We start from the raw sequence: 119,065 nt of genomic DNA on the forward strand, positions 1-119,065 counted from the left end.
CAGCAGAGTATGTAATTGCTCGCATGATGTAGACCCTAAAGCAAAATGAAACTTCCAGAGACTGACTTTTGGCTGCTGAAAATGAACAATTTTCGAAGAAAAGTTCACACCAGGGAAACCACAAGAACATGCAAGTAGCAATGACTATAGATGCATGCCATATGGACAGATAAACAAACACTATTCTGGAAGATAAGAAGTTCTTAAGGAGCACTTTTGCCTCCTGCAAATAAATTTTCCGGAACCAATACTGGGAAATAATTGACACAATTTTAGTTTCAGACCTCTATGTATGCTACTATGCTACAACCGTGAAGAATAAGCTATCCACTAGATTACACAGATTAATTGAATTGATTATTCAGGCAAATCAAAATAAACTTTAATATATCAGGCAAATGGATTTGTTTAATTTCTTGCTGGCACTAACTATGCTAGTTGTTGGCCATTGAAAACGACACATATAATATACACAATCCAAAATTATTGAGGGGACGTCAACCACTTTGAAAATTAATAGGTAAAGGCAAAAAAGCAGAACAACTCAGATAAAGCACTTCTAAGTAAAGGAATAACAAAACAAAATGCCATACCGTTGCTCGCTTTTTCCTCGTGGCTACATGTAATGCTGTGTTGCCGAACTTGTCTGGAAGCATCACAATAGCAGCATCTGCCCCAAGAAGCAACTTCACGACCTCACAGCTTTGCCCTTTCACAGCCATGTGCAACACAGTCTGCCCTTTCTTGTCGGTCCTCCTTGCCAATTGTGAATCTTTGTCCAACAAAGCTTTGACAATGTCTACATGCCCCTGTCGGGCAGCTAAATGCAATGCATTCTTCCCATTGGATCTTGAAATCTCCAACAAGCTACCATCCTTTGACAGCAGTTCATTGACTACTGCTGTGTGCCCTCTAGTAGCTGCAGATATAAGAGGGGTTGCATTTGATGGGCCGAAGGTTTGACTTAGCCCTGGGTCATGATCCAGTAGCACTTGCACAATAGCTGCAAAAAAGTACCTTGAGTTCATCAATATGGACATAGAACACTCTTCATTTTTGCATTCAACAAATGGCTGTGTAATCTAAATGTGTCGCGTCATTCTGAACAAGAGTAAAAGAACCCTAAACTCCATTAGAATATTATGAAGGCAATATATGTAATCAAGAAGACCATTATTGTCACTCTCTCGTTCACTATTCTTGGCCTTTCAGCACTCACTATTCTATGCTTCTCAATAGCAAGCCCTCATTACCACTGGACTGCTTTCAGAGAAAGTTATGATAGGTGTTACTTGGGCATGTATATTACATTCTTATTTCCCAAAGTGATAACTTTATCTTACATGGTTAATGGTTTCTTGCTATATAAGAAAATGAAGACTAAAAGCTTGATGTTTTAGGATTTTGTGACGCCTTATAAACTGTTTTTTTAAGGAAATGAAGACTAGAAACCCAATCATATCAAACACAAAACCAAAACCTCAACACACTTACCATGGTGCCCTTGCACTGCCGCTATGTGCAAAGGATCAAAACCCGACCTATTTTTCTTCGAAACGCACTCCTTACTCGAATATTGCAACAACTCCTTAACCACATCAAGATGTCCTTTCTCTGCAGCAATAAACAAAGCAGTCTCCCCCAACTCGTTCACCTCATTCACCACGGATGCCCGAATCTCCGCAACTTCTGTATCCAATTCAGATCCACTCAAAGTCTCCTTCATCTGCAAGTCAATATTATCAAGAATCAGCCTCACAGCAGCCAGATCACCCTTCTGCGCGGCCAAGTGCATCTCCGTGTCATTGTGGCGCCCAGTGACCTGCTTCACGTACTTCTTCTTCCCGGCCTGATCTATTCGCTTGCCGGAATTTGACAGAACAAGAGCTGGAGCAGTTGGCGTTGAAGGCGACGGTGTTGGTGAGGGCTCCGCTAGAGGGTTTCGAATCCAGTTCGGAGTCATCACTCCGCTCTCTATGTCTCTCTCATCTAATCAAATCAATGAAGTTCATCAATCACAGGAATCATCAGTATATAACTTAGTTATGTTTGTTTCAGAAGAAAATCTTCTACAGATACAATTAAAATTTTCGAAAAAATAAATTAAAGCAAAAAATAGCTGAAAATTAATTTCTCCACCTCAGAAATTATAAAACTTACCTGGAAAACTTTGTGTCAGACAAGAAAAATTACAGTTCGCATATTGCGAGCTCCGATTTTAAGATAATCGAATTGCAGATTCGCTCTCAACACATGCATCCAGATTCCAGAGAGAAAATATGCACGTATACACAAATAAACATACAATACCTGCTTCGATGGAAGACGCCATCAATAGGAGTATGAAGGTGAGCGAAAATCCTAAAACTTCATTCAAGCTTCTGCAGATGAGAGGGTTGTAAAAGCAAAAAGAGGAATGGAGGTGCGTGAGTGAGAGTCTGCCGGGGTGTTTGTTTGTTTGTTTGTTTGTGATAATTGATCTACAAGAAGACGACAAAAGAAAGGGAGTGCGAGGAAGGGCTTAGCTAACTAGCTTGACTGGTCGAGACTCAGCGTGGGGTGTTCAAACTTGAAAGGACAAATTCTATTTGTGGATTATTTTATAAAAAAAAATGGTATAAAGCATTTACAAGCCTTTCTATTACACGTGGGTTCACTTTAATCCTAGCATTTTTTTTTAAGGTGAAAAGACCGGATATATATTCATATAGTCAACTCGTGAGTAATAGAAATGGAGGTCATTATGGGCACTCGGACCACCAGATAGATGGAATACAATCAACATCTTATTTTGGTGAACATTAAACCCTCCAATCATTTTTGATGAATTTAAAAAGTGATTTTTGTTAAAAGAATTAAAACTTCCGTTTTGTCTCTGTTAATTTTTTTTTACTTGCCACATCAGCTTCTTTTACTTTGCCACATCATTTTTGTTTTGTCACATGACAATAATTTTATAATTAATTTTTCAAAACCAAAAACCAATGAAGGATTGTTAGATTTGCTTATTTTTTAAGGCAATTAATAACATGTTTATGTCCAATAAACAAAAATAAATAACAAGCTCAACAGTGTAATTCAAACTAATTAAACATCCATCAATAGGTGATGTCCATTTCATATTTTCCAAACACAAATCCAAATACTGTATTAGAGTATGACCAAAATAACTTTACATCCTTATTTTTAATCTAAAATCAAAATACTATGTTGAATGATGTTAATCCAGACATTGACTTTATTGTGTGAGAAATTTAATAGTGTCTGATGTCTTCTTTGAACCATGTTGAATGACCCGAGCATTTGATATCCCAGGCTGCAACAAAAAATACTTCAAGGAAATGAGTTGTAGAATTGAATAATATAAATTGAGCAAAAGAATTAGTGGTGCTTACAGTTAAGGTTGTTCTTCTTGTAACGGCCCATCCCGTAGGATATAGCTGGGCCCATGGACCGCTACCCCCAACTCCTCACCACTCCCAGCCACGGCTGCGAAAGGTAGGTTGTTGATGGGAGTCGAACGCACGACCCTCCCACCCTTTAACATAGGTCCCTCAGGCACACTATGTCACCAGCTAAGCCATGCCTGGCTGTATCCTACGGGACGAGCCGTTATATAAAAACTGTCTTTTTATATTTTCCCCCCTCAGGAGGTACTCACAGGATCCATGGTCCAAACAGCCCAACCCCTCTCCAATCCCCTGCTCATAGGCGGAAGGCGGGTTGTTGGTGGGAATCGAACGCACGACCCTCGAATGCACGACCCTCCCACCCTTTAAAATAGGTCCCTCAGGCACGGCTTAGTTGGTAGCATAGTGTGCCTGAGGGACCTATGTTAAAGGGTGGGAGGGTCGTGCGTTCGACTCCCATCAACAACCTACCTTTCGCAGCCGTGGCTGGGAGTGGTGAGGGGTTGGAGGTAGCGGTCCATGAGCCCGACTGTATCCTGTGGGATGGGCCGTTACATAAAAACTGTCTTTTTATATTTTCCCCCCTCAGGAGGTACTCACAGGATCCATGGTCCAAATAGCCCAACCCCTCTCCAATCCCCTACTCACAGGCGGAAGGCGGGTTGTTGGTAAGAATCGAACGCACGACCCTCCCACCCTTTAACATAGGTCCCTCAGGCACACTATGCTACCAACTAAGCCGTGACATAGTGTGCTTGAGGGACCTATGTTAAAGGGTGGGGGGGTCGTACGTTCGACTCCCATCAACAACCTACCTTCCTCAGCCACTGGAAGTGGTGAGGGGTTGGGGGTAGCGGTCCATGGGCCCGGTTATATCCTACGGGATGGGCCGTTACACTTCCAGTGTCTGGATTAATGTAGACACCAATACCAGAGAAGTTGTTGCTCTTACTTGTTTTACGCTTGGTCTTCTTCAGGTGAGTATTGGATGCTCCACTTTGTTGAGTTGTGGGGCCATTAATCTCCGCTTCGGTTGGACTTATTTGACTACTATTTCTTGCCTCTCCACTATTAGATGGTTGTCTTCCTCAAGGGGAACTATGTCCCTCATTTCCTCCTCATCTATTTCATTGACATTTGATGTGTCATGGTTGGGATATTCGGCAATTGATTAGTGCAGTGCAAGAAATTCAATTATTTTGTCATAGTTTGGAGTCTCCACATCATGATCAAAATAGATGTCAATAAAGCCCCAACAATTGCATGTTCTATATAAATAATCTTTCACACTGTCATCATGTATTCTCACTAATCCACCATTCCCCACGGGTAAATTAGGATCATGAAAGAATATTTTAGTTATATTAGAGAAATTGAACTTTTTGGCTAAATCATCAAAATATTAATACGATAAGTTATCTTTACCAATAGAAAACATATCCATTTTGCCCTTCAATAATTTAAAACATCATTCATGATATTTGAAAGAAATGTCTCACCATGGTGTAGATATACTGTATACATTTCTTTGTCCATTTGTATTCAAGTTGGAGATAAAAAAAATCCAAGAACAAATTAGAAATTTTCACCTATAATTAGAAGAATCACAAGAAAAGATAAAATTCACAAAAAACATTGTTTGAATATTCCATGAAAAGATAAGCACACTTACCGGTTAGTACTCACAAATGAGAGAGACCGGAGTGAGGAACACAAACCACCAAGCTTGGATCTCAGCTTAAAGAGAATATAGCGTAGATGATGAAGTGCAAGAGGGAGGAGGGAGAGCTTAATATTTTATTAGGGTTAGTTTATTTAAAAGGATGGAGGTTTTATTGTCTTGGAAAAAAATTAATTATACATATATTGTCATGTGTGACAAAACAAAATTAATGTGACAAGTCAAAAGAAATTGACGTGGCGAGTCAAATTAAAAGTAATAGATACTTAATCGAAGGTTTTTAGAAATTGACGTGGCGAGTCAAATTAAAAGTAATAGATATTTAATCCAAGGTTTTTAGAAATGGCTTATTTAATTCACCAAAAATAGTAGAAAAGTTTAATGTTCATAAAAAATAATAGGAGGGCTTAAAGTGAATCCCATCTGTAATAGAAGGGCTTATAAATGCTTTATATCAAAAAATTCAAAAACTTTAATCAGTTCATTTATTAATTATTAAATAATCACTCTTGTGAGAAGAAAATTTCAAATCACTTCTTGTGAGAACATGGAAACCTTCTCTTAACTAAATTAATCTTTTCATCTTGTCACATAACTTCATATATTTTTTGCCTAAAATTCATATATTTGTGCATTGCTTAAACTCAAACAACCTCACTTTGATAATACAGTAAGACGACAAGCAATTTAGAAGGGAAGAAAAGGGCCTTTAGCTTAATTGGCATGGAGAATTCCATTTGATTTGTGCCTTTAATCAAAATAGAACATTCCATTTGATTTGAAACTTTAACCAAAATAGGGCATGTAATGCGGATCTTTTAACAAAGGATTTCATTTAAGGTTATACAACAACTCCCTCTTACTAACTGGAATAAGAGAATTAGTAAAACTATTCTACCCAAAAAGATGGAGCAGGTCCGCTCCACCAAACAATTGTCACCTGCCAGAGCATTTTTTATGAGCGATAAAGATAATACCGTTTTTATTTTGTTTTATACAGCTTTAAATTCACAGTTTTTTCATTTGCATTGAAAATCAATCAAACTGCTCTACCAAACACACCCTTAAATTCTACTTGGTTGGGGGAATTTCATCTGAAAATGCCGCTCTAAAAATTGGCGTATGTCGCTTGGAGCGGCACACAAACGGTTTTCTTTAGTAAAAGGCAAAATAATAGTTCGCTCTGTACACTGCACGGCTCCATGACTCATTCGATCCTTTGCATCTCTTTTTAAGTGGTGTTAGATTCTAGTGCAACATACTGTTCTCTTACGATGTTGGACTCAAGCTACTTTGATTATTTATTTAGCATTATTTGATGAATTTAACTTGGAATTTGATGAATTTAACTTGAACTCAAATGAAGATATATATTACATGCTGTTTGTGCAAGTGTAGAATCTCAGGTGAATGATCTTTGTTTTTCCACACATACGAATCAACATCAAATTTAATATTTTGAGCATATACGTGTTTTCTTTGATTTACAAAATCACATGAATTTTATTTTTCAACATATTTTCTTCCCTCAGATGTGCTCTCACTTCTCAGTAATATATATGAAGCTGGACAGAAAAAAATACTTTTGAATATTATGTGGAGAAGGTGAGATGATGTCTTTTTGTTATTCATGGTAAAAAAATTAATCAACTAGGCGTTACTTAAAGAATGAATGTCCTATTGATGTTACAAAGATGAAAGATGAATGTAAATCTAATGTCTGATAATCTGAAGGGTAAATTCCTTGGTCTAGATACTAGCTGGTCACTTGATAAGTAATTAGCATCAGCAAGACAAAGAATCCTTGAAAAGGTCAAAATGATAAAAAAAATGTCGAATCTGTTGTAAGCATATGCTCGATCAAAATATTAAATTTGATGTTGCTTCATATGGGTGGAAAAAATCACCTGACATTCTACACTTGCACAAACAGCATGTATTCCCAAATTTCTCGCATAACTGTTGGACAACTTTTCCACATCTAGCGTGCGGCAGTGTCTGTCGTGTACTCGTGTTCCATCAAAACAGATGAATGGTAGCCCGGCTGCATCCATTTCCATTAATATGTTTTATGAAAACTACATCGGCCAGCCAATCTGTTTCTGATTAATACAAGAATAAAAACTTGTTTTAATTGTATCAAGACCATTTCCATATGTTGTTAGGCGATACAGATTGAAAAAAAAAAAAAACGAAGGCAAGCAAAAACTGAATGAGAAAATGGTTCTACCAGCAGTCCAGGTTGATGGTATTTTCTATCTTGGTTTTTGGCTTTGGAAGCAATTGAAGATCTGACCACTTACCTGTTACTCAATTCAACTAGCCCATTTGTTTCAATTTTGTTTTTATTGTAACTTTGTTCATTGGTTTTCTCCATAACCTTCTTCCTTATGGGGAGTCCTACACTCCTACCAGTAATAATGTATAAAAGATAGAGGAGTTTATGAGTATCAAAGCATATATTTATTACGGGGAAATCATTTATTTATTACAATATATATGCACTGTCTGAACTGGTAATTTGATCCCAATATGCAGTGTGCTGTATTTATTCTCTTATTTTATCAGGGCATACATCCTCGTGAATTCCTTGATGAAGATGAGCTACCCGAACTAGAAGATGTACCATGAAACAAATCTGACAAGTGATTTCCTAGATCATCTGGCCCAAACCTCACTAGCAGCTCCAAGTTTTTTTCCCCACTCAACATGGGTAAATATGCATCATAGAATTCTCTATATACGGGTACTATTTTCTTTGCTATTGACACTTTCAGTTCATCCCTCAACTTCCTGTCTTCCACAATCCATGATGTCTGCTTCCTATATGCTTCTTCAAAAGCGGCACTAAATCTCCGAAAGCAGTCTATAGCTGCCTCTGGTGGTATTGCTGGGGAAACTGGGTCTGTTAAAGTTGAGAAGACCTTAGTCCAAGCCATGGATTCATAGCTCAGACCATATTGTCTAACCTTCTTAGCATGTTTGGACACCCAATCATCACCTAAGAGGTCCTTAAGGTGAGATGAACGAACTTGCTCGACGATAAAGTGAAGATTGTTGGTGAGGAAGAGATATGACAAAGACGCATCTTTGTATAATTCGGCTTTACTGTCAAGCTTGCAGAAAAGGACTAGTATGAGCCGAGCTAGGTGGAGTGACACTGTGGGTACTGAACCATTCTCTGATGCTGGGCTGTCAAAATAAGACTCAGGCAGTTGTGTAGTCTTTGGAGGATGAGCAGTGAAAATTTCAGAGAGAATCCCGCTGTAATCTGCAAGTGAAGATATATAAGTCATCGTTTCACGAGTCAGTGGGTGAATCCCCCCTCCAGCGATGGAAGTTTTTGAGGAGTCCTTTTGAATGGTTGATTCGAATTCTGATAAAATGCTGCGGACTGACTCGCCAAGCCTCTGAAGTGATGAAAGAGCTTGTATTTTGATCGCGGACATTGATTCAAAGCTGAAAATTGATTCTATTTCGGGGTAGAGATCAAAGAGCACTTGGTAGAGTTCCATTAGCAAGAAAATTCTCTCTGATGATTTCTTATGCTTTGCTACAAGCTCGGGAAATCTGAGTAGATTTCTTGCTCCTTCTTTCGTGATGTCCGAGAAGCATGATTCTCTGATTGGGTTAGATGCTGAAAACACATGATCGGAGAGAATTCTTTCTCCGGTAAACAGTGTTTTCATGGCTATCTTTACTGTACTCATCCAGTGCTGACAGACATGCTCGAGTGCTTCCCAATTCATTTTATGAATATGAGAAGATCTGTATCTTTCAACACCAAGTTGATACAGCCCTTCGTCCACTGTTGATTTTCGGAGGAGTTCGTATATTTTAACGCACTCTTTGCCATAACCAGAACTGATCATACAATCAGCTATGGACCTAAGGTCAGACATGGCGAGGGCCGAGACTCTTTCCACCTTAGTGATCGATTCACCTGCCAATTTCAACTCCTCTTCAGATCCAACATCGTCACCATCATCGATAGTGCTTGTGCCATCTGAGGATCGACTCGAAACAGAGTCTGGATCAAGTTGGTCGATGTTCGCAGACAGTATCTGATAGAACTCCTTTTCAAGTCTCTTCATAGCCATATGCATGAGCTTTTGAGCTAGTGCAAGCTTACTAGAGCTGGAGTTCTGAGCAACCAGAAAATGCATGGCTTGGCGCAAATCTTCAACCCTTGTAAGAAACTCTTTGGCTTCCTTTCTATCATGATTGAAAATAGATATAACTTTTGTGAAAGAGGAGTTCAGATTCCATTTGGTGATAATGGACTCTGCATTTTCAATGTTTTCTTCTATCATAGATTCAGAAAACGAATACTGGATCGGTGAGGAAGGTGTTCGAGGGCTTGCAAAAGAGTAAGAAGAGATAGAGGTCCTGGAGGACAGAAACTGAGGCATTTCTTTTCTTGGTGAGTGTGTGCTAACCTTTGGAGAGTCTGTGAGTAGCATTATGCCTTGAAAGTTAAGGGGTGTGGACTAAGAAAAAAGCTTAATAGATAGCACAAAGAAGCTCCCAATGACTCTATTAGTTATTGAGAGCAGTTGTATAGTTATTTGCACTAGCTTTGAGCCCTTGCTGATATATAGGCATACGTATAGTGGACACAGGCCGCAAGATACTGGATTAGAGAAATGGGTTTACTTGCTTTGTTAGACCAAGAAGCATTGACTTGACTGACTTTGTTGTGTATTACGTGAACAAAAAAATACTAGGGGTGTTTACACTTGCACTACACGGTTTTGAGGAAGTCTGGGATCACAGACTCAAGACCAACCAACCCATGCTGGGAGCCAACTTTTCTAGAGAATGACCAACCCACAAATTATGCCTAGACTGAATTCTCAGGTACCTGTTTCTTTTTTTCTAAGCAAATTCTCTGGTATAATTTCTTCATTGAATGAATTGAAAAGAATGAAGATCTGTAAGGCAGATCTTGGTGTGTAAACATTTATTTGTTCTGCTGTATTTGTTAAAAGGCTTTGTGTTTTGCTGTGTCCTCAAAGCTTATGGATATAAATCCTAAACTTTTTCCAGGAAACAACCTGGAAAGTCCTAAAAGAGAATACTAGGTACATGTCAATGTCTTCGTTAGAACTTGATTAGTATTTCATTAAACCGAGTCTTGTTGAGGTCATTTAATACCTTAATATTCAATGAATTTAGGTCCTGTTTTTGGCTTCTGTATTCATTGTTGTGTTCTGAAATGTGTTTTCTTTTTCTCACTTAGGTTTCTAGTTTTCTACCAAAGTGTACTATCCTTTTTGGCTTTTTGCAGGAAAAAGTGGGGAAATCCTATTGTAGTTGTAGGTAGAGGCCTCCTTTTGTTCCTATTAGAGACTTAAAATTCGACTCATTAACATGAAAGTAATCATAAAATAAGAGCCTTTTTGTGCTGTGTTTGAAACGGGAAGGGGGATTCGAGAAGCTAGACCACTAAAATAATACACATCATCTTTACTATTTCAATCAGTGGTTGGGTGTATTATGTGCTGTGTTTAACTTGACTTGATATACAGAATAAAGCACTAACCAAATATCATATATCTATTTCAGAATATATATATATATATATATATATATTTTATGTATATATTTTTTTTTATTTCAGAATATGTGTGTGTATATATATATATATTTATTTATTTACAATTGACAAGTCTTATCAGGGCAACTGACATGGATTCAACTTTTTTTTATTTAGATCTGACTTTGTCAATATTGGTTGATATGATAAAGGTTGCAAAATAATATATGCCCTTCGAATATGCAACAAACATGGATTCAATATTCTTATTTGACCCTAATTTTATGGGATTCGTTTAAATTTTTTTTTTTTTTTAAATCTCAGTGCCTTGGCAAGAAAAGGAAATGATAGTTGCACCTTAAAATATGCTTAATATTATTTTTTTGTATGAACTAGTGATAATAACTACCATTATTGTAATATTAGGACCTTCTAATTACTTAGTCTTCTTTAGCTAGATTAGACTAAGATACAAACCATAGGTGGTAGAATGTGCAAATTAATAAAGTATTATTATGGAAATCATGATATGGTGAAGGCTGGTACTGGCATCTTCTGATTATACTTATAATTAGACTAAATCAATCACCCATTTAATTATTCAGGATTGCTCCAAGGATTTTGTTTTTGGGTCTTCCAAACTATTTTGGCCATTTAATTTCTCATAAATCGGGTCCACGCCCACATACAATAATTTGTCCACTCTGAACTCATTGGAATTAGATTCTCACGCATTTATTTTAAACAACCACTTTAAGAATATAGTTGACCAAATATGTAATACTAAATAAAAATAATTCAAATTTTTATATACCCGTTGTTTCAAGGCCATGTATATTCTATATCAACAGAGCCGATGGTTGATTTTGACTAACAACATCATATTCAACGACTTCATATTCAATTGATAAGGATGTCAATTCATTTTTGCCTGATATAAAACTGATCATATCATATTTATATAAAAATAACTATTTTTTAAGAATTCTAAATTCAATTATTAATTCTCATCTTTATTCTAATTTAATTCTTTATGATTGAATATTTTAAGTAGTTAAAAATTTGACGTGCGTCATAATAATGTCCAAAACCAAATACATGACGCCAGCTGCATTGCTCAAGACCCTATTTTACATATACGAACTATGATATGTAACTGTAACATGTAAGTTCAAATGAAACCACTTGGGTGATACTCTAATGGTGAATCTTTTTGGAGTTAAACTATATAAACATGGAAGGTCATGTGTTCCATTCTTACTTTAAGCAATACTCTTGTGGCCACGCACTTAGTTTTGACTAACTGACCATGTTGTCAGGTGTGAAACTTCTATGCGTGCAAGTATAACAACCCGAGTTTAACCCTATATCATATGTTCAAAGAGCAAATTTATTTTGTGTCATTCTCGGTCATAGAAAAATTCCAAGTGAAACAACTTATTTACTTCATTGTAGTTATTACATGTAAATATTACAAAGATTTACATGTAATAAACCATAACAAAAGTGAGGGTCATATATTTGTTGTGAGACCCGCCGTATTAATGAATTAGAAATAAGTTCGTGTGGTTGGTTCACATGTAAGAATTGTTATATATGTGTGTAGTAATATGTACAACAAAAACTCCTAAAATCCGAGAACCACGAGTAACTCAAATGTCAACTCATGTGTATGATATCTCACAGAGATCTCGAGTTCGAACCTCTCCATCCTCTTCCCTTGTAATAAAAAAAAATAACTCCTAAAACACATAGATCAAACACATGCTTATACCAAGAAGAATTTAATTAGTCTTATCATAGAAGTTTGATGCTACAAAAGTTAAAGAGCCATATATAGGAATTGCTAATTCAGTGTTCTTTTCTTCTTCAAAAACATGACTTGCACTAAAAATTCTCATAATTTAGGGTTTAGGAATTGCTAATGTAGTGCTGTATTCTTCCTCAAAAACGTGGCATGTGCTTTTAAAGTCGTGAAACTAAAAATTCTGATAATTTTGTGACCGTTACTACCAAGTCTACGCAGCCCCTCAATTTCTTTGCTGCTTTTATATTTCTTGTCATAGACACTACCTTAGGGTCATTATCGGGGGCGAAGCTAGGCCCAAATGTGAGGGGGTCGTAGAGGCGTACAGAAGATTTTATGTCATTGTGGGCGAAGTTAAACGGAGGTTCGGGGACAACGTCTCCGGAGTTTTTTTGGGGTTATCCATTAATTATATCTTCGAAAGTATAAAAAATAACACTAAAAGTAAACTATTTCACTATTTATGAAATAGGATAAGTAATAATTGTCACATGTCTTATTATTTCAACCATGAGCATAAATTTTTTTTATAAAAAGGGGGGTCAAAATTAAAATTCAGGGGGACTATTTTGTTATTTAGTATATATATGTGCCTTTTTAAAAAAAAAAATTGAGGGGTGTCACTTGTACGTGACTTCGCCATTGATCATTATTAGTTATTAGATGAAGTATTTTTTTCTCTTCCGTTGTATTTTGTATATTGAGATCGATTTATAAAATTCTTGAACTCCCCAATTCTGAGTATCCCTTAGCACTCCTACAGTTTGAGAAGAATAATATGTATTTGTGGTAGATATGCATTTTTTTAAAAGAAAATATTGAATTTTGTCATTGACCCATTTTAGTGGTATACTTTGAATTTTGAAGTTTTTTATTTTTATTTTTTATATGTGTTTGAGCTTTGAAGTTAACCACCTTATGTGACCACGTATCTGTAGAATCTTCTGGTAGACCACAGGCACACAATTTTGGAATGGGAAAATCGGAGGAGGAGAATAAGAGCATTCACATTGGTATCTCTTAATAGATTTTCTATTTTATCTATAAAATGTCACTTTTTAATAGTTTACAGATTCTCTATACAACAACCACTGCATCGGTATCTCTATTCTAAAACTCTACAGCATTACAATATTAGTTTCTTCTTATTTTATTATTCCTTATGTATATTATATCATTTCAAGTAAGAATTAAAATGTTTACAAAATATATTATAGTTTATATATTAATTTTAGACAAAATAATTAATATTAATTATAAATAAAAATATATTAGTACAAATAATTAATGTATCTCTTAATGCTTGAATATTTTAATGAAGAATGAATATTTTAATGAGATGATATCCGAATAAAAAATTGTTATGTAGAAAACCATCTGGGCAATTTTTTACCAAAAGCGAGCCAATATAATAGTATTTTTTTAATTCTACCGACTCAATAAGAATGCGCCAGAGTTATTGACAAAAGTCGGATGTCTGAATTTTATGTATTTTGAACAGATACCAATACAAGTTGGATTGGATGAAAGTCTGTACCGATCTCTCGCTATTGTAGCAACAGACAATGTTTTAGAGTAACCAATGCAAGTGCTCTAAGCTTGCAAAAAAAGAGTGGAGCCTAGCTAGTAAGTATGCTGCACGCCCATGATTGAGACTTGAATTGAGTGGGGGTGGAGCCGGAATGTTTGAATAGGATTTACTTTGAAGAATCAATTGTGTTGTCTCAAATACTCTGTTTCCAGAAGCTGGGGGACATGTGGTTGGGCAAGGGGCATGGAGTGTTTATATTGTCCAATTTGTTGTGCATGGAGAGAAAAGAGTTTCCAATGGAGTCGATTTGTTGGCAAGACCCATGTCCCTATGTTTACTATCCATGTGGGTCCCATCACTAACATTCACATTTTTACATAAAAATCAATATCGGGTTGTACCTCTATTACACCAAAAATAAAGTCAGCAAATTTACGTCATTGTACCAATATATTTTGTTGACCCAACCACATCAAAAATACTCATCCATATCAGCAAAACACTTATCTCAATATATTTTGTTGTCCCAATAAAAAACACCATTGTGGTTTCTCTTAAAGGGGTCAGTTCAAATTCAACTTAAAAATCATACTCCCCACTAACCCTTTTAAGAACATAAAAGTCACACATTGATTAGACATCAATCTACCAATAGATTTATATGGACAAAACCCACTCTTAACAAACAACTAGGTCTTTTCCTAGGCTTAAGTGAGTTGGACTTGACCTTGGAGGAACAAAGTCGTGCTGACCCGATATATTAATTATAACAGGTAAACTCAAAGCGGACAATGTAGTTGGTTGTATGAGAGGTATGCATCTCTAACATGGTATCCAAACAATTCGACCCTATTGGACGTATCCTCTATTCCACTTCCGAACAATTCGACTCTATTGGGTGTGTCATCTATTCCACCTGTTGGGTATGGCATAACCCAGCCCATAAGTGGCGGGAGAGTGTTAAGAACATAAAAATTTCACATTAGTTAGACACAAGTCTACCAAAGGATTTATATAGACAAAGCCCACCCTTAACAGATAACTAGACATTTTTCTAAACTTAAGTGAGTTGGGCTTGGCCCATTGACTGTGCTTATAAGGAACAAAGTCATGCGAGTTTGATGTATCTACAGAAATCGATAAACCCAAAACAAACTATATAATTGGTTATATGAGAGGCTTGGATTTCTGACAAACTTTCAATAATCCGTTGACATTATTAAATTTGGTTTGTTATTTTCACAGCATGGTTTTGATTTTATTTTTCTTCAAAGAGATTCCATCCACATTTTTTTGCAAAGTTATTAGTTGCCCTTGCTGGCCATCATCCCCTTGCTTGTCCATGTTATCCACCAAACACTTGTGGGATTGCCAAGTCAAACTATTGCGATTAATTATGAGGAAATAATTGAAATCGAATCAATCATTGATATATTTTGGTTATTTTTACAATATTTTGAATTGAGTAAATTAATCAAAATTAAGGCATCAACATTCCTCTTATCTTGAATTTTGGTCTTATTATCAATCACTATTATTCACTTTTCATATCTACCTCTTGTGATTTTATCTCTTGAATAACGTCAGTGATTGTGATTTTAGACAACCTTTGAAATGGTCAGCTAAGAATGAAAACTTCAATAATTATTTTTTTTTAAATACTGTTGAGAAATATGTTTTTCATTGAAATCAAATTTTGAACACAGATATATCTAATCCAGCTGATTACCAATAATGTTGATAATCTCTCGAATACATTTTCTTATCTACCACACCACATCCGAAGATCAAAGAATCAAAATACAGAAACCAAGCTATTACATTCCTTCCAAGCGTTCATTTTTTGGCTGTTACAAAAGCTTGAATTCTAATACAACTTCAACTTGATGGACATATAAATCTGGGGGTCAAGATCTGAAATGAGTTCACAATTTAAAGCAATAAGTGTTGACCTCATTTAATACATCCATAAGAGTTCAATGGACACAATTTAAAAGTAAACTGCTGAAGAAGTCTAATAAAACCTAAAGGTGGTTATGCTTGAATGCATATAGCATGAAGGGTGCCCCTATTTGTACATGCAGTTGAACTCATTGCACACACATCTTTAACAAAAAAAAAAAAAATTAATTTACCAAATCATCTTAATACAAAATTACCATAAAACCCGTTTACTTTTTACAGTTAAATTAACTGTCTTAAAACTTGCACAACCCAACATGCAAAATCAAAAGCAAAAATATGGAGGCCCCTTGCTCTTAATTAGGAGAGATCTGTGCTTGGGACCCCTTATCTATCTCACCGTGAAGTAAAGGAAGATGGGCATTCGGATCTAGACTAACAAAGCCCAACCATGCCTTTGAGGACTGATGCAAGTTTCACATGGGAAGATGATGTGTTTGGAGTCTAGTTTATAAGAGAGCACAAACCTCATATTGTCAACCTGAATTTTCAATAGAGAATTAGACACAAACTTATGATGCTAGATTTGGACCCCTATCCCGTGTGGTTAGTATTCATCAAGGATCCCCGACTTTGCGCAAGAAAGAGCTTTGAGTTTTAGGGTTTAGGGAGAAATTCAACATTAAGAAAAGCAGCAACAAGGTTTTTTAATGTGTCCATTAAAAAAATTTTGGGGAATCTTGAGTATATGTGTGTAAATAGTTGAACTACGTATGCAATTAACAGCTCCCTAGCATGAATTTATACACAAGTTTATCTTACACTAATGGGCATTGAACACTTCAATTGACCTTTTGAGGTATCTGCAGGCCGCAGCGATTCCACGTAGACAGCAACAAATCACCCAGCCCAATTTGCATAGTCATCAATGGCACAACAGGGCCCATGGGCTTGCCAAAATCGATGCCTCAAATACCAATTATGCGTTGGCATCAGTATCGAAATCTATACACAAGGGAAAAACCCATCGAGGCTGAAGGGAATAAGACCCAACAACAGTTGCTAAATCTTAAAATCCGTTTACCCGGTCAGAAAATTACAGTTTAAAACAACTAATGCAATTGAGTAATCAGAGATGCAGAAAAAATCTTATTAAAGCAATTTCAAGCACCTAATAAAAACCTTAGCACAGATTTTCACAATATTGCTTTGCTACTTGTAAGTAAAGGGGCACAGACGCTTCATCCAATACCACGTACAAAAATATGGAAACAATTCATGAAAAAAAGGGAAAGAAACAACTAGTTTCCCGAAATAAGTAGAGAGAAAATGAAGGAGTCAAAAAGTTGTAAACAATCCCTCCCGGCCTCACCAATAAGAAAACCTAATGTGTTCCTCTTCTACTTTCTTTCCAACACATCAGGCCTAGGTATTCTTCCCAAACACAAACAAACTATGCGATATTCAGGAAATTCATCCAACAAAATCAGAAACTTAAAACGCACAAAATACTGAAACTTACAAACAACGCCCAATGGCACATTCGTTCATTGGTGTTAGTCATGAATAAAAAAGTAACATATGCCCGGATTTACTTCTAACTTCTGTCTTCAAAGTAGAGTAAAAAAATTGCAGTGCGGAAATGGAGTTAAAAGTGTGCATTGAAAGCGTTGGGAGGCGTCTCCCTAACAAATCACGATATGGAAAACATAGCTCGTATGGACAGAATAATAGCACCAGGCCAGGTCTACTCAAAGATGTGAAAATAAATAGCTGTCTGGTCCACAATTCTATCACAAACCTAGTCATCCAACTTTGCCAATATAAACCATCCAAATTTGGCATGAAAACAATGACAATATTGTTCACGAACAAGACCAGTAGGAGTAAATAACATCAAAATTTCATATCCAAACGTTTCATAACTGCAAGATACCAAAATATCCTAGGTAATAAAATTGCATTACACCTTAATAGCATACTTCCTCATGGGAAAATACATCTCCTTCTTCTTCTGCCTTTCTGTCTTCAAGGAAGCCTGTACCAAGAACCAGAGAATAAAATTGTTGCAAGCGATAAAAGCAATACAAACAGGCTAAAGACATCAAAGAATTGACACATCAAGAAGAAAACACGCTAAAACAAAGGGTTCCAGGTCTATCAAGTTGCAAAATTAGATCTGCACATACATCTAATCAAAAGAAACTACGTTACGCTTCTTCCTCAAAACAAGATTTAGATGACCGGTGGAGCCCATAGAAGGTGGTGCATAGCCAAACCCTTCAAATAAATTAACACAGATACGACCACAGACCATCAACATTGAGCAAGTAGCGCATAAGGAGTGTATTTATTTTACATCAAATCAATGACGACGACAGAGGCATTACATGCCAATGGAGTCCCAATTCATAAGAGCAGGGAAGAATGCAGCGATGTTCAACAAATTATTAAAAATCTTTCCATCTAATATCAACAAAATCAATGAAGTTGCAAGATTGACTAACAGACTAACAACTGGATGTGGATGTGGATGTGACAATTGAAATCAAGAATCAACAATAATAATAGGACTCGAGGAAGAAACGTAGACAGCAAAATAAACTAAAGTGCAAAAAATAACAGGCAAAAGTCACCTGATGCTTTGTTAGCCTTCTGCGAATGGCTCTGGTCTTCTTAGGACGCAAATCAAGGGGCATGAACCTCTTATTCTTGTAAACCTCTCTCAGTGCAGCCTTTTGGGTCTGGGAAATCACAGTCAACACCTGGGCAATCGACAATCTCACCACCTTGCTGCATTGAAAGCAATCCACGTCACATTTATCAGTGCCAGAAGATATCCATACAACCCATAATAGAGTACCATGGAAGGGTTTACGAGAACGTCGAGAACCACTTCATGTAGAAAACAAGTAATAGCAAGCCAACATTAATCAACCACAAGTAAAATTTACACGAATTTAGCTCCATTGTATCAGATAAAATCATATTCAGGCCCTGATAAAACTTGGCAGATCCATTGAATAACTGCAATTACACTACTGAACACTGAATGGCACAAATTCAATAGATGACTTCAATTCATAAAAGCAAGATTCATCTAAAACTAACATGTAAAAAAAATCCTATGGATTGCTAACTGACAGTATCGAACTACTCAATAGCTTTTGTGATAAAAATTTTAGGATTTCTTTCAATATAAGCACCTTAATAAATTTCCGTCAACCTGATTTATGGATAACTCACATAAAAATCGAGCTCACGAGCACAGCTTCAAACAATAACTAAATAATAAAAATTCAATAATAACTGAGTCGATGCATACATAAATTAATACTTGTCATATGGAGAAGATACTTAAAGAAAAAGAGAATGTTAACGTACATTTTAGAGAGCTTGTTAGGTGCGCCACCAGTGACTTTAGCGACACGGAGGAGAGCGAGCTCCGCCTTGAGATCCTTGAGCTGGTTCAAGAGCTCCGCCTTGGGCTTCTGTCTCAGCTCGTGGACCTTAATCCTCGCTGTTCATCATTTTCATTTCGCCGTAGAAAGAAAACACAAACACAAGCGAAAACATCAAAAACAGAATAAACATGAGAGAAAAACATTCAAAAAGTTGTTCAGTTCCATCATTTCTTGTTACCCATTGATGCTGCTTCGGAACGGCGGCTCTGCTCCTGCTGCTGCGAGAATGAAAACCCTAAAAATGAGAGAGGACGTCCTGTTCGTTGTGGGTTTAGGTTCTATATAATCGGGGCTCGCAAACAGGCTTCTGATAGTTGGGCCTACATAGTAACAAAGTTTTTCTCAATAGAGCCCAAATAAGATAGGGCCAACGCCCAAGTAAAATACCAACTGGACACGTCAAGACAATACAAACAAATAGAAAAATCAGCCCAAATAAAATTCATAACTAAGCCCACTTTAATCAAGGAAAGAAAAAAGGCCTAGGTATCACATGGCTCAAACCCGAAGGCGGAACCTGGAACCAAGGCCCATTGCCTATTTGCCTCCCAATACTCGAAAACCTTTTTTTTTTTTGAGAGAACTCGAAAACCATATTTAGATTGCCCTTTGTGTCACATTAACGATTCAATTTTTAACAATTGGTTACCTGAGTCTCGGGGGGAATCTGAACGAATTCAAAAAAAGTGGCCTTCCTTTTCTGTTCTTTTTTTTAATATTGATATTTACTTAAATGAGTGTAGAGCTACTATAACACTAATAGTTTTTCAAAAATATGGAAGGCCTTGGGGATTCAAGGGTTGAGCGGCCGCCCATGTCGTCCACCCCCAAGAATGCCCTGACAATTGGTATCGAAGTGAAACTAACCAAAACACCTAATTTCACATCAAGCTCTCCAACCCTATTGGCTTAGGCAAGTCGTGATCCAATTTGATTCAATTCGGGGCAAGGAAGAATGAGTCCTAATCACTTGTTGGGTATGTGTTTTAATCATTTGAATTTCACAACTGAAAATTAAGTATTTACTGGAAACAATCGCATTCAATTTGTAAATATTGATAGAGACAAATGTCCAGCAAAAACGCTAAATAGATACACCGCTGCAATTTCCCGGTTTTATCAAAAAAGTGGCATGTAGCACATATGGTAAACGAAACGGTAAAACTGCATATTGCACAATAACACTGCAAATGCACATGCTACTATAGCAAATTGAGGGAAAAAAAATTTTAAACGGGGCTTCAGGAAGGGGATATGATTCAAATCCACGACCTAATGGGTGGATGATCTCTTACATATAATGTGATTGTCATTCAACTAATGGCTCATTTGCAGCAAATTGGGAATCCTTGAAATTGTTTTTAATTGGTGTGGGTCCCATTTCTTTAAGTATTATATTAATTTTCTTCTGTTTTTTATACTTTCTAAATTCTTTATGCTTTTAAAATTTTGAGCTTTTGTAGCGTACACAATTAATTTTTTATTATATGTTTTCAACCAATTGCATATTAAATTCATTAATCATTAATAAATATCGATGAAGAGAAAAAAAGATGAAGTATTAATATCACAAATAAAAGAATTTGAGTAATAAAAATATAATATATAAATGTAAAAGAAATATCAATTGATTTATTATTATGTCAATTGATTTAAATGTAAAAGAAATTGAGTTTAAATAATAAAAATTTTAAGTATAAAACAATATTTAAATGATTTAGAGTATTTGTTGAGTGGTGGAACTATTAGAGTTTTTGTTTAGAGTATCTGCTGTGAATAATCTAATTATGTTTATTTATGATGCAAGTAGGGATCAGTTTGTTAGCAGTTAGTTATAATAGTCATTGATTTTTTCCGTAACTGTAATGTCAAAGTCTTTGTAACTTGTAAGTGCACGCATTACAATTAAAGAAATAAATATTTCAAGACTCTGAAATGCAAAAGAAAAGCATGCCATTCTATTATTGGAACATAATTTTCATGATCTCACGACTCATTCTATTGATGTGTGTGTGGACAAGTAGACGAGAAGAAGACCATACAAGCTTGTCTTTTGTACATTCATATAGGCCTAAACAGATATTTTCAACCTAATAATAGGGTAAGTTGGGTCAAAATTCAACGCATATACACAAGGGTATTACGTACGTCGAGTGGCAATTGAATTTAGGATTTTCCGAGTGTTCGCCAACTAGAGTGGTTAGTACAACTACGCCAAAATGAAGGGAAAGAAAAGTGAAAAAGGAAAGTTGAAGATACTCAATTTGCACTACTTCACACCGATCACATAATAATCTACATGTAGCTTTAACGTGTTCACACATTTGTATAATGTCTTGATTAAATAAACATGCATTATTGAATATATAAAACTTATATATGTATGTATACTTTGTATATCTAGATAGTCAACAATGACAATTGATGTATAAGTTAGTGCTTATCAACTAGGCTTGCAAGTGTTCTTTATGTGAGTATTTGACTAATTAATTTGAATCACTTGACCAGAATACATGACTTGACCTTTTCTCTTGTACTGTAACTATAATACAATAATGCATACATATCAATAAGTGTGGTCGATGTCTATATTAATTGATGAAATACATGCATGTCTCTAAATACTTAGCAATTTAAGATTCATAAATAATTTAAAGATTATCAAGATTCAAGTCTTTTGTTTTATTTGTTTTTATGGAAAATAGTTTCTTTTTTTTTATTGATCTATTACTGGTAAAAAAGAAGAGAAGTTAAGCCAAATATATAAATATTTTATTACCTTAGAAATAAGTAGGTTGTTATAAATAATTTCATGTTAGATATATTCAAATATATATCTAATTTATTCCAATGAGAAACATATTTCTCAGTGATATTTCAAAAAAAATATATATATATATATCTAATTTAAAGAGACTCAATATGTATCTTATATAAACAAACTCATTGAGTCATACATTTGTCAGCAATGATGTGCTGGTTAATTTGGGTTATTGAGATAGAGATGGGTGACAATTTCTATTCCTTTTTTTTTCCCCCTCTTATTTCATATGGCAATTGGCATCCCATCAAAGAAATCTGATCTTTGTGATTGAGTTTCCCGCTTCTTTACTCTAGCTTATTGAATCAAACGATAATTTAACATAATATATGAACATAATATGTAAAAGCGAATACAAGTAGTGGATTTCCATTGATATTCGTATAAACTCATGTAACAAACTCCAAACTTTCAGGATAAAGACTCTGATGATGATGATATAGAAAGGTGTGGTCACGTTGAGCGTTAGAAACTCCTCTAAACCACCCCTCCAATAACATATGATTCACGAATTTCACTGTAGTTTATGCAAATTCCACACCACATGAAATTCAAACTCGCGATGATTTTGAAATATCTACTTACATTAGTTAGGGAACCAAATTCAAAAATTTGCTCTAGTTAGGGAATTGATGATCACCATGTTAGTGTTCCAATAAGTGAATATAAATCAATCCAATCGGGCACACTTAGGGGGAGAGGTGAACTCAGGTAGATGGCAATCTGCAGCTGTTGTTCCGCCAACAATGAAAGTTGTATTGTCAACTCAAGAAGACTGTTAGGAACACAAATGTGAGCCATGTAGGACAAATATATATATATATTTCAATTGCAAATAAACAACAAGGGGCCAAGCCTACAAATTTTAAATTTATCTTTTATCTTCAAATTTTAATTTTATCTCAATAATTTTAATAAGTAAACTACTGACTGACCTTCCTCAGTTTTGTGACCCCTCTCACAAAATTTGATTTTATCTTTTACTTTTTCATGTCATGGGAATCCGTAACTATTAGGTAAACCCTTGGACTTGCACAATAACCGATAAATCACGGTCGAGTGTCAGGAAAACACATGATAATTTTATGTACAGGACCACTCAATAATTATCGAACTCACTACTTCCAAATAAGGAAAACTCACTTCTAACCAGGCAGGTTAGGAGTTAATACCTATTTTTATATTTTACTTAAATTAATAAAAACTTTTCAATTATTTTTAATTGTATTATTGTATTTATCTTCTCATAATATATTCCATGATAAAATATGGTCCATATATATATATATACACATAATAATTAAACGAATTGAATCAAATTTTCAATGTAGAATTTTTCGTCACCACAACATCTTAGAAGAGACATATAATAATGTTGTTTCCTTACCGAAAGATTTAAAAAAAAAAAAAAGAGAAAGAAGTAGGCCTTCTTGTTTACTTGCTAGTGTTAATCTTGAAACAACTCTTTTTTTTTCTGTTTTGAAAACTTGAAAAAAAAAAAATTTAAATGAGAAATTGGTAATGTTGATAGAGCTATATGCCTTAATTAGGCTGATAATTAATTTTAGTTTGGCATTAGTGATTATTTAATTATTAGTAGGTTGATTTTTCTTAGGGAAATGCTATGATTTTTGACACGATTGTTTTTTAGTTTGGAAATTGTTGGCGTATTTTTAAATAAAATGAGAAACAAAAATAGTAAATGAAATCGATTATATTATCATTACCATATTTAACTTGTCTATTATAACTTATGTAACCACTCTAATTGAATGGAAAACATAAAGTCTCACATTGGAAAATTAAGAGAGTTAACACCAATTAATAAGAGTGAATAGACTAATGGGTAAATGAGATGCGCTTAGATATGGATCCAACCCACGGGCGTAAGGAAGTGAGGAAAGAGTCTTGCCAAACCAACTAAGTGTAGTTCTGAGTTAGCTACACACGATCGAGTCGCACCAAAAGAAAACCTAACGAGTGTCTCTTAGAGCACATGGGGTAGAATCATATTGTTGCTTATCTACCTCTCTTTAGGGCATAGAAATTAAACAAAAATAAAATGCATATAATACAAGTTAGGATTGTGCCTTTGAAAGGAGAAAACCATTATATTATTTAATTAGGGTATCAATTAACTGGTCAAAGATGACAATGTTAGTAGTCAGCAAGTGATTATTTTACTAATTGATGCATAATTTGATCAACAAAAATAATGATGACAACTCACCATTTTTTTTATTTTATTTCATATTATTAACTTTTTATTTATTTATGTGCCATCACATCACATCACATATAATTAATAAAATATTATCTATTTAAAAAGAATTCTTTTGAGGGCATGCCCAAAGTAGCCTTCAACAAAAAATAAGTAATTTTTTTTATCAAGTTGTTGTCCTTTAATTTTAATTAATTTCAAGGTACATGATCCAAAGCAACCTCCAACGTAAATTAATTTGTTTTCATTAGGTCGAATACTTTGATGAATTGTATATTACAATATTTAAGAGATTTATTTATGCAATATACATGTACTTCTTAAAAGTGAAGTACTCGACATAGAAGCTCTATTTTTGTGACATGGACTACATAATTGGTTTATCATGTGTCTCTAATTTTTTTTTAATTTAACAAAAATAGTATATGTTCAATGTATAGGAAGAGTTCGAATATTAGTTTAATTAAAATACAATTTTTTTAATACTCAAGATTTGTTGAAGATTTCTTTCCTTAGATTCTTTTTCCTTTTATTTAGATACTTAGATTTTTTTAAAAATTTAAATTAATGTAAATAATTAGAATAACATAATTGAATATAAGTTTGAATAATATATGCATTATTATAAAGAATATAATAGAGAAATGCCACAATAATTATCCTAAATTATTATATTTATTAAAGGAATTCTATCTCCTATATAAGCACCTTTTTCATAAATTTTGATGAATATTGAAATTAATATTAATAATCTCGTTAAAATTAGAATTGTTTGAAACAAGTGAATTTAGAGACATTAAGGTATTTCAATTCTAATAGTAAATCTTCAGGAATTTTGTAAGTACTTGGTTAAGTTAAGAATCAGATCACAGTATTCTTCTGTTACGAGTGTATATATAGTTATATATGTGTATATATAACTATATATATATATATATATATTATATGAACTTGTTTGTTTGTTATGAAAAAATAGTGAAATGAAAATTATGTGAAGACAAAATGTGGGGGTAGATATTTTGTTGAAATTCACACGTGCCATCTGAATAATTGAATGAATAGTAACAAAAGAAGAAGAAGAATCTGCATAACCAAAAAATTTGGGAGTTACCAGTACGTCTGGTATATATCATATGGTATAAGTGGTGGTGGTGGAGTCCATCAATGTCTATGAAAGTGTCATCTTGTTAGTGGGCATTGTTGATGATTTTGATATCAGATGATACAACGTACAACTACTTATATACACTCCTATTATATATATATATATATATATGTTTGTTTGTTTGTCTGTCTGATATGCTTGTCTTGGATAAAATTTGTGTGGTTTTTTGATGCTTGAAATCTGTATTGTCCTTATTCTACATCACTATGAAACAAACTGATAATATATATATAATACTAGACAAGCAATGTGTGTGTGTGTATATATATATATATATATATATAAGACACACACACACACTTGAAAACAAAAACGAAAAAAAGACAGTTTTCTAAAAATAGAAAACAGAAACATTAAATAAACAACAAACCAAACGGATTTTATTGAAATATATAGTGTAATTTTCAAATCACTTTTTTTTTCTTCTAAAAATACCAGAGTGTCGATGCTAAATTTGCACCGAAGTATAGAATGTGTATTAAGTAAAAAGATTTAAGAGAATAACAACACAGAATTTACGTGGTTCGGCAACTTGCCTAGGTCCACGGAGTCTGATCTTTTATTAGAGTTGATTGTCGATGATTGCTTACAAATGTCGGATGAAATGTATTTATAGGCTTGGGATATGTCAGTTGGTGCGGTTAATCACCTCTGGTAACTTCTCTTGTAACTGCTACTGGAAACCGTCGGTAACTGACTATCGGATAAAACTGCTTCTGGAGACTGTCGGATGAAACTGCTTCTGGATAAGGTCCTTCCGTCTCTGGGAGAACCATACATACGGATGTACTTGTTTACTCCACAAATACCCCCAGCCTTTTAATTTACCTAAATAAATTTAGGATAAATTTAAAGGCTTTTTTCATGTTTAAAGGAAGTAGTTTCCTAACTGGATTAAAATGCTTTGAGTAAATAGTCTCCTTCTCCTTGTTGAATTAGGAGTCTCGACATCTTCTATAAATAGCTACATTATGTGAAGATTTTCCTTCGTTTTTAAACTTCATATGCTTCAAAGGTCATCTCTTTTCTGCTCTTCAAGAGGTAATTCTTTTTTCTTGACTTAAATCTTCTTGTTGAATTTACAATTTTTTTTTTTTTTTTTTTTACTTGGGATAAACCCTCTCGAAATAACGGATGAAAATTATTAGATTGAGATTGGGGGTCTGGCTCCCTTGCCAGACCCCCTTGCCGAACCCATGGGGGTTCGGCCCCAATCCCCTCATTGGGGGTTGGGTTCGGCCCTAACCCCCTAATGGGTGTTCGGCCGAACACCATGAGGGGGGTTTGGCCGAACCCCATAGGGGGGTTCGGTCCCAACCGGGGTCTGGCTCCCTTGCCAGATCCCCTTGCCGAACCCATGGGGGTTCGGCATTGAGATTGAGATTAGATTGAGATTGGGGGTCTGGCTAGGGAGCCAGACCCCCTTGCCGAACCCATGGGGGTTCGGCCCCAATCCCCTCATTGGGGGTTGGGTTTGGCCCTAACCCCCTAATGGGGGTTCGGCCGAACACCATGAGGGGGGTTTGGCCGAACCCCATTGGGGGCTGGGTTCGGCCCTAACCCCCTAATGGGGGTTCGGCCGAACACCATGAGGGGGGTTTGGCCGAACCCCATTGGGGGCTGGGTTCGGCCCTAACCCCCTAATGGGGGTTCGGCCCCAACCGGGGTCTGGCTCCCTTGCCAGATCCCCTTGCCGAACCCATGGGGGTTCGGCATTGAGATTGAGATTAGATTGAGATTGGGGGTTGGGGTTCCGCCCCAACCCCCTAATGGGGGTTTGGCCAAACCCCATAGTCTGGCTCCCTTGCCAGATCTCCTTGCCGAACCCATGGGGGTTTGGTATTGGGGGTCTAGCTCCCTTGCCAGATCTCCTTGCCGAATCCCATGGGGGTTTGGTATTGGGGGTCTGGCTCCCTTGCCAGATCCCCTTGCCGAACCCATTATATATATATATATATATATATATATATAATTTTTAATCGTCGATCTTACAGGTTTCGCCATGGGTAAGCTTAAGGATTTGATTTCTTCTCCAGAGAGCTTAGCAGCATTCAAAGCGAAACACCATATTACACACCCATTTGACATTCGGGTTCCTTTTAATGACAATAGGGATTCTGATCCCGAATTCATCAAGGTTCCCATTTTTCTATTATCGGAGTGCAGAATCCACATTCCATTCTCGCCACTCCTTCAGGAATTTTTCATGTATACTGATCTTCATCCCTCAGAATTAGCTCCGAATGCTTATCGGATCATCGGTGGCGTGATACAAATGAATTCTTTCTTGAAGAAAAAACTTGCTACTATCGATCTTTTCTGCTGCTACTCCATCCTCAAGAATAAGAGTTCAGATGGCAAGTATTACTTGTCTCCGAAGAAGTGTGATTCGGCATTAGTTCATTGTCTTCCAAACTCCAATAAAGACGTGGATTATATGCTCGTCTCCGGGCATTGGAGCGGCTTTACATCTCGTAAAGGGGAACCCTTAGGTATGCCTTTGTTCTGATCTTTGGTGATTTTCTTGTCATATGCATATATATATTGCTAATTTTTCTGTTTACTACAGGGCGTATGCCTCCACTCCCGGATGTGCTTAGTGAAGCTGTGCAAGAGGTTCTTGATGACTCTTATGCTAAGTCTAGATCTGGTGGTAAATTTTGGAGATCTGCTGATAGGTATGATAATACCTATTGTTTTTGGTAGAAATATCCCCTCTTAAGCTTTCTTTTGATAAATAATGAGTGTATTTATGTGTTGATTTGTATTTTGATAGGTTGATTGCGGTTTGGATGAAAAGCGACGGAAAAAGGGCTGAATTGAAGAAAATGTCCACCGACCTTCGTGTGTTCAAATAGTCATAAATTTCTGTCATGTTATTGGAATTGAGCGCAACAAAATGCATTGGAAAGTAGACATCTCAAGCTTTCCGTAGAATCTAAAATCATGCAAATCGGAGGTCATATGGAGAAGTTATGGTCATTTGAATAATGTGCCTAGGGGTAACGCGCCTAGGCGTGGCGCGCCTAGGCGCAAAAATTGTGCACGCCCAGGATCACTTCTGCACGCCCAGTCCAGAGAGTTGGACTTGAATTTTAAGTTGTGCACGCCTAGGATCACGCCTAGGCGTGCGCCTAGGCGTGTGCCTAGGCGTGGTGCGCCTAGGCGTGAAAACAACGCGCCTAGGCGTGAAAAACAATTTTCTGAGGTGTTTTAAGTCGCGATTTGTCCGAGCTACGGAGGTTTTTAGACCTAGAACTGATTTTTTGGGGAGCGAAAGCAGAGGGAGAGGCGACTCTTGGAGCTAGGAGGAGAGATTCTTCAGCTCAACTTGGATCTACTCAACTAATTGGGTTTATTCATGATTTTCTCATCTCTCCTTTTGTGTTTTTCTCTCATTATGTGTAACTAAATCACTTGTGCCAAGGCTAAGATGAAGCCTTGGGTTTGATGACTTTGTTTATGACTTGATTTACATATATATGAGTTGATTTGGGTATAAATCTTGTGTTTCTATGTTTGATTGCAATTTCTTCATGCTTGTGGTGTTTGGCCAACACCTAGGTTTTTTGTATGAAATTGTTTGGAGAATTTGCTTAGACAATAATATGTCAAGTAGATTATGCTTCTTGAAACACTTGATTATGAATGTGTCTCCCTTTAATTAGGTGACAATTTGTATGAATCCTAATCTCCATAGAACTTCATGAATTCCTATGCATGTTTAGACCAATAAGATGGCTAGAATGTATTTAGGAATATCCGACCTAGACCAATAAGATGGCTAGTAATCGATTTTAGGGAGATTTGGTTTAGGTGCGCTAAAACCGACTTAGGTACGGATGCGTTATGCCCGAATTAGCAAATGTGTGTGTGAATTTGTGTCATTGCAAGTTATTTCCCAAGGGGGATTCCAAAGCCTTGGTGTTCATCTCATTTGCATTAGTTGCATCCCTATTCTAAGAAAATACCAAAAATACTTTGCTCTTTACTTGTTTTAGTTTAATTACCAAACCAAACAATCTTGAGTTGAACTTTACTTTTGATTGCATTGTCCATATATACATACAAATATACATTTGGATTAAACATAACACCGTCCCTGTGGATTCGACCCTTGCTTATCATTGTGCTGTAGTCGCCGACTAGTACACTTGCTAGTAAGGTTAATTTAGACCCAACAAGTTTATGGCGCCGTTGCCGGGGATGGTAGCTTATGTTTGATCCATTTTTGTTATTTGTCCATAATTTTTTTCCCTTTGTTTGTACATAATACTTGTACATAATATTTGTTAACTAATTTTTCTTTTGTTGGCATATGCTTTGAGATGGGATATCCTCCACCATGTGATTATCAGGGAGCAGGTTTTTATGGTTCGAGCTTATATTTGCAAGGATGTAATGCAAGGACAACTCCTCCAAACCATGCCCCATATCCACCATGCAACTCCTTCTCCAACACTTATAACTCTGGAAGGTGTGAACGACCTCAATTCCTATGGAACAACTACCAGCATCAATTTGTTCCTACACAAGCAACACCACCACCATTGCTTGAGCAAGCACAAGACTCATCTCTACAAGACATACTAAATGCATTGGTTACGAGTACCCAAAAGTTGCAAGCAAATACTCAAGCTTGTAGAGAGGAGATGTGTCAATGGGCTTCACCACCACCGCTTGAGCAAAGACATGAGTCATCTTTGGATGACATAATTGATTCCTTAAATGCAAGTACCCAAACTTTAGCAGAGGCAACGCATAGGATGGTATCAAACAAAAATCAGCTTTGCCAACCTATGATGAAAACAAGTGAGGGGAAAGATATATGTGAGACAACTCAAGCAGTTACATTAAGCAATGACAAAGAGTTGGAGCTTAGAGAAAAAATTGAGTATCATTATGTGGATGAAGAGGAGTATGAGATAATGCTTCTCACTTCACTTTCGGAGATGGATCCACCAATGAAGGAGGGCATGGATTTAGAAGAATCAGAGAAGTCTCCATCAGCTGCAGAATGTGAGATAGTTTCAATCGAACAAGAAATTAGTGGACCTACATGGGTTGAGCAAGATATAGAAGAGAAAGCTCTTGTCGATTCTGAAAAAAATTTGAAAGCTGAAGATTTGGAGAACAAGTATGATGATAAGGTGGAGGAAGAATGTGATAACTTTGTAGAGAGGCATGAGGATAACACACTCCACAATCAGGTGCTATCACCATTTGAAGCACTATTCATTGACTTTATTGGAGTTGAGGAGCCTAATGTAAATCTCAGTGCTTCCATAATGCAAATCCTGGAGGAAATTTTGCCAACAAAGAAAAAATGGAAGCTTCAACAAAGCATGGAGAGCTACATTGCAAGATCATTGAAGAAGCTTCCCCTCTACTCAAAATATCTCTTCCATTGGCATGGAAAACTACAATTTCAACCAAGAGGGCCAAAGGAATTTAGAGATAGAATCTTTTTGATGGGCACATCAAAGAAGGATGTTTGTGCCCTATTTATTGAGCCACTGCAAAGTGGTGGATCTCGTCTAGCTGAAGACAAGAGGAGGGTGCATATAGACATTGAAGAATTGTGGCCAGGCCAGCACCCCAATCCACTCGATGCATGACTCCAACCCCAGGTTGTATTGTTTCAACTTGTCCTCTTTTTAGTGCATTATTACATTGTTATGTTTTGCATTGAGGACAATGCATTCTTTAAAGTGTGGGGTGGTGGACTGCATATGGATTATCTTGTGCAAAATCTCACATGATTTTTGTAGTAGCTGAATTTTAAAAAAAAAAAAAAAAAAAAAATTTCAGTGCTTGAATCTTGCATATTTATGGGAATTTTCTGTTGAATTGAGTGCGATATTGAAATGCGGCTGATCTTGGTTTGTGGAACCCATCTTATCCTTCTATATGCTTGACGTCTACTCTATTGGATAATCACTTGAATTCACTTGCACAAGAATGTATGCTTGTGGGGTATGACTTGGGTGAATAGATGTCGGATGTGGACTTTCTCTAAGATGATCTAGAACACCGTGTTAGTTATATTCTTGGCACTAGTTAATTACATGCATGTTAAAAAACAAAAAGAGAAAAAAAAATTGATGATGAATAAAAGCATGTTCCGCTCCTGTGATCTTGCTGAGTAACCGGGGCTCTTGTCTAACCAACTCGAGTTTCGCGTAAAAAGGTAAGATAATCTTGATGAACATACTAGGCTAGCTTAACTTCGAAGCCTTTTCAACTCGAGTGATTGATCCGAGGTGTGCTTTATCACATAATGCCCTAAACCAACTGGTTGGGAGTCATTGGTTGAGAACTCGTTACATGGGTTGACTAGAAAGCTTAAAGGAGTGAGCATTGCACGGGCCTAGTAAGATGAAAATAAAAAATAAAAAAAAAAAAGAAGAAGAAGAAGAAGAGAAGTATGTATATAAATAAAAGTGCCTTGGTATTACTACTTGACTGTTCTTGGAATTCTTGGAATGTGACTATGTTTGGCGCCTATGAACTCTTGGAAGCCAAATAATTATACATTTCTTCTTTGCACGCACTTAATGTAGACGAAGTGATTGAGTAGACGGATAATCTTCACTTAGTATATGTTTGGATGAAGTGTGGGGTCTCCACATCTTTTTGATCGCATGGCATTGATGTATATTGTTTCGATTCTAGCGATTTCCCTCACATATGTTTGATTTGAGTTATCTTGAAACGTTTGTGGGTGTCGTTCTTGTAAGCCCTCAGGAGACAAAACTCCTCCACTAGGGACACCTAGGGGTTTAACGGCTTGTTGCATATGCTAAATGCAATCGCGATTCCTGCGTTAGTGAGTTAGGATGTTAGTTGGTAGATGTACTTTGTTTAGTTTTACTTGAGGACAAGTAAGGTTTAAGTGTGGGGTGTTTGATAGGTATGATAATACCTATTGTTTTTGGTAGAAATATCCCCTCTTAAGCTTTCTTTTGATAAATAATGAGTGTATTTATGTGTTGATTTGTATTTTGATAGGTTGATTGCGGTTTGGATGAAAAGCGACGGAAAAAGGGCTGAATTGAAGAAAATGTCCACCGACCTTCGTGTGTTCAAATAGTCATAAATTTCTGTCATGTTATTGGAATTGAGCGCAACAAAAGGCATTGGAAAGTAGACATCTCAAGCTTTCCGTAGAATCATACGTTGCCGAGGGCTTAAATCAGCCATAATCGGCATTACACATAAAATCTCCTTAGGTTGGAGATATTCCAAGTTCCGTGGACACTTCTGCCATCTTGCCTAACTAGTTTGTAGGCTCCTTGGCCAACCCGTGCTGTAACTTGGAAAGGTCCTTCCCAATTTGGACCCAACTTTCCATCAGTTGGATCCTTAGTTTGAGATAAGACTTTTCGTAAAACGAAGTCCCCAATTTCAAAGCTTCTTGCCCTAACGTTTTTATTATAGGATCGGGACAACACTTGTTGGTAAGCAGCCAGCCGCACCATGGCCTGATCCCTTCTTTCCTGCAGCAAATCCAAATTTCTTTCCATTGCCAGATCATTGTTGCCTTCTTCAAATACTTGCGTTCGGAGAGTTGGAAGCCCTATTTCTAAGGGAATGACAGCCTCCGCTCCATAAGTAAGAACAAATGGGGATTCTCCCGTAGACCTGCGAGGGGTGGTTCGGTATGCCCATAATACTGACGGAAGTTCTTCTACCCACCTTCCTTTGGAAGACTCCAACCTTTTCTTAATTCCATCTAAGATGATCTTGTTGGATGCTTCTGCCTGACCATTGCATTGTGGGTAGGCCGGGGTGGAATAGAGATTCTTTATCCCATATCCGCTACAAAATTCTTTAAACTTGGCACTTGAAAATTGAGTTCCGTTATCACTAATCAGGGCATGAGGGATTCCAAACCTTGTTATGATATTTTCCCAAACGAATTTCCTTGTTTCTATATCTCGGATTGCTGCCAGAGGCTTTGCCTCGATCCATTTCGTAAAATAGTCAGTGGCGGTAATTAAGAATCTTCTATTGCCAGTAGCTCGCGGAAGTGGTCCAACAATATCCAACCCCCACTGGGCAAAAGGCCATGGACTTGTAAGAGGACAAAGATCCCCAGCCGGTTGGTGGGGGATTGGTGCGAATTTTTGACACTTTTCGCACTTTCTTACGTACTGCAAAGCATCCTTTTGCATGTACGGCCACCAAAAGCCTTGGGTAATTGCTCGAAATGCAAGTGTCCTTCCCGCAGCATGTGCCCCACAAGAACCTTCATGAATCTCAAACAACAAGTCCTCCACTCTTGTTGGGTGAACACATAATAAATATGGACCTGAGAAAGACTTTTTATAAAGCTTTTGATCAGGAGATAACCAAAAGCGTGATGCTTTGACTGTCAATTTTCTGGCTTCTTTCTTATCCTCGGGAAGAATGCCATCCTTTAAGTAAGCAACAATGGGATCCATCCAACTTGGCGCCTGCTCTTCTGCGCATCGTATCTCCTCTGGCATCTCATCTATGCTTGGTCGTTCAAGTACTTGCACTTGGATAACCCTCTTCACCCCTAGTTGGTCAGCCGATGCAAGGGTAGCTAAAGCATCTGCATGATCGTTCTGCTCCCTTGGAATTTGTATTACTTTATAGTCGTGAAGTTGGTCGAGTAACTGTTTAGTTTTTTCCACGTACGCTGCCATGGTTGCTGTCCTGGCATTGTAGAGTCCAGTGAGTTGATTGACTACTAACTGAGAGTCTGAATAAATCACCAACTCCTTGGCCCCAAGTCTCAGAGCATTCTGGACTCCTTGAAACAAAGCCTCATACTCTGCTTCATTATTTGTTGCTGGGAATCCTAGTCGTATAGCCATCTCTAATACTTCCCCTTCCGGTGCTACTAGCACAATTCCTGCTCCGGATCCTCGCCTTGTTGAAGAACCATCAACCTGCAATTCCCAAAGATGTGAAGGAGTTACCTGTACCTTCCATATCTGATTGGCTTCTTCTGGGCGTTGCTCCGTAGTGAACTCAGCAACAAAATCAGCTAAAACTTGAGCTTTAATGGCAGTCCTTGGGACGAACTTCAAATCATATTGAGCCAATTCGACTGACCATTTGGCAACCCTTCCGGACATGTCTGCTTTTCCTAGCATGGTCTTCAATGGATATTTTGTCACTACTTCTACGGGGTATGCCTGGAAATAATGGTTCAACTTCCTAGAAGCCATTACCAATGCCAAAAGAAGCTTTTCCAAGGGACAGTACCTTGTTTCAGCATCTAGCAATGTTTTGCTTACATAGTAGATTGGGTACTGGACCTTCTTTCCTTCTCTCAGGATTACGGCGCTAACGGCATGATCAGATACTGCCATGTAAAGTTGAAGCGTGTCTCCTTCCTTAGGAGTTGCTAACAATTGGGGCTTCTGCAAATAATTCTTTAACCCAAGAAAAGCCGCTTCACATTCATCATCCCATTGGAAAGCTCTTCCTGACTTAAGTAGTCGAAAGAAAGGCCTGAATTTGTCTGAGGATCTACTAATGAACCTGTTAAGTGCCGTCGCCATTCCAGTTAATTTCTGTATTTCCTTCACTTTAGTGGGTCGATCCAAGCATTGAATGGCCTTGATCTGTGTTGGGTCGGCCTCGATTCCTCTTTGTGTAACGAGATGGCCCAGGAATTTGCCCGTACTAACTCCAAAAGCGCATTTGCTAGCATTGAGCTTTAGGTTATTTGTCTTTAAGACATCAAACACTTCCTGAAGGTGCATCAAATGGTCTTCTTGAATTTTGCTTTTGACCACCATGTCATCTATGTAAACTTCCATAGTCTTGCCAATTAATGATCCGAAAAGTTTCGTCACCATTCTCTGAAATGTGGCACCTGCATTCTTTAAGCCGAAAGGCATTACTTGGTAACAGAATATTCCTTTTGGGGTAATGAACGAAGTCTTCTCCTGATCAGATGGATGCATTGGGATTTGATGGTACCCTCGGTATGCATCCAGGAAGCTCATCCTTGCCATTCCTGATGTCATATCCACCAATTGATCGATTTTAGGAAGCGGGAACAGATCCTTTGGACATGCTTTGTTCAAATCAGTGAAATCAACACAAACCCTCCATTTTCCATCTTTTTTTCGGACCACCACTGTGTTTGAGAGCCATTCGGGATATTGTACTTCCCTGATGGCCTTAGCTTCCAACAAGTTTTCTACTTCCTTAACCACGGCCTCCGTATGCTGTACGGCTGACCTTCTCCCCTTCTGAATCACAGGTTTAAAACCTGGTTTGACATTTAATTTATGGATTGCCAATTCCGGATCCACCCCTGGCATCTCATAGGGAGTCCATGCGAACACGCCCACGTTTCTCCGTAACATCCCAATTAAGGATTCCTTCTCTGTTACGGTCAAGCTAGTTCCAACTAGAAAGTATCTGTCAGGACTTTCTGGTGTAACTTGAATCTTCTCAAGCTCTTCCATTGACTTGGTTGCTGGCTCCTTTCCAACTTCCTCTAAGACTGGAGCCTCTTCTTCCATCATCATTATTTTTCCTGCTTGTTTTGTTTTTGCCATAAAACATTCTTTTGAGGCAGCTTGGTCTCCTCTTATTTCCACCACTTTGTCCCCGAAGGGGAATTTGAGCATCTGATGATAAGATGAGGGAACAGCTTCCATTAAGTGAAGCCAAGTCCTGCCCATGATTGCATTATACGTTGAGGGTAGATCTATAACAAGGAAATCCACCTCAACTGTTCTTGGACCTGCCGTGACTGGCATTCGTATCCTTCCGAGAGGCCAAACTGGGGTCGCATTAAGGCCCACTAGATGTGTTGGAACCGGAATCAAATCTGCATGAGTTTTCCCTAACTTTTGGAAGAGTGAATAATACATGATCTCTGCAGAACTTCCTTGGTCTACCATCATTCGCTTCACTGTTGCTGCTCCGATTTGCAGGGAAATCACGAAAGCATCATTATGCGGAAAGACGACTCCTGTTGCGTCTTCCTTGGTGAAAGTGATTGCAGTTGCCTCCCTTGGTCTCTTAGTTCCCAAATGGGGATTAAGATCCATCCGCATTACCTCTTGTTGGTGTCGGACCTTCCTATACTCCGTTCGTCTTATCGCATCGCCAAGTTGTGCATCCGGTACCATTGCATCAATAAAATTAACGACGTAGTGTGAAGGTTCTCCCCGTTCCTTTGACTGAGGTTCTGCCTTCTTTTCGGCTGCGGTTTTTTCTTTGTCAATAAATTCTTTAAGATGACCCTGCTGAACCAATTCTTCCAAATGTCGTTTGAACTCTCTACAATCTTCTGTCCTGTGACCTTTGTCTCTATGATAGGAACACCATTTGGACTGGTTTCGAGTGGACGGATCCCCTAACATTTTATTTGGCCGCCGAAAATACGGTTTATCTGCGATCTGAGGTAGAATTCGAAAAATTGGGTCCTTAAATATTGTTTTTACCGCCTCGTAAGAAGTAGGCTTTGGGTCCTTCTTCGAGTCTTTTTCTTTCCCATTCTTCCTTTCAAACTTCTTATTTTCCTTTTTTGTTCCTTCGTGAGAAGCAAACTGTCGATCCCCCTGTTTGTCTTCTTCCAATTTGACGTATTGCTTAATCCTGTCTTGAAGCGCGACCATACTCTTGGGTGGAGCCATTGTCAAACTTTCTCGTAATTTATAATCACGAGGGAGCCCGAGGCGAAAAGTAGCCACTGCGTTCTTTTCATCACAATCTTCTATATCTGCATAGGTATCTGAATACCTAGCGGCGTAAGCCCGGAGTGATTCTCCTCTCCTCAGATGTAAAGCAAATAGCGTATCTAATGTTGCTGGATCTCGACTATTTGCTATGAATCTTGCTACGAAGATCCGGGCCAACTCTCTCCAAGACGAAACTGAATTTTCTGGAAGTTGGTGGAACCATTTCATGGCTGTTGTCCCGAGACTTGACAGAAACATTTTGCACATGAGTCCGTCTCGACCTGCCCAAAGTGCCATTTTATGAGTGTAGGCTGAAATATGTGCCACAGGATCTGTTTTTCCATCATAGATTGCAAAAGTTGGGGGTGAAAATTTGTTTGGTGGATCTTCCAGTCACAGAGCCCGCACAAAGGGTGTGGAAGTCATCTTTCTGAGGCTTTGCTCGGCCTTCTTCTGAGCACTCCATAAGACTTCCCCAGTATTTTTCGTCAACCGAATCTTTGGGGAAAGGCTTCGACGTCTTATCCTCCTAGACGGTTGTGGGGACTTGTTCCTTGGACCCCTTGGAGAAGGAGTCTGCCTTCGCCTCTCCGTAACTGGTCCCCTCCTCCGATGAGACCTCCCAGTGCTCCCACTGTCATGCTCCCGAACACGCTTTGGATCTGTATCTCTATCACCTCGGACAACACTCTGGATTTCACTAGCCAAACGCTTCCCCTTTCTCCTCATAGTTTGGAGTCTTTCCCTTAGAGCTTGAGCATGCTCTTGTCTCTTTTGCAAATCTTCCTCTGCCCTAAGAAGGGCTTCTTCCAATTCCAATTGATTTGGAATTTGTTCTTCTATTTCATCATGATTATGTCGAGGCCTCTCCTCTTCTGGACGAGGCAGTTCCTCCTGTCGTAATACTTCCGCTTCTTCAGACATGGCTTATATTAATAACGTTTCCCACAGACGGCGCCAATTGTCGATGCTAAATTTGCACCGAAGTATAGAATGTGTATTAAGTAAAAAGATTTAAGAGAATAACAACACAGAATTTACGTGGTTCGGCAACTTGCCTAGGTCCACGGAGTCTGATCTTTTATTAGAGTTGATTGTCGATGATTGCTTACAAATGTCGGATGAAATGTATTTATAGGCTTGGGATATGTCAGTTGGTGCGGTTAATCACCTCTGGTAACTTCTCTTGTAACTGCTACTGGAAACCGTCGGTAACTGACTGTCGGATAAAACTGCTTCTGGAGACTGTCGGATAAAACTGCTTCTGGATAAGGTCCTTCCGTCTCTGGGAGAACCATACATACGGATGTACTTGTTTACTCCACACAGAGAGAATTACATTTGCAGTTAAAATCGGAGATTGGGTACACACATACCTAACACAGTCGATTGTCAACCAAGCCAACTTTTGTTGATAATTTTGTCTACTTATGGATTTATGTATATATACTTGAAAACAAAAACGAAACGAAAAAAGACAGTTTTCTAAAAATAGAAAACATAAACATTAAATAAATAACAAACCAAACGGATTTTATTGAAATATAAAGTGCAATTTTCAAATCACTTTTTTTTTTCTTTCTAAAAATACCATAGAGAATTACATTTACGGCTAGAATCGAACCTTGACACACATATATCTAACCCAATCGATTACTAACCAAGCCAACTCTTGTCGGTAATTTTCAAATCACTTGATAAAACAAGAAGTAGGACTCTTTTTGTGTTTTGACAAAAAAAAAAAATCCAAAATAGTGTTACCATGATATATCCAATTCCAAGTCAGTCAGAGCCTGTCCGATTACAACTTAAATAGGATTTCAACTCAAATGTAAAAATTAAAGATTCAAGAAACAAGATTCTTTGGCCCCGTTTGGCTAAGCATTTTTGGTAACATTTAGGCTTGTCTTTAGCCAAACGATAATTTCACGACACAAAATCCGAGTTAATTTTTGTAGCATATTATGCTACTTTTAAAATATTACCAATTTGAACAATTTTACTAACATTTTCATTTATATTTCTTTTATATCCTTAGTATTTCATTGTTATTCTCATTCTATCTCTCACCCTATTAATTAATAAATTATATTGGTATTTTTTAAATTAAATAATAAATTATTTTATAAATAAATAAATAAATAATATTTATTTTTTATAAATTAATTAATTATCTTTATTTATAAATTAATTAATTACTTATCTCTATTTTATAAATTAATTAATTATCTTTATCTATAAATTAATTGTCTTTATTTTATAAATTAATTAATTATCTTTATCTTATTTTAAATAATTATCATTATTTTATAAATTAATTTCTATTTATTTTTACATTTATATACATATATTGCAATTTAAATGCATAATACCCCTATACGTAATTTATCACAACATGCTACACAAGATAAATATTACCAACAAAAGTTGACCAAACACTACCAGTCATTCATGTAACATATCTACTACTAAAATTATCTAACATTTCTGTTATCATCATTTTCTGTTAGCATTTCTACTTTCGATATACTTAGCCTAAACCCTTTTGATATGCCTTAAATAAAGATTCACGCGCCTAAACCCTTTTGATATGCTTTAAATAAAGATCCACGCACTTTTGCACAGGTGCTTCGTCCCTACCCACCAAGTCAAAGCTGCCGTCTATTTTTACGCACGAATCTCACATTCTTCACACGTACTACTCAAAAAAAAAAAATCCATTAATCACATCATTTATTTCCTCAAATATATCCATTATTCACGTTTAAATATTTTTCTTCTTCTTATTTTCACTTTCTCTCCTGCTAGCAAAAAACATATATATTTTTGGGCAATTAACGATAAAGACACAATTAGAAAAACATGTTCCAATATGGATAACAAAAAAAAAAAAGAACACAATTCATTAAATAACATATATACCTTTTTTTCATTTAATAAAAAGTTAATTAGCAATAGGTCACTCAAATCAAAATTTTATCCTAATCAATTTACTTTAATTTTTCTCAATCCATAAGATTCATAAGTGGATAAAATTTATTCCATTAAGAATAAAATATTCAAAACTTCTTTTTTTATTGACCATATTACCATCACATCTTGTTTTATTTCACAATTTCGACGAATCATCATTATTTGGAGTGTGTAAAAGAGATTTAATTGATAGAAGAAAAGCGCAAAGAATGTAATTCCTACAAAAGAGAATATAACATTACAATGGTTTAAATCAATACTCTCGAAGAAGTTTGTACCATATTGAGTGTAATTGATCACAGGTATAAAGGATGACTAAATTAGTAGTTCATCTGTCAGCATAATTGCGTTACGCTCATTTAAACTCTCCAACACATGCGAGGATACCAAAAGTTAGTATAAATCATAAGAATTTCGTACAGAATCACCCACACCAAAGGAGACCAGAAGCTTACGACTTTGAGCCTAAATTTGAACATTAAAATGTTCGAATCTCTAAAAATTTATTAGACACAATTCTTTGGGTCTTCGATTCTTCTTTCTAACGCTGTAAATATCATATAAATTGGAACTCAACTAAGTGAGTTTTGATTGTTCAATCACATCAACGTTAGAAAAGATATTTTATTATTGAAATTTAAAAGTAAAAGTAGGGTTTAGGGTATTTTGGCTTATAAAAGAGATATTTTAGATAATTTATCTTTAATGAAATATATCTTATCTACTTATGGATTGGAAAAAATTAGAGTGGATTGTTAGAATATACATTTATTTTCAAGGACCTATTGCTAATTAACTCTACATTTTTTAATGAAAATGAAATATAATTCAAATTAACCCTAATATTTATTTATTATTGAGAATCTAATTAGTTCAAACATCACAGAAAAAAAAATCGTAGAAGGATCTCGGGAAGGACAGGTACACCAAAAATAATTTAAAATTTGATAAATATAAAATATAAGCGATTTCAACAGTTAGATTTTAAAGTCATCTTACAAATCGCAAACAATAAAAATTATTTCTTCAATTTCATCCAACAATTCATATTTGATACTTACTTTTTCAATGAATTTAATTTTTTTAAAAGAAAAAAAATGATTGTATTCACAATTTTAAAATACATCTATTTATAATTTTTCTAAAATTTTTAAAAAATATTTTGGTGCTCCAATTGAGGCATGGAACCTACCCTCAACTGGCTTGGCTTAAGCCTTTGGATACACACGACGGAATAATGAAAACGGCCGCGTTTTGTTCGCACCCCAATACGGACAATAATCAACAACAACGTAGAGTGACAGCTGATTTATTGCGGAACCCAGAAAAAGTCCAAGCAGGCAAGTTGCCAAATAGAATCGACATGAAGAAAGTAAAAGCCCAATTAAGTCAAATTAAATTAAATTAGGAAAACAACAATCAAATCGTAAATTATTTATTTAATATCCAAATACATACATCAACTGAAGCTAATTACAGTTCATCGGATTAGATTTACACCTCAGGTTTCTACAAGTCCTCCATTATTATCATTTCAAATCTCAATATCTCTATTTCTTAGTGTGTATATATACACATATATGTACGTGAAACTCGCAACGCTCCGTATCCTTCTCTCATTATATCAATCTCTTCCTTCCTTTCTCTCCTTGTGTTGTCTGGTAATCCAGTTAAGAAAATCTGTGCAAGTTTTCAAATACTGAGATTCTCTGAGAGGTTTTTTATTTTATTTTATTTTATATGATCACAATTTGAAGATCAGTTTACGCGTAAAGTCAAAGATTTCAGTTGTAAACTCCAGAGTTTCTGGGATCCTTTTTTCATGGTTTGTTTTCCTCCTCTGTTTCTCTCTCTGTTTTTCTTTTAATCTGTTCTCTGATCGGTTCTATCTTTATTTTTTTTTTCTGGCTTTTGCGTTTGCAGGCTCGAGAGATTGAAAATGTCAGATATGACGAGGTAATTCAGACGGGAAAATCTGCAAATACGCGTCAGAATTTTATATATATATATTTGTGTATTGATTTGTGTATGCATTGATTGAATTGGTAGGAGTACATATTGAATCGAAGAGGATTGAAGCTATTCACATGCAAATGGATTCCGATGAATCAACAACCAAAGGCCTTAATCTTCATCTGTCATGGTTATGCCATGGAGTGCAGCGTCACGATGCACAGTAATCACTCTCCCCCCACAAAAATTTATAATTTCAACTTAATTTTCCTTCCATTCACACTGATGATTTGGTTGATTCCAGGTACTGCAATGCGACTGGCCAAGGCTGGTTTTGCAATTCACGGAATGGACTACGAAGGACATGGAAAATCATCTGGGTTGCAGGGGTTTGTCAATAAAATGGAAGATGTAGTTAATGATTGTATTGATTATTTCTCAAGCGTTTGTGGTAAATTTAATTAACTTTTTTTACTGATTGTTGGAGTTAATTTGATAAATGATTCATGAATTGAATCGGTGTTTATGTATGCTTTGGTGGGTTTCAGAGATTAAAGAAAACAGAGGAAAGATGAGGTATTTGTTAGGAGAGTCAATGGGAGGAGCAGTTGCTCTAAACATGACCAGAATGAAGCCTGACTACTGGGATGGTGCAGTCTTGGTTGCTCCCATGTGTAAGGTAATATGTATGTATATTTTTACATCATGTGTGGCTCTTGAATCTTGACATATACATATACATATGCATATATATATAGAACCCTCCTCATTTCCACGCTTGTGTACACTTTTGTCAAGAAATCAAATCAATTTGGTCGCTGGGTTTGATTTTTTTTTATGCATACTCCAACCATATGCAAGTTCATGTCACATTACATAACATCATCACACAGTGTAATTACATTATAGTATAGTTATCTTGGACAGAGTCTAACTACTTTTGGCCGCTGGAATATACTAATACAAGCCGCTTTAATGTAATAACAGAGTAACATGGAGAAAAACTTGACACTAATATATGTTTTTAATCATTCAACTTGTCTTTAACAATCCAGTTTTGACTTTTAGTAATAGAAACTTAGTTTCATATCACTGTCATAGCACTGTACATACTGCAGTAGGTTGGATTATGGTTTTCCCTAATCAGAATCTACCTAAACCATGGGGTCTGCATATTGGAATTATGTGCATATGAATCAAACCCAGTTCACAGAGTCAAAATACCTCGTCAAAATCTACCCTCCAATTGACCAAAATTGGTAAAAAAAAAAAATTACTATTGCACAAATGTTATGTTTATCAGATGATCTAAATTATGTGTGTTTCTTGATGTTCAGATTGCAGAAGATGTGAAGCCAAGTCCAGTAATGCAGAATATTCTGACCAAGCTTTGTCAGATAATCCCTACATGGAGGATTATTCCGACTAAGGACATCATCGACGTCGCGTTTAAAGTACCTAGTGTCAGAGAAGAGGTACATATCAAATTGTTTTAGTGGTTGTAGTTAAGCAAAAATGAGGGAGTTAACATGTTTTGATTATATATATATATATATATGATGAGGATTTTAATTGCAGATTAGAGCTAATCCGTACTGCTATAAAGGGCGTCCGCGCTTGAAAACTGGTTATGAACTCCTAAAAAGCAGCATAGAACTTGAAAAAAATCTTCACGAGGTTAATTTTTCTTTCTTTGTGTGCTTTGCTTTGTTGTATATTCAATGCAAATTGCCTTGAAAATGAGCCAACAACTGATGAAGCATTGTTTGAATTGTGATTTTCAGATTTCAGTTCCATTCATTGTTCTACACGGTGAAGAGGATAGAGTGACTGAAAAAGCTGTGAGCAAACAACTCTTGGATGTGTCTGCGAGCACTGACAAAAGCTTCAAGCTTTATCCGGAAATGTGGCACGGTCTGCTCTATGGAGAACCATTGGAGAACATTGAGATTGTATTCCGAGACATTACCAATTGGCTAGATGAGAGAACTTCCATGGGGAATTCAAGGTTGGAGAGGGAGCAGAAGCTCAAAAATGAAGACTTGTCCAAGGCTAAACAAGTGACAGAGATTTCTTAAACTATTTTTTGCTTGGTTTCATGAGCACATCTACAAATAAAATGTTGATTTTCAAGAGTGAATGAATTTGGTTTTCAGTAGTAAATACTGAGTTTTTTTTTTTTTTTGTTTCTTATATTTGCAATAACATAGATTATTATCAAGTCTTCTGCATAACCATTCAAATTGATTTGTAATGACTACTAGCGAGTGAGTTTCAGACATTTGAAGCAACAAGTGCTCTCCTCCGGTCAATAACGGAAGGAAATGCCGTATCATGATTTTTTTTTTTTTTGAAAAAGGTGATAAATTTATTATATTAAGTTACCTAATAAATTGCTTGGTTGACAATCGACTAGATTAGGCATATGTTTGTCTAATGTTCGATTTCAATTACAAACATAATTCTTTGTGGTATTTTAGGAAAACAAAAGTCACCTAATAAATTAGGCAATTGAGACTCATACGTACTCGGACCACTATAAAGATGAATTACAACTAAGAAGACTAAAAAACAAACACAAAGACCGCCATTATAGTGACACACACTACAAGATGAAATAGATATCACAATGTCAATATTTATGCAATAGGTGAAGAGAAGGATAGATGATCTCAGTCCTGGGCCGGCTCAGCCCACGGGTTTAAGCAGTTTTGGGTTGGGCCTAGCAAAGAAATGGCTCGATCTGAATTTGGTGCCAGGCTTGAGTTTGTAACATTAAGTTTTGAGCCCAGCCTGAGGAACAATTTATTTGAGTTGGGCCTAGACAGGGAAACAAGCACAAAGTATTGATCTCAAAGTCTCAAACTACGTTAGGTTTCATTGCCATTTCTGCTTCTTCAAAGTGAAGAGGACAAAGTAACAACCAAATCATCGAGTAGCAAGCAACTCTACAATGCAGCTTCAAGGACGGACAAAACCTTTCATATTCAGGCCTGCGACATGCTCTATTTTTTGGAGACAACCCAAAACACTGACATTGCCGCATTATTGATTGGACAGACACAGAACTTAGCATAGGATATTCAACTCCAGAAGGGGAGAAAATGCATCAAAATGACGATACATCATCGAGGTGTAAACAAGTGTAAAGCTTTATCAGTAACCTAAATTATGGCGCAATAGAGTAGGAGGCTCAAATTAGAGTCAAGAGGGAAAGTGACATTCTGTACAAAGAAATATCCACTAGAATACCAAATGTTCCAAATCAAAGTATAGGAGATATAAAAGCTGTTTCTGTGTATCCAGATAAAATGGATTGCTAGAGCACCATAATGGACACAATTTCATACTTCAAATTTGCTGGAAACGGGACTCACTCATCAATACTTCAAGAATTGCGCATGAAGTGTTTTGGAGTGCTTGACCATGGCTTCCTAGGTGTAGAAAGCACAAAAGCACTTCATATTGTCACTTATACTTTGGTTTGTCTCGTCTCTTTAATTGGAGTTTTTAGAGAGGATAGTTTAACTCTTTCTTTCTATCTCAACAGTACTGTTAAAGTGGACGTGGGTTTTTATAGAGGATAGTTTAACTCTTTCTTTCTATCTCAAAAGTACTGTTAAGTGGATGCAATTTTTAAAGTACCAAGACTTGGGAGGGGAGCATACAACTAGAAAGAGGATTGAGACTATAAAAATTGCATCCACTATTGTGGAGATAAAAAGAAAGAGTTAAACTATCAATTCTAAAAATCTTTATTAGAGACAAGACAAACCAAAGTACAAAGTAATCTCAAAATTCAAAAAACCCAAATAAAGCAAAGGGAAACCCCCTAATTAGTCTCTCTCCCTTCTATGCACAAAAATTGTCAAATCCATAATGGGCTAATTCAACACACTCTATATACCAAAAAACCTATGCATAATATCAAGTGCTTGTGTTTTCTACACCGATAGTGAAAGCTAGGAGTCACCATTTGGCTTGCGAGCCTAGACCCGACTTAGGCCCATGGGCCAAAACCCGACCCGGGCCCAAAATTACATCGAGCCTGGATAGCCCGACCCTATGCCCCAAACCTAGGGCCAACTTTGGACTGGCCCGAGCCCAAAGCTCGTGTGTGTGTGTATATATATATATATATAATAATTCTCTTATGCGAACACCCATAAATTATATTAACTTACGCACTTAAATCTCATCATTGATTTGAAACATATGAGACCCAAAACAATGAGTCCCACTTATCATTTAACTTTTTTGAAAACACTTAAAAAATGGAGTGCGCAAGGTATTAAGTTGCAGACGTCCGTATAAGAGAATATATATATATATAATACATATATAAATATTAAATAGTCAAAATTGGGCCTGGCCCAAAGCCGGAGCCCTAGGGCCCGTGCTGGGCCTGAGCCTCATTTTGAGAGTCACCTTTGACCTGAAGCCCGATTCTCAAAATCACGCTTGGGCCCAGGCCGGGCCAAAAAAACCAGGCCCAGCCTGATGCCAACCCCTAGTGGAAGCCATAGTCAAGCACGCCAAAACCCCTAATCTGATATCTTGTTTGCCGCACCTCCACATTGTTGATTTTAATTTTTTATAAAGACATTCACATCGTTGACCTCAACCACAATAACCAATAACCCAAGCAAGCGGATGAACACCATAATCGCCACTCCTGCACACAGATTATTCTTAAGTATCAGTAATCTCAGCAATCATAGGCATTCATAATAATATTAACGACAATCCAAAGATGAAGAAAGAAAGATAATGGAAATGGAACACCTTGCAAAGAGAGCAAAACTTGGAAGGCAGTGAAGCAATAAACAAATCAGGAGCACATGTGATAAGTATAATTAGGATGGTCAACTTGTTCCCTTGTCAGACCAAAAATGGGTACGTTGTAGACAAGTGAAAGATTCTTAAAAGACATGCACATAGGGTGTTCAATTTCACATGCACCCCTCCCAAAATAATACTTCTCTAACATAGAATAATATTGTGCAATCACCCAAGCAAAAAAGTATATACTCAGATACTCTGTAATTGAAATTCACATAGGGTGTTCAAGTTCCACCCTAATTCAATGTCATCACCAGCTAATAACGAGCTTTAATAATATTCACCAATATCATACCAATTACCAGATTATAGGGCCAAATAAAGAGCAACCCCTTTTGCCCCAGCGAGGATTTTCGGTGTCTTCAATGACAAGCAGCAAACGCTTCTGCGCCAGAATTGAATTTTTCACTCAGCACAATGAATAAACAACTTTAATTAGTCTAAAACATAAACAAAGGAAAATCAAATACAGTGGTTCTGGGGCTCCAAATATTACCATAGCATACCATGACCATCCACGCAGTATGGTATATCAAGAAAAAGTGCAAAAGAAACAACAGGGGTACTTCATAGGTCCATAACTTAATTTGTCGCCATTGCTTGTGCTTATCAAAGCAGATTACGGACGATCTTAGATAAGTTTGGTCAAAAAATTTTAAAATAGCTAATTGACCGCCATAAGATGTTCAAGGAAACAATAAGTAAAGGCTAGATTTTGAAAGCAAACACCTTAAAAGCACCTAGCAATGAGAAGTACTTGTCATAAGCCCCTAAAAATTTCACCAAACAAGAACAATGAGAATCGCCTAATTATAATCTGCTTCTTGTTGAATAAGCTTCCATAAGCTACTTCTTCAAGTAGTTTCAATACGCACAAGCAACACCCACACTAAAAGTCTAAATCTAGGTCTACCTGAGGGCTAGGCTTCCGAACTATTCACCAAACATTCACTATCAGATAGTTAAATGAAGGTGCAGCTACATACAGGAAAATTGATAATCCAGCGTAGCACTACGAGCACAATTACTGCAAGTCACAGACAACTATACCAAATGAAATTGAAGAGCTTAACAAGTCAAGTCAAGAACCACCTTAAACGATCTTATTTCGGACTTCTTCAAGTTTCTTCAGTATCTCTCCAGGAGTTCTATCCAGTTCGTCTGCTATTTTTCTCTGCAAATCCATGGGCAGTGTTGGCAACTGCTCACACAAATCCCCATCAATCACATCCTGCAAAATTATTCCATGGTTCCAGAATTGTTAAACATTCTATACACTAGGATTACGTTGCCAAAGAACGATGATAAACAAAGTAACAAGAACACTCATGGTCTTTCCCGATAATTGGCACAGAGAGCTTAGAACATGATCCAGTTGCAGATACTGAGATACCAATAACAAGTAGAATGGCTCTCGAAGGAAGCAAAAAAGGAGAAAAACACATACACACATAAAATAAAAGACACTGATTAAAAAGGCAATCGAAAAGGCCAAAAAGAGTAATTTCCATTAAATCCAGAACAATGAAAAAAAATGATGACGACGAGAGCATATTGACTTGCCATATAAAATTGAAACAATCCACTAATTCACTGTATTCAAAGATAACACCAGGACTGTCAAGAGATTGAAGAAATAAAATAAAAAAATTGGCAAAGATGATGAGACAACGATGACAATATTTGACTATAAGAAGCATCACAATGACCCCAGCGATAAAAATGTCCACGATAAAGTTGATGACACTGATACAAGTACAACTGAAAATGAAGAAGGTAAAATTCCGTTAGGTCCACCCGCTTTTTCCAGCAAAAAGAAAGCAACAAAAATTGATTATTCGAAAAACATCATCAAAAACAAAAGCTTAGATTCTCCATTCCATCCTCCAAAGAAAAAGCACGAAAGGGAGGGAAAAAGGAAAAGTACACAATAAAACAAGCATACACATTACACAATAATTGCTTGCACAGGTGTAAACTCTCAAGTTTTAAGTCAAGTATGTTTCCAGACAAGTCTGTTATAAATGAGCTTGAAAATGATGAACTTTCAGCATGCACACAACACTTTTCAGTTTAATAAGGGTAATAATTACCTTCACCGGAAAATAAGCAGATCTAAAGGCTATGTGGTCTCTGCCACACAAAGGTGGGTGTTCCTGCCTCATGTACATCTCCAGGTGAGAGAAGAAATCAACGTCTTCTCGGGAGGTGAAGGGAAGCATTGCTCCCAAGCACCCCATTACTGTCCCATAAATGATGCTCTCCCCACCACCGGGAATTAGAGATGCCTTCTGCAAACTTGTGACCACATCACCAATATGGTATTGTACAATCTCCTCTACCTTATTGGGAGCTCCATTAAGCTTTCCCTGCTCCCACTTTATTTTTCCACCAGTTGGGTCTTCTTCTATCTCATCTGAAACATCCTGTGGCAACCGCACAAAATAGACATTCCCAAACTTATCGGCACCAGCTACAGTGTCAAAATCTATGTGGAGTGATGCAGTGACCCATCTAGGAACACAATCATCAGCAAAAATGTACAGTTGATTCTCATCACGCCTATACTTGCAGAAGTGGAATGACTGCATAGGAGACAAAGCACACATTAGCAGTGAAATAAACTAATAATATAAGAATAAGAGACCATGGCGCTGAATAGGAAGATTTTTATCAGCTTCAAGTCTCCACACAAGTGAGATGAGAAAGTAGAAGACTGGGACAGACAACAGATATTAGAAATTTAGTTACAGTTCGAGCAACTTAATTTGGTTTTGTCCATATTAACATTAGTTACTTTGCCATTTAACCCAATAAGTTAACTTGTTGGGTTGGGGCATTCCATATCATTATACATATATTCTAACACTCCCCTCATGTGTGGGTTGGGTAATCTGACAAGCCAACACGTGCACAACAAACAAGATCCAACAACAATTACACACAAAGACCCCACTTGGACAACAAGAAATGGGGGGCTAAATGGCATAAGCCAAGGTTTGAACCCAAAACTTCCTAATCCGATATTATGTTAAGATTAGTATTTTGCCATTCAGCCTAATAAGTTAACTTATTGGGTTGGGACATTTGACATCATTTATACATATTCTAGCAGTCCAATTCTCCGGCTAGCAGAGGATGGCTTTCCTTGCATGGATTAACTTGTGAGAAAGAAAGGGCCATCTCAAAAAAAAAAAAAAAGAAGAGCTCCAAGCCTACATCAAGCTTTACTGACACCAGAACACATGCCAACTCGTAACAATCTATGGGAAAAATAAGTCCATCCAATTGTTATGCATGCAAATGATCAAAGGCATGAAAACAATATACAGAAAGACTACCATAGAACTATTCAGCCACAAGTAACACATACCTCTTGCATATCGCCTACATATATCCGATCTCGGTATGTGTGAATATTAACAATAGTGTTGGGGAAAAGCTTACTCTCACATTTCCTGAGCAATCGTTTTTTCCCCAAGTCATACAATCTCAGGACAGGTCCTATTCCAGCAAGTAATCTACCTTGAAACTGGCATAAGGCAAGAGGAACGCCCTCCACTTGCGTCTTGTGTAAAAGTTCGAGGGTTTTCCCATCATCCTTGAACCTGTAAATATGAATAAATCCAGCAGCTAAACTTCTTTTAGGCCAAAATTGCAGTCCCTTAGCAGTACCAACAGCCAAGAGAGTTCCATATTCCTTATCATGAAAATTAACAGTGCATATGCTGAAAGCTGCTTCATTGTCCTGAAGCTCCAGCAGACAAGTAGTTGTTGATGTTCTTGGGTCCAGAACTCTAATAGAAGATACCCACTTGTCCGACTCTGCCTTTGGGTAACCATACTGCTCATCAGAGAGGGGGTCATCTTTATCCTCATCTTCTCCCCCATTCTCCATTTGCTCATTGTCTGCATTTCCATTTTCACCCATTCCAGCAGCCTCAAAATACTCCTTTTTTCGCAGCTTCACGTTCTTCGGCTGTGAATACTCCTTGATCACTTTCTATCATGACCAACAATTTCCTCTTAGGTTGAAGAACAAACTTCCTAGGAGTGTACCTTAAGGATACTACAGTTTCATTAAATGTCTCTCCCAATCTTTCAATAGTAAACACCCTTAGTGCATCCCCAGCTACCGCAACCACACCTTCTGCACACTGATCAGATGAAAACGAGGCGGCAAATTCAAGACTCTCATAAGATAGGGGAGTTAGCAGAAAATGTCCCTGGTGAATATAGCCAAGCCAAGGGCGACTCGACAAGCAAAGCATTGCCCGCTGACCTCTCACAGCAATAGAAAAGAGCTTTGGGGCTCTCAAACCTAGAAATCCGGAACGAGAATCAGAGAGCTGACCTGTCACCATATCCACCATTGTTCTAAACAGAACTCTATTCTGCAAACCAGCATTAAGGAAAAGACTAGCTGGGTGATCTGCACCATCTTCTCCGCCAACTGATGCCTGAACTTCCAGAAAGAGGAGGGATTCTGGAGCCGATGAGACACTTTGCACGCTGAGAATCTGCATACAGTCATCAATATCCAAAGACAAGATGCGAATTGTGTTGTCATATGAACCAACAGCAAGAAACCGAGATCTCTGTCTTCCTTCAGGAACTGGAGCAATGTCCAAACAAGCCACATCTCCAGACATCTCGTGTTTCTCTACCTCCATCAAATTTCCAGTCACATCCACTACAAAATATACAAGCTCCCCTCCACTCAAAGCAATAACCACTTGAAGCCTATTGGTACCAACCTTCACGATTGTCCTCTTTCCAGGAGTTCTCCACTCATTAATACGGCCATCTTCCCTTATATGCCTAATACCATTAGGGTGAACTTGCATCAAAGAATCATCACCAATCAAAGAAACTGCAAGGGATGGAGTAGTATCAAGAAATCCACTTTCACTAACTTCTTCAACTGTCTCACCAATCGAGAGCACAAGAGTGGCATTTGCAAAAGACACCACAATGTACGCATCAAACTCATCAGTGACATTCTTTTTCACAGTCCAAACAGCACTGGGGACACCCGGAAGCTGTGAGACAGCCATTTCACTGATAGCCAAACCAGTTCTCAATATCCTTAAGGAGGATCTAGGACCCCGTCCACATAATGTGAATATCTGAGGCGTTTCTTCCTCAAAAAGATTAGTAATTTTCATATCCATTATTGGCATCAAACTCTCCAATTGATCAATCCTCACAAGGTTCTTTAGCCCTCTTGGCTGGAAAAACACAGGCTGGAAACCCTCTTCAGTTTCCATCAACGTCCCAGATGAGGCCTCAACGGCCTCTTCCTCCCCAATTGCCTGAAACTGGTATAAAGCATGGTTTCCAAACTCTGACGCGGCAAACAAAAAACCGGACTTCAACACACACATTGCAGCTGCCACAGGAATGGTATCAAAATATTTAATCTTAAGTTCTGTAACCCTATCGTTATCATGCTCCAATGTAACTTTAAATATATCACCATACTCCGTCTGCAAAAGGAAGAAAAACCTTGATTTCTGCTTGTGAGTAGCTGCAGAAACTATTAGTACCCCACGTTCTGCCGGCAAATCTGCTCTCCTTGGAATCACAGCTCGTACGTCAGGATGCCCTTGATTCTTATAAATCACGAAATTCTCTGCACAGACTAACACTCCACTAGGCCCATCCCCGCCTCCAGGCACCGTGACAAGCATGTTGGCACCATTATCAACCTGCTCCGACCACTTCCTTGACACGTGATTAAGCCCCAAATCAAGCTCGTAATACGTCAAATTCTTTTGAGCCTCACTCGCGGCCTGCCCAGTGGAATCCTGGTCGGCCTCAGAGTAATCCAGCTCGATGGAAGCAAATATAGGATTATCAAAACCACAATCTACCCCACAAATGGAGTACGTTACAGTGTGCGACTTGTGAGCCTCCAGGGGCGATGATATAGTCAACCTAGCCGCTGTATCTCTATTAAGAACGTAGACAAGCTTCTGCTTTTCACAAGCTCCAATCATTACGGCTCTCCCTTTAGGATCAATGGCGAGGTACTGACCTGGGACGATGCGGCGGCAGCCAGACTTGCCGAAAGTCTCCTGATGAATCTTGTCAAACACGTTTTTCTCCTTATTGTAATCAAGGATGACGATGCGGCCAGAGTCAGAGCCAACTACGATATAGTCCTTCTGTGCGCCGGTGAGGCGGAACTGTGCCAGTGAACGGACGGCACCGAAGATCTCGACGGAGAGTATGGTCTGGAGTTTACCGTTCTCATCTGGACGGACCAGGTCGAGGACCTTCCCGCGAGCCACAACGATTTCCTGCACCTTGCCGCCGGAGAAATTGCCATAAATTGCGGCGACGATGCCGGTGGGCCGTTGGAGAGTGAGATTGTATAGATACATTGAAAAGAAAAAAAAGAAGTGAAGCCTCGAGCTTTGAGAGAGAAAATGTTATCGACAAGGATGAATTGAGGGGATTTTTCTGTTTTGGGGTTCTAAGAAACAGTCATGACTACTCATGACTGTGAATTTGAGTACGAAGAGAGGTTTCGGTATTTTAGGTGGTTCGCGACTTCGCGGCAGTTTTGGATGAAGTTTTGTGGAACTCTGTCTCGTATTTGGGCCTATTCAAAGGAAAAACATGGACCAGTTGGCCCATGGGCCTATTTCAAAACCCTGTTGACCCGTGGGCCTAATCCAAGCAAGAGCAATGCCTTTACTCTTTATTCTTTTAGATGTGACGTAAGTAACTACCAAATACCACCCTAACGAATCCAAATCTGAACCAGTTAGTGAGTCCATCATTGCCATTTTATAAGACCAAAATAGTAAGAAAGATGGGAGCTTTTCTTTCAATGAAAATGTCCAAGCACCAATACATGCCAACAATAGTGTACTTGCCCCTGTTCATCGCCTCATCAGCCACCCATCCTCAGCTAGCGTTCTTGACAATCCAAAACAACCCCACCTCCACAATTATCACAAGATCACATTCCTCATGCATGATGTGCTCAATGTGACACAACCTTCTTCAAAGCCTGCACCCACTAAGCTCACTAATCAGATTCCATTCTCAAAACCACTAGGCCTTTTCCCACCCAGTCGAGGTATCCCTCTGCCCCAATCCAATCCAACCGTTCCGGTGGCATCCACAACTGGATTATCAACTCAAACGTTTAGTATTCCCAACATAGGGCTTTCTTTTCCGGCCATAGCTACTCTTCAAGAATTGGAATTGGGGAAAGTGACAGATTAACCAGGAATTGTTTCAAAATGACAGTTATGGTTCACAACTGATGGGTACAGCACAAGGACTATACGTTGCGAGCTCGGAGGATGGTAGTAGTCATATGATGGCTTTGTCGACTAATTTTGGTAACCATGCTTCACAAGATGGGCTGAGGTTCTTTGGGGTGCACAGGTTGGATGCACCGGAATCTCACATTGCTGTTATTGGTGGCACTGGGAAGTACCATGGCGCGAATGGCTATGCAATAGTTAAGGTTTTAGATTTAGGCTCTCATGATGCTGCTGATGTTGCTAGAGAAGCCAACACGGTCCTTCCGTTAAATATTTATCTAAGTTAAGTTAATGTAACTTTCATAGCTAAACATATTATAATATTTCACCAAGTTGTGAAACTAACCGGACTGTTAAAGAGTTCAGTAGTAAGTAGATGCAACATTCCCCTTTTTATTTCGAGTTTATTTTGGCTCTTGGCATCTGTTTATTGACAAGATTCTTCAGTAAGCATTGCTTAAAAAAGACTAAAATTGCTTAAAAAATACAAATGGTGATAGAATCAAGTGAAAGAGAAAAATCTTATTAGACTAAATGCTTAAAAAAGACTGAAATTGCTTGGGACTTCAAATTCAACAGGTTTCCTCAACTAATAATCTGATACTGGTGATAAAGCAGAGCCTTGGAGACTTGCCTATCTATGCTCAACTTTTGTTTTCACTTAACATATAACTGAATACTGCATGATAGTCTGATACCGACGTCTTAAAACACTCCTGCAATATTCTGCAATCTGAAAAAACTATCCCTCACTATGGTTTTGCCACACCACCACAATGTGCACTTAATAACAAACTATTAGTGTGTTAAGAAATGAATCTCAAGTTCCATAAACATACAGGATATATCGAAAAGGTAATGTATTTGTATTATACGAACGGAATGCATCGACTTAAGCTTGTGAGTTCAAAGAAAGTCCAGTAACACCATAATGGTTTCCATGAACAAATACAGGCAATGTTGAAACTATAATGAACTAAAACCGACTTAAATTAGCAAAAAACTTCATTACATATCAATCTGCTATTAAACAACAATAATTTTCAGCAGAAGCCTTACCAGAACATGTACTTGCTCCTTGTTTGAACATGGTCCACTGTGATGAGGTGAGAGCCCACTCAAGTTTATACCAAATCCCACCCCTCTTAATGCTGAGAATTAGGTCCCTCCGATACATACAACCACTACATCTCATCAGCTCCACTACTTAATAGTGTTGAACCTCTCCTCAATGCCCTCCGACCTATATATACATAGCCACACCACACTCCTTTCTCCAACACAAAACACATTCATTCACTTGCAGAGTGTTCTTTCACAACCCAAAAATGGCCAAGCCTTCCGACCTCAACAAGGCCACAATTTGCCTCCTTTTGCTGCTATCAATCGCTGTTGGACTTACTAGCTCAGCCAGAATACTGGACGAAGTGGACCCACAACCCCAACCACTGCTCAATCCCACAGCGACAACTCTGCCTAGCGGGCAGACCCCTGCTGTGACCCCCACAGCCACGGATGATGAAGACACTGTAGACCCACCAATCCCCGAACCAGAGGCTTCAGCTACCGTGGCAGCACCAGTAGTCCCTCCTGCCACAACTGCAGGAACCACCACTAGTGCTACTGCAGCAAATCCTGGCCCAGATGAGGTGGCGGCACCGGCAGCTGATGAAGCACCTGAAGCCGCTCCCGTTGCAATAGCAGCTCCTGTCACAGGTGCAGGAACCACCGCAACTAGCGCCACCGCGGCGAACACTGGCCCACATGAACCTCACTTGAGCTTCTTCATGCATGACATCCTCGGAGGGAGCCACCCATCAGCCAGAGTAGTCACCGGGATCATCGCCAGTTCGGAAATCAACGGCATCCCTTTCTCCAAACCCAACAACAATCTCTTCCCACTCACAGGTGGGACGCCCCTACTTAACTCTGACAGCCTCGACAACCTCATCAACACCAACAACCTCCCACTCGTCGCCGGCCTAAACGGCGCGCAGCAGAGCAGCACAGTAATCCAAACCACAGGAAGCAGAGACAACACTGTCAACAGTAACAACCAACCCTTCGTCACCGCCGGGAACCTTCCTTCGGGTTCAACCCTCCAAACCCTAATGTTCGGTTCAATTACGGTGATCGACGATCAATTGACGGAAGGGCATGAATTGGGTTCTGCCGTGATTGGGAAGGCACAGGGGTTTTACATGGCTAGTTCATTGGATGGTACTAGCCAAACTATTGCTTTGACTACTCTGTTTCACGGCGACCATGAACATGAACATGACTTGGAGGATACAATTAGCTTTTTCGGGGTTCATAGGATGGCGTCGCTGGGATCGCAGATTGCCATTGTTGGTGGAACTGGGAAGTATGAGAATGCGAGAGGGTATGCGACTGTGGCGACTCTTCATCACGAGGATCAGCACACTACTGATGGTGTGGACACCATTTTGGAGTTCAGTGTTTATCTCACTGAGTAGGGGGTTCTTGTTGTGTTGATTGATTAAGACGAAAAACAAAGATGGGTTGTTTGTATGGGGAAGTTTCGATGTCCATTGACTGCATTTGGCTTTTAAGGATTTAAATTGAATGAAAACTCTGTTACCGTAATTTGCTAGTCAAAACGCTTTCATTGAATGCAAGGTGTGTGATCTCTGATGTTAAAACCAAGAAGAGAAATATGTCAATCCTTTGAAAAAATATAATCCAAAAATCCAATTCCAAGTTCCTAATTTTTTCTTCTCATATCCGTGCCTGGCTGCATGTGAGAGGAGATGGTGAAGAGCTTCTCCCAGATTGGATTCCACCTGCCTCCAATGTGGATATGATGAATGTCAATTTTGATACAAAAACTAGTTCTACCAACTCTTCAGCTGCTGCGGTTTCTAGGTCGTTTTCGGGAGCGAGCATCTTTGCCTCAGTCCAATCCTTCCCTATGGTGGATGCTCCATTGGAGACGCTAAAACTAGTCTTTTTGGGGAAGTGAACCCTTGAGCTAGTGGTAAGGTTGCTTGATTGCAACCAGAAAAGATTCTCTCTGCATTGCATGATAGGGATGAAGATCATATCCAGATGAGATTTTAGCTTAAATTATTGCTTCTTTCTCCTTTACTTAGGGCAAATGCAATGGTGAAGTGGTATTGGGCCAACAAAGATATTATCTTTTTACTGATGTGGCTGTATTGTAAAATGTGTTTTGCTTATGTGACTGTATTGGGATAAATGTTTTGCTGATGTGGATGTATTGATATTTGATGTTTTGATGTAGTTTTGTTGTGGATAATATGGAGGAATGGAATGTTGTTGGATTGGGTGGAAAGAGAAAGTGTGTGGGAAGAAAAAGTTTATAGAAATTTATGTTTTGCTGATGTGGCTGTATTAGAATTCGTGTTTGACTTTGACTTTTTGTGTAATAGAGGTGGGACCGAGCCAACAAAAATGTTGGCCTAGCAAATTAATTCCCATTGCATTTGCCCTAACTGTTGTTTCAGATTTGTATCAATTGATGCTTTGCAGGGTAGCTTTAGCATCTAAAAATTTTTGTGTTAGTTCATTAATCTCGAGCAAAATTCAACAACATTGCTATTGATTAAGGTAATTATTCTTACACTTCTTAAATGTTGTACCAAAATAGGGATGGTGCGAGGATATTACTCAGAATCCTCTATCTCATGTGGGTGTGTATTGCTTGTTTTATTCCTGTGTGGGTGAAGCTCTAAAGTAAACAACTTGCCATCATGTATCTCAAACTTTGATAATCATCCGGCTTAATCAAGTGTGAGATTCAAAATCACAAATCACGTGAATAGCTCAAACACGGCCGAAGGTGACAAGACTAATATCCTATATAGGATCAACATAACTCAACCGATCGAGTAGTATATAAATAAAATTCATGAACCTCTCATACAGCTGATGAGTTTTCTGGTCTCACATTAGAATGTACTTTACCAAATTCAAAGAAGACAAATTGGAAAGTGGTAAACTTTAGACCATACAGGATTCTTAGAAGAAACTCAGGTACTACTTCCATTCCATTCCCTTAAAGCAGCAATCATAACATACATAAATTGTCAATTGAACACAGAAATTCGCAAATACATTTAGTAACTAACATAAACAGCGAACTCCAACACAGTCTCCACACCGTCAGTGTCATTCTGAGTTGTTGCTGAAGCTGGAATAGTCTTAACTATGGCAAACCCTTTTGCATTCACATATTTCCCAGTCCCTCCCATGATAGCAAGCTGAGACTCAGACACACCAGTACGATGAACGCCGAAGAAGCTAAGGCTATCAACGTAGTGCCCTGATTGAAACATTGTTGTAAAAGCCATGGTTTGGCTAGTACCATCAACAGAACTAACCACATAAAACCCTTGTGCCTTGCCCAAAAAACCAGACCCTAACTCATGCGCTTCGGTTAATTCGTCATCAATCACAGTTATGGTGCCATACATGAGCTGTTGGAGGGTGGAACCAGACGGTAATTGGCCCCCGGTGGCAGCGGGAAAGTTGAATACATTGTTGAACATGTTGTTGCCACTGTTTTGTAACACAGCTTGTGTGGTGCCACCAAGGCCTGTAAGGAAAGGAATGTTGTTGTTGTTTATAAGGCCATTGTTATTGGCGTTTTGTTCTACCCCATTATTGATGGGAAGGTTTGCACCATTGGGTTTGACAAAAGGGAGTTGACCGTTAACTGCCGGGTTGTTGACGATGCCGGTGACGGCTCTAGCTGAGGGGTTTGATCCTCCAAGGATGTCATGCATGAAGAAGGTTAGGGTATGGTGAGGATCAGTGTTGGGTAATGTGGCACCACTAGTTCCAGCTGCCACACCTGAATTGGTTGCAGCCACCCCAGGACTGGTTGCTGGCGTAGTTACTGGATTTGATGCTTCAGGGGCAGCTGGAAGCTCTGAAGGTTCTTCGTCGAGGAATCTAGCTGATGTGGTAAAGGCAATGGTGAGGAATATGAAAACCCAGAAAAGGTTAGAAACTTTGGTTGTGAAAGAGATAATTCTGTGGTTTTCCATTTGATCAAGAGAAAAAGGTTGATAGAATAGGAAGGATCTTGCTTGACTTGATTGTATAGGATTGTGTGTATATATAGTTTGAGCCGGAATTACTTGAGAAATTTGTATGACATAAGTTGCAAGGGGAGTTGATGAGATGGAGTTGGTACATGGATTATTAATTTTCAGTGATTTAGTTGGGACTTAGGATCTGAAACATTAATTTTGGGGAGTTGGTCACACCAAGTGCCAATTAAAAATAAATCATAATCGAAAACCTGAAAACAATGGCTATGAATTATGAAAGTTTCGTCAATATATACTAGTCATCACACCATCAAAAACCGCACAAATATAGGAATAAGAACAACCACAATAGTAATTTTTTTTGTTGGGACAACAAAATGGGATGGGAGTGGTGTGTTGCTAATTTGGCTGGGTATTTTATTGATGTGGTCGGGTGAATAAAATATATTGGTATAATGATGTAGTGTAAATTTGTTAACTTTATTTTTGATATAATAGAGATGAGATCCAGTATTAATTTTTGTGTAAATATGAGTGTGTTAGAGAAGGAACCCATGTAGAGAGCAAACATGGGGCATGGACTTTGTCATTCTTGTGAAATTGTTGCTGGTGTAACTGTTGAACGATAGGTTATTGACAAAGATTAATAGAAAAACATTTTTTATACGGCGAGTGATCAATTACAAAAATAAATTTGTGCCGACATAATGCTTGCCATGATTTTTTTTTTGCAGCCACATTGTATTGCCACAAAAATAGACCTCATGTTACGAAGATAATATCGTTGTCAAAAATGATAACATGTTCTTACGAATCTTTTATAGTCACTATAAAAAGAAAATCTTTTTGTGGGGACACAGGACGTTAACATAATTTTTAGCGACAAACAACGGCGATGAATTTCTGTTGCCGTACAAATTAAATGCGACAACATATTATATTCTTAGCGCAATTCTTGTCGTCTTAAAAAATGATGAGTATGTGGTGAGAGAAATCACAAGTTTTTCAATGAATAATGCTTGAGACCCTCAAAAAAGTGACCTCTAAAATATCCTCATTTAATGTAGAGTGTTGGATGTGAAGTGGGCCCTACATGTGTGTTTTTAATCAATAACTATTTTAATGTCACATAGATTTAGGAGATTTTTGGAGGTGATATTTTGGAGGTATTTAGCATTGTCCTTTTTCAAATGACTATAACCTTTCCCTCAAGTTTTTCAAATGACTCCCTAACATTTTCCTCTGCCTACACTGAAGGCCTAACATGTGTACATATATGTTTATTGAATTACCCATTTGGTAGTTGTTGGAAAATAATGATATTAAATATCATTAAGTGTAGTTGAATGAAATATACTTCATTCCAAGACACATTTTCCACTCATGTGTAGTTCTCATATACATTGGTGTATAATATGATCAATTCAAAGTTAGTTAAGGTCCTCCCACAAATTTCTTGGTTTGTTTATGGTCAATGATTAGTGGAGATAATTTCACCATGAAAGTGGGTCAATAATGAGTCCTAAAAATCAGTCCATATTGCTGATTTTGTGGACCATTTTGTTGAAATGCTCTACTATAAATAGAGAGCTTAGTTGTAGAGTTGAGAGACTACAAAAAGCCATTATTCTCCTCTTATTCTTTTGTTCACAAATCTGAGAGTACATTCATTTTCTTGGTTAGAAAGTGTTGTGTGGCATTGAAGTGTCACTTACCTACACAAAAAGAGCGTTGTATCTTGGGAGGTGCTTGTCCGAAAGTGTTGACACCAAGTGGCTCGGGCAAATTCACCTTAAGGAAATTCGGTGCACACCGTACCTCGCTCTTCCTTGTTGTTCTCCTATCAATTGTCTTGACGTTTTGGTTTGGTATTCTTTAATATAAGCAATTGCATTTATGTTACTGTTTTATTAATGTATGTTACTGTTTGTGTAACTTGGTCATTGTTTATGCAATTATTACTATATTGACTTATGCATGCTATATATATCCAACAGTAGTAAAATAATATGGAACAAAAAAATTTACTAGGAAAATGATTAAAACGGTTTAAAAGATACATAAGAAAATGACAATAAATAAATTACTCTATTATTTAGTTCGTCGACACAAAACAAAAGTATTTTTATGTTTCTTTTTGTGACAATAAGAGGGTGTGGAGGGCAGAGTTTAGGGTGTGGTTTTTTTTGACTTGTCTAGTTGGTGGTTCAGGGGTTGGGGTCCAGGAAAAAAAAAATCTATACTATTTATATGTGTAACCTGCTTGTAATTGTGTCGATGGAGTCATTTGTAATTGTGTCCATTTTCCTGCATTAACAAATTTATTTGAGAAGATATGTATGATTTGCTTGTTTATGTGCATTTTGTTGTTATTCTGTATAGTGTTAGACTAACAAAAGTAAGAAATATGTAGAATTATAGGAGTGATTGTTATTATATGGGCATGTATATAGTTCTATGGGGTAATACAAATATAAACTTTTGCAATCCAACACTAAATGAATCCGTTGAATTGTTGCCAAGTGTCTCATGTTCTTTTAACTGCTCAGTAGTGCTGAATAACTGATTCGTCAATGGTTGAGATGTGTTCCCCACGTCTTAGTATTGTCGCGTCTCTTTTGGGCCATATAACTTCCACGTTGTCCACTTTTTCCACTCATTGAGATATTTAGGTAACTAACTTGTTTGATCGATTTACTTCGTTCAGACTCCCAGCTTGTCCAATTGTTGTCTCATCTTGGTCTCTAGCTCAGCCTTCACTCTGTCAACTAAACAACTTTATTACAACACGTAGCACATGAACATTTTTTTTAATATCTAACAATTATATCAAGCTATGAAGTATGTGTTAGTCTCTGCACTTCATATCGTTAGCTTGTGCTTTATTGTAAAGTATTTGTTTCTTATTTATTCTAGTAATTGAAAGACGATTCATATTTTTTTCTATTTATTATTAGTTTTTCCTTCATTATAATTTCAAAATGAATTTTGCTATTAATTATAGAGCGGATCTTGAGTGGGAGGTTTGTTGGGAAACAACAATGGACTCTGTAGCCCAAACTTGACTACCCTTGTAAGTTATGTTTCAATGGCTTCAACAAGATTTTTCACTCTGTTTCCCATAAAAATAATTTCTTATTTGATAAGTTTATGGTATGAGTTGTAAGAAATCCCTTCATCATATTAAAAACATGAGTAGGAGTTGTAAGAAATCCCTTTTACCATGTTTCTTTCTACCTTTTTTTCTAACTCTTTGATAACTTGCATAATAAATGGAATGAGCATCTTAATTCTTAAGTCTTGTTTCCTCCTGAACAAGCATATTGTGCAATTCATACACGCTTCATTTGTTCTTCATGGTGTTATAATTCATTTGAAAAGAATCATAGGTAATGAGTTGATGATAAATTGTACAAGTAAATTCTTATTCACATCCATTCCCTAGGACTTAAGTCGTGCTACAATGTTTGTCATTTAATGACATGTTCATGCACGGTATAAAAATCATCAAACTTCATGGTGATGGTGATTAAAGTACCCATTAATGTCTCAGCAAGTGACTTATCAACAGTTTGGGAGTACTCTTCCACAAACTTCATAAAATGTTTAGCGCTTTTTGTTAGGGAAGAGCAAAAATATTAAGCTCAGTCTATTTGATCTTTCACAATTCTCATAATAGAACTTCTCTTCAACATTGCTAGTGTCAATAATAGTACTGGGTTTCTTGACTTAAATGCTAAATCAAATTTCAAGACATCAAAATTAAACTTGTTCATACCAATCAGAGACATTAAATCCATTAAATATTAGAAAATATGTAGCTTACGAATGCAGAGAAACAAGAACAAAGACTGTATAAATAATAAAATGTTTATTCAATAACATTTTGAGTCATGAATTTAAACATTCGTAAAAATTCAAAATTATTCATATAAATAATATATGTATATTGATGTTCTCTTTTGGATAGGATGTTAATAACGATTTGATATATTTTTCAATAATATATGCAACAATTAGAAATATCTACTATCTTTGGACAGACAAAGAAAACTAACAACACATCTTAATCATCAACAATCATGTTCATTTATATAAGAACAACTAAACAACCTCTAGTGATCTAAAAGTGTCTTATAAAAATGAATTTCAATTTACACATAAATAAACCATAATAATATCATTTATAAGCATGAAAATTCTTGCCAACAATTCTATACCTCTTTTGAAAGAGAGAAATTGATTGATTTTACTCATAAGGATAATGCCTTATTTAAATAAAAAAGAAAGATACACGCAATATGATTCGTTGATTTATATCTATCTTTTGTAAATTCAAGCTTCTGGTGGAGTGTCAAGCCTAGGTTTTAATTTAAATAAATATTACTAAACAATTTGAGCTCAAACTTAAATTTCTAAATATTAAAACAAATAACATATTGCATGAGAATTACTGTACTAGTACCTATGCTAAAATATTAGAGTGGTTTTTCCTCGTCCTTTGTAAGTTGATTTGCAAGGGCGATAATAGTATCGGAGCAAACCCAAAATCTTGATAGGGAACACTGGCCTCTACATTGCCCACGTGTTGGCCCTGGCATAACCCAATCCACGTCTGTGAGAGAATGTTAAAACAAAATCCCACATCACTAAGTACTACACTTGTATTAGTATATTCGAGTAGGTTTCCCTCCTCTCTTGTAAGTTGGTTTACAAGGGAGATAATGGGACCCACATTTAATTACACTATATACCTAAATAAGTTGAGTATGATTTCGACAAAGTTAGGCTTAGCTTAACTCTACAAGTTAAAGGAGATTTTATCACAAAACCAAAACCCAGACCCAGAAACCCCTTTTTATCAAAAATAGTTTCAAGGATATGATGATTGCGGGAGGTGTTTCACACAATTGATTCAACTTTTCTAAATTTTTAAGAACTTATATGAACATCTTATTAAAAAAGAACTTATATAAACATATTACACTCATTAGGTTTCAATATCAATTGATGGAGGATCTTACAAGGTTCAACCGGTTAGAACAAAGGTTCAACGATACTTATATCATATATTGAGCCCATTCAACTTCAATAAGTAACTTAATCGTACCACTTAATTTGTTTGTGCTAATCCTATGTTTCATGGCTAGAGCCCATCATGGCACAATTCTTTGTTGGTGAATGTCGATAAATAACAATGAACCGACAAAGTCGATGGGTCAACACAAGCTCAACAACTATTCTTAGATTGTCATTTTGTTATTTTAGCTACCCTCCTATTAAAAAAATCTCATTATTAGGGTTTTGGTTTCGGAACATTAACGAATTTGTTTAGAAAATCCGATCTATAACCACATGAGGTATTGAAACAACAAGAAACACTGATTCGCTATTTAGGTTGTCGCACACTAAGAATCACCAAAACCAAACTTGCACACTAAGAAAAACTTATTCGTCATTTAGGTCGCCACACCTGTACTGAGTGCATATGGGGTGCGAGTGCAGTATGGGTGCGCCAGCAAACACATCGGGTGGGTGATTGCCGCACTCCATTTTTTTTAATAAAAAAAACTTGTTCTAATTCGTTTGGGTTTCAACTCCAATTCTATCAGATTTGGCTGGGCGATCTGGGATGAGGCAACGACGTATTGAAGGTTCTAGATTTCCATTACACTAAGTATGGGTCTGCATGCCAATCTGAAAGTGTTAGAATCCCACATCGATTGGGTGTGACTCAACCAAGTGGTTTATTCCAAGTTCACCCCTTGTTAAACAACAAGGCCTTTTTATGAGTCTAGTGAGTTAGGCTTTGACCCTAGTAATGGGGCTTGGCTAGTGAGTTGGGCTTAGGCCATTAGTAGTTGAGTTTATGAAGAATAAAGTCAATGCAGACTTGATGTATCCTCATGAACTGGATAATATTGTAGGTTTGAATTTATGACAGAAAGAGAAAACATCCGGATCTTGGGTCTCATCTAGAGAAGCCAAGTTCGCCGTAACCTTCACGGATTTGCATATTTCAAGGTATAGGTCATTTCCAAATGCATCACCCTGGGAGTCACTTCCGGGTCATCACGATTTGTTATTATGGGTTTAAAACAACACTCTTTGAGTAGCCCAACTATTGGCCATGCCCAATTCGGGACCATATTTTGGGCTTAAAACTTGTTAAAATTTATTTCGTCGTTGAAAGCCTAATGATCCATATAAAGGCAACAAGATATGAAAAATAAAATAAAATAGAACAAGCATATTTTTCTCTTGCTGGCTAAACAAACTAATATAATATATCTTGAATTGTGAATGAGAAAATATTTGATTTATATTTATAAATATATTTCTAAATTTTTATATGAATATATATAAAATAATATTTAATTACATAAGTCGTATCCAACCGCACCCTGTATCCTAATTTTTGATAGAGTTGACGAGTCCCAATATTCGTAATCCCACACCCATATCGATGCTTAGCTTGCACGTTTTTAGGCAAAAGAAAAGAAATGCAAATTCTTTCTTTGTTTTTTTATCAATAAATTCCTTCTTTGTTTCAATCAAATATAATATTTTTTCTTTTTTTCTTTTTCTTTGTTCTTAGAGCTAAGCATGAGAGAATATTTCCGATGGTTGGGGAGGGAAGGGGAGGGTGTGAGAGGGGTTCCAATAGAAAAATATGTATTGGAAATTTGGAACCCTCTTCAACCCAACTACCACGAACCCTCCTCTTTAATTTAGCCTAGATTTTTCTTCTCCGTCACTATTCGACGAGATGGGTGTTTTTTGAAAGAAATGTGTTTCGGTAAAATTTTGCATCTATTGCACTGCCTAGAACTAAAAGGCTCCTCACATAAGCCAATAAACAAATAAGACGAGCAAAGAACCTGTAAACACTAATAATGTCAAAAAAGATAAGTAGGCAAAATACCACCAATAAAATTGAAAACTTTAAACCATCTGAATGTCTAGCTTAGTCATGCAACATCTCTGTCTTGGACTTGTATATCAGAGCCAAAAGAATGAGAATAAGAATGAAAATGGCAAAGAAACATCGATACGATGTAAGCAAGTTTGGGACTCCAAAGTATTCATAACATCCAGATTACATATGTAGCAAAGATTACCCACATCTATTTGTGTCCCAACATTAATAGGAAATTGTTGTTTCTCCATGAATTGTGCAAATTCACACAAAAATTTCACCTCTTCTACCTCCTTATCTACCACCATGGATTGGGAACAAGATTCTCGACATAACTTACCACTTGTAGAGTATTACTACACCCACTGAGTTGCAGATTTTTCACCAGTTGAGTACTGGCATCATATAAGACGAGTTGCCCCTTTATGTCTTCCCAAAACAATTCACCATTCTTCGAAAACCCTAACGGCCTCTGAATGCCTGAAAATGGTCCAATACTTGGTAATTTGACCCAAGATTTTTTCGCTCCATGTTCAGACATCACCCATACATCAAGACATTTCTCTGACCGTTCCAGTTTGACAAAAATAACAGCAGGCAATCCATTAAGAATCGCATGTTGGGATTTATAATAGTCATAGCCATCCAAATCTGGCAGAGGCAATTTCTCAAGCACCTCATCTCCAACATCAAATGACATAATAAGTCTCTTACCGTCAGAATCTACTGCTTGCCAGTGACAAATTCCATTGTAAGAAACTCCATAGTTGTCATCTAAACACGGAATATGTCGGGTAAGTACATTGTCAACATGAGGGATTTCTCTCCAGGAATCATTCTTTAGAGAGTAAAGCTCAACTCGATCGATTAAATTGGTTTCCATCATGTTATTAACAAACCTCAACACCTGTAATCGTTGGTCTTTCGATCAAACCCAAACCCAAGATTATAATACCCTGTATAATACTCTGAACCGGGAGGCGGCTTAAAGTCTCTGGTGGCAGGGTTCCAGAGAGCAATCTTTTCTAAACCATCATAAATACAGAATAAGCCATTACAGGGACCCAATACTACTAAGTAGTACGTAAAACGTCTCGTTAATGGTATGTCCAAGGGTTCTATGTGGGTAAGCACTTGTTTTTTGACACTTGTAAAGAGTATGGAGAAGCAGTGCTCTCTCTTCTGCTGGGAGGTATACTTGACAAGGACACTACCTTTGTTGTGGTTGTTTTGAATAGTATGGTAGTGCTTGGAAACAAAATCTAGGTCGTTCCTAACAAGATTGGAATGTGGATTGCAAACATACCCGAATCGATGAAACAGGGAATTGCCAGGAAACCTTGTGAACATCATCGTCTTAGTAGAGAGTGTTTTTGATAATTTCTTGCACCTAAAGTTGTCGTTGTTGCTGTAGTTGTTGTCTCTGAGATTGGTTTGCTTGATATGGCTCTGCTTGGCAACAAAATATGGGTTTGTTGGTTTGTGTGAGAACCTGGATCGCTGAAGCCTCTTCAAAATCATCATCTTCCTCCGCCGTTGAGGGTGGTTGTGAAATTGGATTTTCTTGTATGATAAGTAATACGTCTACGTTCCTAACTAATACAAACTGTATTATATATTCTTTATAATTATTTATTTTAATTTTTTTTTTGTCTAGAGCCCTAGATATTCTTTTTTTGTTATTTGATTAAAAAAGATTTTAATGTTTTCAATTAATGTCATTCCTTGCCCGGGAGTTGAGTCACACAATTGATGGGATTGAGGGATTTTTGGGGAGATAAGAGGAGGGAAGGTAAAAATTTTTTTTTCCCTTTTATGTCTAACAGTGATGTTAGGTATCCCATATAGTGCTAGTCCACGTAAACCAATGTCATGTGGCACACTGACTTATCATGTGCCATGACAATATTGTAATATGATTTTTTTTTCTCTTTTTAAAACGAAATTTTAAAATATTTTAACTCTCAAAATACATATTAGATTTAGAAAAGAAATTATATATTCAGAATCAATGTATAAAACTCTTTCTAACAAAATTTATTATCGATGGATTTTATCGGACGGATCTTAATTCCATTGTTTTTGAAAACAATGGAATTTCAAGAAGTATATTCTGGACTAACAACAATTGATTCTAGTTTAAAAAATATTTGATTCTGGAATCAAAACAATGAATTCTAAATCGTGCTTTCAAAAAACAATTGATTCTAAACTGTGTTTTCAAAAAATAATGGATTTTGTACTATGCTTTTAAAAAACAATGAATTTTGACTAAGACATATATTTATTCCATGAATTAAAACAGTAACTTATTCCTTTCAATTTTGTCTCAGACCAATGGTTATTTCATTGCATTAAAGCATTTGAATAACTAATTCTCCTAAATTTCGCCAAGAATAATGCTTATTTCATTTATTTCATTGACTTAAAATAGTGGAATAAGCAACTCATTATTTTTTACTTGAAATCCGTTGAGATTTATTTGAATTACATTGTTTATTTGTTCAACCACTTTAGTGTTATTGTTATTCGACCTATCAACAACCTCATTCATCCACCAATATAATATCTTCATTATTAACCACCATATCGTAATTGAAATCCATTAAAAAAATCATTTATCAACACTCAAAAATCAATGAAATGAAATTAAAAAAATAACTAAATCATTGAAAAAATACTGGAATGAAATCAAATGAATGGAATAACTATCTGTCTAATATTAAAAATAATGGAATAACTATTTGTCTGAGATTAAAACCAGTGGAATAACAATAAAAAATAATGAAATAACCATCTGTCTCAGATTAAAATCAGTGGAACAACCATAAAAAACAATGAAATAACCATTTGTCTCAGATTAGAACCAGTAGAATGACACCAAATTTAATAGATTCTGATATAAAATCATCTATACATTCAGAACGTGAAGGCAAAATAAAAAATATACCTGATTAATGGTTCAAAACTAGATTACAACCAAGTTACAAATTAGTTTTCACTTTCTGGCAACTATTTCGATCATCCAAGGGCTGAAACATGTAGAGCTCGTCAAGGCAAGTTCAACGGTGGTGGTGGTTAACGGAGGGATGGCCTATGGTGGCCAGATCGGGCTCTAAAAGTTTCGTTTGCCACAACTTCAAGGTGAGATTCAGACAAAATAGGCGGTTGTTAGCAGCAAACAAAGGTTAGGGATGAGTCATGGTAATCCAACGCTTTAGATTTGTAGATTGGTGGCCTAGATCGGTGGCCGGATAATCACTGGAAACGGGAGAGAAGGAGGAGAGAGAGGATAGAACGAGAAAATGTGAGGATGAAGAAGATGAGAGAGAGAATATTTGTGTTTAATTTTTAAAATTTAAAATTTGCCTACATAAGATTGCTGACTGGACATGCCACCTAGACTTGGACTGCAATGAGCTACCAAAGCCATGGGCTACATGTCATTTTTGTATGTCGAAATAGATAGAAAAAGAAAGAAAAGAAAATTTATTTAATTTACTAGTTTATCATTATTTTTATGTTAAAATATTATGTATAAATGTCAAATATGTTTTTAATTTATAATAAATTAATTAGTAATCACTTCTCTTCAAGTGACCTCATTTTGGGAGGACATATTTTGAGAAAATTTAATGAAATATTTCCCCAATTCTTCTCATATCGCTCCCCTTAATTTTTTTATAAACTATCCAAATAAAATAATCGGATGGAAACTCCCTTTTTTCGTCTCTTCCTTTCCCCTAAATCTCTCGATCCAAACATAGTCTAATGTTTGACTTGCACATCTTACGTATCGAAAGGAACTTGAGAGGGAGTTCCAAAAGAAACAATTAGACAAATGTAGCACAAGCAGCACACAAAGAGGACACCATCGGCGTCGAGGACCGGTGGGGCTGTAATTGATCTATCTGGGCTCAACCTAATGGGCCAACTACCCAATGACTCCCGCCGTATGAAAGCAATACTCTAACCACTGAGTTAAGTAGGTTATTTATCATTACAAATTATCATTCCATAGAAAAAGAATGGACTCATAGATTTTAATTCTAAATTAGTCGTGTATTAGCAGACGATATCTATATGGGTTCCCGGTGCATTGCCGTTAGAAATCAAGATATTGGGGTTTGGCTTGTCAATCGATTCAAAGCCTTTCGAACGCAATTCATATCCCTTCGAACCCCCTTTACTTGTAGGAGTACCTCTTGGATCTGTCGCTTATGTTATGGCCGAAGTCCTACTCATGGCGACCTGGTTGAATTAGGAGAAGCTGTAGGTATTATTGCGGGTCAATCTATTGGAGAGCCGGGTACTCAACTAACATTACGAACTTTTCATACCGGCGGAGTATTCACAGGGGGTACTGCAGAACATGTACGAGCCACTTCTAATGGGAAAATCAAATTTAATGAGGATTTGGTTCATCCCACACGTACACGCCATGGGCATCCTGCTTTTCTATGTTATATGGACTTGTATGTAACTATTGAAAGTGAAGATATTCTATATAACGTGACTATTCCACAAAAAAGTTTTATTAGGCTCAACCTAATGGGCCGCTGGGTAGTTGATTCTTGATGGAAGGGGTAGTTTTGGGCATAACTTGGCTGGGGGTGTAGGATGGGTTGGGTTTGGGTCATGTGTTGGGTGTGGGCCGTGGATTTGGAGGAGGGAAATGGGAGAGTGGTTTTAGGATGCTAACACGATGGGATGGTGCGGCCTTTGGGCTGTGCGTCACTTCTTTTTTCACTTAGCCGCTATTCGCACACGGGTTTCCGTTCTTTACACACACATTTTTTTAAAATATTTAAATTTATCAAAATGTTCTTATATGAAATTAGGCTAAAATATTATATATGTCCTTATATTATCACAATTTTCTCTATTATGTTCTTAAACAAAAAATTTTCTTTATTATGTCCTTCAACTATTGTTTTGCACATCATTTATATCCCAAATCAACATTCTGATATTGACTCCAACAAAATTACTGATGTGTCATCTAAATTCCGACAAGATTGACACGTGGATTTATTTTTTAATTGATTTAACTCCACATGTGATCTTAAATTTTAAAAAAAAAATAAAATGAAAACGAACCAAAATGAAAATCAAAACTGAAATCAAAATAATCTAGGGTTTAGAAAGAAAATTGAAATCAAAGTTTTGTGCATGTCATTTTCCACTTTGTCGGCAAGCAGTGAAGTAGAAAGGTCTTCGTCTTTCTAAGATAAATCTTGTTTTAAATGTACACGTGTTAAATGAAAGTTAGTTTTTATTTTAATTTTACAATCACGTGGATGCCACATCAGCATTTTCGTCCGAGTCAATATCGGAAAGCTAACTCATGATAGAAACCGTGTGGAAAATAATAGTTTGAGGATAGAATAAAGAAAAAATAGTTTAAGGACATAATCGAGAAAAATGTGATAGTCTAAGGACATATATAATATTTTAGCCTATGAAATTACCTTAAAGTATGTTTACTGTTTGCATCCATAATTTATGCTCAATACAATTACATTAAATTAAAGTATTAAACTATCTAACCGTAATACAATCCTTAGACTAATTAATTTGGGCATGGTTCAAGGAGAATTTTCATCAGCTTGCGTGCTCTTTGAAAATTTTGTTCTCATCTTCACAATAGCAATTTTTGAGTTCTCTTTTTTTTCTTTTTTTTTTTGGGTTCTCATTCTCTGATGCTCTTCATTCAGAGAGGACTAAGATTGGTGGATTGGATTTTCTGCTAGTGTTCCTCTTTGGTTCATAGTGTTTGGTGCTGGGTCTTCCTCCCTTTGTATTTGGATTCTAGGTCTATCGGGCAATTGTTACTATCATTATATATCTTTTTTGCTTTAGTTTCTTTTTGGGTCCCCTTGGTTGTGGCGTTCAGGAAAAAAAAAAATTGGCATTGCCCTTAATTTATGTGAGAATAACACAGTCGAGATGATAAAATAAAAATGCGGAAGTCTTTCTCAATTCTAACGGAGAGTGAGGAATTTGTAATTAATGGATTAATTTTTAATGATATTAGAGATGTTTGTTTGGGGGTTGGAGTACGGGAGAGGGAAAGACAAATAAAAGGCAAGATAACTTTGATATACATGGGTGGGGGAAGGGTAGATTATGTTATTTAATGTTATACAGTTAATATATATGAAAGGGTTTTTTAGGAAATTCATTATGTGTATTAGAAAATAATTAGGGTGTATTAAATAGTTGTGTGCAGTGAATCGAAACTTTTGTGCGAATAGCAGCTCCCTTCTATTTTTCCTCCTGTTATAGTGTTTTGTAAGTAGGGAATTTTATTTACACACCATCAATATACTAAGTTTACCCAACTTTTTCAAAATTTGTAGTTTCTAAAAATATCCTAGTATGCAATGACATATAAACCCTAAACATCAATATTTAAAAGAAATGCAAATGAGCCATTGGTTGAGTGTCAATGACTTTGCATGTCCCTGACTGAGGTCATGGGTTATAGTCTCACCTCCTCCGAATATTTACAAAGAGGTGTGTGGGCTTCGTCTGCCCCTACGTGGGCTTGATAGTTGGCCCCTGCATGGGCTTGATTTGTGCCTCCTGCGTGGGGCCTGTTGACACCTGTACTTTCATAGGCTTAATCTGGTGGTGTATCATATATTGTGTTTGTACTTGTACTCAAAAAAAAATAATATTTTTTTATATATATTTTATTGTTGATTACTAAGTTTACTTCACTGCCAAAAAAAACCTAATTTTCACTCCAAGAAACGTTGTAGAGGATGATGACCTCATTGAGACATTCCCGTTCCTCATCTACTCCGATGTCAAAAACGTGAAAATTGGTGGCGAATCAATGGAATGCGCGATTTGCCTCAACGAGTTTGAAGACCATGATACGCTGCGTTTTATCCCAATCTGTCACCATGTCTTCCATCTGGACTGCATTTGTTCTTATGGCTACGAGTCTTACCTAGGGTCTAGAGAGAGAAAAAGGATAGAACACCATATATTTGGATATACTGCTGCAGTGATGATCCTATACTAGTTGGCCACCGCTATCCTGTTGTATGTGAAGTTGTTCAATACTAGTGCTTTGATAGCTGGAGATCGTCTTTGAAGAACTTTGAAGCTGCACTTTCAAATAATATGACGAGGGTTGAGGAACAATTTAATTTCTTTAAAATCTCTACAGCGTAGTGATATAAAACTTACTTTTGCCAAGCAAGACTTGATTTTTCTAATATTGAATGCGTGAAGGGAGTTCGAGGAAGGGTCGTAGATCGTATGCCGGAGATGAAGGTAGTGGAGAGGGTACAAGGTTGAAGAGTTTGCAAATGTGTGTAAACTTAACACACATATTGTGATATTGTGTATAAAAAGGGTAATTTGGTATTTTCACTACAAAATTAGGTCTAAACTTATAACTTTTTTATGTAACTTATGGTGTGTAGATAAAATTTTCCTTGCAAGTCCCTGTTGATTGGTCAAATGGGCTCTATTAATAATGGGCCGTTGATCAAATGGCACGAGGAGATGGGCTCAGTTCCTTGGGCTGGATTATGGAGGATTCATTGGATATCTCCTCTATTTAGTCATTTGTCAACTGAGCTTGTTTGGACTCATTATTTCATTATTGATCTGCAACAAATGGGCTCTAGTATTAGGGGGCGTCCACAACCGATCCGCAATCGAGAAACCGATCCAAAATCATGATTATTCGATTTTTGGATTTAGTTTTTCGATTATGGTTGCGGATTTCTGTTGACCTACAAAATAAGGAAGAGCTCGTTAAATCCTGGGGAATAGCCGGTTGTGTCGGAATTATTCTTGAAGACAGTGCTTGCATGCCTCGGGCTAATCTTCTAGTGTTCATTGTTTTTCCAAAGATTTTTAATTGAATTATGCAACTATGATAGAAAGCCGTTTGCTTGTTGCCAAACCCTTCGCCTTTCTTTTGAATCAAAGTAGGTCGCGACTGTTTTCTTTTAGTCGGTCGGGGGAAGCTACCGCTTATACGACAGCTCTGCTTCCTCGTTTTGCTTCTGGCAAAGCTTCTACTTTGCTTCCTTCTCTCGCGGGCTTGCTTGCGCGAAGGCTTCCATTTTTGCTAGGTCCAAAAGCTTCCGTCAAAGCGAAAGATCTGATCCAGCGGAAATACCGCATATTGAGCGCAGCCGATATGCGGCTACGGCTAGGCGATCATATCATGCCATAAAAAAAACTTTGATATGTAGAGAGAGATCCCCTAGATATACAGATAGAATAGATGTTCATAGATAGACAGACATTCCATTGATTCTGAGTTTTGGGGCTGAAAAGGCTCGTCGATCCAAATGAATTATTCTTATGGTCTCTCTTCACCCCCCGCCCCGAAACTGACCCACAGCGCAGCGCCCACTTGCTTCGCGCGCGGGAAGGCAACGAAGTTCAGTTCATGAGACCGCGGCGGAGTGGAGCAGCCGCGACACGAAGTTCCTTACCTTAGCTGGATCTCGCTGGTGCCACCTAAACGGTAGGTAGGCGGCGGATGTGTGACGTTTGGAGTTGTCGTTCGTGCACCTGTCCCCAATGGAAGAATGAGTGATTGCCTAAGGCAACAAGAAAATGGTTAAAAAATGTGAAAAACAACAAGAGGATCCCATAGCAAGAACTAATATGATCCAGCTGTGTTGGGTCGTTTTCAATGGAATTAACACAGGCTTAAAGTACTGCTTCAAGGCAATTTGGATTCAACCTCCTCAATCAATGACCTAATTGTATGCTTGATCAAGCAATTACTACTTCATTATATTTGTTATAAAGTTTTCCAATTCAAGTTCAAACAAATTATATGTCTTTATCCATGACTAATGTTCTAAATCCTAACTTAAACTGATAAAGTGATGAAAAGTCAGGGTAAATGTTATTTTTTACCATTGACAGATAACCCCAGTTACAACTTAGTATCTCACGTTCTAAATGTTTCACATTGGCCACTCATTTTACAACTTTATTCAACCGTCAGGTTTTTTCCTGGTTCGATGGGTTAAAGTGCTGGCATGTCAAGTTGACCAAAAGCTTCTTGTATGAATCAAACTGAGAGTCCCCAGTTCGTATACTTCAACTAATTAAAATAAAATGAAATCTCTAATCTTGACGACGTCATCCCTATGAATAAGTGATGAGCATATTATGTGATTTGTGCTTTTAGTGCCCCTGCTTCAATGGCAATGCTACAAAACATTTTCATCTTATAATAAACGAATAATTTTTTCTTTTAAAAATATATTTACAAACTATTAATTTTATATGTACTTTTTGTATACATTCTTATAAGATGATAAATATGTTAAATAAGATTTTATTTAAAAGTCACAAAATTTGGTTTTCTCCAGTAATAATGTTTAATTATCCGAAAGAGAAGATGACTAGGTAGGAGTATACAATTGGACAATGTTTAACCACTTTAGACTAAACAACATAGTATCATCACTGAAGAACAGAGGAATCTTATGGGCAAGAGGCTGTGTGTGGTTTCTTTTTTGGCTTGTCTAGTTGGAGGTTCAGGGGTTGGGGCCCGGGAAAAAAAATCCAAAAACTCTACACTATATATATATATATATATATATATATATATGAAACTTAGTCAATGGAGTCATTTGCAATTGTTTCAATGGAGTCATTTGCTATTGTAATTGTTGATGTTGGCATGCCAATTTTATTTTTGGTCAAGGCTAGTCTAAATCATGGAATGAGTGCCTATGTGCTTGTGGTGTACAGAATGGCTGTTGCTTCTGCTGTATTGGCTCCTTTTGCCTTGATTGTTGAGAGGTTTGTGTTCACTAAGTTCTCATTTTGACGTCTTTGAGTGTGTCTTTGGGTACTGTTTTAATTAATTTCTTCTAATGTGAATGATTAACAGGAAGTTAAGACCAAAGATGGCCTTCTCCATCTTTGCCAAGATAATGCTGCTCAGCTTGTTCGAGTAATGATCTCGAAACTTATCAATTACTAATCAAACTCGACTTTCAATTTCAATTTTGTAAATATTGATAGATGTGATTGTATATATGCAGGCCGGTTGCTGGTCACGGTTTATACTGCACAGGGATGAAGTACACAACAGCAGCTTTTGGTAGTGCAATGTGCAATCTTCTTCCAGCATTGACATTTGCAATGGCTTGGATTTTGAGGAAGTGAAATATTTAATCATGTCAATCATTGTTAAGGTAAGAAGAAGTTGGAATTAATCACTGACATTGTTGAGGGTTGGACTGTTGTTATAGGTATGAGAAGATGAACATAAGGAAACTACGTACACTGCCAAGCCAAAGTTTCTGGCACAATTGTGGCCATTGGTGGGGCAATGGTGCTGAGTCTTGTCCAGGGAACTCATAGGAATTTTCCATGGATTCATCGTAGTCATCATGTTGATTCTCAAAATTTAGCAAAACATGCTACTGATAATGGAGATTTGGTGACCTGTTCGATTATGATTGTAGTTGGTTGTGTCATTTGGGCTTCTTACTTTATTTTGCAGGTAATATGGGTCCGTTTGGTGCACCATGTCTTGCCTTTGAACAATAAATTGTAAATTACAAACAAACAACAATTTCCCCTCCCAAAAACCGAGACAATTTCTAGACAATATATTGGGCCGGTTTGGTACAGCTTTTTGTCAATTTTCAAATGGTCTTATATAAGATAATTTGCAACAATTTTCCTTTTTTAACCCTCACTTTATATTAGAGTGAATATAATACCCTCATTCTCTTTCCACCTTGTTTACCCGACATTTTTAGTTTGAATTAGTTAATAATTTAATTCTTTAAATAAAAATTATTAAAAATTATTTGAAAAGTAATTGCTAATAATATATTTATTTTATTTTATAATTAATTTTATAAATGATTTTTTTATTTATTTTACCATTTATTTTAATATGTTTCAACTTTAATGGATAATACCCTTACACATAATTTACACAACTATTTTAACACCATTTATGCTACCAGTAAAAGTATAACCAAACACCTACCAACATTTCAGGAACCATATCTACTATCATTTATTATTTACCATATATGCTACAATATATATTACTATCAAAATTGTGCGCTAAACGGACCCCATATATGTTGGAAAATACAAAATATAAGGGATGTTGGTTTTGCTGCTAATGGACTTGTTCTTCTTTTTTTGTAATGTGGTTTTTACAGGCATTTGTACTAAAATCTTACCCGGCTAAACTCTCTTTAGCGACTCTACAATGCACGACAGGGATGGTCCCAGGTATGATTGTTGCATTCATGGTGGAAAAAGGCAACACTTCCTTCTGGTATATACACAAGGATATCAAACTAGCTACTTATCTCCATGGGGTAAGATCTATTTTAGGCATTTTTGGTCCATTCACTGGTTCACTCATTTCTTCTCTTGCTAATTTTTATGAGTTTTTGGCAGGGAGTGTATATTGGACTATCTTATTATCTCACAGCAATAGCGACAAACAAAAAAGGCCCAGTTTTTTGTAGTATTTGTACTCCTCTAAGCATGGTTATTGTCACGCCTTTGTTGAAACAAACGATCATGGCCTGACAAAGTATTGCGATCGATATATGATCGCTTTTATCCAAAACCATTATTAGAGGACGATCATTCGAACTCCATAGCTAACCCAATAGCTAGTGTTTCCTATACATCGTCATTTGAAGGGGGTCTCCTATGATCTTTTTCTTTCTACGCTTTGAAAATAAATCCATTGATATTAGAGTATATTGGAGAAATGATGATTTGAGCATATGTAAAAAAATATCAAAAGTTCATTGCTTATATAGATAATTTCTACTACACTTACATCCATACAACTCAACAATCAATTCTTAGCCAAGTATTTCAACATCTACATTCGTAGCCACACAACTCAACAACCACAAAATAGCCATACATTTCAACAACCACAAAATAGCCATACATTTCAACAACCACAAAATAACCACACAATTCAACAACGATATTTGTAGCCACATACCCCAACAACCACGTCACTAGCCACACAATTCAGCTAACATATTATTCTACCATTAATATTAATAATTATTAATATTAATGTCAATTGATTATTATTTAATATGATAGTATTTAATGTTATATTATTTGGAAAATGTATTAACTTTAAATTCATAAAAAAATGATTGTAGAAATAAATACTTAAATGATTTATAGTGTGGTTTAGAGTGTCTGATGCGTGGGTGGAGCCCCTCAGATTCACACCAATTCTCTTAGTTCCACACCTACTTGAATTGCGTGGGTGGAGCCCCTAGCCCGTCTCTCTCTGAATTCGATGACTTAGGGGAAAAAAAAGAAGAGCGCTCTTCGCCTTCAATTGCAATAACAGATTGGCTCACGGAGTTGGGTGGTGTGGGTACATATGTGGGTTTGATTTTTATTTTTGGGTTTGGGTTTGTGTTAGAGAAGTGAAAGGATCTATATTTTTCACTATATCTTGATTGTGTACAACATGCCTTTATATAGGCGTTAGAAAGGAAAAGTAAGAAAAATAATGTCAATAAAGTAAATCAAAGATGTTGATATCTTTGACAAATTCAAAGATTTTGTTGATTTGTCAAAGATATCATTGATATTTTGTAGATATCTTTGACAAATTCAAAGATTTTGTTCATTTGTCAAAGATATCAAAGATTTTGTTGATATCTTTGACATCCCCCCTCAAACTCAAGTTGGTGCAGTAGAAGTAAGCTTGAGTTTGGAAACTAAGTCTCTGAAACGACCTGGCAGGAGTGGCTTGGTGAAGAGATCAGCAGGTTGGTCAAGAGTAGATATTGAGCAGAGTTGAATAGTTCCCTGTGTGACATGCTGACGAGTAAAATGGCAATCAATCTCAATGTGTTTGGTACGCTCATGGTAAACATCATTGTGAGCAATGTGGATTGCACTTCTATTATCACAAAATAGAGGTGTAGGACTGGGAGATTGAACTCCCATATCTCCAAGAAGCCAACGAAGCCAAACAATTTCTTGAGTGGTAGTAGCAAGTGCACGATATTCAGCCTCCGTGCTCGAACGAGCAACTGAAGTCTGCTTCTTGCTTCGCCAAGAAATGAGAGAATCCCCTAACAAGATGCAAAAGCCAGTGGTTGATCGTCTATCAGTGGGATCACCAGCCCAATCGGAGTCAGAGTAGGCGCGCAACTCAAGTGAGGAAGCAGCAGAAAAATGAAGGCCATAATAAAGAGTTGCTTTGATATAACGCAATATATGAATGACTGCTTCATAGTGGGAAGAGCGGGGAGCTGACATGAATTGACTAACAACATGTACAGCATAGGCTATATCAGGGCGGGTGACAGTAAGATATACGAGACTACCAACCAATTGTCGATAGAGGGTGATATCACTGAGAGGAGTACCATCAGAAGGTTTAAGCTTGATATTAGGTTCCAGTGGAGTAGAAGTAATCTTACTATCTGTGAGACCAGCCCGAGCAAGTAAATCAGAAGCATACTTAGCCTGAGATAAATAGTACCCGGTAGTGTCCGAGAGTACTTCAAGGCCAAGAAAGTAACTTAGAGAACCAAGATCCTTCATCTCAAATTGTTGTTGAAGATATTCCTTAAGATCAGTGATACCAGAATAATCATCTCCTGTAATAATCATGTCATCGACATAAATTAGTAGAAAAACACAGCCTAAGGCTGTCCGACGAACAAAGAATGCTGAGTCATAAGAACTGGATTGAAAACCACGTTGTTGAATAGTAGAGCTAAACTTGGCAAACCATGCGCGTGGAGCTTGTTTGAGGCCATATAAGGCACGACGAAGGCGACAGACTGTATTAGGGGGATGTGAATAGCCAGGAGGAGGTTTCATATAGACTTCTTCAGCAAGATCACCATTGAGGAAGGCATTCTTCACATCCATCTGTGACAATGTCCAGCCTCTAGCAGCAGCAATAGCTAACAGACTGCGTACTGAAGTAAGACGAGCAACTGGAGCAAATGTCTCTTCATAATCAATGCCATACTCCTGAGTAAAGCCTTTAGCAACAAGACGGGCTTTGTATCGCTCAATAGAACCATCAGACTTGGTTTTTATTTTGTAAACCCATTTGCAACCAATAGCAGACTTATCTGGTGGGAGAGAAACAAGATCCCAAGTATGAGATTGCTCAAGTGCCTGCAATTCTTCAGACATAGCTTGTTGCCAAACAGGATTAGATTTGGCCTCCGAATAGAACTGAGGCTCATATAAGGTAAGAGTAGTGGCAAAACACTGAAAATCACGAAGTTTAATAGGAAGTTCTCTTACCCGGGTAGAGCGTCGAAGAGTAGGGGAACTGGTAGTGTCTGCAGTAGATCCATCAGACAAGGAAGACAGTTCAGGAGCAGGCAAAGTAATTTGAGTGTCACCTGTATGAGACTCAGAGGGAGATGGTTCATCAGGAAATAGATCAACCATGTTAGTGGGAGAAGGAAGAGATAAGAAATGTGATACTGAGGAGAACAAAGTGTTTTCCAGAAATACGACATGACGAGAAATGCGAAGTCGTTTGGAGATAGGATCCCAACATCTATAACCTTTATGTTCTATCCCATACCCAAGAAAACAGCAAAGACGAGTACGAGGTTCTAATTTAGTGTGTTCATGTGGTTGAAGGAGAACAAAACAAACACATCCAAATACTTTGAGTAAATTGTAGTTAGGAACAGACCCATAAAGACGTTCATAAGGCGATTGATTACCAATGACTGATGAAGGAATCCGATTGATGGTAAACACAGCAGTGAGAGCTGCTTCACCCCAAAAACGTGCAGGACAAGAGGCAGAGATAAGGAGAGCCCGAACAGTATCTAATATGTGTCGATGTTTACGTTCGGCTCTTCCATTTTGTTGGGAAGTACCTGGACAAGAACGCTGACAAATAGTGCCATGGTCATGTAAAATGGTTAAGAATTTAGAATCCTTATATTCCATGGCATTATCAGTGCGAAAAGTTTTAATAGGACATGAAAACTGAGTTTTAATCATCTGAGAAAATTCATGATAGATTGTAGTAAATTCAGAACGAGTTTTCATGAGATAGATCCATGTAAAACGAGAGTAATCATCGACAAAAATTACAAAATATTTGGATCCCCCCATAGAAGCAGTAGGAGAAGGTCCCCAAATGTCAGAGTGCACAAGGTCAAAAGGTGCATGAGAAACAGAATCACTATTATTGAACGATAAAGCAGATTGTTTAGCTAGAGGACAAGTTAAACAATCAAAATGATTATTAGAAACAATTCCCAAATGACCATGAGAAACAAGAGACTGAATACGACTAACAGAAGCATGACCCAATCGAGAATGCCAGAGACTCAAAGAGGAAGCTGGAACTGTGGATGCAGCGAACTCATGACACGGGAGAGTAGGATGCAAGGGGTGCAAAGAGATGAGCTCATACAGTCGCCCAACTTTACGGCCTGTCCCAAGCGTCTGTCCCGTCTTCGGATCCTGTACAGAACAGCCAGAAGGAGTAAATAGAATATTAAGACCAAGTTCACATAACTGACCAACGGATAACAGGTTCAAAGTGAGTTGTGGAATAAGAAATGTATTGGACACTGATAGGTTTGGAGTAGATATGTGCCCAATATGACTAGCTTTTATCCTTGAACCATTGGCAGTTTGTATAGATGGCAAATGCGAAGAAGAGTGTGTGGAAGTGAAAAGAGTAGAGTCAGCAGTCATATGATTGCAACATGCTGAGTCAAAGAACCATGATGATGATTTACCTGACACAGTGGTGGATGCTGAAATAGAATGGTTACCAGAGTTAGAAAGGAATTGACGAAGTAGTGACTCAAGATCACTGGTCAATTGAGTGGTTGTGGGTACATGTTCAGGACTCTCCTGTGCAGTATGATCAGTTGTGGCAGCGGAAAGATGTGTTCTGGAATGAGTGCCCTGAGTTGATCCACCTTTGCTGGGACAATCTTGTTCATAGTGTCTTGGTCCAATTTTGCGACATATGCGACATTTGCGAGTTGGACATGTAAGTATCATATGACCAGATAGATGACAATATCGACACTTTGAAGAAGTGTCAGCTTTCTTTGTTTGGTGTACCTGAGGAGTGGCAAGTACTGTGTCGAGATGTCGTGGTTGACGGATCGAGAGCCGTGTTTCTTCAGAAACAAGATCATCAAGGGCTTGATCAAGAGTGGGTAATGGCTTCTGATGAAGTAAGGCTGCACGAGTAGGCTCAAAAATATCTTGTAGGGCCATAAGAAATTGAATCAGCCGGCGATGGTCTTTATATGTGGTAAAAGCTTTGGCATCTTCAGTATTCTTCCAGACTGGTTCAGTAGGAGTGAGTTGATCCCAGAGAAACTGCATTTGAGAGTGAAAGTCAGTGACAGTTTGTCCGGATTGTTGACGTAGCTGATTGAGATTCTGAATTATCTGATATTGATGAGAGAGATCGGTGGCAGTGTAACGATGAGCAAGATGATCCCAGAGAGTTTTGGCAGTATCAAATCGACCAAAGTGAAGATTGATGGAGGATACTGAAGTATTACGAAACCAAGTGATGATTTGATGATTTTTGCTATCCCAAGTTTCTAAACGTTCAGCAAACTTATCATCAGCTTCATCTTGGGATTGTGTAGGTAGAATGAAATCACCAGTGACATATCGCCAAAGTCTCCTACCCTTGAGAAAGCTGCACATGGCTTGTGCCCATAAAACGTAGTTACGCCCATCTAACACAATGTTGATGGGTTGAGAGATATCTGATTTGTCCATAATTGCAATAAACAGGTGCAAAAATAACAACCAGATCAAGGAATGACGAAAGAAAGGACTGCAGTAGGCAAGAAAGATGAAATAGAATTTGAAGGTGAGAAACTGATATGAAATGGGATAGTGATTACCAAGGCTCCGATACCATGTTAGAGAAGTGAAAGGATCTATATTTTTCACTATATCTTGATTGTGTACAACATGCCTTTATATAGGCGTTAGAAAGGAAAAGTAAGAAAAATAATGTCAATAAAGTAAATCAAAGATGTTGATATCTTTGACAAATTCAAAGATTTTGTTGATTTGTCAAAGATATCATTGATATTTTGTAGATATCTTTGACAAATTCAAAGATTTTGTTCATTTGTCAAAGATATCAAAGATTTTGTTGATATCTTTGACAGTTTGAATGAAAAGAAGAAACCCAACTTGCAAGAGATTTTCAAAGCGGGAGTCATTACAATCATCTTATACATTTAATAAATTTACTATGGGTGTATTTGGTATACAATTTTGACAGTAACATATATTGTAGAAAATAAATGGTGGCAATAAATGGTAGCAGATATGGTTCCTGAAATGTTGATAGGTGTTTGCTGGTAGCATATATGGTGTCAAAATTGATGTGTAAATTACGTGTATGGGGTATTATGCATTTAAGTTGTAATTGATTTAAATAAATAAATAAATAAATTGGAAATAATTTTATAATATGAGCCTCTTCTTGAGGCTGGAAGCTCCGAGCATTCTCTTCTCCCCGACCTTGAGAGGGGGAGCCGATTTGATTACCTCCCCAGGCTCCTTATCGAGCTTGTCTTGGTTCTCAATGTCTAACATGTGTGCTGATTAAGAACATGTTGTTGGACCAAGACTTAGTGTCTAGGTTAACATTGTGTTTTTGATGATTACGTGTCAAAATATGTATGAGCATGATTGACTTGAATATGTATTAAAATGTGAGAAAGCATGTTTTGATGATTACTTGTCAAAATACATATTGAATATTCTGAATTGATCGTGCATCAATTTGTTCTCAAATCATACTTTGAATACATGATCTTGAGTGTGAATTATAATTATATCTTAACTCAATGATTCATGAGCTAAATGCTTATGCTTATAATGCTATACATGCTAAAAGGTGGATTATTTGAACGTAACTAACATAAGTTTCATGCATAAAGCTCAAACGAGCTTACAAGCATTTTTGAGATTGTTTCAGGTTTAGTTTGAATATATATATTTCCAGCAGTCCAAGAATGGTCTTGGAAGACCTAGGGCTTCCTAAGAAACACCTAAGCACCTTGCTAAATCCACTAGAAGAGGTTGTTCTAAAGTTGGAAAGTTCAACCAATTTATGAAAAGTGTTAAGTTGGCTTGAGTTATATTTATTGAAGTGGAGTTGATCAAGCTTCATCTAGAGATTATTTAATTCAACAACCATTGAAGTTAGACTTACCTTACATGGTCTATGCGTGCACTAAAATTGATTCTATTGCCTTATTAATTTTGGAGACGTGGAGGTATCTTGAAGAGTTAAGGAGAAGCTTTACTTGCCATATTCGTGTAGCCAATTTTGAAGGGATTAAAAGGAGCCAGCCGTTTGAATTTTGAAATCAAAAGAGAAGACTTCTTGAGGATTATTTCAACTTGATTTGTTTCCTTACATGCTTGGACGAAATTCCTTGAAGATACTATGCCAAGGAGATTATCTACTTGCATTATGAAGAGATTTGACATTGGAGACTTCTTGAAGATTACCAAGATGATTTTCTTACCAAATAAAGAAGGAGCCGATTTCTCTACATTAAAAAGGAGGAATTTCCATCTTTTCAAGACCTAGAATCATGGCAGTTAAGAATGCAAATGGAGAGAAAATTAACACAAGAAGAATCAAGGAAAATCATGAATGACTGTTTCCATTATTAGAGAGAAGACCAGCCGATCTTGCTTCCAATTATGCAATGGAGAATCAAGGAGATTTCCATGTTAAAAGGGAGATGATTTTCGTGCCTTTGATGATGCCCTATGTGCCGACTTTGATATACAAGTTTGAAGAGAAAATCTACAACAAGTTTCCTATTTTATGAAGAGCTGATTTTCAAGGTATCTTCTCTACTACATTAAGTGACCGAAATCTCAATTTCAAAGAGGGATCATTCTTAAATAATTCTCATGATTCTATGGAGCCAAGACTCAGTCACAAGAAGAAATTCAAGTAACCCTTACAATTGGAGACAAATCCTTGTCTCTCATTATTAATTGAGGCATGCATCAAGGGAGAAGTCTGAGAGAACTTATTGCTATTCTATATAGTCTTGCCGTGCATCTAATGAGAGATTAAGAACTTGTGCTAGGCTGCTAGCCGATTCTTTCTTCTCTTATTCTCTTTCAAAGTTCTTCAAGTCATGTGCCTATAGTTATATCCATCGTCGTTCTTTCTAACCTCTCATACTCAAAATTCTTATCCTACCCGTGGGTAATATTCGTTGTATTGAGAGAGTTCCACATATCATTAGCTTAGTGCTATTCTTGTGAGAACTCATTTGAACCATATTTGTAAAAGTCCCCTTGTTGGGCACAAACCTTGTTGAGGTCGAGTTTGAGGGAGTTCTTGAAACCCTTGGTGAGTTTGAGTGAGTTCTTGAAACCCTTGGTGTATTGAGTTTTGTGGAGCTCTTGTGAAAACCACACCCCTAGTGGATTGAACTCCTAAGCAAGGGTGCTTAGGGAGTGGACGTAGGAGAGTGCTCCGAACCACTATAAAATCATTGTGTTGACAAGGATGAATTGGTTTGGTTATCTAGAAACATATGAAAACAAAAGAAGAACAAGACAAGGATTCTCTGATGAGATGTATGCTTCCAGTTTTAGTGTTTTAAATAATTGGGAAAAAAGATTTAATCTAGGTCAAAATTTGTGACAATCTATATATTTTAGTATGAAAAATTTTTGTGTACGTCTTTTAATTTTGATAACTAGGTGTTAGGGGTGGTCCATTGGGAGGCCTGCACAGAGTAAGTTCTGCAAAGTTAGTAGCGTCTCCACTCGGCCAGCCTATAACCCCTCCACAAATTCATTCGCACATGACTTGGTGCTGTGAGCAACTCTCACCACTCGTTTTGTTTTCCATACTCATTAGTTTAAGGCAGTTTAATATTTTCGACTCTCTTGCCTTTTATACACACTCTGACACACAAATAAGGATTGAACGATATATGTGACGCTTATGTTTGTATTATAAGTGTGGATGTAGAAATCGGATTTTCTTACCCTGACATTTCAGTCTAGCTAAAGCATTGTGCACTTTGAACCCTATTTGGGCCCGCTCGTATTATCTAAAAAATATTCTTAGTTTCTCGTCTCCCCCATCTTAACACTCATGCTATGGAGCGGGTCCGACTATGGAGTGAGTTCGACCATATGGAGCGGGTCTGATAAGGTTTGACCTCGTATCTAACCTCGTATATATATGGCCATGACGCAGCACCCCACGACGAGGTCCAACCTCACGTAGACAGGCCAATGAGAGATCATCCCAAGACGAGGTCTTACCTCGAACAAAATTACCAAAGAGGCATCATTCCAATCCGATGACCAATCTCGAATAAGATTTTCGAAAGAGGATTCATTCCAATCCATGGCCTAGCCTCGCTTAGACTTGCTAAAGATACATCACTCCAATCCGAGTCTTAAGTCTCGCTCATATTTGCCAAACAGACTCAGTCTAGTCGAGGTCATTCCTCCCATAGTGTTACTTGTACGATTGCAATAAAAGACGAGGTGCTTAAGTGCTGACACATATGCAAATTTAAATAAAATTAAAATAAAATTGAAAGCGACCTAAGCTAGAAGCCACATAAGCTGTACTCTGAAATTAAAAAAAAAAAAGAAAAAGAATTAGAAGTAAAAGTGTCAAAGCCCTAACTAGTAGTGAGGCGAAGATTCAGATGCGCAAGCTTCTTCGCGAGTCCGAGCTTTGGTGGTCGAGCTCTTTCTCCAAGCTACGGATGTGTGAGCTTCGTGGCAACCATTGCTTCCTTCATTTGGTGACCAAAGCTCTGGAATTTCAATTTCAAGTCATTTTTCCTTTTATTAAATTTCTTCACAAGCTGTATCTGTATCAATATGTAGTTTCATGACAAAGAGAAAAGAGGTACATTGGGAATTTTGGAGACTTACATGGAAATATATATAAGTACTTTTTTGCCACATAAGCTTTCTTGACTAAATGCCACATTAGCAGGATTCCTGCTAGTTACTGTAGCAAATCTGATCGAATCCCTGAAATCTCATTTTAAATCAATGGGTGATGACTTTGTAACAAAAAATATTTGAGTGCTAAAATGAGCAATCCTTATTTTGTCGATGATGAAAAGTATAATTAACCCTTCCCATGATGAAAAGTATAACTAGCCCTTCCCTTATAATATTGAATCTATTTATGGTTAATATTGATTGATTTTGATAAACAGTATTGATTGATTTTGATAAACTTGGTACTGCTTTGTGTGCGTCTTTTAATTTTGATAGTTAGGTATATCTTTTAATTTTGATAACTAGGTCTTGAGGGTGAGCCATTAGTAGGTCCGCACATCTTTCAATTTTGATAACTCAGTACATATTTTAATTTTCATAACTAGATATTGGGGGTATTGGGGGCACATCTTTTAATTTTGATTACTAGATATTGGGGGATTGGGGATGGGCCATTAGGAGGCCCACACGAGTTTGTTCTGCAAAAAAGATAACTAAGCACATCTTTTAGGAGGCCCGCATGCATGAGTAGGAATGGCAACAGATCGGGTACCCTTCCATTTAGGATACTCTATACCAAAACCGTTCCAAAATCATTTAAAAAACCATTTAAATTTCCAAACCTGGAACCGTTTCATAACCGTTTAGCATCGGGTACCCGTTTACCATTTAACTTTTAATATTTTTATTTTTTTCTTTGATGATAATATTAATATAAATTAATATTGAGTATGATTTATATTAATTATGATTTTCTTATTCAAATTAGTCTAATTTATAGTTTTATTAGTATGGTTTTATAAATATATACGTTTTAATATGTTTTATCATGTTATAATTTAATATCATAGTAGTATACCTTTATAGATTATTTATAATATTATTACTATAATGAATCTTTTTATTATACGGTTCGGGTACCCTAAACCGGACATCAAAAACCAAACTCGACCCTAAACCATGACGGGTTTGAAAACCAAAACCGTTTCCAAAACCTATAGGATCGGTTTTTGAATTTTAAACAGATCGGATACCCTGTAAATAGCACTCGGATAGGTTTATTTTGCCATCCCTACGGCATGAGTGAGTTTTGATAACTAGGTATTGGGGGTGGGTGATAACTAGGTATTGGGAGTGGGCCATTGGGAGGCCCGCATGAGTGAGTTTTAATAACTAGGTATTGGGGGTGGGTCATTGGGAGGCCCGCTCGAGTGAGTTCTGCAAAGTAAGCAGCATCAACACTCGGCCAACCTATAACCCCTCCACAAATTCATGCGCACATGGATTGGCGCGGCGAGCAGTTCTCACCACTCACTTTGTTTTCCTTACTCATTAGTTTAAGGCAATTTGAGAAGTCTATTCTCTTGCACTTTATTCACCCCACCTAGACCAGCCTCCCACTTTTTAAGCGATGTGGGATCCAAGGGACCTCCTCAACGCCAAATACCAAACAATCCTTGTCAATCATTGTCAATGGTCAAGTAAACCTAACAATCTTGAAATGATCTTGAAATGTTCTCCCTTCCGGACCCTCTAGACCAAAACACTGACCAGTGACCACAATACATAACCTACTAGAATGTGAGCCATGATAAGGAAATCATGGAGTTCAAGCAACAAGCCCTAGACACCATTCTGAAGGCCACTTCGGACAAGGGCAGTGATCAATAGGCCTACTTACTCAGAACCAGATTGCACAAGCAAATGCAGGAAAACCTAGCTCTATAAAGCTTGCATACAATTTTCATCATAACCTGTGTCCAACAAATGATATATCTTTTTTGGGTAATACAACCATGGGAACATCATATTTCCCTGTCTTTAATATGACTGAGCATGCTCGGGTTTGTGGGTGTACTCGTAATCAAGATGAACAAAGGCACGCTCTATCTCCGGCAGTAGCTCAAGCTTCTCCTGTAAGGACTCACCTATGTCATGAGCCTCTTGCAATGGCATGCTTGCAGGCAAGACAATGTCAACCTCAACAAAATAGTGTGACCCAAATGTGTAAGCCCGGACTGTGTCAATGTGTCTAATGGCCTTGTGGTGGTTCCAACAGAGGTATGTGAGTTTTTGAAGAAAATCTGGAGTAGCCGATCTTCCAACAAGGGAATTCACATTTTCCAATACTGTCATTGACCATGTTCGGATGGTGTACAAAGCAAGCTGCAGCAAGAACAAGACAACATGATTAAATACAAGTAGACAAGGGTGAACAGCAGGATGATAATTAAGAAGACTTAAACCAGCATCTCCTATATCTCAATTTGATGGTGTCAACTTCGGAAGACTGAAGATTACAACCACAACAAAATTTATCGCAACTGGGAAGCAGCTAGCACATTCACTGGGGCATCAGATGATTAAAGTACCATAATAATGTCATATCTCATATGCTTAACAGATCTCACCACCTAAATATTCATGATATAGTGATTCTAATTTGCATCTTCATCATAAGATAAATATAAAATGAAGCAAAAGAGATGAAGAGCTCACAATGGTAGCTCCAACAGGGTCTATCCAATCAGCAATGTAATTAGCAAGAAGCGCAGCAATGAGGCCAATAATGTTGGTAATAACATCAAAAAAGTGATCCTGGGCATAAGCTTTGACAATTTCATTTGTGAAAGAGCGGCAGTAGACAACCAGGACGAGTTTTACCAGGGTTACTGAGAGCATAATGCCCACAACCCAGCGTTCTTGCTCTTTAGTAAGGTTAAATTCTTTCTCCTGGAATGGGTAACATAAGACAGGATGTAAGAGACATTTCTCATCTTGTGGTTAAATGTAACATTCACCAGTATTAGAAGGCAATTTCAAGATATTAACTATGTAAGCCAGGAACAACTTACGTCAGATACCATTGTGCGCACCGACTCCAAGATTATCTGAAGTCCTAGAGTTGCCATGACAGATGCAAAAACAAGGATCCCCTGCATATGATTCAAGACTCATGGATTAACATTACACCACAATTTACTAGTTCATAACAACTAAAAGGCAATTCAATCCCAACAGAGCGTATTCAGATCCTTAATAGAGAAATAGCCTAATTTCTAAGTCTCTGCCTCTTCAGGACAGAAAGCACAAAGGCAAACTAAAACTTATTTCCTCAAAAGTCACAACAGTAACTGGAAAAGGGAATACCACAACAGGAAAGAAGAAATACCAAAATATGACTGGAACAAATTTCAACACCACTTGGTGAATTCGTGCTAGAGTTGACTGATGTTAGCAATCAGGTGTAAAGAAGCATTACTAATTAGTAATTCCAATAAATTAAGTAAAAAAGAAGGGGGTCTTGGAAAAAAGAATGATATTCTCTTAATGAAAATCTGATGAGCATGCAGATCAGTCACCACAGTTGATATTGTTAACCAAAATGTGGTATTGTGGAGTGTGGATGACACTAAAAAGCTTTATCAGTGAAAGATAACAAGTCAAAATACATTCAGGAAAAGAGTTCAAACGTGCATTAAGGTACAGCATTCACATTATTTCTCTTAGTATGTAAGCATATTAACATACTATCACACGTATAGTAGAGTCTAGAAATATGGCAGCCAGACTATAAAAAACAATAAAATAGAATGATGACTGACCAATGGCTGCATACGTTTCTTTCCAATGGGGTACTGATAAGGATTATGTGTTTGCATGGAGAATGCAGTAAACCATAGGATGAAGCCTGATAGAAGATCAAGAAGAGAGTCCAATGTAGATGCAATGATCGCTAATGAGCCACTTCTGACAGATGCATAAACTTTAGCAGCAAAAAGAACCATATTTGCAACATTTGATAATCTAATGGCAAGTGTCTCACTTCTGGCCAAGTTTTCCCGCTCTTCCTGCGATAATTATAACATGGATCTCAGTTAAAGCCACCCATTAATGCACTTATATTTTCTCAGAGGACCAGAGTGCATAATGGAAATAGACCTTTGACATTCCTGGAACAAAACCACGCTCTGACAAGGCATCCATTTCATTAAAGCCCTCAAGCATTTCTACTTGCTGTTGATAGTACACTGCAACATTATCTTCAGGGCCTAATACCGTCAAGCAAAAAATTGAGATTGGAGTAGGACTCATGCAATTCATTTGCATGTTAGTCGCAAATTATTACTAGAAGACTATGACAATGTAAGCTACCAGCAGGCACGCAACAATTCAAGCCAAAAGATACAATCAAAGGTACTGAAACACTTTTCAAATCTAACCTCCAATGCGACTGATTTTGAAGTGTAAAACACAGATGAAGTGCCACAATAAGCAGCATATATATCAGCACATCTGATCATAGTCCATAAATTCAATATGAGATATCCAGCCAGTTTTCAAATATTGAAATAATCATAAGTCTTATAATGACACTCATTATCCAGTATGAAAAACAATTAAACACTTCTTTTTCAACAAGGGTCCACACAGAAACCATAAAGCTTACACTAAACAGGTCTGTGTACTTGCATATGCCTAAAAATCATAAAAGCATCTGTGCGCAAAAAGAAACAACTAGTAATCTTAAAAGCATAAAGTTTTATCAAATACTGAAGAGCAGAAAAAGAAACCAAGCAGCCAAAGAGTCGAGTCACAAAACTAGATAGAAGAGTCCAATTTCCATCTATCAACTGAAGAATCAAAAGATAAACATTTCCTCATGAAACATAAATAGGGATGGCAAAAAAAACCGATCTGAGCAATATCTGTAGGGTACCCAATCCATTTAAAACCTGAAAACCGATCCTATAGGTTTTGGAAACGGTTTTGGTTTTGATTTTCAAACCCGTCATGGTTTAGGGTCGGGTTTGGTTTTTGATGCCGGGTTTAGGGTACCCGAACCGTTTAATAAAAAGATTTATTATAGTAATAATATTATAAATCATCTATAAAGGTAGGATACTAAATTATAACAGATAAAGCATATTAAAGCATATATATTTTATAGAAGCATACTAATAAAACTATAAATTAGACTAATTTGAATTATAAAATCATAATTAATATAAACCATACTCAATATTAATTTATATTAATATAATCATCAAAGAAAAAAATAAAAATATTAAAAGTTAAATGGTAAACGGGTAGCCGATGGTAAACGGTTATGAAACGGTTCCGGGTTTGGAAATTTAAATGGTTTTGGAACGGTTTTGGTATAGAGTATCTTAAATGGAAACGGATTTGGTATTTCCTAATTGGAAGGATACCCGACCCGTTGCCATCCCTAAACATAAACTTAAAAGTAACATAAAACCCACAGAGGAAACACATCGTCCCATCGCACAACTGAACAATGTCTTTAGTCTTCAGCCAAAAAAATTTAAACTAGTGAGTCCACTTTTATGACTCAAATGCATTTGTTTACACTGAATTCAATAAGGAAATACTTAACTTCAATGGCAACTATATCTATATGGCAAAGCCTTCCAACCCCGTACTGCCATTTATTCCACCATACCATCTTGAACCAAGGAATGCAAATTTAAGGCTCAAATGCACTTGTAAGATGGCAAATAATAGAAACTAAAACTCCATCATCATCTGTCTTTCTGCAGCAAACCGGATCAAATCCTTACTGGCCTTTGTACAATACAAAGTGATCAATCACCTTTAACGGAATTTCCATAGACTGTCCCTATCTTGGTGATTCACATAAAGAAAAAAAAAAGTATAATAAAACAAAACAAAATATTAGCGAATTCCCTCCCGCAAACCAAATACAGCATAAAATATAATATCCCTAAAACCATGTAAATTACCAAAAGAAAACCGGACAAAAGATAGAAAGAAATAGATTTCGAGCGCAGATGATACAAAAATAGAAGACGGAAATGTGAAGTTACCTAATACCCCTAGGCAGTCCTGGAGTCCAGGAGGAGGCTTATTCTCTGTGTGCTCCGCCGATAACTGAAACCCGTCGAAGTTCAACCGCCAGGAGTGGTCTCCATTGCTTTGCAGGGACAACAAAGAGAGTTCCTCATCGCGGTCGTGCGTCGCCGGCTCCACCATTGTTTACTGTCGCCGGAGAGAACCCTAGTTTTGGAGTTGCGAAGTTCGGACAATGTGAACTAATCTCTGCTCAAGCAAAAGAGTGGAGAGTGGAAATTTGACGGCAAGTCAGGGGCATTTAGGGGATCACAGGGCTTGGCTGTGAAATTATGACCCGGGCGGTGGACTTGACACACGGACGGTCAAGATTGTAGGACTGACAATGTTAGGTAATGTATTGGACAAGGGAAGTACGAATCACGAGCAAAGTCTTCTCACGCTTTGACACGATATTGCTCTACGAGCATTCCCATTGGTATCTCAAATTCTCTATCTTATCTATAAAAGACCACTTTTTGATAGTTTACCGATTTTATATTCAACAATTATTGTTCCAAATCTCTACAACATTAAAATATTAATTTCTTCTTATTTTATTATTCTTTATGTATATTATATAAGATAACATTATTTGGACCCTTTTTTTACTCAATATACCTCACTCTAGTGTGTTTTTAAAGGGTTAATGGAGTGTATTTAATAAAAAATAGGGTGTAAATAATGTTCATCATTATATAATTTCAAGTAACAATTAAAATATTAACACAATATATTATAGTTTTTTAAAATTTTAGACAAAATAATTAATATTAATAAAAATAATATAATAGTAACACAATATATTGCATAGATTTTAATATTTTAATAAAGATTAAATATTATATTTGATAGTTTTAACGGATAAAATCAAATACTTTGAAGATATTATTTCAGCACATGTCTTTACAAGTCTCACCAAAACTGAATATAATATTAATGTTTCATGTTTCAGATCAACTAAAATGTTGCTAGAGTTGTTGAGTAATTAACGATTATTGGTATTATACGTATTCGTAACAGACACCAATGCATGTGTGTTTTGGATAGAATCTGTACGGGTTAAGCGATAGTTTATGGACAGATGAGGTTTTACGGAAACAAATGGGAATGCTCTAAAGTGCACCTGGGTAAAGGATATTTTTCATCATTGATAAATAGGGTCTGTAACAATTCAGTAACGATATCACTAGTTACACGATCAGTTTTTCTTCTGTTTTGGTCAATCAAAATGTTAACCGAAACGTTGAATTTTTTTTAAAAAAGCATGATAATTCAATTAGCAATTAAGGCTCCATTTGGTAGACCAATTCTTGTGATTTCCAACGCTAACTCAAAACCTGTGCAAAAGAATGATAATTCAATTAGTAATTAAGGCTCCGTTTGATAGGTCAATCATTGTGATTTTCAACGTGAACTCAAAAACTATGCAAAAGAAACTGACTCATAAATTGTGAGATATTTGACGAAAACTTTTAGATCATGATAGCATATAAGTTGTGAAAATTATATTATATTATTATTAAAATTAATTTTTGTATAAAATAAATTTCAATTTAATTGTAATATAATTAAAAAATAAATAAAAATTGCTGGAGCAATCCAACACTACAGGATCCAAATTGAAAGTATGAGATTCCGATGTAGGGTTTATGTGACAATTAAGCTCTCCAACCTCACAAGTTAACTTTTGGAGTGTAATTCTCCCAAGATTCATATCAACCAGTCTCCAACATTAAAAACTTACCCAAGAAACGGCAACATATTAATCCAGTAATCCTATATCAAACAGCATGCCATTACAATGCACTGTCAGGACCACCTTTTTGGCGTCTTATACATTGTCATGCATCGACTAATCAAAAGGATTGAGTAATTTGAGCGCAAAACTAATTCGTAAACAAAAGAATTTAGGGAAGAACAGGAATTTAAAATTTAACCAGCAGGATTGATATATGTTGCCAGAAATGCCTTCAGAATCAGTTTCCATTAAATAGTGCATATACAAAAGTTCAGTCGGTTAGACGAATGATTTGAAGTTACAAGGGTGCAACAGCACTGTACAATCAGGTGTATAACCACAGTAGCCTCCTGCAAAACAGCATGCAAACGATAACACAATACATGCTTAGCGTCCGCCAAACCAGGAAAATATTTCAACAACTGCCAAACTCGGGTTGCAGAGAAAACAAGCTTGTGGATAACAACGATTCATTTCGAGTGCACATAGGAAATCAGAATATACATCATAGTAAATTACAGGCCAAACTTCTGATAATTCCTTCAATCAAAAAGCTTAATAGGTTTTGAATCCGACAGTTTTAACAGTTCGATCATTGTAAAACTGCTACGATCAATAATAAAACTAAATTTTCCAGTACAAAAGCTGTATCTTTCCCTTGTTTATTATTATTTTTTGCACGGGGGGAGGAGGGAGTTCAAGTTTTCCTGCATTGCAGTTCAATTTGATATTTTAGACAAATCCAGAATTTTAAACCAAAAAAAGTCATGCTTGCATCACTAGCTGAAATAGCATTAGATCAATGCAAATATATGATAATAAGAGGTCAATTCGGGAGGAAACGTTTACAAAGAAGCCTCTGCTGGCTGCAAATGAGCATTCATTACATGCATAATGTGAAAACAAGATAGGCTAAAAGTTGTGAGAGTAATATCTGGCCGTGCTGAGCTTGTAAATAGTAATTTATGCAGTAAAAGAGTCACAATAGTGTTTCAAAAAATATGAGCAGTGAACCGTTAAAACAAGCCAGTGGAGTCACAAAGTATCAAGAGCTATGAACAAACAATCCACCAATTATTACCCAGCATTCCAGCAACCTTCCCAATCATAAGAAAACAGGCATTCCAGCATTTCTGCACACAGTTGTGTTCATTACCTCATTATTCTTGTCAGGCATTTAACTCCGAAGAGTGTTGCATGCTGAGTACGCCATCTGTCCAAAATAAATACACGAGTACACGACGATTCTAACTATTGGGTCGCAAAATCTTGCATTAATCAAACTGATGCTGCAACAATCCTATCAACGCTAAAAACTCCACTGGTTCTTTGTCTTCTTCAACTACCTGTTCATAATGAGCATATTAGAAGCCAAAAGTCAATGTAAGAGATAAGGAAGCCATTAAAGCAACTTCAAGTAGCTAGTTCTCAAGTTAACTATCAGTCAGACTCCTCGTCTACGACACAAGACTTCAATGGTCTACAAACTGAACAGATAATTATCTGACTCCAAGATATGTTCCCAAAATGGTAACAGATATAGTTCTCCTATAACATCAATTTTTGAAATGATAACCTAATCTGACTTGAAAATCTCATTCCTCTAGTGTTGGTTAATTTGGAAGGGAAAAAAGTAAAACACAATAGAGCTTTCGGTAATAATGTTGTTCTATAAGCCATAAGGAAAGCCACAGATATCTGGTTTCATACTCTTTAGTTTTGGTCTGCTGCAGATTCTAGTTATAGTATTTGTAACTTCCTAAAGATGCTAATCTTTCCTCCTCTTGATGTACATGGGAGGCACCCTGTTGGTGCCCTTCTCTAATATATCTTTCTACGCAATGAAAAAAAAAAAAACTAATCTGACGATTCTGACTTATCCACTCTCTCACTTTTAATGAAATCATTCAACGAATGCTGAATCAAAGTTTCTCCTACTGTCTCAGAATCTTAAAAACAAAAGAAATATAGAACATGATATAAAACTGGACCTCAGCCACTAAAGAGAAGCATCGAAGAAACCCGTGAAAAATATAAATATAAAATTCAAATAGTCTATGTACATAAAAGTTCAAATGTAAGTTCCATACCTTAATGGAGGTGTCTCTTGGCCAACCCATTTGAGTTAGGACATCACCACCAACTTGTATCCAGTCAACCTCTCCTAGATTGGCGAACAGTTTGGAGCTACCTAGCAGAATACAGGTTTTACCACGACAAAAAGACCTCCCCACCCAAAAATACAGAGTCCTATCCTCATTCTTGCCCAAATTTGCATTTGGAGCTAAAATCACAAAAGCAGATTTGGAATCCAGATCTCTCTTTCCGAACTTTTCAATCCTCTCTAAACTGGGCCAGCGACAAACTAAAGGCTTCATTGAGTTGCAACTCACCGAAGCATTTTCGTCAAAGACACTTGAAGCAGGGGGCCCTCTCCAATCATTACTTTTCAATAATTCACAATTACTATTGGAAGCAACTTTTTTTTGAACTGAGTTAGAATTGACTACATTACACAGGGATTTCTTCAAGTTGCGGTCTTTAGTGGAATCTCCTACTCCACTTCTAATGCTATCCTTCGACTCCAAGACAATTTCTACATCATCTAGTTCACATGAAGGTAAAAATTCATTGTTCATCCCAAGAACATGTTGTTGACTGACAAGAAAACTAGGGGCAGCATCTGTTGCTGCGAGTTTAAGAGACTTAAAGCCATCTCTCCGTTCAGCCAAGGAAGGTGAAGATTTTTTAAATGGTAAAGATGCTGACTGAGAGCATGGCGGCGAAGTGTCACAGACCCCAGGAGGTTCTGGACTGTTAGATAATGATTGAGAAGTTATTGATAAATTTACAGACAAGTCAGAAAATTTAGACAAAGTCGATGATACTGGAAGAGGACATGAAGCAGTTGTAGAAGAATCTAAAGAGGTTCCCGATAAATATTTCGAACTATTGCTCGAATCAGAAGAAAATGAATCTGGAGATAGATAAGGAGGTGAAGGAGAAGAAGACGACAATGACACTGTTGATGAAGGTGATGAAGAGTGTACTATCATCATGGAATCTGAGTAGACCCTTGAGAAGATCTTGGGCCCTGAGACGAACTCCTTCATATCACAGGAGTTAAACTTACGCCTTAGCATGCTCCAACTGCTTTCTCTAACAGGAAGGTGGATTTCATGTTCATCCTCTGATGAGGTAAATGGAGGCACAAAACCACCCATGACAGCTTTCTGAAAAAATTCATACTCAACATCATATAAGCCCAATTTCCTCTCACCCGACGAAACCTTACAAGTAGAATGCCCAAGATCCATGCCATTACCAGATTTATCCATTATGGGTAAATAATTTGAAAAGGCATCCCAGAATGAAGATGGTTCTTCCCCTTCCTTGACCATTTTTATTGGCCCTTGCGCCCGCTCGTACCGCATTATCTGACAAACAGCCGCTCTAGCATCTCTTTCCATAATGGCATTGCAATGCTTACCAACCCAAATATATATTGCAGAAGGTATATGAACAATGAATGCACCTCTAGAATCTAGAGCAGAAGGTGAAGGATCATTCAACATCTTTGGGACAAGATGCAAAGGATCGTATGGTGAGTGTGGGGCAATTCTATACATCCTTAACAATGAACTGGGGCTAAGCGGAATGGCATGGACCCTCTTCTGACACTGTAACAACTGGCAAGCAAATCCCATATTTGGGTCAGCTATCCCTCTCGCTGCCTTAACATAATGAAATGCATCATCAAAACTCTGTCCTTCCCTCCACATAAGATATGCAATCACCAACGATGTGGACCGTGACACCCCTTGACAACAATGGACAAACACTCTACCACCTTGCTCCCTAACATCCTCAAAATAGTCAAAAACATCATAAAGTATGCTCGTAATATCCTCTGATGGGCTATCCTGCAACCACAAAGTCCGGTACACTAAATCTGCCTTGAAATACTCAGGACACACAAAGCCTACACAATTCAGCACATGAGTAATCCCATTTTGTTTCAATATCTCCCTATCTTTTGCCACTGCATCTCCACCAAGATACACATGTTCCGCCACTTTCGAACATTCTTTGTCAAAGAATGCAATTTTTTCCCTCTTCACTCCCCCACCATTTCTATCTGGGTTTCTTTGGATAGATGACAAATCAAGTTTCAATCTCTCACCACTCTGCTTCCCACTTGGAGTGGGTGGCTGGGGCCACTCTCCCAAATCATCTGAACCTGCCTTTGGCCACTCATCTAAGCTCCGCCGTGCAATTGCCAACGGCTGTAAAGGCGGTAAACAAGCCCGCGCTTTACTGGATCTCGGGGTTAACGGAGCTGGGTATCTGCGATTTTGCCCATTACTGTTGCTAAAATTACCACTCGGATCTACACAATCTTTCTCTTCAGTTTCGGGGTTCTGAAGGCCAGTCATAGAAGACGACCACGAAGCTGAGCGCCAAAACATTTTTCTGGAGCCAGAGAGTTGGCAAGGAGCCCGAGGATTGCCAGAGCCATCCTCTTTGCCCATCATACCCACACTTCAAAAAGGTAGTCCTGAACGGTTAACCCAGAAATCCGATGACGCCCCAAAAGTTCTTGACCTAGTTTACATGAAAGCGAGAATGGTAGGGTTTAACCAAGTAGGAGATGTTTATGTAAGACATACCAGATCAAGAGTGAGGATGTATATGCTACGAAGTGCCGCTGCAATTAAAAAAAAACCAGTAGAAGTGAATCAGACATTTTCACGCATCAAAACAACTAATTCTACACAAAACACAAGCATCCTATGATTAGTAAATTGACCGAGAAGTGCTCGGAGTAGCAAAAATGGAGTCACAAAACACTGGTCCAAATTTGAAGCGAAAATATACCCAAAAAAGGAAAACATTACCAAATCAAGATGATTAAAGGAGAAGAAGATTGTGAAGGTTCTTAGGGTTTCGTTGAATGATTGAATTGCAGAATTGAAAGATTTGTTACTTACAGAGTGAGATGCCGAGACGTCGCCATGAAAGACAGACAGGTAGATTGTGAGAGTGTAAGAGATTTGAGGGCGAGAGGAGGAAAGGAAAGGCAGAGGAAGAAGGAGGAGGAGCAGTCTGTTTCAATGGTTTTTTTATTTGACTGTTAACCGTGAACAGGTAATCTTCTATTTCAATGGTTCTCTCCCCGTGAAAGAATCATGCATCTACACAGCCTTCACCACACATTATATTATATACCCAACAAAACAAATTATCAAGAGAGTGTGAATAGTGAAGTTTTGGGTTGGGTGAGTGTGTATATATATATTTTAGGACCTCATTTTAAGATTTCATTAGAGAATTTTCTATATATATATATATATATTTGGAATTTTGTGGTCAAATTTAGAATAATGTTTTTTATTATACTTCCATATGCATACCAAATTTTAATTGTAGTGGTGTCTTAAATTCAAAAATGTGGCTTGGATTTTCTAATTACATTCATATCTTAATTCAAAATCTATGTGGATATTCTATATAATTATAGATATTTGTGAATTCAAATCCTGGGTAGATGTTTTTCCTTACATTTCTAAATATAATGGTAACATCTTCCCCGTCGGCGTTGCCAGTATTTATATTGGATTGACAGTATTGTCAACTCATTGTCCTTGCAATTTCATGTAAAATCAAATCAGGTAGTAAAGTGGGTTTCTTCCTCCCTGTTTAAAACATTATACTCTTGTCAATTCTGCATACAAAATAATTTTTTTGAAAACATTAGGAATAATAAATTATATACATGAAGGAAAATTCATAACAGAGTTTCTTTGTCACAGTCATAAAAGTTGTATAGTTTTCCTCTACAGATGAATAGAAACACTTAGTACAGGGAAAAAAAATAAAAAATGTTAATCTCATGACCAATTGAGTATATGTACATGTGAAAATACTATTCATTTTACAAATATTCAAGGCTTTCAATGAGACATAAAATTAAAAATAATTTATTACTTTTTGTATGGAGATTCCTATATCTTTGTCTCATTATCAACTTACATAACCCAACTCCTAAAAGCAGTAAGTCAGTAACCAAATAAGTGATCAAATGGAGATTGAGGACAAGAGATCATCTTTGACAGTATATTTTCCTTCCAATTTGGTGAGAAAGCTACGCTTGTGTAGTATGTGGAAGTATTGATGGAGGACAGAAGCAGCTGAAGGGTTCATAGATCATCAAATATACAACACAAGACAAGGTAGGACCCTGTCACTCTTGATGAATGATGATGAGTGAGTCTTGAATGAATCAAATTGTGTTTTACCTGATATGGCAAGTAATATAACAGTGCACATATGTGTGAGTAAATGCTCTAGGCAGAGAGAGACGGACGACTGTCTAGTCTAGATCAGTCTGTCCATCTTTTATGTTCATGACCCACTCAGCAGTTACTGAAAGTACTTACAATTACCAAGTTTGGTGGGCAAGCCGAGGACTTGGTTTTGCTTGAAATTGCAGGAAGATCCCTCTTTGGACTGGCATCATTTTCATTGATGATGGAAAACTGTTTTCCTATAATGTGCAATGGCTGGATCGAAGCTCAGGAACCCTTGACACAAAATGAAGAAGAAATTAGTAACAAGAGACTTTCCGTTGATTAAGTTACGACACAGCACAGTGGATTACAACTTTACAGGTTTTTTGTGGCCTCAAAACATCAAGCAAGGTTGTGAATAACACTGCATGGACAACAAATTTTTGCTGTACAAAAAAATTAAATAAAAAGAAGCAATAATGAATCAATTTAGACTGCCGAGAACTATTGTAAACATAAATACAGAGAAGCAGATTCACGGAACCAGTAGAGAATTATTGCTCATAGCATGACCCTGGACCACGAGGAGCAGTACGGGCGTAAAAGTTTGTGACCGGAGATTGGAGAAGCTTGAACTTCATGTCTGTTCAGAAGGCGTCTGAAATAATGCAATCTTGGTAACGCAGTTGAATGGTTGCCTAATGAATCAGGTATGCTCCCAGCTCCAATGATTCATACCAGCCCATCTCCTAAAGTTTCTGGTGACTGCATACCACATTTGGTGAGCCTGCCCGTAATAACAAGTTCCAACACGCCCCAGTCCCTGACAGGCATTGGGGTAATTATCCGAGACAGTGGAAGCAGAATCCTTCACTCTGTGTACAAACCAATTCATAGGGTAAGCCTTGAAGCTGAAGCCCATGCCTTCCTATTGGGTGTTCAGTTAGCTATTCAAACCGGGGCGTCCAAGGTCTGCATTGAAGGGGGCTCGAGTATTGTAGTTTCGGCTTTAAATCAAAACTCTATGGTTTTAGCACCCCGTGGCCTTCTTTTTGCAGAGATAAAATGCAAGTCTCAGTTCTTAGACTGTAAATTCTCCCATGTCCGCAGGATGGGAAACAAGGTTGCTGACTTCCCAGCTAGTCTAGGCAGGATTTCAAACTCTTTGATACAATTAGTTGGGCATGTCCCAGCTCATGTAATGTCCCTTCATAGGGCACATTGCCATTTGTCTTTGAGGTAACTAATTCGCCTTTTCCTCTAAAAAAAATCGTTCCCAGTAGAAATGGCTGGCCTTCTCACTGATCCACAAGTGCTCTGTGGGGATGGCAAAGTGAGAGTGAAGAAACATGAGTAATTACAAAATTTATATATTTGCCAGTAATAAGAGTCATTAGTAGAATAGCATGATACATCTAACATGGTAGAAAGTAGAAACACTCAGATGCAAAAACTAAAGGAATCATAACAACTGTACGTAAACGACTTTAGTGAAACACTTGCATTTCAGCATTACACTATAGAACCCCCAATGATTTCCCTGTTTTAAGGACTTCCTGAAGCTAGCTTATTCAAATAAGCACTTAATTCCGAATTCAGGAAAAAAGATGAAATTCTGAAGAAAAAAAATGACTCCAATTCTTTCATACTGATAAGACATTTGAACTTGGCATAGATGTCAAAAGTCACAAACTCCAATTCCGAATTCAAGAGTATTAGACATTAGGTTCATAAAGATGTTAAGAATCCAACAATGCGAATGATGATTCATATTGATGCAGCTCTCATGGTAACCATTAATCTTACTACAGGCATACCTGAAGCTGCCGCAGCTCGAGGCCATATTGTCTGCTGGACATTTGAGGTATCTGTTGTCTCACGCCACATGCAAACTTCTCCTCCAGGAACAATTTCTTGCTTAGAAGCATTATTTATTCCCTTCGGGTGGCTCAGCCTTATAAACTTTGTTTCAAGGGACATCTAGATGGTCAAGATACCAAACGCCTTGATTGCCGAAGATACATATCTAAAACCTTTGGCAACAACCTTTGGACAAACCCCAGAGCCGAACCTAAAGCAACACATAAAACAGTTTATGCTTGAAAGACTGCAAGAAAGTCTCCCAATTGACTCCAACCAGGCAACCACTATAAAACGGTACACGGCCAGGAACGCACCAGTTATGCACCACAGTTCGTGAATTGAGATTTGATGAGAATGTGTTGAATGTTTCTTCCCTGAGACAAAAAATTTTAGATTTGAAAAATGTGTCCATGCACCATATGAATGGCAGAAGTAGATAATCTTTGAAGTGGAAAAACCTATTAAAATCTATTCCAGGGGTTAATCCAAGAAGAAAATCAACTGAAGGGTCCCATTGGCACCTCAAAGAAAACAACAGGGACTTGCCAGTCGACAGGAGTCCAATTTTTTGAAATTGCTCTGTTGACCTTTGAAGACAAAATACTTGCATGCATCATCTTTAGCAGGCAGTTTATGTTGTGTCCTGAAGCCTGAAATTGAAACATTCAATAAAAGAAACAAACATAAATCATAAAACATATGTTGCACTTATTAAAACAAGTAAATGTTAGATGAGGAAAGATTTTCAGAAATAAAGATTTAGTTGTAACGTATAATTTTAGGTGTTTGAGCGCTTGTTTATTATACTTGAAGTGAGACCATCTCCAACCCAAGTGGTATATGGGGTTGTATTATACAACTTCTCATCATGAAATGCTAAATATAGTTTCCAAATGAGGAGATGGAAAATTTTGGAGGGAAATAAAGTTTGGTAGTTAAGAGAGAGTTTCACATCAAAAAAAATTCAAAAATATAAGAAATCATTCTGCATCCCCATTTTCCACCCACCATTGGAGTAAATGAATTATACCTCCTCACTTTTACACTATTCATGGATGTAAAATTTAAATTGCATCCCTAATTTCCAACTTCTGGTTGGAGATGCCCTAAGAGTGACACGACTCCTCTAAGTAGATACCATGACCTCAGGTCTGATTTCGATATAAAACCACTGCATACATTACTTATGTGTCCCAACATTGTTGGGATGAAGGCTGAGATGGTGACGATAAATTATTTCTGTGTAAAAATTCTATTTATTTGTTCCAGGACAGGCATTCTATTATAGACTTAATACTTCTGGAGAATCCATACAATTGAAAAACTAATCCATTGTTATGCATTATCTCAAATTCCAATTGAACTTCAAGAACCTTTTTGCCTTTGAATTTAATCAAGTGCAAGGGGAGAAGGGCAAAGCCTAAATATGATGATACTTTCTTGGATAAATTTGAAATCATAACATGAATTGCAAGGTATGGAATGATAAAACCATTAGAAATTTTGCGAGATGATGATTGATCCAAGATACATCTTTTTTCAAATTCTGCATCCTTGTGGTAGAAAAACATTTTTTATTTTAATGATAACTACTTGTCTAATAAAGTCACTGCAAAAATGGAGCCAGCAGCACGAATCTAACCTTTATTGACCTCATCGCCACCCAATTGAAAGAGCTCAAAGGGGAAAAAATTTGTAATGTCTGCCAAACAAAAAATTCAAATAACAATTAATAGAGAAGAAAGACTTACATATCTCACCTGCAGATATATACAGATCTACAAAAAAGTAGAAACAAAATGAAACAATAAATTACCATGCCATGCAGGCAAAAAGCCAGCCAAACGAGAGATGCAATGAACATGCATGAGATTACTCAGATGTATATCCAAAATAGAAAATCTTGAATTTCAAGGTAGAACATAAGCAAGGAAAGGATAACATGTTGTACCCAATTAATTTTAGTAACTAAAAATAAGCTATAGCTAATGATGGGAGTACAAATCATGTAGAACCGCATAAAGTCAGATGCTTGCAATATTGGTCCGGAGAAAATGACATCTGATCAATACAATAACCGGCACAAAGCAATGAAGTGTTTGATTTGACTGGTAAGTGCAAACTCAACAATGTAAGAAATGCAGGAGAAAATATTACAAGACCACATAAGTGATAAGCCTAAATATTAAAAGAATTTACCTCGATTGTAGCTTCTCCGACTATTGACTGCCCGTCATGCTTCATAACAAAGAGCGCATAACTCTCATCTACTCCGAGTTGACGCTGAGAAGATACATAACAAAACTTAGGCCAAATTGAGAGCAATTAAAACGAAATGATCGATCGCTTTGATATCTACTGAATCCGAAATCACCTCTTCATTCTCAGATTGAATTATTACTCTCAATTTCATAATATGGTAAGCGAATCGTCTGCCTCTGAATCGGTCAAAGGAGGAAATGCGAAAACCTGTTTCAATATAACATTCTTGTATCTTATCTTTTGAATGCATCAGCCACAATGGAGGATTTTCCGCCGTATCCAGAGATGGAAAGCGAGAGCTATGGATCGACGAAGAGAGTGTCGCTGCCGAAAGTGAACTCCGCCGGTAGAGACCGTTGTAGGTTAGAGAGACACTGAGCTCAGAAGCGCGACAGAGCGCTAAAATGAACACAGAAAAAGAGGCATAGTAAATTTTATTTTTGGCCAATGTTATTAAAGTGGTGCCGAACATCGACCCGGGCAACCAGTGTATCATCGAGTCCACGGAAATCGCAAGTTCAATCAAAAAATTTTAAAAATACTATAATTAAACTTAATTTTAAAAAATAAAAATACCGAAATCACCTCATATCTCTCGTTTTTCGTCTAATAGTTAATGCCAATGAATTTGGTGTAGATAAATTTTAATATATATTAATCATAACAGAATCACAACATATAATACAGATAAATTTAGTTTAAATGGTGGACATATCGGCATACGAACTTTCTTACAAATTTATGTTCACCCGAGACACATTATATTGATATCAAATTCGGACTCACATCAATATTGAATGTTTCGCCGGATGAAAAGGTCCTTTCAAAGTAGAAAATATTCGCTTAATTATTGGAAGTGCTTGAACTTGTTTAGAAGCCCCAATATGTTTTCCTATTAACATTTTTTCTCTTGTGATTGCTTGACATGCAGTGGAACAATTGAATGAGACGTCTTGATAATAAATTCAAGGAATTCAGAAGCTAATTCCAGAAGTGCGTCTTGGGATGGTTATGATTCAAGGTTAGACGTTAACATACCCCTTATATAGGTCAACATAGCCCTTACATCCCATTCTATTAACACTGAACTCTATTTCCCTCTTGGGAATATTAATTGGTAGTGACATTTGTTTTTTACTGAATTTACTGTCTGCATCTATGAAGTCAAGTGTATTAATAATAAAAGCATCTACAGTGGATGTTATATTTAACACTTCAAATTACACTTTATCCAAATGTGTAGTTTTAGAGCACCATAGTGGATGCAAAATGACTCTTGAAAAGAGTTGATGAATTTCTCCAAACTCCGATAAAGTAGTGTCCTCTAAAAAATGAATAGTATACAAGTGGGATCCACTCAAGCCACAATATCATGACATGCGCATTTCCTTACATCATTTATCTCTCTCCTTCATCTTCTCCAACCCTTAATTTATTCTCCAAGCTTTGGCAATCACTCACACTCACGGGTCTTGATCTTCTTCTTCTGGTTTGTTGCTTTTATTTCAATCTCCATAGTTGCTCTTCTCAAATATCTCATCAACTTCTTGTCCCCAAATATATGTTCTCTCTCTCAGTGGATTTTTGATCACTCCAGAATCTAGTCTCGCCTAGCCATCTTCGTCGTCGACGGCTACCTTGCTCACAATCAGTGCAAACTTCAGATCCCCATTCCAACGAGATGATTGAGGGTTTGTTGAACTGTACCCATACTCGCAAGATTGTCTTATTCTTCAACATGGAACCGAGTGAGAGAGGGAAGAGAGAACAATTATCGAGGAATTTGGAGTCTCACCTTTGTAGGGTGGTCTCGGTCTCTTGACAATATGGTGATGCACAAACACCAAGGCAAAATGGAGCACTTGAAAGTAAGTAAGAGCAATCACAATGGTAAAATTTTGCTGGACCAACAAAAATGTATTGAATTTTGTGTTTTATTGATGTAGTTGTATTGGGAGACGTGCTGATGTGGTTGTATTGGGATTTTGTATTTTGGTATAATTTTGTTGGGGATAATATAGATGTATGGAATGTTATTGGCATTATCGATGTATGCGTTCTTTTATTGATCAGTACTAAAAAAATGCAATTGTCCATTTCGTTTGAAAGGAATTAAGTTGAAATCCGGGGATGATTGGATGCTAAAGGATATTTGTGGGATCCATAATCATCTTGCTGCATATTACATGGAATGTCATTCATACATTGGTAGATTATCATATGACGAAACTAAAATTATGATTGATTTGTCAAAAAAATATAGTGAAGCCACGTGACAATACATTGTCAAATTTCAAACTTCAAAGTTCAATAGTTAACAAAATATAATTAACAAACAAAATATAACTTGATATGCCATAAACTTATGTCTTATAGTGTCATAGTGTTATACTTATATATTATATTAGTTTATACTTATATTAATATATTATTTTGAATTATTGATTTCATTTTTTTGGTAATAACTTCAAGGAACATGCAAGTTCAGAAGCTAATTCGAAAAGTGTATCTTGGGATGGTTATGATTCGAGGTTAGAGCTTAACATACCCCCTAATATAGGTCAACATAGTCCTTACATCCCCCTTCTATTAACACTTAACTCTATTTCCCTCTTGGGAATATCAATCGGTAGTAACCATTGGGTTTTTGTTGAATTTTGCGTCTGCATCTATGAACTCAAGTGTATTAACTGCAATTGAAGAAAAGAAAAGTAATATATATAACTTCTGACTTTTGTATTAATCCAAATTTTTAGTCGGCGGGACTATTGACACCCTCTAATTTGCTTGTTTCACCCCTTATTATGACATATTTTCGTACATTAGTTATTGTTTTATGAAATGACCTCATTTTTTTGTTCTTTTTTGTCTGAAATTCAAAAAAATGAGGACATTTTTTTGTCTTCTTAGTTTCAAAAATAAAATGATTATTGATGTGACAAAATAAGAGAGGGAGTGACTTTTTGTTTTAATTTCAAAAAAAATAGATGATTCATGTGATGACTTAGATATTCAATGTAATTTCTTACCACTCTTATAATTATGTAGATTATAATCTAACGGTTTCAAAAGGAAATATAGAATGTCTACATTGAATGTATGCTGCAAGTTGTTCCATATACGGTGTAACACATGCAGCTACGCAATCGTACCTGTATCCAAACCATTGAATCATAACGGGAGGCATCGGGTAACCTTCTATCAAGGCAATCTGGACAAAGTGATTATTATTAACGAACCGGATAGTGATAGTAACATGTTCATGAGGTGGTGGAGGCATTGATCACAGTGGCAAAAATGGCAAGCACTGTTCAGAACTAAGGATATGTAATATGACATTGTACCTTGAAGCAATCAAGTGACCTATGTCTGACATTGTCATCTAGTTCTGAAGTGGTGTTGGTCTATCGAATTCCCAAAAGTTCAGTGAGTTGTAAATGGAACTTGCCCGATCATAACCACCAAATTGATCAACATACTCTACCCAGAATGTCCTCAACTCCTCAATCAAGTTTTGTCGGATGTTGATCGATGCATCGTCACCAAAACCAAGCAACCCAGCAATAGCCCGAATTGAAATCCACAATTTTCATCAGCTTTTACATCTTTTAAGAACATAATGTAAGGATGCATTATAGGTGAGAACTGACTAAGATATACATGCTCATAGTTAGCTAAACTCAATCTTGAAATCCTTTGTGTAGGGAGTGGTGGAGTATTGTAGAGAGATAAATAACTATGTCTACCTGGTTCTCGAGAATTAAGAAAATATTGTTGAACTACCTCAAATGTAGATGGATTACCCGGAGTAGATCTATCTATTTTCTTCTTTAAACAGGGGCTTACTGATGACCAACTGTGTCTACCTAGTTCCTGAGAATGAGGAAAATCTTGCTGATCGACCTCGAATGCAGATGGATTATCACGAGTTGATTTGTCTACTTTCTTCTTTGAGTAGGGGTGTCCACAAATTATTTGTCTTAACAACTTATTCAAAAAGTGCAATTATTGATGGAGTAATTATCTCCCTCAACTTCTTTAGTAGACTGACTTGACCAAGCCTTGATTATGCTTAAACTGTTCTGTGAATATTTGTAGCTCGACACTACAATCGATATCATCATTGACAGGGGAAACACCTGGCAATAAGTCAAGTTTTTTCCAAAATTTATCAATACAAGCAAGTGGTATAAGACGACTTTCATTCATATATATTGCAAACTCGTGCGTACATGACAGACCATTACTCGTACGAAATTTACATCTACAAGAGTAGATGTCTTCTCCAACAACTCTAGACAGTTCAAATTCCAACCAAATCATATTCAACGCATCCACTGAGGCAAAACCCCATAATTCTCAGAATTGACATGTTTTGAATCGATGTTGGACAATATTTTTGCTTTTCTCTGAACTAGCCTTTATTGATGTGAACTGACTTTGGATGAGCTAATGAATAGACGACACTGCTTACTCCAAGTCCGATTATGATGTGCCCAAGTATCGTTTCAACTTAGAATGTTGACTCTCAGCTCTGTTAGTGGTCAGGTTTTCGAAATGCATATAGGTGTCTGTCCAGTCGGATATGAACATCTCCTCATATGGCATCAACCATACATCTTTAATATAATTCACGACTTTGGAGTAGTTTTGTAAAATTATCTCATGAGCAGATAAATTGTACACATCTGCATTCTCAATTTCTAATTCCAAGCATGTATGCCACATGGAGTAGAATGAATCCTAAGATAGCTTGCCTCGAAATGATTTTTTGTAGTGGGCTATAACAGCCCTGTCGTTGTGCCATCTACAGGGCAGTTTCATCGCCTCGAGAAATACTTGGCACACGACCTCATCAATACCAAATCTCTATCAGTGACAATAGCTCTTGGAAAAGTGGATTCATCCATTGTTGACCATAAACAATTCAGTGCCCAAGTATAATTGCCCTTCTTTTCTTATTGAAAGAATACAAATCTTATGTAAAATGTCATATTCGTTGAAGTCACGCCAACAATCTCAAATAGAGGCATCCTGAACCTGTTAGTTTTATATGTAGCATCCATCAATAACACAAGCGAGAATGCACGCTATAGATCTAACAAGCCTAGATGTGCAAAGAATAATTCTTCAAGCTCATTAGTCTGAGTGTTGCTTTGATTAAAGAAAACGTACTCGTACTAGTGTAGGAATGACTTGAGTTGTTGCATTTGGGATTTACTAGCTTTCTCTGTAGTTCGAAACTTTTGACGTGTATTGTATATAATTTTAATGGTGGACACGTTGTTCGGATCCCTACTTTTTAACGTGTATAAGATGTTTCGTGGCTTCACCAAATTCTTTGACATATCTATCAATATGTCATTTTCAGCAGCAGAAAGCTTACCGACATATGAATGACCCTCCATATATAATGCCGCGTAATGGTTATGCATTCCTTATACTACTCTTACCATTCAATCATCATCTGTCTTCAATTTCATCCATTTCACTCTGAATGAACAATCTCATTTTTTTGTGCCAGTTACCCTTGTGGAGGTTTTCTTACTATTGTAGGTGCCACCACGATCACATTATAACAATAATTTGTGTTTTCTCTCAAATCCACAAATCTCTGACCTTTTAGTAACAATAACAAAACCCAAATTACGTTCAGTTTTTTACACCCATTCAATTAATAATTGACGTGAATTGAATACCTGATAATGTATTAATTTTGTTAGAAATTAACAAAATATAACATGTATTAATTTAGTTATTTAGCATATCATATCGGTGAAAAATTAATTTTTAACATCCACTTCAATATCTTCTTCACTTTCATCTACAAGATCAAGTTCTTCTTCTTGTTTTATTTCATTTCTATCAATATCATCCTGCCAATAATACAAATTCACTTTAATATATGCAATTAATCAAAATAATTTTTGAAAAAGTAAAAAAATTGATATACTTACCTTATCACTATAATCACTTGACAATCTTAGATCTTCGCCCTATAATTTCAAATGATCCATTTTTTCTCAACCTCGGATGGGAGAAGGGTGATTATAAGCAAAAAAAAGAGACATGGTTGGCGTAGACAGGATTGAAGATATAAATGCTTATAGTTATACTGAGTGAGAGGAGAAAGGTGATTATAAGGGGAAAAAAAGACAAGATTGGGGTATGTAGTATTGAAGATAGAAATGGGTATAATTATATTGAATGAGGTTCGGCGCATCATTCAAACTTCACATAATACTCACACAGATTAACACGTCTGACACCATGTGCATACCATTAATTTACATTTTCATTTTTATTTTTATTTTTAAAAAACTGACATGACAAGATTGATGGAAAAGAGGATTGAAATAAATTTGAAACAATTGACAAGATTGACAACATTATTAGAGTGACTTTTTTAAAAGGGGAGTTTACAAAGTAAGGAGGGGGTGTCAATAGCTGCACCCACTTTTAGTTTATAGGGATCTCAGCTATCCTCGATTATATCTAATTCAAAAACTTTTGTTCAATTATTGTGTTCTATAAACAATGAAAATGGCACTTTTATCAATAAAAAATTATAAATAAATTTTCTTTAATGAAATAAATATTATCCACTTATGAGCCTTGTGGGTTGAAAAAAATGAAAATGAACCTATTAGAAAAAAAATTTGATTTGAGGAACCTATTACTAATTAACCCTATTAGAAATCCATGGAAATCTCTAGTAATAAAAAAGAGATTGCAACAGCGGTTATGCCTTCCCTTCTCTCCTTGAGTAGGTATCTTCCAACCAACTCTTGACCAAAACAAATATTCTTTAGTAACAAAGAAAAAGAATTGAATTCCGACACACCCATGCTTCCTAGTCTTTGGTTTGGTCTTTTAGTTTTTATTAAAAAAAATTATAATTAAGTTGTTTATTAAAAAATAATTTAAAGCCATGTACCAACATTTAACGCTCACACTAACGTCGTCATGCCAACTAGGCGGAATTAAACAGTGCAATAAAGGCCAAAGTCATACATCAGCATTTTGACTATCTGAAATTCATGAATTCTGCCCGAGTGATTAAAGTGTAACACAAAATTTTTTTTTTACTAATTGACTTGGAACGTTTAATAGTGACCAAAATGAAAATTTAAATATTTTTCAGTGACCAAAAATTTACTTAACCCAGTTACAACCCTTTCTTTGTTTGTAATTAATGTTATTACGTTTAAGTTTTCAGAATATTTTTAATTCGAACTTCTTTACTAAGTAAAATAAGATCCGACAAATATTTGGCACGTTTGATTTTTGAAAACCAATCAAAATTTATGAAAAATACTTTTAAAGTTGGAACTTTCTTTCCTCCTTTTTCAAAAAAGTAAAACCTTAACGAAGAAGATTGTTGTATTTATGCTAAAAAAAAGGGTGAATTTTGTGGACGTGTTAGCTGTATGTACATTGATTGCCCCTATAAAAGCAGTACTCTTGCCAAACCTCTTCAATTCATATTGCCTATTTCAATTTTCAATTCCCTATACCAGTAGTAGCACTCATCGTCCATACACACCCTCAATATAAACCATTGCCAAGAGATCATAAAAAACTAAAGAAGGAAGAAAGCAGAGCTGCATCCAGTACAATGGCAACGACAACAACGTTGGGTATGAAGCTTTTAATGGACACCAGACGCCATAGAATCATATTTGCGGAAGCAAATAAAGAGGTTGTTGATTTTGTCTTTACCTTTCTGTCTCTGCCTGTTGGACTTATCTTCAGAGTTATGGGGGAGAAGCATGAAATGGTGGGTTGCCTTGGAAATCTCTACAAGAGTGTACAGGATTTGGATTCCACATATCTGCAACCTAACAAATTCAAAGCACACATTTGGCTTCCCATAGTAGCAAACTTTTCCGGAATTATTAAATCTATACCTCCAACAACAGTCTATAGGTGCCACAGTGACTCGTGCTGTGGTATTGACAATGTGGCGTTTGATCGCGCAGCCACTTGCCCCCAATGCGACGGTATTATGAATAAAGAGGTGACCTGTGTCCATGCATCAAGCAAGGGTTTTGTGAAGGGGGAAGCCACATATATGATAACGGATGATCTGACTGTGAAGCCTATGTCTGCATTGTCCATTATTGGTTTGATGAACAAGTTCAATGTCAAAGAAGTTGGTGATGTTCAAGAAAAGTTCATCAATTTTTCGGTTGATAAGGTTAGAGATTAAAGTTTTATATATATATATATGAATTTTGTACTCAAATAACAAGTTCAATGTCTCTGATTAATTGACAGCGTATGAAGATATTCAAGGCTTCTCTGGTGTCTAAGACGGTGCTAACTGATGTTTTCCTTGGAGAAATATTGGAGTCGGAAGAGTGATTTCAAAGTTTAGATTGTGGTAGTCAGATTAATGGGATTGGACTTATAAGATTTATATGATGGGAACAAGGGGGGTATGAAGATGAAATCTTTTGATATTTTCAATTCGGGGTCTGAAGACACGTAGGATATTTGTTTGTCATGTCAATTTTTTGAAGCTTTTCGTTTGGTCAATGTATGAGGCCAGCACGTTGATTGATTGAAATGTAACTAAAGCCTGCCTGTGGAACAATTCAATAAAGTAGGTGACCAATTTAAAACATAAGAGATTGAGTTATAACATGCTCTATCTTTTGTTAATGATCAAATGTATCATTTATCCAAATTATCTATTATTGTCTAATTGTATGTACTGATAATTGTCATCTCACTTCTCTTATGAAAATCGTTGTCATATTCAAGATATCGTGTACAACACTTGCAATGGTGAGTTTTTGTTGGAAACAACAAAATATATTGAGAGACATGTTCTACTGAGGAGGTTGGGAATTGGAATGGAATATTACAAATATCGGTACAATGCGTAAATTTACTGGCTTAGTTTTTGGTGTAATAAAGGTGAGACCCAGTATTGATTGTTGGTGTAGTTGTGAGTGTGGTTTAAGGAGACCCATGTTTGGAGCCAATCATGTCTCATGTCCTCCAGCTTGACCCATTAAAAGAGAGAAATAAAATGGTATTGTTATAGGGAAAATGATATCCATGATTCAACAAATTCGTGAAAAATAGTATTGTTGAACTGCTCTAACCAAACGCATATGCTGATTAGTTATTTAATTATTGAATGTTGAGCTGTTAATTGGGATGTAGGTAACGTGCATCGCAAGCATACAACTGTTCCGGTAAATAATACAACTATCGTAATTGTTAAAAAACAAAAACAAAAGGCTGCGTTGTAGCAACCCAGCGCAATCACCCCTAAATACACCCATGAATTTAATTTCACGGAGAATTGTGATGTTATTGATGTGGAGTTTAGTACCCGCTAAAAGTATAGCGATTTCAAACTCAAATTATACTCGCAAGTACACGAATCAATTGTAGTATAGAAGTGGCAAATACGAGTGTCGTACCCACAGGGACTGACTATTAAATATCTGCAATTCCAACTCTTGTAATTATCAATGGAAACAAAATAAATAAGGATTAACGCAAATAAACAAACACTAGGGATCCGAATTCACCAACTCTATTGTATTTAAATTATTTAGCCGACAATTATCATTTCATTCATGCATGTCAAAGATCAAGTCCCCTAATTTATGTAATAGTCATGGGCATTTGACTTACCACGTCTATTCCCAATTGCAACCATCCATGGGCATTTGGATTGGCTAGGACAATCAAGAATGCATTAGGATTTATGGTAACTTATGTAGCGATCACAAAGATCCTAGCATATGGCATTTATGTCTAGGTAACTCCGGTATTAATTGCAAGAAGCTGGTCTCAAATTGGACATGGGCATTTGCCTCAATTTGCATCATGGTAATCAAACCTAGATGGTAGCTAAGCATCAAGATTTAATTATCAATAAAGAATAGCTAATTAACACTTGACATAGCATAAATAAACTAATAATTAATCAAACCAAATTTATTTAGATACAATAGAGTGGATCCATCATCACCCTAGTAAGAGGATTAGTTCCTCATACTAGATTTACACAACCAACAATTGATCTCATAAAATTCTAGAAAGAATATGTGAGAAAATTGTTGTAAAAGAGAAAATAAAACTCAAGAACTCACTCCTTGGTTTTTGTCCTCCTCTTGCCTCTTTCTCCCCTCCTTTAATGTTGTCTTGTATTCCTTCCTCTCCTTTCTCCCCTCTCCCTCCTTTCTCTAGCTCTCTATTTATAGGAAATTAGGAGCTATCCATCCATTGAGAATTTTCAAACCAAAAAGGTTGAATGGCCAAATATGTCAAAGGAAGGGATGTCACCACCATTGAAAAATAGTGTTGCACATGACCAATTTGTACTATAAAAATGATGGTGATGCAGGGAATGATGTCAAGAGAGATATACATATATGTGTATATATGTATAGGTGAAAATGGTAATGGTTTTGACAAATCATGTGGTGGGCTTTCAAATGATAATCAAAGAAATGGGTCAAGATGGTAGTGGACACAAGCAAATGGGCTCTTCACGAAATGTGCCAGCAAATGTTGAACATGGGTTGGTATGAATTGGGCCTGAAAATATAAAAACAAATATAAAGTGAGTGAGAATGATATTTGCATTTTAATGGTGTAATACTCACTTTAAGCCTTAATTATCTAACAAATGCCTTAATAATTCATTATTAAAAGTGTACATTTTTTGCACTTATCAGTTATCCTGCTCAATTATCAGTTGGGAGCGATTACAATTCTTTTAAAAAGAATTGACTACAATTTTCTTCCAAAATCATGTTAAATTATATATTTTTTTTCAAAATAACATATTAGAATTTAGGAATTAAGATTTAGTATTTTGGATTTGTTTCTACCATGTAGTGTGTCTGCTAGGCACTATGTTGTACCGATAATTTTTTATTTTTTTTAGTTGTTTCCTTTTGAGTATTTTTGGACATTTTCTTAGGGTATGCCCCTCGTATTTTGTGTATATATATATATATATTATTTTATTTTTCAATGCTATATTGACTTACCCAAAAAGAAATTTATGATTTACGGTAGCCTACTTACCAAGGAAAATTTTTAGGGAACCTTGTGGTGAATCTTTTTAGGGTCAAATCATATGAACTCAGAAATTTCTGAATTCAATTCCTACAGGAATTAAAATCCTTGTGGCCCGACATATTCTATCTTAAGGTGAAAAATTTATGTGTGTGTTGGTCTGACGGCTTTAATTTAGGTTCATATCGGAGGTCTAGATGACAAGCTTATATGATGTCTTTATCGGTTAGAAGAAAAAAAGTTTAGAAATTAAGGTTTATAATTTTTTTTTTTTTGAAATCTATTATATTCTAATGCTGTGGGCATCCAATATACTCAAGAACATAACTGAAATCATGATTTAACATGATTTTGAGGAAATCATAACGAATTCTAGCTAAAAAAGTTGTAGCCCCATCCCGCCAATTACAACTCTATCTTTGTTTGTAATTAATATTTTTACTTTTAGAGTGTGTTTGGATTGAAAAATTTAGAGTGGAGGGGAGGGGAGGGGAGGGAAATAGAGTTTCCTTCTAATTCTCTTATTTGGATAGTTTAACAAAAATTGAGAGGAGGGATTTGGAATAAATTGGAGAGAAGATTTTACTAAACATCTTAAGCTTTCATAATTTTTTTTAATTCAAACTTCTTTACTAAGTAAAATAAGATCCGACAAACATTTTGCACTTTCGATTTTTGAAAACCAATTAAAGTCAATGAAAAATACTTTTAAAGTTAGAACTTCTTTCCTCCTTTTTTCAAAAAAGTGAAAACTTAATGAAGAAGATAACGACATTATTGTCCATAAAAATAAAATAAAATAAAATGATGTATCGATGGAGTCAAAAGTAAAAGCCTTAAGGCAAATGCAATGGTTTCTTATTTACTGGGCCAACAAAAATGTTGCCCCGGTCCCAACTCTATTATACAAAAAGTCAAGTCAAACACGTATTCTAATACAACCACATCAGCAAAACACATCCACCAATACAACCACATTAACAAAACATAATTTTCTATACAATTTTTCTTTCCACCCAACATGGAGGCCAACAACATTTCATTCCTTCATATTATCCACAACACAATTACACCAAAACATCAAATATGAATACATCCACATCAGCAAAACACTTATCCCAATACAGCCACATAAGCAAAACACATTTTATAATACAGTCACATCAACAAAACACAACATGTGTTAAAGCACTCCTCCTTGCATTGTCCCCTCCACTATAATTTGGAAATGCAAAGTACAAACTTGAAGAGTTGATTACTGAAATTATTGAAGAGGGTTCAATAGAAACCACTAAATCTCACTCACAAATACCCTTCGTCATGTAAAAAGTTATGAATGAATTTTGCCCTCAATTTTGTAATTATGTTGTGCAGACCTTCAATAGTGCAAGGCCTTCATACAACAAAATTACATTGTTCATACTTCCAGTGTATTTACATGTGTGTTCAACCAAAAATTGATACCAACTCATTTCCATTATGAAACAAACAGTGTATTTAACTTTGTATTTATCCAAATGACAGTGCAACAAACATTCATGTTCAAAAACTAATTACATTGCAAACTGTCACTGTATTTACCTTAAAACAACTTAGAATTGTAGATCTTATTACATATAGAAAGCCAAATGACAACGTAACCCAAATCTATTTTGAAAACCTAATAACATTGAGCTTCAAGTTGTTCATCATTTGAATTTTTTTGCAGCGATTCACATCCCATGAATACCCTTCGTCGTTCAAAAAGTTATGAATGAATTTTGAACAAAATTACATTGTTCATATTTTTAGTGTATTTACAAGTGTGTTTGACCAAAAATTGATACCAAACTCATTTACATTATGCAACAGACAATGTATTTAACTTTGTGTTTACCCAAATGACAGTGTAACAAACATCCATGTTCAAAAACTAATTACATTGCAAACTGCCAGTGTATTTACCTTAAAACAACTTAGAATTGCAGATCATATTACATATAGAAAGCCAAATGACAGTGTAACCCAAATATATGTCGAAAACCTAATAAGATTGCGTTTACTTGAAGATTCAAACACAATAACAGAGAAGCTCTAAATACAATTGAAGCGTTGTTGTATGTGACAGAGGACAATCACTGGAATAGTATCTTATCGTCGTAGGGATTGTTGATTTTGGGAGAAATTTGGGATGATTTTGTCAATGTATTTATCATTTTCTTGGCAGATCAATTTAAACAAGACCTTCAATCGAATCAAGACCTTTAAAAAAGTTTGCACCGCAAATCTTATTACATTATAAATAAAAAATGACCATGTATCAAAATGAATTTAGACCAAAAACCTAACTACATTACGCATTGATAGTGTATTTAACCGTGTGCATACCCATGACAGTGTAATTACCCTTTTTCGTTGCCGATCAATATAAGGAAATTCCTTGCCATTCTTTTTGTAGAATTCCCTTATCAAAACCAAGTTCCTTTCCCTGAAGTTCTATATTGTCACTCTCCTCTTATGTTCCTAAATCCACCATGAATTTATTTTCATAAATCCTAAACACAATCAAAACAGCCACAAAAGAGAGAAATGAATCAACAACATGTCCCACATACTTTAACAGATAAAATAAAATCCCAAGAAATATATTTTCAAGACAAAATTTAAGTGGTTGTAAAGTTCTACTATGAAACATTTCCACCCAACATGATCTACTCGGTTAAGTCTGATTAAAGCACTC

The 119,065-nt window shown here is 36.8% G+C and overlaps 11 protein-coding genes, 3 non-coding genes and 1 pseudogene across 16 annotated transcripts in view; 3 read left to right on the forward strand and 12 right to left on the reverse strand.

The window, feature by feature from the left end:
• The window catches only part of LOC120006088 (ankyrin repeat-containing protein ITN1-like), a 4,785-nt gene extending 2,324 nt beyond the window's left edge, over nt 1-2,461 (reverse strand). The window contains exons 1-3 of one of the 2 annotated variants that reach the window (XM_038855965.1): nt 2,311-2,461; nt 1,495-1,980; nt 594-1,003 (exon numbers count right to left, since the gene is read on the reverse strand). In XM_038855965.1, the coding sequence (XP_038711893.1) occupies nt 594-1,003; nt 1,495-1,980; nt 2,311-2,332 (918 nt within the window). In that variant the 5' untranslated portion in view covers nt 2,333-2,461. Of the gene's footprint in view, nt 1-593; nt 1,004-1,494; nt 1,990-2,310 lie in introns of both variants that reach the window. The other variant, XM_038855964.1, reaches the window with a different exon arrangement.
• A 3,717-nt stretch (nt 2,462-6,178) lies between these two features.
• On the reverse strand, nt 6,179-6,291 carry LOC120006733. Its single transcript, XR_005470079.1, has one exon. It is a non-coding gene; the product is annotated as a U5 spliceosomal RNA (small nuclear RNA).
• Nucleotides 6,292-7,531: 1,240 nt separating this feature from the next.
• Nucleotides 7,532-9,689, reverse strand: LOC120006527 (exocyst complex component EXO70H1). Its single transcript, XM_038856589.1, has one exon. The coding sequence runs from the start codon at nt 9,552-9,554 to the stop codon at nt 7,656-7,658; it is 1,899 nt and encodes a 632-aa protein (XP_038712517.1). The 5' UTR covers nt 9,555-9,689; the 3' UTR covers nt 7,532-7,655.
• A 7,879-nt stretch (nt 9,690-17,568) lies between these two features.
• On the reverse strand, nt 17,569-19,644 carry LOC120005170 (60S ribosomal protein L35). Its single transcript, XM_038854659.1, has 4 exons — nt 19,513-19,644; nt 19,255-19,390; nt 18,507-18,663; nt 17,569-17,908 (listed from the first exon to the last, which is right to left on the reverse strand). The coding sequence occupies exons 1-4, from the start codon at nt 19,514-19,516 to the stop codon at nt 17,834-17,836; spliced, it is 372 nt and encodes a 123-aa protein (XP_038710587.1). The 5' UTR covers nt 19,517-19,644; the 3' UTR covers nt 17,569-17,833.
• Nucleotides 19,645-41,685: 22,041 nt separating this feature from the next.
• On the forward strand, nt 41,686-44,311 carry LOC120005036 (caffeoylshikimate esterase-like). Its single transcript, XM_038854464.1, has 8 exons — nt 41,686-42,020; nt 42,119-42,151; nt 42,245-42,371; nt 42,453-42,599; nt 42,697-42,827; nt 43,486-43,623; nt 43,727-43,825; nt 43,933-44,311. Exons 1-8 carry the CDS (start codon nt 42,018-42,020, stop codon nt 44,224-44,226), a joined length of 972 nt encoding a protein of 323 aa, XP_038710392.1. The 5' UTR covers nt 41,686-42,017; the 3' UTR covers nt 44,227-44,311.
• A 2,014-nt stretch (nt 44,312-46,325) lies between these two features.
• On the reverse strand, nt 46,326-53,510 carry LOC120005820 (spliceosome-associated protein 130 A-like). The gene is given in 5 exon segments (XM_038855667.1): nt 46,326-46,823; nt 48,083-48,221; nt 49,084-49,575; nt 50,364-50,948; nt 50,950-53,510. Coding segments are annotated over 4 exon segments (3,645 nt in total). The 5' UTR covers nt 53,380-53,510; the 3' UTR covers nt 46,326-46,823; nt 48,083.
• A 1,673-nt stretch (nt 53,511-55,183) lies between these two features.
• Nucleotides 55,184-56,874, forward strand: LOC120006600 (dirigent protein 9). The gene has a single exon (XM_038856685.1). The coding sequence runs from the start codon at nt 55,605-55,607 to the stop codon at nt 56,751-56,753; it is 1,149 nt and encodes a 382-aa protein (XP_038712613.1). The 5' UTR covers nt 55,184-55,604; the 3' UTR covers nt 56,754-56,874.
• A 1,437-nt stretch (nt 56,875-58,311) lies between these two features.
• On the reverse strand, nt 58,312-59,317 carry LOC120006728 (dirigent protein 25-like). Its single transcript, XM_038856869.1, has one exon. It carries the CDS (start codon nt 59,307-59,309, stop codon nt 58,377-58,379), a length of 933 nt encoding a protein of 310 aa, XP_038712797.1. The 5' UTR covers nt 59,310-59,317; the 3' UTR covers nt 58,312-58,376.
• A 6,965-nt stretch (nt 59,318-66,282) lies between these two features.
• On the reverse strand, nt 66,283-67,120 carry LOC120005930 (F-box/kelch-repeat protein At3g06240-like). Its single transcript, XM_038855813.1, has 2 exons — nt 66,575-67,120; nt 66,283-66,309 (listed from the first exon to the last, which is right to left on the reverse strand). Exons 1-2 carry the CDS (start codon nt 67,118-67,120, stop codon nt 66,283-66,285), a joined length of 573 nt encoding a protein of 190 aa, XP_038711741.1.
• An 18,890-nt stretch (nt 67,121-86,010) lies between these two features.
• LOC120006732 lies at nt 86,011-86,162 on the reverse strand. Its single transcript, XR_005470078.1, has one exon. It is a non-coding gene; the product is annotated as a U12 minor spliceosomal RNA (small nuclear RNA).
• A 2,301-nt stretch (nt 86,163-88,463) lies between these two features.
• Nucleotides 88,464-88,613, reverse strand: LOC120006731. Its single transcript, XR_005470077.1, has one exon. It is a non-coding gene; the product is annotated as a U12 minor spliceosomal RNA (small nuclear RNA).
• A 359-nt stretch (nt 88,614-88,972) lies between these two features.
• On the reverse strand, nt 88,973-93,572 carry LOC120004844 (metal tolerance protein 11). The gene is made up of 7 exons (XM_038854167.1): nt 93,431-93,572; nt 93,117-93,379; nt 91,210-91,319; nt 90,873-91,118; nt 90,123-90,203; nt 89,767-90,000; nt 88,973-89,433 (listed from the first exon to the last, which is right to left on the reverse strand). The coding sequence occupies exons 2-7, from the start codon at nt 93,280-93,282 to the stop codon at nt 89,089-89,091; spliced, it is 1,182 nt and encodes a 393-aa protein (XP_038710095.1). The 5' UTR covers nt 93,283-93,379; nt 93,431-93,572; the 3' UTR covers nt 88,973-89,088.
• Nucleotides 93,573-95,092: 1,520 nt separating this feature from the next.
• LOC120005645 (protein-tyrosine-phosphatase MKP1) lies at nt 95,093-100,067 on the reverse strand. 2 transcript variants are annotated; one of them, XR_005469871.1, is made up of 4 exons: nt 99,871-100,067; nt 96,970-99,587; nt 96,036-96,225; nt 95,093-95,229 (listed from the first exon to the last, which is right to left on the reverse strand). XR_005469871.1 is itself a non-coding variant. In XM_038855407.1 (3 exons), the coding sequence occupies exons 2-3, from the start codon at nt 99,412-99,414 to the stop codon at nt 96,154-96,156; spliced, it is 2,517 nt and encodes an 838-aa protein (XP_038711335.1). In that variant the 5' UTR covers nt 99,415-99,587; nt 99,871-100,067; the 3' UTR covers nt 95,660-96,153. The 2 variants fall into 2 exon arrangements, 1 of the variants encoding a protein (XP_038711335.1); XM_038855407.1 differs by lacking the exon at nt 95,093-95,229 and having other exon boundaries at nt 95,660-96,225.
• A 2,869-nt stretch (nt 100,068-102,936) lies between these two features.
• Nucleotides 102,937-104,900, reverse strand: LOC120005932 (annotated as a pseudogene).
• Nucleotides 104,901-112,794: 7,894 nt separating this feature from the next.
• On the forward strand, nt 112,795-113,902 carry LOC120006611. Its single transcript, XM_038856694.1, has 2 exons — nt 112,795-113,494; nt 113,575-113,902. Exons 1-2 carry the CDS (start codon nt 112,913-112,915, stop codon nt 113,659-113,661), a joined length of 669 nt encoding a protein of 222 aa, XP_038712622.1. The 5' UTR covers nt 112,795-112,912; the 3' UTR covers nt 113,662-113,902.
• Nucleotides 113,903-119,065: the final 5,163 nt, after the last annotated feature.

Source organism: Tripterygium wilfordii, chromosome 9 (genome assembly GCF_013401445.1).
Source record: "Tripterygium wilfordii isolate XIE 37 chromosome 9, ASM1340144v1, whole genome shotgun sequence".
NCBI classification, from domain to species: Eukaryota; Viridiplantae; Streptophyta; class Magnoliopsida; order Celastrales; family Celastraceae; genus Tripterygium; species Tripterygium wilfordii.

Excerpts from the sequence above, each read along its gene's own strand:
- LOC120005170 (XM_038854659.1), bottom strand. Across the intron at positions 18,664-19,254 it reads CCTAACAAGCTCTCTAAAAT|CAAGGTGGTGAGATTGTCGA; the intron begins GTACGTTAACAT and ends CTTTCAATGCAG. Across the intron at positions 17,909-18,506 it reads GAAGGCTAACAAAGCATCAG|GCTTCCTTGAAGACAGAAAG; the intron begins GTGACTTTTGCC and ends TTCTTGGTACAG.
- LOC120005036 (XM_038854464.1), top strand. Across the intron at positions 42,600-42,696 it reads TTATTTCTCAAGCGTTTGTG|AGATTAAAGAAAACAGAGGA; the intron begins GTAAATTTAATT and ends GGTGGGTTTCAG. Across the intron at positions 43,624-43,726 it reads TACCTAGTGTCAGAGAAGAG|ATTAGAGCTAATCCGTACTG; the intron begins GTACATATCAAA and ends TTTTAATTGCAG.
- LOC120006600 (XM_038856685.1), top strand. The coding sequence starts at position 55,605 with ATGGCCAAGCCTTCCGACCTCAACAAGGCCACAATTTGCCTCCTTTTG.
- LOC120004844 (XM_038854167.1), bottom strand. The coding sequence starts at position 93,282 with ATGGTGGAGCCGGCGACGCACGACCGCGATGAGGAACTCTCTTTGTTG. Across the intron at positions 91,320-93,116 it reads GGACTGCCTAGGGGTATTAG|GCCCTGAAGATAATGTTGCA; the intron begins GTAACTTCACAT and ends TGACGGTATTAG. Across the intron at positions 90,001-90,122 it reads TGCGCACAATGGTATCTGAC|GAGAAAGAATTTAACCTTAC; the intron begins GTAAGTTGTTCC and ends TACCCATTCCAG.
- LOC120006611 (XM_038856694.1), top strand. The coding sequence starts at position 112,913 with ATGGCAACGACAACAACGTTGGGTATGAAGCTTTTAATGGACACCAGA. Across the intron at positions 113,495-113,574 it reads TCAATTTTTCGGTTGATAAG|CGTATGAAGATATTCAAGGC; the intron begins GTTAGAGATTAA and ends ATTAATTGACAG.
- LOC120005645 (XM_038855407.1), bottom strand. The coding sequence starts at position 99,414 with ATGATGGGCAAAGAGGATGGCTCTGGCAATCCTCGGGCTCCTTGCCAA. Across the intron at positions 96,226-96,969 it reads CAAGAGACACCTCCATTAAG|GTAGTTGAAGAAGACAAAGA; the intron begins GTATGGAACTTA and ends CATTATGAACAG.
- LOC120005930 (XM_038855813.1), bottom strand. The coding sequence starts at position 67,120 with ATGATGGAAACCAATTTAATCGATCGAGTTGAGCTTTACTCTCTAAAG. Across the intron at positions 66,310-66,574 it reads GTAGTAATACTCTACAAGTG|TCCAAGACAGAGATGTTGCA; the intron begins GTAAGTTATGTC and ends CTGATATACAAG.
- LOC120006527 (XM_038856589.1), bottom strand. The coding sequence starts at position 9,554 with ATGCTACTCACAGACTCTCCAAAGGTTAGCACACACTCACCAAGAAAA.
- LOC120006728 (XM_038856869.1), bottom strand. The coding sequence starts at position 59,309 with ATGGAAAACCACAGAATTATCTCTTTCACAACCAAAGTTTCTAACCTT.